At 39.8% G+C, this 123972-nt stretch overlaps 2 protein-coding genes across 15 annotated transcripts; both read right to left on the bottom strand.

The window, feature by feature from the left end:
* Positions 1-9111: 9111 nt before the first annotated feature.
* LOC121854148 (enhancer of mRNA-decapping protein 4-like) lies at positions 9112-73600 on the bottom strand. Of its 3 annotated transcripts, none has more exons than XM_042348574.1 (25): positions 73521-73600; positions 68777-68854; positions 64757-64962; positions 61386-61584; positions 61009-61159; positions 53483-53668; positions 51118-51233; positions 49243-49441; positions 44917-45175; positions 44230-44418; positions 42230-42426; positions 40019-40123; positions 38803-39027; positions 37031-37154; positions 34491-35181; positions 34179-34307; positions 31726-31860; positions 29190-29342; positions 28874-28998; positions 26111-26226; positions 23181-23346; positions 21044-21203; positions 19397-19601; positions 16873-17036; positions 9112-13766 (listed from the first exon to the last, which is right to left on the bottom strand). In XM_042348574.1, exons 1-25 carry the CDS (start codon positions 73541-73543, stop codon positions 13592-13594), a joined length of 4476 nt encoding a protein of 1491 aa, XP_042204508.1. In that variant the 5' UTR covers positions 73544-73600; the 3' UTR covers positions 9112-13591. The 3 variants fall into 3 exon arrangements, with proteins under 3 accessions (XP_042204508.1, XP_042204510.1, XP_042204509.1); XM_042348576.1 differs by lacking the exon at positions 73521-73600 and adding an exon at positions 73365-73402; XM_042348575.1 differs by lacking the exon at positions 73521-73600 and adding an exon at positions 73274-73381.
* An 8587-nt stretch (positions 73601-82187) lies between these two features.
* Positions 82188-93303, bottom strand: LOC121854142 (endonuclease 8-like 3). 12 transcript variants are annotated; one of them, XM_042348556.1, is made up of 11 exons: positions 93126-93303; positions 91605-91755; positions 90940-91091; positions 90510-90620; positions 89602-89779; positions 88811-88921; positions 87510-87725; positions 86748-87037; positions 85689-85858; positions 84612-84754; positions 82188-82800 (listed from the first exon to the last, which is right to left on the bottom strand). In XM_042348556.1, exons 2-11 carry the CDS (start codon positions 91701-91703, stop codon positions 82645-82647), a joined length of 1626 nt encoding a protein of 541 aa, XP_042204490.1. In that variant the 5' UTR covers positions 91704-91755; positions 93126-93303; the 3' UTR covers positions 82188-82644. The 12 variants fall into 12 exon arrangements, with proteins under 12 accessions (XP_042204490.1, XP_042204495.1, XP_042204493.1 ...); XM_042348561.1 differs by having other exon boundaries at positions 91605-91734; XM_042348559.1 differs by having other exon boundaries at positions 91605-91731.
* Positions 93304-123972: the final 30669 nt, after the last annotated feature.

Here is a 123972-nt window from a genome sequence, read left to right as displayed (position 1 = left end):
CCTTATATGACTGAGGTCAACTATTAAGCCACGCCTACCTCCGCTATATAAAACCTCACCTCGTGGTGACCTACTTCTTCTAGCTACAGCCCACAGCAAGCAACACCTCCTCTGAGCACCCTCACTAATCAGCTCTCCCTACTCACGCTTGTAACCACGCTGCCTCCTCCCAGCATCAGCCACCAAGCTGCATTGTACTGTACTGCGCACATCATTGTCATTCCTAAAAACCCCATTTAAATCATATTACGCTATATAACATTCAAATCCACCGCGCTTGTAGAATCTCAGAAAACGGGAAACATTGTTAAAGGATAACTCACCTACTCAATGTTACTAGACCATGTGTTGTATTGTACCCAGGTACAGTTATATAATGTTAATTGTATGTATTCATAGCATTAAGGAGAATTCAGGGTATCCATAAGATGATTGGGAAAGTCCAGTTGAACCTGGGTAGTGTACTGTAGGACTAAGTGTGGATCATGGTTTGAAGGTCATACTATTTACGTCTGTGAACGTGTAGCGAACAAAACTTCCACAGATATCATATGAAAATACACGAGAACAATGATCTGGAAAAAGGATAAAGGTATCAGAACTATGTGAAGTGTTGGAAGTGATCTAGAAACTATGCTTCAAAAAGAATATCTTGTATACCCACGCCATGAAAATACGATGCTAGGCTTTGTTTGGGTTGGCGCCTAGGCCGCCTCGGGTGTGCCGCGTTGATATTATAACCCAATGAATTTACCCAGGAACTAGCAAACCAGACCCTTACCTTAGTGTGTAATTTAGGATTAAGATATGTATTTATAAGGCCTGAGTGACAATATGCCGAAAAGTGTTCAGGTGAGAACCGTAAGAAATAAAAGTAAAAATTAAAGATTGGAAACTGTAGGCCTACCTCAGGTCAGCGTCCTATCGGGCTGTATCCCGCCCTATAATTAAGGCTTATATAGAAGTTATTACAGTTTAAAGCTTTGCCTGATGTATAAGTGTAATAGTAATGTGTTAGGGGGTGTGATAACCGCCCGTCAGGCATTATTTCTCAGTCCCTTTCGTTCTACCGTCACCTCAGGTTCCATACGGTCGGAGTGCCTTGCTGCGCGGCCGCCATTATCCCTATGAGCGTCCCACCAGGTGGTGACTACTCCCAGCTATGCCAATCCACTGTGAACCTGTGGATTTCCAGCACACCACTCCAAATGAGTAGTAACAAATAAGGAGACCGTGAAAAGCTCTGCGGTCGTCACTTGGAGCGACCTATAATACCAGGCGTAGAAATAGTACTGGTATGTCTCTGGGTGAAGCCCTCGTCTTTACCCACCGAGGGCGGTGTGCGAACGAGGGGCCCGTTGTGTATACCTAAAAGTTACAAGGAGTCCCATACCTGCAGGGGTGGAGTGGAACGTGTGTAGAGATGGTGCTACTATGTACGATAACCGATGGTGCTATATTCCATACAGGTGGAGCAGTCTGATGTGTTAAGGGCTAGTGTAAGAAGGAATGACCGAGGTAAGGTGGTCACAGATTGTTATGCAATAAGTATTTGGATGACACGCCATTAATGTAAGACGTCTGGTGCCCATCTGGGTAACCAACATTTTCGTTGTTCTTCTGAGGAAGACCAATTCATTTGTATGTTTTTTACCAGTATGCTTTATAAGGAATAAATTAATTAAGACATGTTATGGTTTCACCCTTCTTTCCCCTTATCGATCTGGTCAATGGAAAACCTAACCCAATGCCTAGTCCACTCTGCACGCTACCTAACGAGCTACATGCTGTCCAGAGGGAGTCTGGTGGCAGCGACCCTTAGAAATTAAGATTAGTTAAGTATTCCCCCTTAGCATTAGTGACCCCCAGTCTGGCAGTATAGTACATGTATACAGAGAGCACATTGTGAGTTTCCTTTCTCCATCCCATCCTGAGTGCGAACCAAATATCACGTACCCCCACAGTAGGCATAATAAATTCGCAATGTATTTTAGTTAATATATCAACAACATTTTCTTCTCTAAATAATTGTCCATCTCAGTGTATAGTCCTAGGCCTACATGTGCATTATTAAACGTCCATGTGTTTGCATGCATGTGTGACATTACAGTTGATGAAAATATATATAAATGCCCTCATAAATGTATAAATTCTTCGGATCACCTGAAGAATAGTCACCCAGAGCTTCCACCTGAAGAATTATCCCCACCCCATAATATTGTTAAGATCCTTTCTTTCTCCGCTTACCCAGCTTCCACCACTGGTTACCAGTGGCTATGGTCGTATGTACAGAGCAGTAGGTATCTCACTAGAGTTGTCAAATTACCACTGGCTGTCCTGCCAGTCTCTTCACAACACTGTTAACAGGTCTTCACAGCTTGACTCCACACTTCGAATATATAGTCAACAGTACCTGCTCCACAAGTCTCTTCAGTTATTCTGCTAGGCTAATTCTTTACACTATGAAAGGAAGGGGTCAACTGACTCCACTAGGCAGCCCGTGACTGCTTATACTATGCCTTCTAGTGTTTCAAAGTTGTGACTGCCTCAATGTTTTCCCATGCACACTGGTGGCCATTTTGGATTTGGCTCCCCAGCAGGCGACTCTCTCCTAAATCAAAAGTTTAATGTGAAAGCTTTGATGTCTTAGTGTCATACAACTTTAATCAAGTGTCAAACTTCCAGCACCATAAATGATATACAAAAGTGTAGTGCAGAGCCTGGACTAATTTAAGTCACTGGCGCTCTTGCCAGATTGAGATTGTACCTCACACCTCCAATTCCCAAGTGGATCATCAACTATCCATGACCGGAACAATTGGCCATTGAAGGCTTGAAATCCAAACTGGATGCATTAGGGATTCATGACATGTGAACCTGAGTCCGAACAACAACTGACCTGATGTCTCAAAAGTATTTTTAATAACCACAGAATCTGGATTTGATTTATTGAGAATGATGTAAGATTTTTAGTTTCCAACATGACACTTCAATAACTTGCATATACTCTACAGGCTCCACTTAATGGTGAACTCTCTCTTGTAGAATCCTTTACAAGCTCCATAGGCCATAAAAAATTATTTTCATGTTACAGTATTTTCCAATAGCCTTAATAAATGTTAAACACTTACACACATTTATTTTTTATGCACATCATATAATTATACAGTATGTAGTAAAGATTTGTACTCTAGAGGATAAGAAGAAAACACTTATTAAATAATTAATTTATTCATAAAAAAAAGAGAACATCTCCAAATACAAGACAATATTGTAAGATTTATTGAAATAACGAGTTAAGCTCAAACGGTGGTGAAATCAGCTCCCCCATAAACCTAAATTTTATAATCCTTCACATAAGAGGTTAAAAAAAAAATAAAATATAAGGGAACATGATCTCCAAATCAAGCTCAAATGATTGTTCACTGATAACAAAACACTGACCATTCAGGATGTGATCTACCACAGCCTTGCTGCAACACAATTTTGATATTCATAACTTAGTACTAGCATTATCTTTATATACTGTATACTGTTAAGACGAGATGAAAATGAAGAAAAAATGTACAGTATACAATATTATTTTGTGACATCCTGGATAATCAAGTTTGGTAAACTAAAAAATTAATCTATGTGTATACTTGCCATTGTACACTAATATCACATTCATGTGCAACCACCTACAACAAATGCAATGGGCTTATATAGTGGAGCTACAACTGAAGACTTTTTCAAGTTGAACTTTATTTCCTTTGGAAAAAAAAACAGTAAGAAGCCAATTCAAACTTGAATATCTAAGAGTATATATAAATACATAATAGATACAATGGACAGAACTTATCAAAACTCCACATTAAAAATTTTTATGGGTATATATTTTTAAAAGAAAATTACTCCTTTAAGGTAGAAAAGATTGAGTTATAAAAACACAGAATTTCAATGTACACTTAATAGTTGCATCCTATATGGTTTGTCAACTGTTTTGTTGAACTTTCCTGGGTAAACTGAAGAATATGGAGAAACTTACAGATTATGAAAATTAATCCTATTACTTGACTACAACATAAATATTTTCTTTTAGTTTTAATTAACCTCTGATAAAAGAATATTTACACCAGTTGTCTTAATACATATTATAATGCAATTAAGCAACTCTCCATCTGTGTGTGGCCTTATTGCTTCTGCAGCTTTACTGTCAAACATAGCATATGACCTGATGGTTCTCTATGATATTCTAAAGGGGTTGACAATAAGAGGGGTATCAAAATAAATCATATGCCTCACAGTACTGATCAGCTGCTTACTGGGTAAGCAAATGGCATGGATGGCAGATCCTTGAGCACTGCCTGTTGTAATAAGTATTTGTACAGTAAATTCTCTACTTATGTCATTCCTTAATCCTTCATTTCACTTTTCTGTCGCTAACATACAGTAAGTCCTTGTTTAACATTGTCCCCGATAACGTCATAACTTCGCTACTCTTTAGATACCCATGATTAGGACAACGTCCCGCCGATTCAGTATAACTTCGTCACAGACTACTTTGTACGGCGCATCACCCTCTCTCTCTTCTTGGCGCGCTACGACGCTCTCAGCTAGGCTAGCTATGCTCTCACTCACGGAGCGTTTCACAGCGTTCCCACTCTTTGTCAGGCTTCCACAGCATTCATGCATGTTTAGGTGCCATCCCATGGGCCCTGAAAGGTTACTCTAAGGATCACCTTCCTGTTATCTACAAGACAAACAAGAAGGCATGGATAACCAGAGCCATATTTAGCCAATGGTTAACTGTGTATGCCGTCCCTGCACTGAAGGATTATTGTGCCAAGGAGAAACTGGACTTCAAAATTCTTATTGTCATTGACAATGCTCCAGCTCATCCTCCCAATCTCAACGACTTACATGACAATGTTCGAGGTATTCCTGCCTCCCAACATGACAGCACTGCTGCAGCCTATGGACCAAGGCGTCATCGCCGCATTCAAGGCGTATTATTTACGAATAACCACGGACTAACTGCTCAAGGCTACTGACGGAGAAAATATACCTATGATCTGAGAATATTGTCGCGGCTTCAACATTCTTCATACAATTGGCATCATTGACAAGGCATGGGAAGGTTTCAGAAAGTTGCCTGAATGGTGTGTGACAGAAGTTATGGCCCGAGTGCATCAACAGTTTTATGGGATTCAGACTTAGTCCCAGCTGTGAATAGGGTTATCCTCAGCTTGGCTAGACAGGCAGGCTTTCATGAGTTGGAACCTGAGGATATTGAGCAGGTCCTGGCATCCCATATAGAAGTGCTTACTAATGAAGATCTTCAACTGCTAACAGAACACCGTCCTGTTGAAGACGACGAAGAAAAACCACAAATGCTAACTTTCAAAAGGATGGCAGAAGAATTCAACATGATCCAGCAAGGTATGCAAATCTTCAAATCTTCATTGATGATGACCCAACCAAAAAAAGTAGCTCATGATTGTATGCAACATGGAGGAAACTCTTAGTTGCTATAATGAGATCTACAAGGACTAAGCAGTTAACTCTGGATTCTTTTTTTGGTCGCCAGAAGGCAGAAGCAGCATCTTCACAACAGCCTGCAAGTGAGGAGCAACCAGAAGCCGAGGAACCCCAGTCAGAGCAGGAGCCACCCTCCTCCTCTGCTCCACTACCCACCACACACTCACTCCACCACATCTGCCCATCAGTGAGTATAATACAAAATGATTGTCTATTTATATGTATATACTATTTTCTATAAATTGCTGTATATGTAATGTATTTCATGGAGCAAAGGGAGGCTCAGGAACATAACTCCAGTATTTTATCTATTTCTTATGGGGAAAATTTATTCCGTTAATGTCGCGGTTTTCCTGAGCCAAATCTGTTCATTTCTACCTATTTATTTAGTATGTATCTTAATAACATCTCTGTTTGCCTGCTGTTCTCCTTTGCTAACTATGATAAAGTGTAACAGTTCAACAATCTAACTTGAAATGTTTGATTCCAGATTATATAAAAAAAAAAGTGGTGGTATCACTGACAACAGACTGTAACCTGACCCTTCCAGCACATCAAATCAGTTGAGAGAGAGCATGGCATATGTCTGAGCTCCCATAAATAGCATTACAAGCCAGTCACAGTACAGTACTGTTCATATTCTCCGACTATTAATATTTCCAATACTCACTGGTTTTGTGTGTACATGTATGGTAATCAATGATTGTTTAGACTAGTTATAATACTATACCTCTTTTGGTAGTTATTCTGTCAAGTGTAATAAAAAATATCCCCCCCCCCAGGAATGTATTCCCCAATTAAAACATGAGAAAAAGGCATACCAATTTATGTTATTTTGCCTTACACTGTGTTCTCTATGAATGTACTGTATCCACAACATACATAGAGGTCTTACTGTAGTACCACAAGAAAAATGGTTTGAGACTGACAATTAAAAGAGCTGCATATAAAGGGAGCCTTGGGATATGGCTATACGTACTGTACTCTGCATTTATTTGTGTATCTTAGCCTAGTCCCAATACTGTTCAACACCACAGTAGAACTAGGCAATGCTCAGGAGACTGCCACTATCTCATACCAAATGGCAAGTGATCATTACTGGTGACAACACAACATACTTCATAGCCCACTTTAAATGTTACCCACTCTTACGGTACATACCCATTTACAACCACCCAGGGGAACTAACAACCTGAGTGCCAAATTAAAAGATAGAATGGCCAAAGCTTTAAGTGCACACATGGTTGGACAGACAAGCAGAGGTTGTTAGGTACACTCCAGTAGTATAAATATAAATATATAAATATACTGTATAACGAGTGATAATGAATTTAGTATTACACATTACTGAGTATATAAAAATCAAAATTTAACAATTTCAAGTTCAAGAAAATAAATTCAAATAAAAAAAAATATATATATATGTATAGTGGGAAAGGCTGTAGAGAGACTGTCATCGAGATATTCTTGGTTTACACAGTTAAAGGAGTTTTCTAAAGCTCATATTCAACAACTCTAATTACAGAATGCCTGCTTACTTAATGCCCTTACATGCTGAGTTTTCTCTTCTCTATAGACTGTCATAAAAACCATATTATCTAACCCTCATACCGTGATGCTGACCATAGATGACTCGATCATTACTTCATATTAGAGGGGTGAGGTGTATAGTATTCAGAGGAGGGGGTACAGAGTATGGAGTACTGATGTAATTGATCTTTCACCTTCTGTGTGTGTGTATAGTAAATTAATAATTATTCAGAAATTTGCTGGAAACTGGTAAGTGGATTTGTAACATGACTGAGATCAAGCATTGAAAAGTGTTTCACTCATAAATGGCAGAACACTGACTACTTTTATTAATTTTTGTTTTTGCTCGACACATTCAAAGTGAGTACTACAAATACTTCCAATAGGAAATGACATCAGTAAAAATTTTAGTTTCTGGTTGCTGCCATATGAAACATTACTCAACATGTTTACCTCCACATCTAAAACACAACATTTTGTCATTTCAAAGACTTTCTTACATGCTGGAATTATCATACTTTTTAACCTTACATTAGTTTCTCTAAACAGTGAGAAAACTGAGCATAAAGCATGCAATAACTTTATTTTTCTTTGTGCTTACAGTAAATAAAAAATTATATATATTCTTTCTTTACATGATGTTAAAATATGAGCTTACGAAATTCTCAAGAAATTTAATACACAGTACAGTACTTTGTCCAAAATGGACCCTACTTTGTCAAAATTAATGCAAGTAAATTTTTCTTAACCTTGGAAGGAAAAAGTTTATATTAAACAAAAGTACCAGTGCAAGGGTTAAACAACTCTGCAGAAATTTATTCTTAACAATAAAGTAAAAATATTACCAGAAAATGAATTGCATGTTTTCTCAAAGTAGTTCCATGAAAGTATACAAAAATACAATTAATGCTTCAGTTCCGCCTGCATTATGATAAAGATTACACTGCAAATCCATAACAGTAATAAATGAACTTCCTAATAAAATTTATTCGTTCTCCTACATATGTAAATTAACAAAACAGAAGTACGTCACCTTACCAGACTAATTATTGCATAGGGGAGACTGGAACAAGTGTTAATTCCAGTACAACAAAGTTTTTGCTACAGTGGTACACTCCTCCCACTTCAGTATAACCTAATATAATTTTAATATAAGAGGCAGATACTTGTTATGAGAACGAGAAAAAATTTCCTCACTGTGAATTATATATTTTTTATCAAAAATAAACCTTAAGGTAATATTACATGTTCATAAACAATTTGTGTTAATATATGGAATGTACACCAATGTACTGTACAGTGAAACGAGTGGTTCATGTATTTAACACACCATAATGTATGCAGTACTGTATCTTGCTCCTTTAAAAACCCATGCCCTGCACCCTTGATACAAAATCCCTTTCATGGCATTACTTGTAAATAGACAGCACTTCATTGAACAACCTCATCAACAATTTACACCTGGAGTTTCTTGTAAATTATGTAAATTAAATAACCTTCCTCAAAAATGTACACAAAAAAGCAGAATTATAATAAATGCAAAAATTACTCCTTTCTCATCACTGATTTAATTAGAATCATGAGCAATTAAAATAAAACAATGATTTTCATTTATTTTTATGAAGTCATTAACTAAAACTTAAAGCATGTTTAAAACTCATAATTTGTATTTTTAAGTTATAGTCCTGTTTAATAACAATGTGTGTCAATCTCCACAGGCCATAACACTCATGATCAGTACTTTATAATTATATACTTTATAATAAGTATATTTTGGACAAATGTGTCAAGTTTGAGAATCAAGATCTTCATTCACTTCCTGGGCTGTGATCAGCACTGAACCAAGCAGTCTAGCGGCACTATTTAGTACAGATGCTCTGAGCTCTGTAACTGTACCCATCCTAATCTCCCAAGAGTCTATCTAGTTATCGTGGCACATATGGTTGTTAAATCATGATTGGTTCACATGATACAAAAAGTTTCCAATAATATTTATCAAAACAATAATTTTCACAATATGTTTAAAGTAAAGAAATTTGATCACCATTTTTTTTTGGGGGGGTTGTGATACTTAGAGCTATAGTAAATGCAGTAGTGGTGTATGTCAACCTCCTAAAGTCAGTGGCATTATTTCCTTGTAGGTTATTGTTTTAAGTTACACATCAGCAACAAGAAATTGATTTAAAAGGAACAATTTATAGTTCTGTTCACTGTTGAATAAAAAAAAAAAAGGACTAAAAATTAAAAGAAAAACTAATGTCACAAGAACAATGAGCTTGACAATTTTTTTTTACCAGATTGGCAATCAGTGAGACCGAGATTGCCCCCTCTGACAGTATTCATCAATGTGTTATGTTTCAATACTTGAGCTTTATATACAGTATATAGCATAATGATGAATGGCTGTAAAGTGGAAGTACCAAGTACCTTAGAATTATAAATTCAATATTCACTATTACTTAAAAATAAAAAAGTCTCTTGCCAAAAAAATACAAAAAAAACTGTAAACACATGAAAATTATCTATATTTTCACCATATGTTTATACATTAACACACTGTCCACATAACTCTAGGAAGGTGATTTGTTGTTTTTATGTAATATCTGAAAGAAAATTCCATTTAATAGATATGCACCACTAAAAAGAACCTCTATAATTCATAAAACACAGACCAGTAACTTGTAATGCCTTGCTGATTTAATGGCCACACAATTGAGCTTATATTATGTTCACCTTGGTGTGACTATTCTGCAGTTGATTCAATCAGTCTGGTTAAACAACATTTTAGATATGCAGAAGTCTGGTAATTTGATGTACTTCTGGAATGATGATAACCAGCAAGGCTGCATGTTTACATGTCATACAGTTTACTTATTTTGTAAGCACATAGGGCATAGCATACACATAAGAGAAATGATAAGCAGTAAAGATTGTATGAGACTTTAACCTCATAACTTAGCATCAAATTCCTCATTTTATATTAACAAAAGAATTATAAGGGCTGCAAATTGTAAAACCAAATAAATATTGCATTTCATGTAAATAAACTATCTGGCATTTTAAATTAATAAAGAAGAGAATAATCTGTATCACATGACACAAAACCCTGGAAAATTGGATTTATATGGAAGATAATTTGTAAACAATAAGAAAACTATTTTGAAAGCATAATCTTTAGTATCCATCATTGGTGATTGGCATCACTGTATATATTCCTCTGTATGGATAATAAGATGTGAAATATTTATAAAGTGTATGGTATATCACTGCATCTAATTATTATTTTTTCTTGAACCTGGTTAGAGGAAATACAAAACCTTCTCCATCTACAAGACCAATGATCATCTTTATACAGTAAAACACAATTAGTAAATCTGTTACACCGGAATAACAGCACCTTTAAAAAAACATTTGTTTAAGTTTGATTATATCTAATTTCCTAATACTGTACAGTGAAGCCTCCATCTAATGGCCTATATTGGGTGAGGGTAGTCCACTAGAACTGAAAGTTCATTAGACAGGAGTATAAAATTACATGCCACACACAGCAATAAAAAAAAATTAAATAAAACATGTCATAACCAACCAGTGATTGCTTTAAAATTAGGAATTTTCAAATGATTCTGCAGCATTCTGTATTCAACACCATGAACATCAACACCACTTGAGCACTGTTGAAGATGACATTTTTACAAGGCTTCATCCAATTCTGTATCACTAGGATGCTTTAAAAATTTTCTAGATGACATTGAACTTTCAGTATTCACATCAAACTTCAGAGAAAATTCCTGAAGCTTTTCCTCGCTTTGATTTATGTACAACACTGCTTTGTTTGGTTATGTCAACTCTTCCATGATTCTAGCAGTTGTTACACTGACCTCTTTTCCTCAATAGCCTTTAATACAGGTACAGTACCTTGACAATGGTCAGGGAACAAAAATAAAAGATTTCAACAAAGAATTGCGGGAGTTCCACACTGTTAGGCTGATGCCAACAAATGAATTGGCGCAAAAACCATGTGGTGGCTGCATCCGGGAGGTGCTATATCCGCTAGATCTAGGTTTCACTGTACATATATTATGCTGAACAACCGCAAATACGGGGTTTATTTGGACAAAATAAGCATGTCGACTAGAAGCAGTATTTTAAGTAGATATTTACTGTTCAGTGCTGAATACACCATAGAGTAAATGAGATGCTAATAATAAAGTCTGCAAGACCACATGGAGTACAGTACAGTATCTACATAATTGTATTCAATGAAAGAATTCTTTCTTTCAATATCATATATATTGTATAGTTAGCATCTGGTTAACATACATTCAATGATATGTATATTTTATAACGGTACTAATTATTTTATGTTATGCACGTACATGGGTATATTTATATTCCAAGGTGCATACATTGGACTCATGTTGGACCAGTCCCCGGTACAAGGTTGCAGATGCTCCTCACTTGTGCTACTTCCTTTGTTCTTGCTTTATTTGGATAGTTTTGTATAGGGCATGATCAAAGTTGGCTATGTTTACATATTTTGTATTCTGACAATATATCTTGTTATTTCCTACAGTACTTTGAGCAAAAAAAGTAAAATGTAAAGTAAAATAGATGCTGCTGCATATGGTGGTACTGACCCTCTGGTACTTCTGGCCATGGTCGGAAATCTCATCCCCTAGCAGTCTTTCGACATAGATCAAGTCGGTAACAGGAACGTTTACCCTTTTAATAAGTATAGAGCGATCCAAACTCATATTTCACCTTTAAGAGATGCATCTACCAGCCCACGGGGCTAGTGGGAGGAACTTGTGTGGTTCACAGGGCCAGTCCACTGTTCCCACATTTCTGCTTATAGAAGGGGTGCTCTCAGTGTGACACACAGCTGAGCGGGAGGAGTTGCACCGGCACAGGAGTGCTTAGTGATGCAATTTGTGTTGAAAGACCATAAAAGGGTTAAGATGAAAAGGTTTGTTATTACTTTTGATGAGAAAATTAAAATAATCCCTATGAAATTCCCTGAAAGCTGCCTCTCTACCTCCAAATAATAATTTATCTTCTTGTCTGTAACTACTGAACTACTCAAGTCCACAAGCTCTTGTAGAACTGGCAGGAGTCATTCAGGAGGTAAAATTAGCATGTGTTGTTGGTACAGTAATAAACTAGATAAAATGAAGCTGATAACGTATCTCGGTCACGCTCCTGCCGCGCCAATATTACTGCAAGTCTAATGTTATAATTGGGGTTATGTTCCGAGGGGATGTTTTTATAATATTTTTCTTATATAAATAAATAGTACAGTACTGTTTTTCAATTAAAACAAAAAAATGTGAACAAATATTTTAGGGAAGAAGAAAAGGTCATATATTGAGAATTACTTCAAACTAAGCTTTTGGAGATAAAAAAAGATGAAAATGCCACAAATGATGTTAAACACTGAAATTTAATTTCAACAAAAAAATTTGAATTTTTTGAATGGAAAACTTTTTTGTTTAAAACATCAAGCATAGGACTCTAGTGATATTCACAGCTTGCTCCCCTTATTCAAAATGCCTCAACACATCAATTTTTAAATCTAAACTTATCACTTTTCCTTTGTCTTTCCTCTGTACATGATATCATTCCTATTGTACACTTGTTCACAGTTCTAACTATCTTTGCTTTTACTTCACCATTCTGTCATTATTAGAGACAATTCAGGGTAAAAATATGTGGTTGGGGGGGGGGGAATGTTCCGTGATATAAGTCAGTTTAAAACAAGTGTATCTAAGGAAAACCAATGTTCAGGAACACATCAAGTATGTTAAGTGTTCACTAAGGAGAGCTCTTCAGTACTGAAAATTATGTTGAGTTTAATCATGAAATTCCACCCTCATGCATGCCAGATAATTCCATCATTTTACTAAGTGATACAGTACTGTATCAACAAGTTCTCCATGATGACCAAAAATATTAATGTGCATAAACCTAAATACCTACTCGTGTGATAAACCTTTTCAAGGGACGGACTTCTTCTCTTCTACGCAAATTATGATCTAGTATGAGAAATAGAGAGGATTAAATAAATAACAAAAAAGTTCAAAAACAAATAAAATTTTGTCTTCCCTGAATATCTGCAAAATGGCTGAATGCTCACAGCATTAATCATTCAAGTAAAAATATAAGGAACACAATCAAGCCATTAACCCTTTAGATGATGCAGCACATGGAAAAGCCAGATACATATTGATAACAGATAGAATTGGTTTAGAGAAAGTAATGGCTAAGATTTTCAGTAGTGACAGAGCTATTGGCAAGTAAAAATTTATGATGTACTGTATTTCACACCACATAATGCAAGAAAAGTACCGATGCTGTACATTATATTTCACATGAGAGGTGCAAAGGATAACAAATCACATACTGAAATATGAGAAATTAAATGATATCCAAATTATATAAAACACACATGTTATCTACACCTGAAAGACAGGATACATTACTGTACTTACACCTCGCTGGTTAAGTAAAAATAAGTATTTACACCTCACATGCTGATACTGGTTTACAAGGCAACAAGGTGGTTGACAGCCATAAGAAGCATTTTGACCTTCTTATGGTTAGGATTTGCAGAGAGGTACGTGTGTAGGTTACGTTGAAATCCCTGGAGGACTGGTCTCATGTGCTCGCAGGTTACAGGGTGAGATGCATCCAAATTCATAACTGCTTCCTCCAAATACCTGATGACAATAAATTTGTTTACAGTAAGATGCTAATAGAGCACTGTATGCCAAAACCAATAAATATACTGTAATGCTTTCTCTGCATGCTGTAAGACTAAACAAGGTATCAACATTTCTTTGTGCCAAGGTTTAAAATGTCATCCATAATAAAAGCTTACAGATGCATTGTGGAAGAATCATAGCATCAGCAAAACATATTTGATAACTGATTCAAAGGAAAATAAGATGTTTGACCACTAGGATGCATTATTAAGTAACCAGGCAAGTTACCTCATGTGCCATTGCCAGAAATGGTTAGTATGATAGTAGACGGTGTGCAGTGTACTGTACCTTAAATTAATAGGAAATGGTTGAAGCCCTAGGAAGAACCTTACTACTGTAAAAGTGTACACTTTGAACCAACCTTGCATCTGAGCCAGAGAACAGATTCCCTGAAGGAAATACCTATGTTTTAGCCATAAAAAAACACAAAGCACACAGAATCCCCCTGAACCTAATAGAACAAGGACTACTGTATTTACACAGTTATAATCCATCCCCAACTGTAAGTTGCATAGTGAGTTTTACATATTTTTTCATGCAAAAAAGGATTGACCTCAATTCGAAGCAGCAAGCCTGCACAAAAAAACAGAACATAAAAACTTGCCAGCTGAAAATACTATTCATTAAGTAAATATTAATTCTTCTTCAAGCAATACATATCTTTGTGCACCATGTACAGTATATACAACAGAAGTTAGAAATGTTGAAGTTAGGTACCCAGTTCTTTGTGCAGTAGTTTAACCCTTGAACTACTGTGTGTCAGCTGGAACACTACTTATGTCACTGCTCCACGTGTCAATTAATGCATATACAGTAATCTCCCCATTAGCCAGAACAATTGGTGCAGAGCATTTCAAGGTTTGAGAGGTTTCTGGATAGTGAGATGAAATTTCTTATCCCTGGAAAACATCGCATACTGTATCTATGGAATTTTTCTAGGCACTGGTGAATGTTTCCACATCTAAACTATCCATTAAGCACAGAGTACCATACAGACTCTTAACTGCAGTTGCACAGACAAAGAGCTGTATTATTTTTGCAAACAGCAATGTACACATACAATATATTTTAAATAAATAAAATATACTACTGTATACACTACACTGTATTCACCCACAGATATTGTCGTCTTCAACTTGAGATGCAGGCAAGCAAAATGGTGATATGATGATACAGGATGGCCTGCCTTTGTCCTGTACCATCTACTGTAGAAGGTGTTAATTACTATCACTTTCCTCTCCTTCCATGAAGGAGAGATTGTACAAGCACTGTATACTGTACTATACATACATCTCTACACTCTAACCTAGCCTACAGTAAACATACACTGTCCACTCTGCCATGTGCAGTTGACCACAGTTCCACCTGTTACAGTGGTTGGCAAATTTTGTGAGGTGTGACAACTCTGTGTTTGTTTACATCAAAATAAAACTCATGGAATGGCCCTAAGAAGCCTCACAATAGTAGCTGAAAGCAAGTATTTCTTGCATGGTTATAGTTTTAATAACTTTATTTAGCTTTTCCTTAATGGTTTTTGCTGCATGTTTTCATCGAGACAGTATTTTCTTTAAGGTTTGAATGTGTTAAGTAGTAAATGACAGTAGTTGTGTATTATTTATCATTAGGTAGGTAGGTTTTTTTTATTGTTAGTTAACTGATTTAATGTTTTGGGGTATGATAGTGGGTTTTATTGTCAATGGGAACCAAACTCAAGTTAACCTATATGTTCTGATAAATACGCTACAATATTATTTACTAAGTGCTCAAGACTGATCCTGTGGTAAGCACCAGCCCTCTTGAGCAGTAACAACAATGGTGCTTGAGAGATGGTGAGTGCTGGCAAGATTGTTAGGGGGAGCAAGAATGATCAGCTGTTACTGCTCTGTAAACAAGAGACCAGGAATACTGTATAATACAGCAAAAATTTTGGTGAAATTGCAAGCTGTCGTTATAAAGGGATCACAGGCTGATGAGCACGGGAGGTAAGTTGTCCTCTCAGTGTAAACAGCACTCCTTCCACCCTTTATCTTTTTCATAATATATTTCTATAATAGTCATCAACTTTTCTGAACCACTCGATTATTTAAGATTAATTCCAAATTTAGATCGTTGAAATCATTAAAAATAATTAAAGAAAAAATAAAAAAAGTCTGAATAAATGAGTGCACAGTGTATGTTAACAACCAGCACACAACTTCCCTGAAATGTACACTAGTGCACTCTAAGTATAACATGCATGGGACTTGGTTCAGTCCTACTACTGTACTGCAATACCAACTAAAAAGACAGACAGAGATACTTGTCCACTACTGTCCCATAGGCACTTACAAATGCCAATGTTAATGCTGGCCCACCACAAGCTTTCTGAGAAACTTAACATCAACCTTACCCATAAGTGTTTTTATAAAAGAGCAGGAGTGAGTACACCTGCTACCCTCCTGGTGTTAGGTGAGAACTGGTCCAAGACTGTAACCCAGTTGGCTGTGGCAAAGGTGTGTGCTGGCTCTATTGGGTTTCCTACCTCTAAAGGCCAACCTTTGCTTCCAATCTCCTCTAAGAGTTATGTTTATGATGGAGAGAGATGGATGATGGTAAACTCTGTCCTGGGATAACACTGAAGGAGTCTATTAAGCTTGACCTAACAAGGTTTGGTGTGCAGAATGTTATGAAGGCTACCTGGCAGAGGGCAGTTGACCATAAATTATGGTAATTTATGGTTTGGTGGATAAACCTATTTTTTAATTACTTCTGTATTCATGTATTTGTAATTCTGAGTTTAGGTGAAGATCTTAAGAGACACAACATCACATATAAAAAGGTGTTTACTGTATCTAGTTATGAGGATTTCAAGGGCAATACCCATTTCAACCTTTTCAGTATGGGTAGATGCTTCAGCCCAGACCTGAAGATTCCACTCCCTAGAAGGTATTTTTCAACACTGCTGTAAAATCCTTGTACACCATCAAATGACTTGCTTTCTTAAAACTCATACAGTATACTGGTCATGAAATTCCAACATGTTCTAACGAAGATATTAAAAGTGAAGGAAAGCTTAACTTACTTGATCTTGAGATCTGTAAAGGTGGAGAGGTCATGAGATAACTGATTCACCAAGGAAAGAAGGACATCTTGACTAAGTGGGCACGGAGTCATATTGAAGACTTGTTGTGGGTTGACGCGCTCACACACGAATACAACCAGGCTCAAGTCAGATGCAGACAGTGCCTACAATAAAGAAATACATATAAACACATACGTACGGCACATTACAGCACCACATAAATAAACACACATGTACAACACAAGCATTAAAACAGTCTCTCCTCGACTTATGACAACCCAGACATACGACGGCCATGGTCGTATAAAATATTTTTCACGTTATTTATTTTCGAGTCCTGACGTTAGTGATCGCGCTGTGTACTGACAAAATTTTTGTTTGTAAATCCTTTTAAAATGGCTGGCAAGCGTAAAAGTGAGAGTTCTCATGGTGCTGAGAAGGAAAAGAGACACCCATTTTAAATTTTTATGTATTATTTTCGCCTTTTCGACTTACGACCTGGTCGTCGGGATGGAACCCCGTTGTAAGTCAAGGAGAGACTGTACTGTACAGTGGGGACTCATTTTACGCAGGTCTTGCATGAGCAGTTATCACGTACATGCTTGGTTGAAATGTGAACATAGTTATAGCTTAAGCGGAAAGCCAAGGGTAGCGCACGTAGCGCTATACCATTAATTTAGTGATCTTTTGCTTATTTAGGTTAAGTTGACAAAGAAAGTGGCTCTGGGTCACTCAAATTATTGAAAAATCCAGTGCGTGAGAAATGGTGAGTGCTGGCAACATTGTTAGGGAGAGCAGGAACGATCAGCTGATACTATTCTGTTCTGTAAACAAAGAGACCGCCATTGCTTATTTAGGATTGAATTATGGGTATTTTTGGGAAAATTTATTATTTTTTTGAAATGTTTTATTAACTCAGTGCCAAATAACCTAACTAATATGGGAATTATGGTGAGTTTGCATACTGCTATTATAAAGGGATCACAGGCTGTTGAATGGGAGGTGGTGTGTAGTCCTCCCTCCCGCCTCCACCACCACCTCTCTCTGACTACACACCAAACGTAGTTTTGCGCAGTATATTAATATAATTCATATTCTATTCCTATAATTCAATCATCTTAATCTATTTCATAATATATTCCTATAATAATAATAATCGACTTTTCGGAACTGCTTGGTTATTTCAGATTCATTCCGAATTTGAATCGTTTAATTCATTTTTGAGAAAAACATACTAATTAGCCGAAATCCGAATTATAACAATCCAAATTAACGAGGGTACAGTGTACTTCCTCCATGACAATGAAAATCGCTACTCACGGAAGAAGGGATCAATAGGGAGAGGAAAAGCTGCCACAAGTCACAGTAAATCACCCGAGTAGAATTAAGGCGCCAAACATAAATTATGGTGCAGAATGATCCCGATTATATAACTGACCACTGTCATTGTGGAACAGAAGGCACCCATCATCTACTTACAATCACCATCTTTTAAGGGTCACCTGGTAAGTTAAACCAATACAATACTAGCATGTGTTCAGGTACATTCACAAGCCAGTATATGCCCAGTACAGTACTTGATGAACAGAAGGGTGACTGATTGCCTGACAGGCTGGTAAACTCACAAGGGGTGAAGAGGATAAGGGCACGTCCACACATAAATTTGTTTGCAATCTCACCTAAATAGAGTACTAGTAACTGCAATATTTCAACTTTCTTGTTTATTATATATTAATGTAACTTCTTCCTTTGAGTACCGGTACCTGATGCTGGCAATTTTCAGGATACCATTATATATTGCAAGGGTAGAGTTAGCAAATTAAAACCAACAGAGTATAAACACAACAGATGATTTGCGTCAAATTAAATTATAGTTTGTCAGGTTAAAAAGGCCAGAGTTTGGAGATGCCAAAAATCAATGCACTGCTGTATTTCTATGTATAAGCTATTAACAAAATGTTCTATTAACATCACAGTGATGAAAAGAAAAACAAACTGCAACTGAACCCCATACATGTAAATACAGTAATCTGCTTCCTATCATTCACCTCCCACAACTTCCAACTGGGAAACTCAACCATTGCACTTGTTTTTCTTTTTATATACAGTACAGTACAACCAGCTAATATTTAAAAATTATTCACATACCTCTAGTTATGGCAGTCATCAGTTAAATCAGATACTGTATCTCTCATTTATACACTAGATGCAAAGTACCAAATATTTTCTCTTTGAGTATAGTATAGGGTAATAGGTTAGGTCAACAAAAAAATTATTTCATCGCTTTCCATACTTTTCATTCTGGAACACAGGATAAAATGTTTAGAAAACCTGGGTATGTCAACCCCCCACACACACACAATGAGTGGCTGAGGTATTTGCTCATTCTCAGATCCAACGGACCCAAGGGGAGCGATCATATTTTGGTTGACTGAATGTTAATTTAATTATTGTGTGATTATTTTCAAAATGTGTATTTCATCTAAAAAAACTAAAGAAGGAAGAAGAAAAAACGAAAGAGCACCTGTTTGAAGGCTGCGTTGAATTGTCCCTGTGAAATAAGTGCTTGAACTTGCTGCTGTGCCACTTTAGGGTTAAGTGTGTGTGATGTTGGGGCAGGAGTATGGGCACGACTTCGGGCATCAACTATTGCCTGGTGCTCTTGTAAAGCGTGTGTGACCTCTTCCCGTACCAACCCCCGTATTCGCTCACTGAGAGACTCTGTTAACCTGTAATATAAGAAACTAAATTATTTCAACTGCACCTCTCACAGCCAGAACTGTATAATTTCAAAACAAATATTACCATCCATAATATAGTTAAACAAATCAAGTAGTTCATCTAAAAGTATTATCTAAACAATTAAAATATTAGTTAAATCTACGATGTCTGTCAATCAACAGTATTTCTTAGCATAGACAGGCACACGATATGAGTGAAACTTTAGTACAGTACAGTAATCCTGAGGGTACAATCTCCACAAAAAATATTGATCATGGCTGCGTAATTGGGAGCATTTTTTATACTAAGATTAGATCCCGGCAACTTCCAACCAAATTGTATTAACCACAAATATTTTGGCTTGCGAACTCAGTGATACTTCCGGCCTCTATGCAAGAGATATACGTGAGGACAGCAGGTGTCAAGCTTTTGCCTGAGCAATTGCATCAGTTTCTGCAGAAATCTGATGGCAGTAAAAAAAAAAAAAAAACAGCATATTGGCATATTAGCCTATTTTTTTTCTCAGGAGTCACAATAGGTACCAAGAACATGGCTGAGAAGGAAAAGCACACATCTCGAAGGGAAATCCAGGAAGAGCCATAGCTACATTTAACACTGAAGCACACAATCTTACCCACCGATTTTATCCCATTTTGGAAATCACCTTCTAGGAGGCTCAGGAAGATCTTCAAGGACACTGGCATACTTATGAGACAAGAAGTGATGAAGAATCCAAATTTAGGCTTACGCATCTCTTGACCCAATTTGTTGCATCCATTTTCACCACATGCCCAAACCAACTCAGTATGCCTCAATACAGAAATTTGCAAATACTGTACCTGTATTCTAAATGCCCAGCTGCCCTTTTAACTCTGAACAGGGTCTTTCAGTCACATTACACATCCATCTAACAATTTTCCTTTCAGCTTGCTGAAGCTTGCTAATGTTATCCTCTTTAACTGCCCATGTTTCACTGCCATTAATATCACACTTCTCACACTAGCCACATACAATGTTCTTTCACACGGAAGGGAGGTCCTCTTGTTGTCAATAAAGGGCAGCTGCTCCCTAAACTTCCTCCAGCCACTTCTGTCATATGCAACTGAGCAAGCTTCAGCACCCCTACTGGCACTGATCATGTCACCCTGGTAACACAACTTATCAACACAGTGTTACGGTCTTGAGACTGGCTTACTGTCATTATATATTTTGCTTCTATTGAAATATAAGAGAAATCAAACAAAATACATCTAGGGAGTTGGGGGCAAGAGTAATAATTCCTGTATGTGAGAAAATCACTTGTCACCAAGTGCTCACGGTGCTACCTGCTACCTTCATACAAAACCCATGTGCTGTAACTCTTACATCCAAGAACCTTTTAGCAACTTTCTACACAGTTCTATATTGAAAAGATATCAACTGTATATAAAATACTTTTTTGTAAACTAACACATTCTGTTGAGCTGTCAGTTTGGTGATATTTTCTTGTAAAGACTTGGACTGTGTGTTTAGAGATGTGCAGGAAGAGTTGAGGGACTGTGCAGCCTTATTATACACCTCCTGTACTGCTGTCCGTCCTCCTTGTACCTCACTCTCTAAATTTTGAAGATCTGGAGCGAAATATTAAAATAAAATCAATAAAACTTTAAATATTATACAAAAAATGGTATAAATGTGAGTTGTCATTTATTTGGATGGTTTTTATATTCATTTGAGCCATAAGTTCTTTCATATCAACCTGTATGGTAAAGATGGTGGGTTCAATACGCACTAAATGTATAATTTCCTTGGAAGAAAGCGAATAATTTGAGTATAAACGTCACATAATTTGCACAAGATAAAATTTTTAGTCCTTTAGTGTAGCACAATTAAGTACAAAGTGAGTACAGTAATATGTTGCTCAAAATTATGGCTTTTTCACAATAAAAAGTCAGGTGTAACTAACCCCAGTGGTCAGGTGTAACTAACCCCAGTGGTCAGGTTAATATGTACCATATTTTTGGCGTGTTTTATATCATTATTTATTGTTTTCATACATTTAGTACATTCGACGGAAGATTCGGACAATCGGCTTCTATGTGCAGGTGGTCCCCTTTTAGTCCAGATTTTCGAGATTTCGTTGTATATCAAATAACATAACAAATGGAACAAATAGGTTTCAACTCCTCAATGACAAGAAAACCCTATTATTAAAAAGTCCGCGAACAAAAAAAAAACAACCAACTACTGTAGCTAAATTAGTTCCAAACTACAGTACGGTAATTTATTACTTAACTATAGTACTGTGTAGTAATTTTGTATGAAACTGTATACAGTAATCATTCCTTATAACAGAATTCCTTTTAGCGGAATGAATTTGTGTCGGCATTTGCTTCTCCATATAGCGGAGCCCGCCACTTAGACGAACAGTTTCCGGTAATGCCCACAAGAGCTCGCACCATTGTTTTGGTGCGATCAGTCAGTTTATTGCCTCGCCACACAGTGTTGTGGTCTCCCAGCTTTTTCCCGTATTGCCCCTGCATGTGTTTGTATGTGAAGAGCAATTTAAGTGAGTGCTTCTCCCAATTAGAAATTTTTATTATTTATTTTGCTAATATCCTGCAAGTACTGTGTACAGTATGTATGTGCAAAAGATGGTTGAGAATGTTAACGTTAGGTTCGTGATCTCATTGGTCATTTTTGCCAATTCTGATGGTTGTAAGATGGCTGACAACCTGCTTCCACTATCTCAGTATTTTTATGAGTAGTATGTTACAGTCTACTTACTGCCTAACCAATCAGTAACCATTAGAGTAATAAAAGAACTCTCCATAATATATGTAGCCAATCAGCTGTTAGATGAATATGCACGTTGCCATTATTACATGTAATGAATCTATAAAAATTGTGGACCAATAATCTCAATAGTTTAATGTGACTTAGAAATAAAGAAAATAAAATACAGATAGAAAAATCTCCCAGTTAGCCAGATGCTTAGAGAAAATATTAGTGTGTTTAACAATTTAACATTTATTTAAGCTAAGTGTATTGTTCGACACAAAGGCCTGTAAACACAGTCAAGCACCACACCAAGTCTAGTCAATAGCATACTATACATTGTTCCCAAATATCCGGGGAAAATGACATCCATTCTGGTGAATATCCATTATTGAGAATTTAGTGTACTGACAGTATATAAAAATGCATCATGACATTAATGTTTTCATTTAAGATTATTCTGTTAAGTGTCCGATAGAGTTTAATTAAGTATGAATAATACTTGTGTCATGGAACAATATTACAAACAGCAGTAAATTTGCTGGAGGAACCAACATTATTAGCCTGCCAGTCCCACTAAAAATGAATTTTTTATGGTTCATGGTTTCCAAATCATTCCCAAAAGAATCAAATAAAATAAAACTAGTTTGAGATACAAATTAGTAGAGTATTGCAGAGGTTAAGGGTTAAATTAACAATAACTTACTATTCATACCCATAAGAGTGATATTGATGAGTGAACTAAGTATATTATTTAACTAGCAACTAACGATTTATGAATAAATAAGTGAAGAAATAGTTTGATAGTTGCAATACTGTAGTGTACATACATTCTCTGGTGCCTCGACTAAAGTTATCATTAACTTGAGTGAAGATCTGTTGAGTAAGAGCATTGAGTCCGGGCAGAAGTATTTTGGTGTACGCTTCTCGGCAGGAGTTCTGCACTGTCATCACCAGCACTGAACTTAATGACCCAACAAGGTTGTCCAAAAATGACTGAAACCAGAGATACAAAACACATATGAAACACATAGGAATAAAGAAAAGAATTTATAAGAAAGGAATTTATAAGAAATTAAAGGGAGGGGCAGAGCAGCTCAGAAATAGGAATAATGAACTATCTAGGAATGTTAAGAAAAATGTAAGGAAGGCAAAGAGGGACTACGAAATCAGGATAGCAAGAGAATCCAAGACAAATCCCAAGGGATTTTCCAGGTATATAGGACAAAGTGGGACCTTTAAAGTCAGAGACGGGGGGAAGTGATCAATGATAATGAGAAAATAAGCAAATCATTAAACAGCTACTTCTTATCAGTTTTCACAGAAGAAATTCACGAGGAAATTCCATAGGTGGAACTGATATTTAGGGGAAATAAAGAAGAGAAATTAAAGAATATCACTACCAGAAAAGAAGATGTTCTTAAGATAAATAAATTAAAGAAGACAAAATCCCCAGGGCCACATGAAATTTTTCCTCGAGTTTTGAAAGAGTGTAAGGAACAGATAAGAGGACCACTCGTAAATATATTTACAAAATCATTAGACACGGGAGTTGTGCCAGACTTGTGGAAACAGGCAAATGTAGTACCCATATTCAAAAAGGGTGACAGAGCATCAGTATCAAATTACCGGCTGATTAGTTTGACGTCAGTAGTGGGGAAATTTCTTGAATCAATTATAGGAAATAGCATCTGATCGCATTTAGAGAAAAACAAATTAATCTCCGACTCTCAACATGGGTTTACAAAGGGAAAATCTTGTCTAACAAATCTGCTGACGTTTTTTAGAAAAGTCTTCGAGGTAGTAGATAATGACGAAAATTACGATGTTATTTTCTAAGATTTTAGCAAAGCGTTTGACAGAGTACCGCATCAGAGGCTTCTGAGAAAAGTTAAGGCTCATGGTATCGAGGGGAAAGTTTTAAATTGGATAAAATCATGGCTCACAGATAGAACACAGAGGGTCAGCGTAGAAAGTGTTAAATCTGAGTGGGGCTGTGTAACCAGTGGGGTTCCCCAGGGGTCAGTACTGGTGTAACAGCACCATTTGTATTATATAAACATTTACCCAAATATATAAAACCAAATTATTCACCAAGATATTCAACTGTGCCTCAGCTGTTGACGTTATGCATGGCTGAGGTTGCAGTTCTTTCGGGGAGCGAGCGAGGGCAGGCTGAGGTCAGCGCATGATAGCAGAACAAGATATCTGACGCGTTTCCTTTCTCACACTCCCGAGGCCTGCTCCTCCCTCTCTCTCTTGGTCAGAGAGATCAGACTCATATTTTTTGTTACCCAGAGAACACCTCTCTTAAGTGTTCTCCTGTGTACGTACACTAAGACATTTCCCCTAGTAAAGAAGGTATAATATATTCTCAACTGAACTAAGGACCTGTGGAACTATATTTTTCTACAATAAAGAAAAACCAACAAAGTGTTTACTTCAGCCCTGCCACTTATTAATTCCAGAACTAATATATACAGCTCCTCCCCGACTTACGACCACCCACACTGACGACCTGCCTCAGTCGTACCAAAATTTTGTCAAATTACGTATTTTCGAGTCCCAACGTCAGTACAGAGAAAATTTTCGTTTGTAATTCACTTTAAAATGGCTGGCAAGCTTAAAAGTGAGAGTTTTGTGGTGTTGAGAAGAAAAAGAGAGACCCATTTTAGATTTTCTATGTACGTACTTTATTATTTAAGCATTTTTGACTTACGACCTGGATTTGGGTCCCTAACCCCGTCGTGGAGGAGAGGAGGAAGGGGAGAGGAGGGGAGGAAGGTGAGAGGAGGGGAGGAAGGTGAGAGGAGGGGAGGAAGGGGAGAGTAGAGGAGGAAGGGGAGAGTAGAGGAGGAAGGAGAGAGGAGAGGAGGAAGGAGAGAGTAGAGGAGAGAGGAGAGGTAAAGTTTACATCATGAGGAGTTGTGTTACGAAAGTTCTTGCGACATTAATATTTAAATAACTGATAATTTTAATACTTAGAAGAATAAATCAAACATAACTAAAACTAATAGAATTTCAATAAAATCTGCAGGAATTTCTTCAACAATTATATAGATGTACTGTACATAGAAGATGAAGTATATCTTCCTGGCGTCTTGATGAATACATTGCAGAACAGTTGACAGACCAGTGTTGAGTAGTCAGTTTGTATTATACCTTGGCCAAAGCTGGGAAGATATGTCATTCTCTCACTGTACACCAAGCATTAATGTGTCTGTAAAATCTGCACAAGGACTGATGTACGGGTCAGAAGCGTGGACACTTTCAGCAGACACCAGAGAGAGGTTGGCGGCCTTTGAAATGTGGTGTTATAGATGATTGTTAAGAATAAACTACACTGACAGGTAAACAAATGAAGAAGTACTAAGCTCAGCAAAAACTTCAAGAGAAATATTTAAAATGAAAAATTTGATATTTTGGTAATATAATTATGGATAGGGGAATAATAACAGAAATATTAATGGACAAAGTTTAGGGTAGGAGGACCAGGGGAAGGTAGAGACTAGGATGGGTGAATGAAATAAAAAACTTGGTCACCAGAGACACAAAACCTTAAGACATCGTTTAGAGTAGAGGACTGTGGTCACCAACCCTCAGATATGAGGACTGTACTCTGATTAAATGGTTGAAAATCTGCCTTCACTTTTTCATTATAATAATTAGTTATATGTCCTTACCCTCAACAATATTAATATTTGCTTCTTCATTATTCAAAAAATATACAAATCTTTGAAAATACATTATATATACTCACTCTTGTATGAATAATTTTGGAGACAGAGTCTATGACCTGACCTTCAGCAGTCTTGAGTAGTCCTTGCATCTCTTGGGAAACATGTGACTGCAGAGGCTCTAAGCTCTTCACAACACCTGTAACAACATGGTATAATGATCACATAGTTCAAGGTGCCCTATAATATCAGCAGTGTGTATCTAGGTAAATAATTCACCGGTCTGCATGAATTTTGATGTTTTCAAACTAATATGTGTTTCCCTAACCTGTTTTTAATGTTGATTTCAGACATGACTTTAGTTTTCGACTATCAAGCAAGATTTATTGACAAATGGAATACTTGAGACAAAGGCCATTGATCAGTGTCGCATCAGCAGCTGTAGTGTTAAATCTCCTTGTTTTGCTCTACTAAGCTACTATTGCTATTGTAAATGTGTCTTCTCGCGGTGAATTCACTCTTCAAAATGCTATCTTAAATATGAACATATTCAGACTTGTGACCTAACACAATAAAAATATTTAAAGCCCTTCTCATATCTGTTCATTTGACATAACATTATTATCCTAACAGAAGGACTGTAGATCATGTACACTGAGGTCACTTTCTAGAGAACAGTGTTACCAAGAATGATCTCATGATTCAGCTTAGTATGCAAAGTAATTCTACCTCATTAATGAAGCTGACAATAATGTTACTGTACTAGATAAGGAAGTGAGAGTGTAAGGACTATTTTTATTTTTGATTCAGTACTACTCTGTTCTGCCCCCCCCCACTTTTTTCTTAAGTATTTGTATTCTTGGATCAACCCAAAACAATAGTTGGAAAAAGGAGAAATGACAACATACAGACAGATTGTCATTCATTATTTTCACAATCAAAATACTATCATAAAATTCTATGCAAACAATAAATGTTATATAATCACAGAAGACCGGTAATGTGTAATGTGAAAACAAACTAGACTATTATTACAAACTCCATGAAAACAAATAAGGATGTGTGAAAAGCATTGTCTTGTTGGCTTAGTTGCTAACCAGAAGGATGGGGGAAAATGGGGCTCTCAAAATAGACAGACAGACTTACTAGGGTCCTTGAGACCTTAGAGACCCTAGGTGGCAGCCAGGGTTTATCTACTCAATATTACCCTTCCTCTTCCCCTCTACCATTGGTCTCAAATAAGGAGGCATTATACAACAGTGATCCCCAGTCAGCACTTAGGCACCTGTACTACCCACCTCACTTCTGGTTCCACTAGTAAAAGGGATTTCAGGATCAATCCTCCATTTATTACTATCAACCTGAAGCCAATTAAAACAAGGAGATGTGGTGGTAATATAAAAGCTCCCAAACTGAAGAGCTAAATATCCCCTACAATAATATACCTATGATATTCACTGGGATGGAAGGTTCAACTCTCTCACCTAACAGGACTGGTACCGTATTTTGATTAATATAAGCCTTTAATTATAAGCGGCAGACTAAAGTTTGAGGAGATAAGAATCATATTCACATCCAAAAATTTTCAAAACACAAGAGATACGTACGTATATTATATTGAGTACAGGTAACCTCGGTAACATGAACATTCTAGATACAAAAAATTCGCTCAAATGAATTTCATAAATTGACACCACTTTCTTGAGATACGGAAGTTTTCCCTGCTTAAACAAATTTGGGTCTGGGCAAAAATTCAAATTGTGTGCCAGGAGTCAGCTAGCATGGCCATCTTGGGGAGAGATACACAGAGTAAAGCCCTTACTGAGCCCACCCCCCATGTGTTAGGTAGTAAATGTGCAGACTGTGAGAGGCAGGCGACGGCACAATGAGGGAGGTCCAGGTGACATCCTCCCCCTACTGGGCCAAGCTGTGAGTTGAGTTGTTGTTATTTTACAACTCGTTTTTCTGGTAGATATAGCGATGTAATTTTATTTTTACTTTTACATTAACACACAATCTTCATACAGAAGGTGCAAAAGAAATTATAAAATAGTAATCAAAAGGTCAAAAACATAATAGAATTAATCATATGTGTGTAGAAGCAAGCAATGAGGGTGGGAGGGAGAGAGCTACAGCTGACGTTCCCTCACTCACTGCGCCACTGTTTCACCGTCTCCTGTTAAATGGCAACACAGTATATTTTCTTTTATTTATTATGATTATTATTTATTCCCCACATTTAATGGTACAGTAGCTATACATAAATTACTTTATGTACAAAGAATCAGTTCATCCACACTCAAAACTCCCATGCATTACAATACTGTACTCTAATATGACTTAGAAATAAATGATATATAATATAAAATAAGACAATGAAGATCATGGGTGTGTATAAGTGAGAAGTGAACGTGTGTGGAGGAGGTTATAGTCAAGGCCTTGGCTATAACACCCATGCTCTTTGTTGTCTTATTTTATATTATATTTCATTTATTTCTAAATCACATTAAAATGTTGTAATAATTTTTCGACAACTTTTATAATTTCATTACAAGTAACAGTAAAAGCGGTGATGTACGCTTGCAGTACGAGGGGAAGGGAAGGTCAAATAATATGTCCTAAAGGTTTAACATCAATTCAGTAAAGGTGCTGCTGTATTACAAGAGAGTTGCGGGAAACACCCAGTGCTTTCTCCCACCATAGTGCAGTCATGGCCATCTACTAAACTAACACTGCATTTAAGATTCTTCAGTGAAAAAGTATTACTGAAGATTCATTAGTATAGGATTTCAAGAAATTTCCATTTGTAAATATAACTTTTGTGATGACCTAATTCCTAGACTTACCTGGCAAGACAGTACCTCTTAACTCAGTTCTTAAAGTAGACTCCACCAGAGGCCTTAGTGAAGCAGCCACAATATGAGGCACCTCCATTTGGACTTGTGCCTGAGCTGACTTCATCTCTTCAACCCTGTCAAGTTAGAAAGTAATATATTTATTTTAATAATGTGTGTGTGTGTGTGTGTGTGTGTGTGTGTGTGTGTGTGTGTGTGTCATAAATATTATGCAAGTTACCATTATTACCTTCACATAAACATAACTGTCACTTAAATCAAACAATAGGGAAAGAAAAAGATTATGTAACAAGAAAGTGATACTTACTGTTTGGCCAACTGATTAACTTGCAAAATTGCTGTGTCCAGTTTGCTAGTTAGCATACGAGTTTGAGTCATTACTTCCTTGTTCTGCTCTCTATTTAAGTTGACACAGGTAACCATCAGGTTTTTCAAATCTGCTATGTCTGCTGCACTCACTCTGTCAATAGTTTAAATATTATAAATACAGTAACATCTCCATTAGCCGGAATCCCTCGAACCCGGAAATCTCCGATAGCCGGAATTGAAATTTGCTCGGAAAATCATTCCCAAAGCCGGAACTTTCCAAAAATTTCTGGCTTTAGGAACAAATTTTCCGAGGTTGAAAATAGAGATATTTTCTGAAAATGTCTTGAATAAAGATGAAAGTTAAAGTATTTTTTAGGGGGAACTGACCTGATTCAATGTCAGGTGGAGGTTGGGTGGGGGATTAGTGGTCTCATATAACTGACCTTCTGATGGAATGTCTTATATTTGGCGTAAAATATCGTGAATTTTGCGAGATCCAGCCAGCTGACTGCTGCCCACTGTCTTGAGTGACATCACAGCCCTCACACCAGTTACAGTCATTTCTGCTACAGCGCGTGTTTTGTCAAAGCAAATTGGTTGCAACGCGATTGATGAATAGGGGAACGCTGTTTGTAAAATGCGAACTTTTGCATACGAATGTTGGCTATAGCACGATTCCATCCTCAACGTTTTAAGCGTGGCACGGGGTTATGCAATGTTTAGCTGTTACCCATAAATACTGTATGAAAAGAATAACTAAAAAGAATGTTTCGTGGCGAGGACTAATAACGGTTTACACCAGCGCTCTCTGTTTACATCACGTGATCAGTTGAATCGCGCGGTTTCTGTCAATCACTTCGTGACTAACTATTTTTTCCAATTTTGTTGAGCTAGCGATTAATACGGAAAGACAAGGTAAGTAGAATGTTTCAAAGAAGCGTTATGGTGATCGAATTGCCGGTGGTGAACGTAAAAGAAGTTTACAAGAACACAACTATCGCGTTGTATCCGGCGCCATCCTAGCGACCGCCCGGGCTGTTATTGTGTGCTTTTTTGGGTGGTGCTCCACTTGTTGAGTCAAGATAATGACCTCTCCCTCTACTGGGGGTCCTGCTGGTGCTGGTGGGACAGACCCACGTAAGCGGCCAGATAAGGAAAAGGAGAAGCGGGATTATAATAAGGGAGTTGAGTTTGCCAAGTACTCGATACAGGATAAGCAGCGTGTGATTAAATTACTTGAGGAAGGCCTAAAAACTAGTTTCCGGAAAGCACAATCAGGTCAATAAAGGCAGAATTTGTATCATTTGGAGGTTATAAATGGGAAAATCAGAGGTTGATGTAGAGTGGCCAGCCTATATTGTTATTTTTCCCATTAGTTTATGTATTTGCATTTGGCACAATTTTTCCAGTCTATATTACTCGTGAAATACAAGATATTACTGTACATTAATGCAGCTCACCATCTCCCTCCCTCCCTCCAACATGCAGCACATTCACCTTCCTTCCTTCGCTCTCTCTCTCTCACACATACACACACACATTTCCTCTCTCTGAAGATTGTTTCGTTAAACACACGTATTTAATAGTTTATTAAATTACTTTTGTACACATGTGCCAGACCTTCGTTGCATCATAATTAAGATGTTTCTCCTCCCTCCCAGCCTCCAACCTCACAAGCACACATGCACTTATATAATGGGGGTATGGGAAAATTGACAAGATTTTATGGAACCTAAACCTTCAATATATATCCGGGGGATGCCTGTATGTGTGTACCAAGAGCATGTCTATCAAAAAAAATATAAGAAAATCAGAAAACATTTTACCCGATTGATTTCCTCAACATGATTTTGCATATGCTTTCAACACTGAAGGAAGCAGTGACATGCACTATGTGGAACAAGCACCTGCTCAGTACTGTATGTAGGTGTGGTCGTGGTCAGTAATGAGGAAATTGGTACCTAGAAACCACTTATGACCAAGAAGGAAATGAAGGGCAACATGTGGCATCATGGGCACACTAGTGTTCTTTCCTCTAATCTACCAGAGGGAAAAACTTTGCTTCTATTCTCCTTTCAGGACAACAGTTGCAGTAGGGATGACAGACAAATTGTAAGAATACTTTCAGCCATTAGTATCACATTTAACAGGTCCTGACCAATGGTTTATTGAGTACACTGAAAGGCCACAAGATATAGAAATGTCCCTATGTCCCGTATATGAGAGAATATAAAACAAATAATTGGACACAGTGTAGGACCTTAAGACTTTCAAGTTCATATTTAAAAAGGCCATTAATGTAAAAGAGTTTTAGTGGACAACAGTCAGGACATGTTTCAAATGAATATGATGCAATAGTTTCAAATTTATTCACTATGGAACTTTGGTATTTATTGATTATTCAACTTTTGTGTATGAATGTCCACTTTGCTTAAAAAATGTATTTTCAATACTCTGGCAACTTCATCCACCCATTAAGTCCAACCATATAAAATCATAAAAACACAATTAGGAAAATTCTATATGGTGCTTACTCTGGGGTTATGGGTCCATTGAACTGGTTCTGGTCAATACAGCCTGGGTTTCTTACATCAGGGGCACATCTGTTTGTTGACTTAGTTTCACAATTCATAGAACTACAGTTCCTTGGTCGTTTGGACTGAAGATTACTGAAAACATAGTACAGTACAATATGTGTCAAAAACAATAATCAAACATAATGAAGATACATAGTCAAAAGTGACTCGGTGTTGTATGTCAGCATAGTTGTCATAACTATTTTTAGAGAATGAGGAATAAAGGATATTATAGAAGGGTCATTTGAAGATGACACATCTCTCTGGCCCTACTGATGAGATGAAGGTATGGATGTAAGGATATACAGTACTGTAAAACCCAGAATACCAACTAAGCCACAGCGATGTGTTTACTTAGACGGAATCCGTTATTCTGGCATCTATATCAGAGGGGAGGCACAACTGTTCAAAACACCAGCCAGCATATTACACTAACACAGATTGGCTTACTTAAGCTCATTATAAATTTGCCATATGGCATCACAAAAATTGTGACCAAGTCCCAGGTTGCTGATCTGACTTTCTGCCTCATTTACACACAATTGCAGGGTCTCAATTGTTTCTCTTACTTTGTTACCACAACTTACACATCAATTTCTCACTCTTGATTTGTTGAAATTTTTCCATTTTTTGCATTTTGGGTAAAAAAAAATATATACATATACATATATATAAATTAATAATATTTACCCCCCAGACCCTGGTGTGGGTCGGTGCTCTGTGCCTTGGTGGGCTAATCCCCGTAAAATAAATAAATATACAGTAAATAAATAAATAAAAAGTAAATTGATCAAACTTATGATATATTTTCAGTTAATTGCCTTTTTTTTATAATTAGTGTTAAATAGATGTAGGTAAGGTTCAAGAAGGTTTCAAAGCCACAAAGATTTTTAAAGATTCTCAACATGTGTGAACCTGGCATAGATAACCTTGTGAAGTGTGCGAGATAAAGTGGATGATGTGCATATGGACAGTATACTGTGCCGTAATAAACAATGAAAATAATACACAGCACATCATAAAATACACTTGCACTTATTTTATGTACCAAAAATTGCTCCTTCCACCCTTGAACTAACCTATGAGTGACACCAAGAGTGGACATGTTCAGCCAGCCAGCTGACTTGAGAGAAGCGTGGCTGCCGTGTATGTCATGACTTCACACTGGGGAGAGCCAATAGTGTGACCCATCCATACACACGTTCACCTCCCACACAAAAATACTATTTACACTAATGCTCTTCATTATTCTTTTAGTTTTTTATTGTTTCATATTATATTTCCTTTATTTCTAAGTCACATTAGAGTCGTGAAATGATTTTCCCACAAGCTTTAAAGTTTCATTACATGAATCAGCGGCAACACGTATAACCATCTCAAGGCCACAACTGCCTGGTGACGTGTGTTATGTAGTAAAGATTATGAGGGTGTGAATGGGACCCACTTTCGATTTCAGTGGATCACACTTACGATATATTCTCTGTAAATTCAGTTCCAAATTTCTGCATTATTTCTTTGGGGTCTTACCTGAACATACTTGCTTAGGCATTTTTCTCAAAATGTGTGTTATTTATATGTCACGAGAGTAGAGGCATTTCTGCATTGAGCACTAGCCACGTGTAGACGAGTGCAGCGGCTGTGATGCGAGCTGGACTGACAGGACCATGTGATCCCTGCTGCATCGCTCCACAATGACCGGCAAGATATGCGAGATACCTTTCTGTACCTGAAATAGCTCACTATTTTTTCTCTATTCAAGTTTACATTTATATCTCCTTGTTTTCTTTCCATACTTATTTTTTCTCTTCACCTTTGTTCACTTTCACAAATGACTTTCTCTTATAAGTCTCATTCCCTAACTCAAACTTTACACTAAAATTTGCACATTTTCTTGACGATCAGCCTCCAAATCAGTGTTACCTGTAAAATGTACAAACTCATCTCCCATCTGTACCCCCTTATGGAGTTACTCGGGGATTTTACTACATGAACTCGAGAGTTAAACCATCTTAGCATGTGCATACCATCCATCCACATACAATAGAGGCACATTTGAATTACTGCATGGCACAACAAATTGATGAATTTATGTGGTGCATGAATATACTATTCAAGGGTTTCTTCTACATAATTTCATTATCATCCCCTTTTTATCATTCATTAGAAGCAAAATTTTCATTTTCCTGTGTTTTGGGTTTAAGTTTTATGAGCTGCAGAATAAAACCCCTGATAATTGCACAAATAACTGGAAATATATCCCGTTTAGAGAAGTTTTTCGAATCAAAGGAACTTCTACAAATACTGTAACCAAATTACTTATTGACTATTTTAGTTACTCATCAATTAATCCAGTTAAGGGAGAACTTAGTGTATTAGTAAACACAAGTTGTTTAGCAAAGAGACTCAGTTACCTTTGATGAGTGGAGGAATTTGAAGAGCCAGAGGAGTCTGAGGTGACTGCTTCACCTTTAATCTCTGCTTCAAGTTGAGCACAGGTTAGCTGAGCTGGTAAAGTTTTCACTGATTTCACTGAAGCAAAACTAATGAGAAAATTCATTAACATTAACAGAGAATAATATATATTAAAATATACCAGATAAATGGTCCAGTACCTGAACTGTAGTAGATGAGGGAAGGGATAAAATTGTTTGGGCTCAAATAATTTTTACAGTCGTTCACCTAAGAAATAACAAGACAGATACCAGTCATGGCACTATACTTACATGTCCAGAGGTTGTGAAGTTGTCTGCTGGGCATCATGAGTTGGTGGCTGCTGAGGAGGTGAAGATCTCGGAAGGTGTGCAGGCCTCAAAGACAATTGTGGTAGAGTATTTAGGAGTTGTGGTACTGACTGTGACATAGATGATGGTGACTGTTGCAGTGATGCTGGTAGCTCTTGCAATGATACTGGTGGCTGTGGCATTGATACTGGTGGCTGTGGCATTGATACTGGTGGCTGTGGCATTGATACTGGTGGCTGTGGCATTGATACTGGTGGCTGTGGCATTGATACTGGTGGCTGTGGCATTGATACTGGTGGCTGTGGCATTGATACTGGTAGCTCTTGCAATGATACTGGTGGCTGTGGCATTGATACCGGTGGCTGTGGCATTGACGGTGGTGGTGGTGATGGTTGAGGTAAAGATGGTGGTGGTAATGGTATAGATGTGGGAGGTTTTACTAGGGATGGTGGTGGCTGTGGCATGGGTTGAGGTTCTGGCATAGATGGAGGAGGAGGAGGAGGAGGGTGGGAGTGAGACTGTTGATGTGATTCTCGTTCTTCTACTTCTTCTTCTTCTTCTTCTTCGTCTTCGTCCTCCTCCTCCTCTTCTTCATCATCATCATCTTCAGCCATCTCAACTTCATCTCCAGCTTGCATATCCTCATCATCGTCTGCATAATCCTCACTCTTCCCTAAAAGATTTACCATATTAAATGTACAAACAGTGAAATAACGCAACACACCTGTAATAAATATATTTACCAGTACCTGTAATAATTAAAGCAGTAGGATATTGTTACTCTCGATTATATTCATTAAAAAGGTGTGTATTGGTTTGTGATTGACATAGATTAATATTAAAGCAAACATTCCTTGATTAGCATAAATGAACTAAGGAGAAATAGTTGTAGGAGCTATCAATACCCACTACAGTATTTGCTAATACACTGGAATCTTTCTGATGTTGAATATATTAGGGAGACCACCAGTGATGATGGTAGCCATCAGCCAGGGCCCTGCTGTTTAATATTCATGTGAATTAAATCTGAGGACATATGAGAGGGGTTCCCAGTGTTAATCTCAAAAGAATAGAAGGATTGGTTACAATGTTAAACTTCCAATACAACAAATGTTCAGCAAGTAACCATCATATGATCAAACTATGACCACAGAAATAATCAGTTCTGATATTGTAAAAGGAGGAATTTTCAGTTCTTATCCAAGGTGAATGATGCTGCTATTAGTTCAAAGAAAATGGTCAACAACCTCAGAGGCAGAAAAGATTGACCAGTGAGCAAATTATAAACAGATTATTATTGGTCACTGATGTTGTTTACATCACTTTAAGCTAGGGTTCCATAAGCCTTGCTAAGGGCTCCTATGGCCCAGATTTGTAGAATAACTCATTTTATATGACTTGGCAACTTGTGGCTATTAACAGATGTGTGTGTGTGTGTGTCATGAGGAGAGGAACGTCGTGTTCCCGCCTTCCACGCTGCAGAGTTTCCGTATCTCCCAGTGAAAACTTTCAGTATGCTATCCGACATGCACCTATGTGCTTCCAGTGTACATAATATATTCAATATATAGAACCGATTTTATATTTATACTGATAAGTAAATAGCGTAAGGAAGTGTAGCAGACAGTCTGGCACCTCTGAGCGACACTGCCTGCAGGGCAACGCCCGACTGCCCAGGATCTTTAAACCAGGTAAGGAGCTTATAGGTATGCTTTTCACTGTTACCATATGACTTTGGAGGTCCTTTGGGGTTATTTAAGCCAATAAAAAAAAATAATGACAATCTTTGACCATCTGAGCACAACCTTAAATTAATTAACAATCTATGAATTAAGATGTGAAGACTGATACCAGGAGTTTTCAATTTTAATCCTTAAATGACAGGAAGCTTTCTATTGGACTACTGTATTTGCTTTGATGGGGAAAGAAGAGGGTTTTAAAATGAGGGTAAAACTACAAATACTTTGTATGAAAAACACAAGTTTTGCTCACTTAATACATTGGTGTAGTCAGACTTCCTGTACACCTAATGAGAGCCACAAAAAATGGGATAAGATACTGCACATGTAACCAGGTGAGGGTGGGGGGGGGGGTATTGCCATATGCTCCAGCTTAGTACCTGTTTTTAAAACCGATTCATTATTATCTTCTAGTACAATCAGCCTCTTATGGTGTACAATTCATCATAAACAATATAAGACCTTCAATATTATTTAAAAAAAACAGTAGAAAAAATATCAATATATCATTTGTAAATTGACCTTAAAATGAAGTGATCAGCTGTATTGGAAGGTACTGTACTGTATCACCTTCTTTATCCTCAAGACCAAATGGGTTACTGGTAAAATAAAATAAGGTTTGGTTCCTGAATAACAAATATACCCCAAAGTCATGAAATCAGTTCAAAAACAGGAACAAACCCTACCTAACTACTGATAACTAGTACACAACTACTGTGATTTATTACCTAACACAAGGAGTTACCCCTTAACCTTACCCAATACAGGGTAGTTAACGCTTACCATTTTCCGAGTGAAGTATCTGCTGGACTTCTAATGACGGTGAAGATGTTGCACTGGTACCCACTCGTCCCACAGCAGTTGACACAGCTGCCTCAGAGGTGGCTAGGGGGGCATCAACTTTATCCTGTTAAAATATGTTCCTTTGTTAATGTGGTGTCAGAACATGGTTGGTGTAGCAGGGTATGGAAAATCCTTTTAGTTAATATTTTTACAAATTTTATTATTATTATTGATATTATATTAGTTCTTACACAATAGATTTTAAAAATGTATTTCTTAATGTATTTCAACATTAAATCAATGCATAAAAACTTCCGTATATATTTGTGTATAAGCCTACCTCACCCGACCTCGGATATTGTGGTAAAAAATAAAAAATAAATAAAAAATCACATGCCTCGTTTAAAATATTTATCCCTAGCTTTTGAGAAACATTAGGTAAAATCCCAGACATATTTTGTAGCAAGACACCAGATTCCCACCAATGCATGTTGTCCTTGATCACCACCACAACAGCTTACACTATGAACAATGTTACCCACTCTGAGGCAGAATTAGCGCGATGGTTACGTTCCTATTGAACTGTATATCAAATTACACCTACATCAAAGGTACTAACAAATTTAGTAAGAGATATACTCAAAGCCTGATCAATGCCCTGAAGGAAAACTCTACTTGCAACAGCATGGATGGCTATGGGGTCTCCCCTTTGGGGGTCCTGTTTACCAGGCTTTCATGGCACATGTGGAGGCCACTACCCAATAAGTGACACCTCCAATATACCATAAGTATATTGATGATATATTTGTATGTGTTGACGATCAGGCAACATTAGAAAAACTTCGTACCCGGAAATCTCAGGATTGAGATTTACTCTGGAGATGAGCGGTAATGGTAAAATTCCATTCCTGGATGTTCTTGTCAATGCTGCTTCTGGTAGCTTTGTTACGGATGTGTACAGGAAGCCAACTGATGTGGGTAAATGTATGAATGGTGCTGGTGAATGCTCGAAGAACTACAAGTTGGTTGTCATCAGAGCATAGGTGAGACGGACGCTGAACATCTGCTCAACATGGCAACTTTTCCACAACGAATTACACCGAGTGCATTAAATACTTGTCAATAATAATTATTTTAACACAGATATTGACATTGTCATAACCAATGTCATCAATGAGCATTTACTGTATCTAGACAGACAGAACAAATGGGCATGAAGGAGACGAGAAAGCCATTTATAACAGTTTTGAAGAACTGTAAACAACAACAACATTCCCACAATGACCCAAACATCGGCACCAGGTTCCCCCCCTCACCCCTTCATTAAGGAGGTCAGAAAGGATTAGGCTTACCCAACCTGGCCACAACAGCACACCTTCATTGTGACCTCATTCTCACATTCATGACCTGTCTGTATCGTCTGATGCTTCAGTCAGTTCCCTGCAGCCCTAGAGTGTAGGCCTGTGAATTGACTTGTATTCTTTTATAAATTATTTTAAAAGAGTTTAATAGACTAACTGACTTCTGTACTCAAAATTGTTATTATACATTCCCAAAGATGCCTCCTTGTAGGTGAAATGTTGAATTAAAAATGAACAACTTTGATAACCAAGTGTTCGAACATCCATCTCATGGAATAACAGTGTTAAGAAAACTAGAGAATATAAGAAAGAAGATAAACGACTGTGAATATGCTGTCATGTTTAACTCAGTGTATGAAAGAATCTAACAGTGAGTGAGCCTAATCTATCAAGCATCTGCAAATAACAAACCTGAAGACTTTGTGGTGAAGGAGTGCCAGAGGGAGGAGGTGGTAATACAGCAGAGGGCGGTGATTTAGACGATCCAGCCACAACTGAACCCAGTATACTAAGGCCACTATTGTTTTCAGAGTCACTACATGGCATGAGATTTCCTGAGCCACAGCGTAACAATAATGACAAGGCAGCAAACTCTTCAAAGGGCACATCAAACTTGGTGGTCGGGACTGGAGTGACCTGGTAAAGCAAGAAAGTCCAGTTAACCTTCACAATAAAGAGGGAAAGAGAGACACACACACACTGTACTTTATTGCCGTAGTATGTAAACCTAAAGGTCCGTATTCATATCAAATGGTAGTATTAGATGATCAGATCTACTAGAGCTAGTTTACGCTTTTCATTACATTAGATATTAAGTACTGTAATGTTTATTTTTTGTTTTAATCTGAATTTTCGACTGTAAACTTAAGCTTAACACAAGTTACCACGAAATACTAACATTGTTTACCTCACATGATACACAACAAATAATATTAAGGTCTATGTAACCCTGAAATCAAACTATTTACAAAGATCACACATTGTTTCTCTTTCTATAAATACAATTACCAAAATGTGGAAGAGTCTACAATCATAACACTCCACACTCCCCTTACTTGTATCACCATCATGTCTACAATCATAACACTCCACACTCCCCTTACTTCTATTACCATCATGTCTACAATCATAACACTCCACACTCCCCTTACTTCTATCACCATCATGTCTACAATCATAACACTCCACACTCCCTTTGCTTCTATCACCATCATGTCTACAATCATAACACTCCACACTCCCCTTACTTCTATCACCATCACGTCTACAATCATAACACTCCACACTCCTCTTACTTCTATCACCATCATGTCTACAATCATAACACTCCACACTCCCTTTGCTTCTATCACCATCATGTCTACAATCATAACACTTCACACTCCCTTTGCTTCTATCACCATCATTTTTATGGCTTGGCCCTATGATTTTTGCTAAGCCCTACCCTAAAAAAAAAAATAATAAAAATAAATAAATAAATTCCTACTGTACTTTTACCACACACCCCTTGTACATTATCTCATTCTGCTCTTCTATTTCACATAAATAACTTTCTCTTGTAAAAATATGTCCATTTTATATAAAGATATTTTAATACAGGTACTATGACATTGCCAACCTACAGTACCTTGTTTGGGATGGACCCGTCTTCACTACCATCTTCAGCGTGATCAGAATCCTCAGGCTTACGTGGAGAGCTGAATGAGTCAGGTGTCAGGAGGTTCATTGCTGGCTGAAATAAATTGTAACAATTAATTTTCTAACCCAAAACTCACAGAAAGCAGGTGGGCTAATCTCTGTAAAAAAATAGTAAGGGAAACAATGGCTCGTGCTCTATACTTAGACACAAAGTTTAAGGGAGAAAATGGAAAATTCTTTAACATCAGCCTTGAATGTTATACAGTATAAACAATTTAAAGCTATTGACCCTTTATTCAAAAGATACCTGTACTTTAATCAACATCATTAACAACATACCAGTACTGTATATACTGTACAGTAACTCTCGCCAGCTCAGACCCCTTTATCTAAGGCAGGGGGTCGGTTCTTGAAACTTTTCCATCCATCTTGTTCACTATCCCAAATGGACGGAGAAGCGTGTCTCCGCGAAATGTTTAGAAGTCTCCTGGGCTGCACACAAAGATTCAGGAAGGGTCTTAAGTCCTGACATACATGGCTTGTGTGACCTCCCAGGTTGTGTTGTTTGAGATGAAGTGGATGTGTATTGGAGATGGTGTGGATGTGTTGAGATGGTGTGGATGTGTTGAGGAGATGGCATAGATATATAGTCAAGGTCAAGTAAGTTTCATCCATCTCACTGTAACTGCGCTAAACTGCATACAACTACGATAAACCTATTTGTCCTGAAACACCACAGTGCTCGTTGACGTTCGCTGCTTGCTTTTCTTTGGTAGTTTTGCTTAGATTGCAGTAAAAGCAGGTTGTTGTGTTTTGTACAGTGACATAAAAATTACTTGTACACCATGATGGCATTGATGGTGTTGATCCAGTGTTGAAACTCATAAGTAGTCTCCCATAGATCCATTACAAGCCTTCTCAAGCCTCAAATTAGAGAGTTTAATTGTAAAAAAGGAAAGTCTCAGCTATGTTATAGATAGGAAACCTTTTTCACTACAGTATGTCTGAATGGAGTTAAAGTGATACTGGAAAACAGAATGGAATATTTTGGCTTGTAAGATATGATTTGTTATTTAACCTTGGCTTGAGAAGGTTGATGGGTGGATGGACTTTAAACACTCATGGGTTCTGGGAGGTGCTCTTTGGCAAGGCGCTCGGGGTCTAGCCGTATAGTACTCACCTCACCGCACTTGACTGCACCATACGAGAGATAATTGTACATAATGAATCATAGCAAGTTTGTTATTAGAGATAAAAAGGTGGAGTTTGTTGCATAGCATTGTAAATTAATTATCTACAAACAGTTTTATGATTAATCACATTTATTTAAATAATTATTTCTATACGTAAGGGGGAATAGAGCACAAAGTTTTTGTTTACACTAAATGAAAATATTTATAATGTACATCATCTTTATACCTTCATTATTTCAGGTGATTCTAATATGAACCTTATTCCATTATAAATGTACATACAATAGACCCTTGCCATTCGCAGGTTTGTGATTCGCGGTAAGCAGCTGGTGGCTCGGGTGGCTAGCATGCGAGCCTTTTCCCGCAGCGCTACAAGTCACCCCACCCCCCAGTGGCGTCTCGTCTCCCTTTGTTTGCACTCACCCAGTACCCGTGACCTAGCATCTTGTGTTTTACATACAGTACAGTAATATATCGCTTCTCAGACTTGATTTTTTTTTTCATTTGTGTATTTATGGTTCAGTACTATTTTATTATTTTTTATTCTACTTTCTATTTATTATTTATTTTTATAATTTATTTTTATTATTTATTATTATTATTATTATTATTATTATTATTATTATATTTTTGCCCTCCAGGACCCGTTGTGGGTCAGTGACCTGTGCCCTGGTGGGCTAATCCTCGTAAAAAAATAAATAAATAAAATCAATGTGGTTAACTCACTAATACACTTCATTGTCACATCAGTGTGTTGGTTCTACAGTGTTAATAAGGGATGTAACTGATCATCAATTTGGAAATGTTTAAATTTTGCAAAAGCCATGACACACGCATTAACATACTGAAACATATTGGAGGTTGAAATAGTCAACTGAGACAAAACTCCAACAAGGAGAAACTTACCCCCTCTGTCAAATGAATACTACCAAGAAAGTATGACATTGGACAATGTGAAAATTACACAATTTATTAAAAAGTAAGATCAGACAAGGTTTGCCATATACCTGAGAGCCAGTTGGTGTCTGCAGAGTGCTGTGCTGTGATGAGAGACTGGAACTCTGTGGAGAAGTCAGGGCATCGGGTAGAGGTGGTGGTGGTGGCTGTTCTTCTACCCCCCCACCATCACCGCTCACTGTTCCTTCTACCTCTGACACTGATGTACTTAAGCTCATACTCAGATCTGTCAGACCATCACGCACCACTGTAACAAAATAAAAGCATTAAATTTAAGATGGAATCCAAGAAACGTATATTTTACTTTCCTGAATGGATCTTGGCAACCATTACCACCAGTGAGGAACCATTGGTGAGATATACACTGCTCACTGTATTTCAACAACTATTGAAATTAACCTCAGATAATAAAACTAAGGCAGGTCAAATATTTCTTAGTTACATGAAAAAAATCTTCATCAGCCCAAGTAGTCTGGAAAAGAATTGGAGTGTTGATCCTGATATCCCTCTCACTGGAAAAGCCTGGCAGCTATTTGTAATACACAATACTGTACCAACTGGGGTGTTCAATATCCTAAGAAAATCATACATATTCAATTAGGGCCAAGATTTTATCCCTAATGGGTAAACTAGTCACCCATTCCCAACCCTTACAAGGGGGAGACCAGGTCCAACAGTGGTCCTTTTGAGACAGGAGGGCTTTTAGTAGCCATGTATAACCAATCACACATCATTGATCTAATTCCTAGCCAGCTATCAAACAGGGAGGTACTACCGCCTGGGAAGATATTGGAAGCATAATGTGTTGTCTAATGGTGGACCCTGCTGCCATATGGGACCACAAAAATTGTGACCAACTCCCAGGTTGATGATCTGACCTTTTGCCTCATTTGCACACAATTGCAGGGTAGCAATTGGTTTCCCTTACTTTGGCAACACAACATACATACATTGTTTCTCACTCTTGATCCCTTTTTTTTAATGTCTTTATTATTATTATTATTATTATTATTATTATTATTACTATTATTATAACTATTATCATTATTATTTTTATTATGAATTATTATTATTACATCCCCCCCCCAAGGTCCTCATGTGGGTGAGTGACCTGTGCCTGGGTGGGCTAATCCCAGTAAAAAATAAAAAAATAAAATAAAAAAATAAAATAAAATTAAATAAAAAATAAAAAAACCTTACATACAGTATATTGTTTCTCACGCTTGATACTTTTTAATTTTTGTATTTATTTATGGCTCTTTATTATAAGTACTATTAATATTTTCTTTTATTATAATTGTTATTTAATTTTATTTATTTTATTGTTATTGTATTATTATCATCAATATTATCATTTTATTATACAGTATTTTCACCCTCCAGGCCTTGATACGAGTCATTAAATGTGACCTGTGCCCGGGTGGACTAATGCCCATACTTTACTTACACTTCCTAACACCCCGTGGATAAGAGAAAGAAACAATGATATATGATTTAACCGTGTAATAAGAGGCGAGTGTATACCTTATTCTTTAACGTGTTGTAAGATGTGTGTGGACAGAAAAATGAGAAATGCAAGGACTAAAGGAAGTGAATACCGATAAAAGTTGGACTAAATACAACTTCTTTGGAATAGGGATGAAATGCATAACATGTGTTGTAAATGGAACTAAAAGGATGGGAGAATGATTTCTTTGGTGAGCACTGATCATATTTTTTCTTCTAACACTGTGATAGGCTAAGGAATGTACAAAATTATGATAAGAGAGTCCTTGAGAAGATAATGTTACTTACTGTTCAAGAGATAGGAAATACATCTTAGGTTTAATATAGCTTAATTGTGTGATAGAGATGGCTAGCTCTAAATATAAAGACTTGCAGGTTGTCAGCTGAGGGAAATAAGTAAGAGTAACAGGATGACAATACTCAAGAAGGGTAAGGACTAAAGGTGACTGATGATGATCCCATAAGTGGAGAATAATGTACAGTATCATGTTTTATTCTTTTGGTTGACTACTATAACTGTATACAGTACTTAATTTCACCTTACCAATTGAATCTTGAGATGCACTAAGGTCCAGGGAGCCAATATTTGAGTGTCCAGTAAGTGGGGTGGCAGGCTGAAATCTTAAAGTTGCTTCTTGTAGGGACTTGGTGTTAATCAGAACACATCGCATCACAACACCATCCACAACATCAACATTGTCTCCACCATCATTATCATCATCGTCATCATCATCTGAAGATTAAAAAAGTGAGGTGAAACACAATGAAATCTATAGCACACAACATCACAATACACCAAGTACTGTGCTGCAGAGCGCCTCTTGGTAATAAACAATAGATATATCCTAAAAATGCTATTATATGACAAAGTCAGTGACCAAAACTGATCAAATGTTGCCATGGTAATAAGGTTTTGGGAGTTACCCATTCACAGCTGAGTGAGCTAAGGGTAGCCAGGGTACAAACCAGCAACCCTCACGACAGGAGATGATTGCTGTACCCATTTACGGTAGCTGCTCCACTTATTCAACATACTGTAAGTGGTTTACTTAAAATTAAAATTCCAACTTTCTTGCTCTATGCATTAGCACAATTTGAGAGAACCTGTACACCACAGCTGCTTGTAAGGATTCGATGACATCTTTGCAGTAAGTCCCAAACTTACCTTGTAATTAACCTTAAAATACCTGATTAAAACCTTGACAGATGAAGTTAAAATCTGGTCCCTTACCGTGTGCATTCTGGGAGTGGTCATGGGCATGATCATGCTTCCACCGTTTATAGGGTTTCCAGGCTGCATCTGTTATAGACAGAGACAGAGTAGGGTACTGGACAGGTAGTTCAGACACCGACACTAGTCGAGCAATACCACCTCCACCGCCCCCATTCTTCATAAGGAAGGTTCCGCCAGCACCAGTCAGTCCACTAGTGCCTCCTCCACATCCACTACCACTTATGCCATCTTGGTATACCACAATTACATACATAACCTGAAAAACGAAGTAAAATATTTTCAACATCTAACTATTAAGAGAACTAGACTATCAATAATGGTGATTTAGATCCTCACCACAAACAGGAATAACAACTCCAGCACATGGACTTGAAAAATGCTATTTACAAAACTAAGCCTATAATATTTATATGGAGAAAGTTCATTTTAATGTACAGTTGAATGAAAAGTAACAAGAAAGCTTAGATGACCCCAGTACTGTTTGAGGATTGTTTCATTCCACAAGCCAAGGAGTATTGTCTGCAACAAGGGATTGCATTCAAGATTTTGTTAATTTTGGATAATGCTCCGGGACGCCCACCACACCTGGACGACATGTACCCTAATGTTAAGGTAGTCTACATTCCACCTTACACTACCTCTATCATCCAACCCATGGATCAAGGTGCTATTGCTGCTTTTAAAGCGAATTATTTACGTACAACCTTCGCTCAGGCTGTTGCTGCTACTGAAGGTGAGAAAACGCTCAGAGAGTTTTGGAAGGACTACGACATTTTGAAATGTATAAAGAACATTAGTGCAGCATGGGATGAGGTTACAGGTCAGTGCATGAATGGAATATGGACAAAAGTCCTGAGAAGATATGTGAACAGTTTTAGAGGATTTAATGAAGATGAAGTAATTTCTGAGCTTAGTAACAAGATAGTGGAGTTGGGTAAACAGGTGGAGTTAGAAATTGATAATGAAGATGTTGAGCAGTTGGTTGAAAGTGTAGCAGAAGAGCTAAGTAATGAGGATCTTATTGAACTGGAGGCACAGAAAAATGCAGAGGAAGAAGAGAGTCTAAATGTAGAAGAAGAACCTGCACCCCCCAAAAATTTTTCAGTAAAGCAAATGGCAGAGGCATTTGCTACAATTAATAAGGGGATGCAAATGTTTGACGGAATGGATCAAAATGTTGAGTGTTTTGCCAAAGTAAACAGAATGGTCCAAGATGCACTTGCTTGCTACAGGGAGATTTATAATGAAAAGAAAAAGCAAACTGTGCAGTCTAAATTGGACATATATTTTAAGAAGTCCCCCACTGCTGTCTCCTCACGCCCCACCACAGCTGCCTCTTCACTCCCAACAGATGATCTAATACTTCCAACCAGCAAGTTTACCCTGTACATTAACCTGTCTGAAGAAAGTGGCATTGATGACCCACCCAGCCCTGTCTCCTCCTCTGCTTCTTCCAGTTAATGTTGTCTCCATGTATAATTAGAAAATTATTGAGGCCCCGTGTGTATTCAGCTGACTACATTAAAGGTAAGTGCACAGTCACACTATCCATTCTTCATTATTGATTACTTTTACTGTACTGTATTTCATTTTAGATTTTCTATGTATTTTTGCATTTTCGACTTACAACCATTTCAACTTACGACCTGGATTTGGGTCTCTAACCCCGTCATAAGTCGGGGAGCAGCTGTACTGTCTATCTTTTGTTTACTTCTTCTGCCTCAAACAGGATCTTATTGTCTTTGGTTTTAAAAGTCCCACCCCATTTATTTCCTTTTTTCTGGTTCATTTGTTTAATCTTTCTGTACATTTCCCTATAATTATGCCTTCTGTCATCATCTTCAAGTTACATGTAAATACAGTACAATTACTAACCTCCATTTCAGTATTTAAAAAGATACTAATGACAGTTACATGTTATGTGAGTACGATATACAGTAGGTATTTAATAAGACTAAATGCAAATATTTCGCAAATATTTCAATGTTACTACGATACAAACTGTGTTACTTGATATTTTCAATAAAATCATCTCTCAGAAATTGTGCTTATTTCAAAACTACAGTAGCATGTAACTGATTTAGAGGATGTCTGAAATTAATTGTTACCGTACTTGCACCTGGAGATTTAGGAATTAATATTCAGTAACTATGCATGACACTTTATTGAATAAAGTTTGGTTCAATATATAGTTTGATGTGCTCAAAATCTGTAAAAATAGACAAATATATGAAAATTCCAAAGCGTTACAAAATTCCCAGGCCATAACCCACATGCCCCGGGCTAGGGTGCAGCTGGCCGCGTCCCCCACACGGGGGTAAATCGAGAACAATCAACTTTTCCAATACAAGGGGTAATAATTTTTAACCTTTTAAAAAAAACAATAAAAAAGGTTAGAAAAACTATATATTGACCCTCTAGAAACGTACCTGAGGCCACAGTGGCCAGGGAGATAAGGGGACAGTGTTGTTTTGAAGGAGAGCTAGTGGTCACTACACACTTAGCGGCCATTTTCTGCTTGCCTTTGTGTCCAGGATGGCCAATAATGCATATAGTTACTGATCAAAATACTTATTTCCTATAAATAATTCATTTAGAATTTATTTTATTTGCATCATTTTTCACAAAAAGAGCTCGGTGACACACGCAGTCTGTCGCCAGGTTGAGAGAAGACTCTCCATGGCGACAGGCTAATGCGTACTAACCGCACTGAGCCCACCCACGCTACCCTGCGTGTGGCGTGACCACCAAATAGTCATGCTGGAACCTAATAACACGCGCTGGGCATTCAACCAATGGCGCGAAAAGGCGTGCATCCCTGAATGTCAACCGGGGCATTGGGATTAAACATTCTCAGAAAATTTCCAGGAAAAGTTCCCAAACTCCCGGAAACTTTCCATGCCTTTGCAACCCTTAGTCTGACGGGTGAAGCAGCCAATGCTGATGAGGTGAGTGAGGCTCAGGCCTTCACAGAACTCCTAAAGGCAAGGATTGAGGATAAATGATACACCCTCTAGCAAGTCCTCATGATGAAACGGACCTGTTCTGGATGATAATACCTTCCAGAAAATTCGTTACCAAGGAGGAAAAGACAGCATTAGGGTTCAAGGCAGCCAAGAACCATCTCACTCTACTGCTGGGCGGTAACGCTGAGGGTGACCTGAAACTCAAACCAATGCTCGTCTACCATGCCGAGAACCCCAGAGAACTGAAGGGTTACATCTTCCCATCTTACTGTCACTTAGCACTCAACTCCAAGGCATGGGTGACCACTGTGCTGTACCAAAGCTACATGGTTGGCTATCTTTCCAACCGGCTCATGGAGTATGCCGACAGTAAAAACATCTCCGACAAATTTCTCCCGATCCTGGATAATGTGCCTTTGCACCCAGCCACCATGGAGGGTTGGGCTGACAACATTGAGAGGCTGTTTCTCCTTCCAACCCAACACCACCTAACTCATGGATCACGGTGTCATTGCCACCTTCAGGGCATATTATCTGCAAGGAGTTTGGGCGCAACTATAATATCAAGGTGATCAACAACATCGGTGTATCGTGGAATGAGGTGAAAAAATCAACACCGAATGGTGTGTGGCATGAAGTGTAGCCTAAGTGTGTGCATGGCTTCAATGGATTCGAAAAGATGGGTAAGATTTAGTGCAACATTGTGGCCTTGTCGCACCAGGCTGGGTTCAAGAAGGTTGACCAGGACCTCAAGAAACTGGAACAGAGATGAGGGATGGAAGAGGAGGAAGTCGAGTCAGAGGAACTTGTCATGTTCCTCATTACTGAACCTGTTGCAGTTTAACCTCTCCGTAATTGATGATGCACTTGCTAGTTTCTCTGAACATGAGCCAAGCCTGAACTGGAGTGCGATGAGAAATGTTTGGTGCAGAATGGTATTCAGTGCTACAGACCCCTCTACATAGAAAAGTGATAGAGGGCACATTAGGTGCCCATCACTAAGTTCTTCAAGCCAAAGCAGAAGCCAATGATGCCACAGTCATCACTCTTGCACACCAGCATCTTCCACCTCAGGTGTTCCTCACTTCAAGTCTAAAGCTCTCACCCTGCAACCCATCCATACTGAAATGATGGAGGGTCACTCATGCAGCCCATTGAGGTGTCGGAGGGCCACTCTTGAGGCCCCCCTCACTTACCCTAGTTGCCCATCACTGTTATGGAAGCTTCCTGAGCTGCGCATGAAGATTCTTCAAGGTTCCCAAGTCTTAACATATGTAAAAAAAAAAATAAAATAAAAAAATTCTTAATGACTCAGTTATTCTGAAGGTGGGGATAAAATGAGGTGGTGGAAACATACCCGTCTGTGTATATCAGAGAGCAAGAGGAAATTTGCTGAAGGATCCATAGCGGCCTTAAATGTGAGGGAGGTCTGTGGAGGGGCTTCTGGGGCTGGGACAAAACGAAGAGTCTGGTGACATTGCCACGATTCACACGACCAAACACGGAGTTCTGAATTGTTGCATGCACCAGTTACTGCATACTTCCAAAACTGTACACTGAAAAAAATATATAAATAAATAAAATCAATAAATTATTATATAAATAAAACAATCAAGAAATATTGCAAGCAATTACAAATGAATCACCTATTTCTTGCTAACAATTCTTGTTTTCAGTTGGAAGGCACTCCACTTAATAATGCTTTGTACTCATTATCCATAATACACAGGTTCAATCCCTTATCATGCTGGGACTCCAAGAGCCAATCACTCTGTCACTGTCATGACCCCAGATAAGTTAGTAATATTTTTGCCTTGGGTTACCACCCCTTCAAGTGTGGAAAATAGCACAAGAAATTCCTATATTTATTTTCTTATATTTACATCAATATATCCTAATACCATACAGGTAGTTGTTGTTTATCACAGATTCACACACTGCAGTTTCAATTTATATTAATTCAAATCTCATAACCAAAATATTCAATTATGGCAATGGGTTTCATTTTCGAATACAGGTATATTGAAACTGTTCGAAAACCTTCTAGATGCAGGGAAGCACCAGTTGACCCACCCACCCACCCACCCATACTCATTAAGAACTTACGAGAGAGAGAGAGAGAGAGGGTGGGGGGGGGGGGTTGTAGCGGGCTCTCTGGCCACCTAAAGGATGTGGGATATATTCCGTTCTCCCCCGAGCAGTCTCTACTCACTATCACTCCCACTCTCACATCAATCAGACATATTTAACAGAGCTACTTTAACATAGCCTCCGACCTCATTTAACACTCATAGCTACAGTGATTACGTTACGGTGATAATCCATTTCGAAAGTGTACATAGAAACCATTTATAATAAATAAAACCAAAGGACATATTGGATTTCACTACAGAAGATCCAATAAAATTTGATCTATATTTTAGTATGTCTAGAATATAAGGTAAGGTGCTTCACAAGTGATTGTTACAAGTGGTGAAAACCCAGGAAGGTTGTTACATATATGACAATTTCACAAGTAACTGTTATACAACAGTAACAGTCACCCAATGGATACACAGTTAGAGAATATATTTGATTCTCCCCATTACTGTGTTATACTGTTACAAAGAAGATATTGTTACATAGTTGGCAATAAGTGATCGCGGGCCCTTCGTGCCCGGTGAAAGTTTGAACGCTCGTGACAGCGTACAGCGAATGAGGGTGCGCCAAGTCCGAAGACTTGCATGGTTAATTAGGGTGCGCCAAGTCCGTAGAATTGCATCATTTTCCATCGTAAATAAAATGGTTAATTAATGCCTTCCTAAAGAAACCATCGACATGGGACCAGGTTTGTTCCACTCTACGAGTTTTTTGCGATTTTTCCACCAGGTTTGATAAAAAACGATTGTGCCGTTTTGGCTGCCCAGAACAGACAGACAGACACACGGCTATTCCTATAGTATATTAGATGCACAGCTTAAGAGAACCCAGTCTAGGACCAGTCTAAGGTGACAAGTTTACAGTTAGTCAAGTGTACTCCAAGTAACCGTGACAATTTGGGTAACAGAAGTTATTCGTCACACTGGAGTTGATTAACAGTTGAGATAATAGTATCTCCTGTTACTCATATTGTTTATATATAAAAAAATAAACAGTTTCAGAGACATAGACAGAAAGACAGTGAGAGAGACAGAAACAGACAGTGAGAGACAGAGGCAGAAACAGAGAGAAAATAATGCGAGATATATCTTACTCTGGGCTGTGATGCTTATGATTATCAAGGAAGAAAAGAGCTGAAAGGGGTTTGCCATCATGTGGGTTCCACTGATGTAAGCAGCGGGGTGATTTCTCTTCATCAGCCATGTACACCTGAAAACAATTGTAAAATTAGAAAAATATGCCACAGTCCTACACATACAGTACCACAGTCCTACACATACAGTACCACAGTCCTACACACATACAGTACCACAGTCCTATACACATACAGTACTACAATCCTACACACACATACAGTACCACATTCCTACACACATACCACCACCACATATTGCTGAGAAAAGATTGCCAACAAGTAATTGCCCAGCATCCTCCCTCTCTCCCCATCAGGAAGCTCAACCATGAGAAAGTGTCACATATACCACCCAATCAAAATCGCTTTTCCGAAATGTGACATTAATAGTCCTTGATTTTCCCATATAAGGCCCTGTCAGCCTGTTCCTGCTCTCATCCTCCTCCTTTCAACAGCCTGTGTGTGGACTGCTCATAACGTCTCTGCCTAGTGTCTGCTACCTTAAGGCCGCAAAAGAAATCTTTACATTTTTGGCGCAAATGAAATCTTTACACGGCGTGCAGAGTAAAGATTTTAATTGCATTCCCGGGCTAACAAAAGTGGGAGGAGCTTGTGATCACGTAACCGCCTCCCACGCACCTCCAGCCACCAAGGCCGCTCGCATCAGTGAGCCTCGCGCTCTGATAGAGAGAGGTGCAAATATACGTAGCTCCGCCACCCGCCATTCTTCACACGTGCGCCAACTTTGAGAGCCTATATCTCCACCCAAACTGAACAGAATGGGTCGCAACAAGCTCACACTACATGAAAAAGCTCGGGCTTTAACCCAATTAGAACTGGGGATGTGTGTGATACGTGTAGCTGCAGACTTATAAGTTTCAAGGCAAGCCATTTACAACCTCAAACACGCAGCAGCGCCATTACCACCCGGAGCTATACCGAAGAGGAAAGTGGGATCTGGGGCAGTTAGGAAGACTTCAATAAGGACAGACAACATCCTGAAGCGTGAAGTGATGTCTGATCCTGCTGTAACAGCTTCTACACTGAAGAAAAAGCACCCAGACCTCCTCAAACATGTGGCAATCAGGACCGTACAACATCGTCTCCAGAAAGACCTCAGTTTACCGACTCAGCGCGCAGCTAAGAAGCCTCTTCTCACCAAGGCTATGAAGAAGAAGAGGATTAATTTCTGCAAGAAATACCAGCACTGGACATCAGACGACTGGAAGAAGGTGATGTTTAGTGATGAAAGCACCTTTAGGCTGGTAAGGGGTGCCTCGAAGATCGTGCGTCGGCCCAAGAATGTGTCGTGGTGCTCTCCAAAGTACACCGTCAAGACAGTGAAGCATCCAGATAGTGTGATGGTGTGGGGTACTTTTAGTGGTTGTGAGGGCAGGGGAGGTCTGTACGGCCTTCCCAAGAATGTCACGATGAAGGGAACTAATTATATCGAGGTGTTAAGGGACCATATGCTACCGTTTTGGCCAATCCATCAATGTCATCATTTCATGCATGATGGTGCCCCTGCCCACAAGTCAAAAATAGTCACAAAGTTCCTCAGTGACAATGAAATTGATGTGTTAGAGTGGCCTGGCAACTCCCCCGACTTAAACCCAATCGAAAACGCTTGGAACGTGATGAAAAACAAGATTCAAGAGGCCAGACCCAGCAACATCAAGGACCTGCAGGAGGAGCTGATAAAGTTGTGGGTCAACATGAACGTCTCCTACTTTGCCAATCTCGCCCAATCAATGCCAAAACGACTGCAGATGGTATTGAAAACGAAAGGCAACATGACCAAATACTAAATATGAGGTAAATACTGTAATAAAAGTCATGTAAGTCATGTTTTTAGTTTTTATTCTCCTCCAAATCTCAAGGTGAACACAATGTCAACTTTCTTTTGCGGCGACTGTAAGTGACACTTTTAGCCTTATGTGCTACTTAAAGACTGAGGTGATACTAGTGTACTCCATTATGTGACTTGCATGCTCTTGCCAGTGAACCAGCTAACAGTACAGTACATTAGAGTTAAGATTACCTGTAATTATAAGAAAAAAACTGTAGATGCATGTTTAACTACCCTCCCCATATCTGGTATTTAAGAACTACTTACAACTATATTACTTTTCTCATACTTAAATTTACTGGGAACAAACTATTTTGTTCACGAGAGGAATTTCTAGTTTACATCTTACTTAGAGAATTCATTAAGTATTCCTTGGAGGCTCTGAGTAAACCTTAAACTGTTGACTAGAAGTTTGTAATACATGACATTATAAATACAGAACTGGAGAGAAATATAAAAAATATAAAATACAAGTACCTGAAAAAATTTTACGTAGCCATCAAGTGCAGCTGTTGCCAGGGCAGTACCATCTGGACTGAAGGCAGCATCAGTGATGGGTGCAGAATGTTGTTCCATAAGCTGGTAACCAGCAACTACTTGATCTCGACGTAACTGTCCACCACCGTATTCTTGTAGAACAACACCCACATTCCATATTTCTGCCTGAAATCACATTACAGTACACTGTACCAGGCAACAATATTATCATCTTCTAACACAAGAACTAATCATAATTAATTCATATTAAATGCAATGAGTAAACATTAGGGGTTGAAAAATAACCACAACAGCTCACAGCTCAGATTGGTAGGGAGAGGGCTAGGGGATGTGGCTAGTGACAAGTCTAACCAGTGATCTTAACAGCTTTTGCATCAGGTACATCATTTGTAGATTTAAAGCAACATATACATTGATTAAGATGCTGTTCTTCATATACCAATATAAAGAAGAGGGTAGGGAAGCCCAGGACAAAGATTGTTTCCTTTTTTTTACAGGAATAGCCCACCCGGGCAGAGGTCAATGATCCACACCATGGACTGGGGGGCAAAAATATAATAATAATAATAATAATAATAATAATAATAATAATAATAATAATAATAATAATAATAATAATAATAATAATAATAACAACAATAATAACAGTAATAATAACAGTAATAATAATAGTAATAATAATAATAATAATAATAATAATAATAATAATAATAATAATAATAAATTATAAAAATTAATAAATAATAAAAAATATTAAATAAAAATATAATCATAATAATAATAATTATAAAAAATAAAAATTAATAAATAATAAAAAATATTAAATAAAAATATAATACTACTACTACTACTACTAATAATAATAAAAAATTATAAAAATTAATAAATAATAAAAAATATTAAATAAAAATATAAAAATAATAATAATAATAATAATACTGTAATAATAATAATAGTAACAATAGCAATAGCAATAATAATAATAATACAGGTTGTACCTCTCTAGTCCGGCATTCTGTGGTCCGGAAACTCCTGTGGTCCAGAACGATTTTAGTTTGGCTAAATTTGGCCTTACTTAACCTAATTTTTTGGCGAATTACTTCCTGTAATAAAGCAACGAAAATAACACAGATAAAGTTAAATAAAAACTAAAAACAACACAGAAAAGTTCTTATGTTCTACAGCTTCAGCTAGAGTTGAACCTGACGGCTTGGCAACTCGTCATCAGAGTAAAAACACACACAGCAACATTGGCTGTCTTTATGTTTTCAACTTTACCACCACTGGTGGGTAGAAGTTTTGTTTTAAATTCAGAAACATTAATTAAAATATATGATGAACATTAAATAAGTGTTGGTTTCATATTCTTATGTAGAGTAATGACATGTTTACACATGTGCTCACTTACATACGCGATCTCACTTTTTTTTTACCATTAATGGTTAGCTACTTCCATTGTTCCATTTATTAACATTAAATAACATTACTTAAAACAACCATATTAAGTTTACTACAGCTACAACCAGGGTCTTATTTTCTTCAGTTTTATATGTAGAACCAATCAGTCACTGGTTTTGTAATCATTAACGAAAACAATACCGTCTCGTCTCCTCGTGTGTTTTAATATTCCACGTATTATTAATGAATTGTATTGTTCATTTTGCACACATTAACATTAATTCAATCAAAAAGACATTCAGTTATAAACAATAATGAATGTTTTGTGCATCGACAAATGACGCTGTTTACACAATTGTGCATGTCTGAACTTTGGCGGGCCGCTCAAACCCGTCGAAATTCGAGTTTTCGCCGTCGAAATTTTAAATTGCGCAGTGATTTTTTTTTGTGTCCAAATTAAAAACGTCGAATTAAAAACTCGCAAAATTTGAGAACCTACTGTACAACATTTAACCCTTCAATATGTCTTCAAAGAGACCACGAAGCAGAGAAAGTGGTGTTAGTGCTTCCAAGTGTATGCACAAGTCACTATCTATCCAGGAAAAGGGTGAATTTCCATGGTCCAGAAATTTCCATGGTCCGGCACCGGTGAGGTACATCCTGTAGTAGTAACAATAATAATAGGAACAATAATAATAGTAATAATAATAGTAGTACTAATAGTACTACTATTACTACTTTTTTTTTTTAATGAAAAGGCCTCCAGCCTCCCCCAATAGCCACACCTTCGACACCATTTTATTACCTTAATATTAAATATCCTAATACATAAGTAGCTATCCTAGCTGTGTTGAATTAGTTGAGCCGCAGATCTATGCGGCATTCAGTGACTGTTGCCTCATAGTCAATATCTGCAGCTGTTGTCGGCATTGGGGCAGAAGCTCTCGTTCCCTGAGGCAGAGCAAAGCCGACCGAAGGAGAGAGGACAGTCGACATCTCATCCAGGCTGTAACATAACTTCTGGGCTGCTGCTTCTGTTCGGAGATCACCTCCGCGAGTCTGGCGTAGAAACATCTTGCACTTGGTCCCATCCCACCAGAGGTTGTGAACACTAGAGGAGTGAAGCTGCCTTGATCAACGTTTTGAATTCTCTCCCCATATGCCCTTATCTTGTCGTTCTCGTTCCTCCTGTGTGCAGCATCGAGAGCTAGGTTACGGTGACATGCGGCCATGGGATCAAAAATCCTGATGTCGAAGAAAGCTCGCTGTCCCCGCGTCCAGAATCCTCGAGCACTGACGTCAACACGGGCTTCGTTAGATGTGTTTGAAGTCCTATGTTGGAAGATCTCACCGTCCAAAGGAAGGAGGGTCGGTTCTACCATGACATCCCGGCAGATTTCCTTCAACATATTTGCTGTGAGGTCCCTTACTTCGTCATGCCTCATGCATATGAAGCCCCCTTTCTTGCACACCATGGCGTGATCGACGTCATAGGAAGAGCCACACACGCATTGGGAGGGCAAACCTTCTACTGGCCCGTACCTTAGAGCAATGGCATCTGTAAATTCTTGTTTATTGAGACTGAAACCATTTGCCCTTATCGGTAACGTAGTTAACCAGTTCGAGGCGCCCACCTCCTGCGCTATAGCTACTTTTTTTTTTCAAATTTCTGGTACCTGCAGCAACAGTTGCTGCAGCTTATCATTTTGGCAGTGCTGTCGTTCTGTCGTAATGGACCTACGAATCTTGTTTACTTCACTGGTATCCACCTCCCCTGTTGCGTTCTGGGCTATTATGTGGTCCGTGAGGGCTGCCGTGAGCTTAAGTGAATTTTGATGTTCAGTGGCAGCAATCTCCTCTGGATTGGTTAGTCCCATACCTCCCAGTCTTGATGGAAGTGCAAGAAGTGATCTTTCTGCTGGGGTTAAGTGGGGGTGTTTCACTAATTTGGGAATGAAATTGACACTGATAGCTTCTTCCAGAGGGTGGAGGAGGGGTCCGATATCAGGGATAGTACGCATCAGGTAGTTCCAACGATGCTTGATTCCATGGGTGAATGCAGCAAAAGCCGCATGTGGCTCTGTGTTAGCAATCTCAGACAGAGCTTGGATTTCACTAACCCACTCATTCACCTTTCCCGCTACGTACTCGGTCTTGAAGTCCGTAGTGCCAATTACTGCGCCTAGATGTCTTTGGCCGTCCTTAGTTATTTTGACCTCACTTCCGCCAAAAACCTCCATTGCCCGTTCATAATGTTCTGGCTTCACGATGAGGAAGGACTTGCTGGCGTTTGGGTGGTACCCTATTTGTGGACCTCGCGATGTTACCAAGTCCCACCACTTTTTGATGCCCTCCACTTTTCCTGCTCCTGTAAGGTCATCAGCATATGCCACTTGTTTGACCCCAGTTGTTTCAAATTTTATTTCTTGTTGGAGCACTGATAGGCCAATTGCATACATTGCCATTGCAACAGGGTCCCCCTGTGTTGTTCCCTCGGTTGACTGTAAGATGGTATCACCTCTTAGAGCCTTGTTGTTTACTATATAGAGGTCTGATGGATTCCTATACGAGTTTTCAACATACATTGCAAAGCTTGGACACTTGATCTTGATGTTGTGCAGTGCAGCCTTGCGGTTAAATATGTTGAATGCGTTTGAAGCATCCACCAGGAGAACGGCCTCACAATCACGCTGCTCAAATATCAATCTCATGGCGTGAATGGCGGCCTCCCCGCCAGCCTGGTGGCCAGCACACACTTGTAGGTTCCCTGCTGCTGCCCTGACATCATCCTTTACCACCTCCATTATGCATTTTCCGATGATCCGCCTCAGCACTTCCCCCACCCCTATAGGCCTACATCCTGGATTCTTTTCCAGAGGAATAAGGCGGCAGGCCGTCAGGGCCTGGAGGTGATGGCAGCAAGAGGATGCAAGCTTTCTTGCAAGGGCGGCAATGGCAGTGCAGAGATCGCTTGCTACAGGGCCAAACTTGTTTGTGCTGAGGATGACTCTCCAACCGTTTGCATCCAGACCTGAAGGGCCGGCTCCTCCTCGAGTCTTCAGTGCCTTTTTCCACACCATCTCTCCTGTTATTTTCTCGAACAGGACAGCATTTGGTGGGATATAGTCACCCTCGAACCTGATGCCTTCTTCATCACTTGCAGGGGGATGTTTCTCTTTCAGTAGTTTTAATGTCTCTCTGTTTATTGGCATCACCCCACCGGAGGATTCCTCTGTGAGAGATCTTACCGCCAGAGACACTTTTCCCACACGCATTTTGTTTCCAAATTTTCTTGCCACGTCATCGGTGTTTTGCTTTCCGTCACCCGTAATTTTTAGTCTCTCCTGCAGTGTTCTTGCTTCACATAGGAGATCAGCAAGGGCCCCAGTCTGCCACATTGCCAATCTTCTCTTCATTGCTGCCACATTTTCTTTGTGCTTAGTCTTTGTGTGTGTCCTCTGACAAAATAGATGTGGTATTATTGCCAGTATTTGAAGAGCTAAAGGGGCGAGGAAGCGGTCCTGAGTGTAATCAGTCATGAGGCGAGTCATCTCCCGAATCATTTCTTTGGTGGCCGCACACTTGGGTGGTTCAAATAAGTTAGCGGGCGACCACTTGACAATTTCTGAGTAGGTTTCTTTGACCCATATGTCTGCATTTTCCATCGACATGCCATTCCACTGAGGTGGCTGTCTCTCATTCTCCTCGTGGACATCTGCTACTAAGGGAGCAGCATTTATTAGTACTACATTTTCGGGTTGAGTAGACTCACTGCTATCATTTCGGATATCATCGGGGTTGGGTCCCGGCGATATCCACTGTGGCCACCTGTGTCGGCTCCCTGCGACGTGGGTTCCGACACTGGTCTCGCTTCTTGCAATCCACACATGGTCGGTTGTTTCTCGCACAAACACAATTTGTGCAGTTTTGGTTCGGGTTAGCACAGACGCAGCAATGATTGTTACCAGGCATAGTGAACAGCACCTTGGGCGACAGATACTTCCGCCTCCGACCTCTGCTATTGGGCCCATACGGACGAAGAAACTAGATCTTATGAGTATGGGGCAAAGAGGTGACGGCCTGGCCTGCGGTGTCCGAGTAGTAGGGGCATACGCGCGTGCCAGGTTGTGTTGGGCACCCCCCATGTGGGCGACAATCCACACATCAGAATAATCCACTGGGAGCAAGAATTGTCACACCTAACACTTGTTTATGTAACCTTGGCAGAGATAACCACTATTTCTATGGTCTCACTGATGTAATATTAGTTATATATATACTCACTTGGTCAGCCGACACTACATGAAGTGGCCGTTACTTGAGGTGGGGGGGGGGGGGGGGCGACCGCAAGCGCGAGGCACTTGGCCCCATAGGGGCGAGAGTCGCGATGCCACCCCTGCTAAGTAGGCCTATCGACACACTGGCACTGACACTTGGCAACTCCAGTCACTGACCATTCAAACACTCACAGGCTTACTTGAAGATCGCCGGTGAACACACGCAATATTTGCGTTTAATGCCGTAAGGATGAGAAGAGCCGTCGGCGACGATGCTCAAGGTGACATCCAACATTCATCGACACACTGTGAAATTCTCGCTCCCACAAACTGAGTATATCCCCACCAATAACACTTTAATCAGGGAAGGCACCCCAACACACCCACGCCGCCCGGGCCTACTACTACTACTACTACTACTACTACTACTAATAATAATAATAACAATAATAATAATAATAATAATAATAATACAATTAATAAAACTTAATATAAACTACAATAATAATAATAATAATAATAATAATAATAATAATAATAATAATAATAATAATAATAATAATAATAATAATAATAATAATAATAATAATAATAATAATAATAATAATAATAATAATAACAATAATAATAATAATAATAAAGAACTATAAAGAAAAAATCAATAGTGATAAACAATATATGTATGTTGTGTTGTCAAAGTAAGAGAAACAATTGAGACCCTGCAACTATGTGTAAATGAGGCAGAAAGTCAGATCAGCAACCTGAGACTTGGTTACATATGGCAGCAGGGTCTACCATTAGACAACACATTATGCTTCCAATATATTTCCAGGCAGTGGTACCTCCCTGTTTGATAGCTGCCTACTACCTTACAAGGAGGACAGACTACCACGGGGGTAGCTATCATTCACCACAAATGATCCAGAAGAAGATATGATTATTATTACTTATCCAGAACTTCTCATTATCTAAAGTGTATTTACCAGTACATGAACAAAATTGGATGTTTTTCCTCTAAATAACACTTTGAAGTCACTTTTACTCCATGTTTGATGAATTATACTAAAAATAAAATAAATACTCTGTAATAAATAAATGAATAAATAAATACATAAAAAAATTCCTTGTAAAATAGGGAAGCAACCGTGAGACTTACCATATGGGGGCAAGTGCGGTAACCATTAAACTTAATAAAGCTTATTTACTGATAATTTTACTTATAACCATCGAGGGAATTGATTCAATGTCTGAGGCCTGATTCACCATCCGTATGTGCATTCAGTGTAATAGTGCCCATATAGAGCATATTTTGTGACTTACAAGTGATTGTATAATAAAGTGATCATTTTGCCTACGTATGGCATAATAAATCTTAAGGTTCCCCCAGTCAAATTTTAATACCCCTGCCTTAAATTGTCTCTAGATTGCATAATGTAATAAAAAAAAATTAAAACCTTCAACAGCTCAAAGTGTACGGTACCACTAAAAAAAATGGGGGATGGGTGGGGGGGGGAAGCTATCAGACTATGCTGGGCAGACTGCTACTTACTACAACAAACATGTCTTTCATGATAAAATGCAACTGAGAGCACTACTGAGGCATGGTTAGTGCGAGGAATCTGTGGGACACATGACTTGGTTTATGAATGATAATCTTGGTGCGCAATATAAGACAGTGACACAAAAATCTTGTCATCATATGATACACAGCACAGACCTTCATGTATCATCGCACAAAGCACATCACAGGTTGAGGGTTAGAGCCATAATTTAATAACCAAATTAATTAACAGACTACATATAGTTATTTGTTTAATAAAGCTAACTTACACATGGTCCATGAGTAAGCACCAAGAGGTAAGCTGGGTCATCGCCATCATCATTACTTCCCTGTTCATCGGGGATATAGGGGCACCATATGACACGGTGGTAGTCGCTCGCCTTATCGGTTCCACTGTTTACTTCCAACAACATTTCCGTGCTAGGGAAAGATGAATGCCGTGTATATTAAGTGAGCCTTGTGTTTTTATCTGCCAGAAGAAATGGGTAAATTTTCCATATACTGTATAAAATATATTTAATTCACACTGGGTATCAATTTTTTTGTTTTAGTAATACTGTACTTTCATTATCAAATGTTTCACTGGGTTACAAAATCTAATTATACAGTATCTGAGTTGATAACAGGAGTAAGTTATTGGACACACTTTAATGTTCCTTCTGTTGTTGACTCGGTAACTTCACAGACATACAACGTTCCAAACTGGTCTGTAAATGCTAAGACGACTCTGTTGCTGAGATGAGCGAAGGCCAAGTCACGTAGCATGCCTCTTATGTTTTTGACCAGTCCTCTGTTTCCAGACTTGCAATGAATAATACGCACCATTCCACTTGATTTCTGGGGAGCTGAAAAGTTTGCAGATATATTAGAAGTTTGACAAGAGACCCTAGTAAATCTATAAGTTTACATTTTAAACTGCATTTACTAATTAAAATACAGTACCCATGTTAAATAAGATGACCTTGAAGATGTTCTCATAATTCACAACATCCCATGCTCACTATTAACAACCAGTGGTCCCTCGGTTAACGAGCACAATCCGTTCTAGAAGGTTGCTCGTTAACCGAAAAACTCATTAGCCGAAACCATTGTTTCAATGGGTTTTGGGGTAATTGGTTCCAGCTCACCAAAAATTGCCTAAATTAAAAAAAAAGGTAGAAAAGTACACTTACTTTGAGGTGTGTATGTAGAAGGCTCCTGGATGATGATGACGATGATGATGATGATGGGAATTAGAAAGGGGGTGGAGGAGAAGGGAGAAGAGAAGGCATTGGGGTGGAAGAGAAGTCACCCCATGGCATCATTTCACCCATAAAATTTTAGTTCTCTTGGTGTAATTCAAGATTATTTTCTTTAAATCAACACTGCACTGCATTATATGTTGTCAATATGTAAAATTTCAAAATGACCAATAATTTGCTTGGAAACACAGAAAAAAGCATTTAGTTGAAGAGAGTCTCAAGCAAGATGTTACCTCCACTGAAAAGACACAAAGACTGACGCCTGTATGGTGTGTTGAGAGGCTGGATGGCGCGCATTAAACTAGTTTCATTACCTTCAATTATGTTCAACAATTGTTAAAATGACTAAAAAATTTAATATTAAACTTTTAAAATTATTGAATAGTATAAACTTCATGATATTTGCTAAAATGGTAAGGAATTTAAGCCCTAGAACCGATTACTGTATTGGCGGACTAATACTACAGCTGGTGGACCGCCAAATGCAAGCGGAAACATGTTGAGGTCGGCTCGTAAGAAACTCGTTAATCGTGGGATTACTCGTTAACCGAAGTTAAGAATCTTATGGAAGGTATCTCGTTAACCGAAATCTCGTTAACCGAGGCGCTCGTTAACCGAGGGACCACTGTGTGTGTGTGTGTGTGTGTGTATATATGTGTGTGTGTATATATATATATATATATATATATATATATATATATATATATATATATATATATATATATATATATATATATATATATATATATATATATATATACAGGTATATATATATACAACACAGCCACCCCTCGACTTACAATGGGGTTAGGGACCCAAATACAGGTTGTAAGTTGAATTGGTTGTAAGTCGAAGGTAATACATAGAAATTTTAAAATGGGTGTCTCTTTTTCTTCTCAGCGCCACGAGAACTCTTACTTTTACACTTGCCAGCCATTTTAAATGGAATTACAAACAAAGATTTTGTCACTAACGTCGGGACTCGAAAATACGTAATTTGAAATTTTTTGGGTAGACTGGGGCGGTCGTATGTCCGGGTGGTCGACGAAGGCTGTATATATAACCTTGATAAATCAGACCTCAATATATCGGAATTAAAAAAAATAAATAGAAGAAAATACATGTTTTAAAAATTGGGGAAGATTAATAAAAAAATCTTATTAAAAGAACAACACTTACTGAATACTGAACAGTGGTCTAATAAGATGTGCTATAGGCCTACTGAGAACTAAGACACTTGAGTATGTTAGCAGGCTGGGGCTGATCAGGTGTTGCCACATTCATCAGGTTTATTTATTGATTGATTCAGTATTATATCTCATATGATTGGCCTTTTATGGTTCATCATGATTAATATAACATCTTCAGTAATAGAGAAAAAATACAATACTGTATGTAATTTGTAATATGACTTGAAAATAAAAGGATAAGCTGCATCATAAGGCTGTTTACTCAAGATGTGTTCCTGTGAGAGCTTTCAACAGACCAGCTTACAACAGGGGTCACTATAAAACACAGTATACCTGCAGTTATTTTAGTGCCTTATATGGAGTGTACCTGTATATAAAAAAGATGTTGCAATAAAATATAATAAATATGTAGAACATAGGTGTGTACAGGTATCCCGTGATATAGCAATGGGATAGGTTATAGCAAAAAAAATAAATAAAAAAATAAAAATAAAAAAATTTAATAAATAAATCATTACAGTATAAATTAATTCATCTACATATGAGCCTCCCACCCCCCCCCTCCCACATCATAAGGGTTATTCGCGCCAATAATTGTGTTTAAAGTTTTTCCAACTACAAACATTCATAACTTTGTTGTTTTTGGAGATAAAGCATTAATTTTTGATGCATTTTGAAGCTTAGGGACTATACTTGCAGATGGTAGGTAGTGCATCATGAAGTAATGTACTGGGTTGTTGCAATGTTGACTTGAAGCAACAAAACTCACACCTGCTTATGGCTTTCTTTTACCTTAATTGATATCAGAGTGTAGATCCTGCCACAACAAAGGAGAACTGAGGGAGAGAGGGAGAGGGATTCCACCTCATTGGTTGGAGGGACCATGACGTAGATAGCAGACGCTCACTGTCATTGGCCGAGACAGTGAAGGAGGCTGCAGACCAGCGGCTCTGATTGACCGCCCACTCCTCTCACTCACTCACTGACGGGATGAGAGCACCCGACGACGTGAAAGCCAAGCCCATACTTTCCCGTCTGCCACAAATCGATGTTTTACCCTTTTTCAATGGGCTTTCAACCTTATTTATAGTCTAGTAAGGAGATCTTATCAACTACCATCGTACAGAGCTAGGCCGAAAATAGTGCTTTCCAAGAAAAAGAGAGGTTTTGCCCGGATGGCCCGAATGAACCTTACGATGTGGGGGGCCTCATATACTGTACTCTTTCATTCTTAAGTCCTCCAATTTTCCATTAATGTGGGATTCCATTACAGAATATACTTTTAAGGGGTCATTCACAATATAACTTTTTATTAGCTATGGTCAAGAGTATTATTCTTCTGATGAGCTACTACTGTACTACTATACTGTACAATCTAAGACAAAAGTCGTGTCGCAGTTTTGTCCGAAGATTAAATACAACTCGGGAAACATTATGAGAGCTCCCTACTACAAGGCAGACCGCACCAAAAGTTTGAGCCCTTCTGCATATGTTTTCACCAAATTTCACGACACGACTTTTGTCTTTCATTGTACTGTACATACAACTGCAATTGCCAAGGTGTTATCACATATCTATCTACCAACCTTTAATAGCATAGGCTAAGTAGTCTCCAGTGCAGTGTTGAACAACCAAACTGCCAGAGAGGTAATGATGGTCCCAAGGATAATTGGTAATGTTACGGGTTGTGATTGCCGACGACCCAGAGGTGTGATCCGTGATTCCGACCTCCACTTTCACCTCTGAACTAAACAGCGCACTGCTACACTGCTCATCATTCCCTCGAAATGAACTGAGGAAAAATAATGTTATATATAAAAAATGAACAACTTAAGATACACAGTACTGTATATGATTACAAGGGTTTTGAAACACAGTATGAGACAATCCATTTGACATTTTGCAGAAAACGAGCAAGGAAAGGAAGAGGGTGTACAGTATGTCCTAAGGAGTAGTGGAAACTGAAAGAACAGAATGTAAAGGAACCAAATTTGTTTTCATCTTTTTTATCCATGTTGTATTAGGCAAGAACAGCTTGAAGACAGTAGGTAGGATAGCCCTTCAACGGGAACATCAGCCATTGTAAAGAAAAAATAAAAGGATAGTTTGTGCTGCCACCAATAAAAAGCATGCAAAAAAAAAATAATAAAAAGTTTAAGCTAAATAAACAGTTTTGCAGCCAAGAAAAAGATACAGTGACCTACAGGATCCACCTGCCTCAACTCTCCCTACCAGAGACATAACTGGAGGCAGGATCAATGCCCTGTATGACCAGTATAAAGGCTGCACAAACAGCTCCAGCTACCTGCCCAGGTTTATGAAGCAAACTCTAGCTTTAGTTCAGTGGTTGATGCAGGAGTGTGAAAAGCAACAGGTAAATTAAGGTGAAACATTAAATAATTTACAGAACATGAACCCATCAGTCTATAAATCATGAGCTCATATATCAATTCTCAAATCAAATAAATGATGAACAATAATGTGACTTAAAGAGCTCACACAATCATTCATGGAGTTGGGCGAGTCATTTTTTTTCTTTGTTTGAAAGGCCAGCCGGGCTAGTGCATTAGTAGATTTGTTTACTATATACTCTGAGCAGAAGTCAGTGGCACGCTGACCCAGCCTGACTAGCCAATGAACCTAGACACCTTGGCTTTGGCTGCATGTGTTATTTACAGGGTCATCTCAGTTAATGACCAGGAGAGAGAGACCAAAGAACCAGATCATAAAGCAGTTATTTGGAACCTATAACCTAAGTCCACATTATAGCATTGTCATTATGGGGGTTAGGTTCTAAAACACTTCACAAAATCACAATTTTGATAAGATAATGACCACATTTTGTTGCAATGTCAGGGTTCTACACTGTTCCTTAGTCACAGACACATCAATAAGTCCACTCTTATGCTTACATTATCTAAGAGGAGAAGAGTGAGTCAGGTTTTAAGGCTGTATTAAAGGGTATAGCTGTACTAAATATCCATGATCTTTTCATTTTTTACAATATGTTTGGTATCTACAAGAGTTAAGTTGGACTTACAAACAAGCCTCAGGAAAGTAACTCGTTCGTAAGTAGAGGAGCACCTGTACTCTCTGATGGGCGGAGGTGGTGGAGCGAGTGTGTGGTGGGTTGGAGTGGAGGAGGAGGGTGGCTAGTCACCGAGACCCGGCAGGTGGCTCCTCCTCCCGGTTTAAAACCTCCATTTGCGAAGCAAGGCTAATGGTCTTATGTTGCTTCTTCACAACACTAGCATCAATAGCATTTGATGGGCACTTGGAGGCCATTTCAAATGGTTAGAGTACAGTATTTAAAGCAAAAACACTTATACACGCACAAATGATGTGGAAGCGTGGCTTGGCGTCAGTGACGTTCCGCTAGTGAGAGGTAGCGCGCCGAGCCAAGAGAGCGTGGCGCAGCCAGACGAGAGATGGTGATGCGCCGTAAAAAGTAGTCCATGACGACGCAAACACGACATTAAATTCAGTCGTCGGGATGTTAAACAAATTATTGGTATCTGAAGAGTAGCGATGTACCGAAACAGCGTTAAGCGGGGCGACATTATACGAGGACTTACTGTACTGAATCAATAAATAAATAAACCTGATGAATGCAGCAACACCTTATCAGCCCCAGCCTGCTTACATACTCAAGTGTATTAGTTCTCAGTAAGCCTATAGCAAATCTTATTAGACCACTGTTCAGTATTCAGTAAGTGTTGTTCATTTAATAAGATTTTTATTAATCCTCCCCATTTCTTTTCTTCTTCGTTTTTGTATTTTTGGTGATCAGAGCATCTCAGTCTGAAAAAAGCGAATTCCGATTCATTGAAGTCCAATTTAATGAGGTTTTACTGGTATTTAGAAAGTTCCACAAACATGTAAACTATTTTTAGACATAATTGCTACATTTTCGATTTTTTTTCAAATACAATTGTAATTCTAATGATAGGCCCATAAACTGTACTCTGTAATATTAACCTTAATGTAGTTGGTACATAAACAGCAGTAACAAAAACATATAAACAACAATAATGAAAATATAAAAATTGCAAAAAATTTTTAAGTTAAGAGTGAACAATGCATTGCAATCTCCACTGACTTTTGCCTTAGCAATGCAGCAGTGTCCCTACCAGAGGTGCTTCACACCATGGACCTTCTGTCCTCCACTTGCTCCCGACACAGCTTTGCTATAACCTTTAATAACAGAGCACGGACTGGCTGAGTAAAGTCTGTGATCTGAACCCCATCGAGACTGTATGGGCCAACATGGTTAATTCATGGGAGCCACAGCAGGGGAGGACCGGGCAGCAACTCCTACAGCACACCCTGGCAGGACTGGAGGCAGTGAGAAGGAGACCGTATATGTGGTTTACAACATGGTGTCTTCAGTGTTGCATCGTTTCCGCCAAGTCATTGATAGGAAGGGGAGCTGGACTGGATATAACATAGTGTACTTGAACCAATTTTACCAATTGGAACATAGATCACACTTCGAAACTGTGTGTCAGTCAGAAGGGAGTGTCCACATCGTGTTTTCTGTTCTCCTTCAAATTTCTTTAGTTGCCTGTAATATGTAAAGTTAATATCTCAAATGTGGCACTTGATTCTACGAAGAGGTTACCAATGAAAGATGACACTGATGATGAGTAAGAATGAGAGGAAAAATTTACTTGAGCACCTCACTGCTGCCGCACTGCTGTCTGGAACCATCACCAACCCCTCACATAAGACAACGTATATTTGGTGTAGTTCAAAGAGGATGCCATAGAATGGATTGTTCACATGATCGAGGGGTCTAGCAGACAGTGCCGTGCGGAGTAGGTGTGGGGAAGCATTTTGTTTGTGCTCGCAAATATATTGGTTCTCGTCATTCAATTTAGGTTGAAATAATTATTAATGGTATTCATTGGTTGTTCCTGACAGTGCTGGCAACATGGCAATCTAGGCATGAAACATGCCCTTTAAACCACCGAGTGAAGCTTAAACTATGAGCCCGGTAGTTCCACCATGTGTGTTCGTGCATGTCTCTCTGTCGTTGCCACTTAACCAGGTTGGGCAAAACTGCCTGGCACAGGAGTTTTGTCAGGAACTGTACAATAAAAAAATATGGAATAAAATACACATATTACCCAAAATTATAAGTTGAAAAATACTTTATACCTTATGATAATTCAGCTTTTTTTTTCAGTTTCTGTATGTACCTGTAGGATTGTATAAATATGTAAGCGAGTTAAAAAATAATGAATATCTACCCGAAATTATGAGTTGAAAACTAACCACAACTTAAAATACAGCTCACAGGTGGGGAATGGCTGGATATTTCCCCACTCAGCCCAGGAATTACTTGGCATTCATTCTAAATAATTTGTTCCAGAAAATAACCATTTTTTTTAAGTGGTTCGGACACCAGATCAATAGTCCCATACCTGCATCAACTGCGTGCATTAGAGCTTAAATGTAAGAAGAGTGTAAGTTTAAGACTCCAAAAAGTGTGGAATATTGTTAAAAAACCACAGCTGGTTCTTTACTGTATTAGTTACCAGTTAAATCGAAAAGTAATTGCCAACAGCAAAATGACATTATGACAAAAATTAAGAAAAACTTACATAGTTTGTCCTTGTTCAGTGGTTTTCATCAGAGCCTGCAGCATAGATGCACCTTCTTTGTAGCCCGCAGCTTCCATTCTGTTGGTAAAAATATCATTACTCAACAAGAGGTCAATGTTAACATGAACAACACTGCAATTTACCATTGTATCACATTCCAGGTCAAATATAAAGTGTAGGTTCAGGAAAGTTTGAGGATATGAGGATCAAGTTTCTGTTTTGGGACTTGGGTGAAAAGTTTTCAAGAGAATGAAAAGAATTCATCAGTGGTATTCATAGATCTAGATAAAGTACTGTGCAGTGTTACGACCAGACCTTCATCGGGCCGTAGTCTCATCACTAATCGGCACTTCGCCTGGTAACTGTCCCGTCAACCAACCTGTCCAGGCCATACAGGAGGGTGATTCATCACTATTTTGCCCATTCTCGCAATTTCACCTCCTACCTAAACCACGGTTCTCAGTTGCTTCACCTACTCAATAGCCTTCGACGATTTCTCCTGCCCAAGTGGAGGTAGTACACCTTCAGCTACTGCCCTGGCTGGTTACTCCTATTCCCAAGGCTGCACTACTCCTCTGGGATACCTGCAGTACAACTTGACTTACTTCTCCCCAGCTATCACGAGTACCAGGACGGCTGGACCTCTGCTTTCACGAGGACCATCAGACCTTAAGTAGAATTCCACGTTCACACTTTCTTCCATTGTGTTCCCATTCCCGTATGTTGTTTAGGTTAGACTTGTACGTAGGTTTGGTTAGGATTTAGTTGATTATTTTGTGTGTTAGGAGTCAGGTTCTTATTCTATGTGCACCATGTTTATATGTCTTTGTATTTTGTAGGAAGTAAATGTATATAATTTTATTCCCCCTTTACTTTCACCTGAGGAGAGGGTTATCGATTCGAGTCCTATGCTTGTTCTGTAAGTGTTTTGAACTTCTGTGAGCAGTTAACTTTGTTACGGTTGTGAATCGTTGGACCCAGGTCAGGATATTCGCCGCATATTCATACATGCTCACAACAAGGGACGTAAGAGAACGAACGAACACACAATTTGAGCAACAGTGTAGGGGCAACAGGTGCTCTGACTTTATTCTTTTTAAAATTCAATATCTTCCTTATTATTAATTTGCAACAGAAGTGTGTACAGAAAGTGTATAAAAAAGTGTATAAAAAAGTGGTCATAGAAAAAAATAGTTGTAAAGATTGAGTGAAGTGAATTTCCGGAATTCTTTGGTTGCTGTAATCTGCACAATTACCGAATTTTCTAGGTACAATGTAATGAAAAAATTTTCTCATAAGTCCAAAAATTGCACATTACAGTAGTTCTCAAAACCAGAAAATTTTCCCCGTCCCCGGAATTTTCCGGTACTACCGAAAAAATTTTCTCGGAATTTCGGGAAAATGTACCCAATCTTCATCTCTCAAACTCAGAAAAAATCTCCCCATCCCCGGAATTTTCTGGAACTTTCTGGGTATAGGGAAAATTTTCTTGGAATTTTCCAGAAAATGTGCCCCTCGGAAAATTGTGCCCAAAGCCAGAATTTTCGCTTTCGGAACGATTTTACGAGAAAATTTAAATTCCGGCTATTGGAGTTTCAGGTTTGAGGGAGCCCAGCTAATAGAGACATTACTGTACACTACTGTACCATTGAAAGTAACTTCGTTGAAGCATCATGGTGTAATTTATGATTCTTGTGGACGTGAGAGTACGCTCGGACAGAGTGGGTCAGTTGTAAACAAACAGATAATACGCGGTGACTCGGCAGATTTTTCGGAGGAGTATTTACAGTTAATAATTACTTTCTTCGTGTAGAGACATCGATAATTATTTGGACCTAAACTGTTGCTAGTTTGGCAAGCAATTTTGGTTCCATTTTGCTCAATATTTGATGCTTAATGCAATGGAGACAGTTTCTTTTTGTGGTAACACTAAGAAAATGTGTTTTTCAACTTCTGAGTTGAGAATCACAAAGTAAAAACACGCTTTTTTTTTACATTACTATGACAGTTTTCCATTGAAGAGCAACATATATTGACGAAACTGAAACCGACCTAACTTAACCTAACCTTAGCCACGTGTTGTCACGCAGTGAAGTCACTAGGTGGCCGGTACGGAGAATGATAAAACATTCAGAGGGGCTGAGATAATACAATCTTCAGTCTATAACATTCCCCACAGACAAAATTGACTTCCATAACAAAAATCATCACTTTCAGGTACAGTATAATTAAAAAAATCCGGATGCCAGAAATCCGGACCACTTGAGAATCCGGACTTTTCGAAAACTAACTTTTTTTTTTTTTTTTAGCTGTGTTTTGTGTGTATGTGCACATGCATGCCACAGCTGCACAGCGACAACAAGCGACCACGCAGTCGCCACTTTAAAACGAGCAATCAAACTGTGACAACGTATGTAATTTTAAAACCTACTCTTTCCATTTACAGAGTACTGTACAAGCCCATAATAATGGCTCCTAAAGTAGATAAACTTCGTTGTGTGAAGAGAAAGAAGAACACTAAGAAACTAGAACGTGGTGTGAGCACTACTTTTCTAATGGAAACATACGACATTGGAAAGTCTACAATTTATGATATAAAAAAGGCAAAGAATAAAATTCTACAATAAACAGCTTTTCCTTTAAAACTGCTCATTTTGATAAATGAGGCATGCTATATTTGCTAATGAATAAACTATCAAACTGTACCTGTTCATCTCTTCTTTATTCCTCCTTAAATTTGAATTTTAAAAGTACTGCCTGAGAATCCGGAAAATCCGAAAATCCGGACCGACCCAATCCCCAAGCAGTCCGGATTTTTGGACTTCACTGTATTAATAATTTCCACAATTTAGGTTTCAGTTTCCTCAATATTTTTTGCTTTACTTTTCAAAGGAAAACAGTCATAGAAACGAAAAAAAAATGCATCTTTTTTACTTCGTGATTCTCAACTAAGAAGTTGAAAAAAAAAAATTAGTGTTTCCACAAAAAATTACTATCTCCATTACATTAATCATCAAATATTAAGAAAATGAGACCAAAATTGTCTGCCAAACTAGCAAGTCAAGGTCTAAATATTAGCCAAGACATCATTTTAGTGTCATATGATCAGTTTTCACTGTGCTTTACCCCACAATTTCCCCTAATCCTTCATGACCTGCCCACTACAGGTGATTTAAGATCATAGACACAGAAAAACAAAAACAAAAATTTTAATTAAAATAAAAAGTTGTCACCTCTTAAAATAATTCCGCTAATATACTATCGGTGACCTTAGGTGGTTTGGTAATTATGGAGGATGTTTTTGGAGTTTTGTACACTGATTACTAACATTTCTAATAATTATCTTGGGCAAATGCTTAGTTTTCTAGATATAGGTAAGTTAATACAGTATATAGGTTAGGTTAGGTTAGGTTTGCAAAAGATTTCAGCTCTTTTTATATTTTTTCCCCAACATTATACAATATCCTCTAATAAAATCAGTGAAAACTGGGCATTTTTAAACTCATATTCACTGAAAACAGCGGACGGTCGTGTTCTAAATAATTACCGAATTACCAGAGATAAGGTCCAATTCCTGGTTAAATTCACAGCTCGGTGGTTCACATTCACAAAAGATAGAAACTCCAGAGACACACAAATTTGCTACAGTCAACTTAGTGGACTAATTTCAGTGACCTAACCTGTACATCAAAAATAAACCGATAAAATGAGGTAAATTTTCACTTGTTGCCACTATACAAAATCGAAGTTGAAACTGTTTTGCCGATGGTTTTTTATCTGTTATGAACGAATTTGAACCTCATTTCTGGAGCAGTTCAATAGTTTGAGATAAGCCCCTCCCCCCCCCCCTCCCACCTGAGAATCTAGAAACTTGCTATAAAAATCAAGGTAAAGTGTTAAAAACCAACAGAAAAACAATTTTGCACGTATCGTAATGTAATCTAACCTAACCGGGGTTTCGCTCCATAGTCGTTCAACGTTCTGGGTTTGTACCGCCACGTACGATCATACAAAATAAAATACATCACTTATATGTCATTTACACCAGAAATTCCATTGAAGAAAGATGTCTAATTACAACTACAAATTATCAGATTCATTTAGTAGCAACAAGTGAAATACCTAAAATAAGATACATACACCAATTTGCATTACTCTAGAGGTGACAAAAGACTTTAATGAAAAGGAAAAAATGTTTTATATCACAATGCTTTATATATGTGAGTCATATTATATCAACACTATACATCTCTATACTCCATTACATTATTTTCTAGTGGGGAATAAACAGAGACATGTAATATTTAAACATATAATGGGTTACTGAGTTTAACTATAGCAAATATGACTTAACATTAACTAATACCACACATCTATCAAGTACTTAACACACAGTATAAACTTAACACTGGTTTAATAACTATCCATTAGTGTTCACCTTCACCCCAGGCATCAAATACCCAGTACTTATTATTACCCACATAACCATTATCTTACTTGAAACAGAGGTGAATATGATTAATAAAACCAATAAATACTACTCGTTCCACCAAGACTTTTTTTTAAATTAAGATACAAGTTGTCAGACCTGGTGGACCTGGTGTGGCCGGTCTAAACACTAGAGGCTGTGTAAGGCGTCACTATACTCTACACCTTTTACAACATTCCTTAACTAATATATCATATCTCTGTTTATAACTATTAGGAAGCTAGAGAGTTATTTATATACAATATTATAACGGACCTTTTGGCTTTAAGTACACTCATTCACCAAGACACTTGAGAGCAATACAAACACTGTCTTCTGGTGTAAGGGAAAGTTTTCGTGTAGTAGTTAACCTTTATTTACTCTATCTCAACTCTCTTTGTCAGTAATAAATCTACTATAGAAAGTTCTAGAATATTAATTTATCATCAAGAATGTGAAAAAATTGGTGATTTGATTTGTTATATTAAATATACTTATAAAAGTTTACTTCACTTCATTATGGATATGAAAATTGTTCAATGGAGTATTGTCAAAGTTCAGTACAATGGTCTAACTAGTTAACACAATTGGTTCTCATCAGTGTTGAATTTAGGCCTAAGCTAAGTATTCTTCAGGCTGCATCAGGCCTTACAATGCAGGTAATTTCACCACCTCTATAGAAGTAATTTTTTTTTTTACAAAATGTGAATTTTTATTGCAGTGCTTAATCGTTTTACCTACTTTTTTATTTTGTTTAAAGTCTAGTGTTAACGGTTCCATATAGTACACCAGTTGTGAAAAATAGGAATTCTTGTTGTTGATATTCATAGAATAATTGTCACCAAGGTTGTTGAATCCACCTGTGTGATACGTGTGCAATACCAGTGACGTACTGCCATGTGAGTCATGTGGCATATCAGCTACAATCAATATCCTAACATCAGCACTGTAGCTACACGAGAAGCACCTGTATCACCCATTAAAGCAAGCTTTTATCTTCTCCAAGTTTCTATTGTAGGTCTACATGAAATAAACATACAATCTTATAATTTTCAATGATTAATTAAGATAAGACACCAGATTAGAATAAGTGATATATATATATACTTTTATAGATAGATCCCTATCCTTTAATTACCGACCAATCAGTTTAACATCAATTGTTGTCAAATTACTGGAAGCAATCATTTCAAACTATTCAAAATCACCTGGAGAAGCACAAGTTGATCAATGATTCCCAACATGGCTTTACAAGCGGGCGTTCATGTCTAACTAATCTGTTAAAAAATGTCATCTGTTTTCGAATCAGTGGACGAGGGGCACAATTATGATGAGGTATATCTCGACTTTAGCAAAGCCTTCGACAGAGTCCCCCACGAAAGACTAATAAGAAAAGTGGAGGCTCATGGCATTAAAGGAGATATTCTAAAATGGATTAGGGCATGGTTACAGGACAGGAAACGGCGAGTGAGCATTAACGGCACTAAATCCCATTGAAGCAACGTCACGAGTGGAGTTCCCCAAGGCTCAGTACTCGGACCATTATTATTTATTATATACATAAACGACATAGATATCGGCGTAGACAGCAACATAATTTGCTGATGACACTAAAATAGAGCGTGTAATTAAATCTGACGAGGACTCCACAAAACTACAGCAAGATCTTTCGAATGGTCTGAAAAATGGCAGACGAAGTTCAATGTGGCCAAATGTAAAGTACTTAGTATAGGATATGTAAACAGGGAAGCCAGATGTTATTGAGAAAGTCGACTGCGAGAAAGATTTAGGAGTAATGATGAGCAGGATTCTTAAGCCAAGTAAGCAATGTGTATTTGCTCGAAACAAGGCTAATAGAGTACTGCGGTTACTTTTTATTTTTATCCTCTTCGCCACTGATCGGCTCGTTTGCCGCGGCTTGGGTGATCGGTCACGTCTCTGTCACGCACTGTTGGCAAATACTGGGCATGCACCGACTCCTGAATGTACCTGAACCCGCTCCAGTGTTGGTCAAGTCTTGTCTTGAAAGAGCTCACACTCGGTGCCGTCACAACACTCTCTGGCAGATTGTTCCAAGAGTTTACAACTCTCACTCCGAAAAAGTTTGCCCTCACGGTTTTCTAGACTTGCGGCTTCTTCAAACTTGAGCTGTGACCCCGTGTGGGGCGAGCGTCCGCCAGCTCCAAGTAAGGACACTCGACTGAGTAGTGCCCCTTGAGATGCTTATACACCTCAATTAGGTCACTCCTTGCCCGTCTGTAGTATAAGCTAGGCAAGTTCAGGCGCTCCAATCTCTCAGGGTAGCTGAGGTGCCAAAGTGCAGGCACTAGTCTGTTGGCCTGGCCCTCCTTTGAACATTTCAACCAACTGACAGTCCCTAGCATATCTCGGGGACCAGACGGGGTGGCAGTACTCCAGATGGGGAAGCACTTCACTCTTGAAGATCGTTACGAGGGACGGACCGTCTAGATATCTGAACGACCTTCTTGTAAGACCCAATAATTTATTTGCCTGGTTTACCTTCTTCTAGCAATGGCCCGAGAACTTCAGTTCATTGTCAACATACACACCTAGATCTTTCTCACATTCAGTCTCAAATAGTGCAGTTTCTTCATCCCGTTGGGACATATGATACGCCTCCTTACCGTTGGTACGCCCCAGGTGCATCCTCTTACACTTCGTGACATTGAATCTCAGCAGCCATTCCTTCGACCATTCCTGGAGCCCACAGAGGTCCTTCTGCAGTTCTTCACAGTCAGCTTGTTTCTTGATTTCATGAAATAACTTGGCGTCATCGGCAAACATTTGTATGGAGGAGTGTACAACGTCAGGCATGTCATTTATGAAACAAACAAACAACAGCGGGCCCAATACACTGCCCTGTGGTACCCCGCTTGTGACAGGTACGGATGACGATTTCGTGCCATTAATCACCACCCACTGTTATCGGTCATGTAGAAAGTCTTCTATCCACGCTAGGACATTTCCCCGAATTCCGTACCCTTCCAGTTTGATTTTAGGCCTTTCATGGGGTACAAATATCCAATACCTCGAGCAATTGTGTTAAGCAGGAGCGCCCCGGCATAAAACCGTGTTGGCAATCCTTTACAAGGTTGTTTCGTAGTAGATGTTCCATCGCGGCATCTCTGATAATACTCTCAAGTACCTCACATATTATGCTGGTCAGGCTCACCGGTCTATAGTTGTTCGTGGAGTGACGATCGCCCTTCTTGAAGATAGGACTCACATAAGCCACTTTCCATTCACTGGGGACCTTTTGGTCCTCCAGGCATTTATAAAACAGGATCTTCAGGGGCTCGGCAAGCTCGTTGCACAACTCTCATAGCACTCTAGGATGCACCATGTCAGGGCCGGGACTCTTATGGACCTTTAGCTTTGACAGTTTATTTCTAATACCCTCTTCTGTGAACACAATGTGGGTCAGTGCTGTGTCGAACCGTCTGTCCTCAAACGCAGGAAGGTTAATCGCATCCTCTCTTGTGAACACAGAGGAAAAGAAGCTGTTCAGTGCCTCAGCTTTATTCTGGTCAGAATCTGCGTAACTACCATCTTCAAGCCTCTGGTCTGATACTCCTACTCGCGTTTTTAATTTCGACTTTGCATAGCGGTAAAATGCCTTTGGGTTTGACTTGACCTTGCTTGCAACCAGCCTCTGGAACTCCTTTTCAGCCCTTCTATCTTTGCTTGGTTTCTGGCTCTTGCATGCATCCTCCTGTCCTGCTCATCATTTTATTTTTTTTATGCCGAGGCATAATTTCGTAAACTGAGTATTTTGATTGTTTTCAGCAACAGTTATTTTGGCAAATTTAGTGAAATTTTCGTGTATATTGATGATATTGATGTGGTAGGTAGAAGGCAGCTACCAAACTGGGAGATACTACCGCCTGGGAAGATATTGGAAGCATAATGTGTTTTCTAATGGTAGACCCTGCTGCCATATGGGATTGTGGGGTATGAGTTTGTTTGTGTTCACACTCAGGATGGAATGGAGAAAGGAAACTCACAATGTGCTCTCTATATACATGTTGTATTGGATTTACAATGCAGCTTGGTGCTGGGAAGGCAGCATGGTTACAAGCGTGATGTAGAGAGAGCTGGTTGGTGATGATGCTCAGAGAAGGACAGCTTGTGGGTCGCCATGCTCGCCGGCGGGAGCGAGGACCGCCAGGCAGCGGCGGAGGAGGAGGAGGTGTTGCTGGCTGGTTGGTGGAGGTAGAAAGAGAGAGATCACCACGAGGTCAGGTCTTAAATAGCGGGGGCTAGGCGTGGCTTAGTAGTTGACCCCCGCTCCGTGGGCGGCGCTGGTTGACCTAGACCACGAGGCTTACACTGGGGAATTCGTGGGGTCGGCTACGCAGCGACAAACAGCGTTTGTAGGGGAGAAATCCACTTCAGGATCATGAAAATTGTGACCAAGTCCCAGGTATTTCTGCCGCATTTACACACAATTGCAGGGTCTCAATTGTTTCTCTTACTTTGACAACACTACATCTGATTCTATACATACATCGTTTCTCACTATTGATCTTTTTTTCATTTTTGTATTTCTTTATGGTTCTTTATTATTATTATTATTATTATTGTTATTATTATTTTATTTTTAATTTTTAAATTTTTATTATAAATTTTATTTACTTTGAACTAATTATTATTATTAATGTTATTATTATTACATTTTCGCCCCTCAGGCCCCGATGTGGATCAGTGACCTGTGCCCGGGTGAGCTAATCCTGTAAACAAAAATAGATAAAAAGTAAGAATATTCTAGAATGTACAGTATTGCATCATTTTGTTTTTATTGTAAGCCTCATTCAGAGTAGAGCGTTCTAGAATCTCCCAGGCGTCACCGGGTGATTCTAGGATGTTCGAGAAGCATCTGACGAGGTATACAAGCAGGAGCAGGCTGCCTAGCACTATAACAAAAACAAATAAACTCAAAATACAAGCAGTCCAAAACGTAGCCCTCAGAAGAGCAGCAAAACTCAGACCACCATATATAAAAAATTCCAGGGAGCTAAACACAGAACATAACCTAACCACGATCAAGATCAGAACACACAATCAAGCATTAGCAATATGGGATAAGCTACACGGACTGGAAGACCCCATATTACAATAACTAATGCAAGAAGACATTACCACAACACACAGCTGGTGGCCAAAGAGCATGTTCTTGCCCTTAACCATTGATTCTTGATTAGTTAATGGAGCTAGAACATGTAAAAGTTTATTAGGTTTTAGTAGCAAAACCCAACTGGTCCTCTTAGTCATTTATTTAGGAAAATATATTATATTCAGTTCCAAGTGTATATCACCATAACTTAATCACTGTAGCTATGAGTGTTAAATGAGGACGGAGGCTATGTTAAAGTAGCTCTGTTAAATACGTCTGATTGATGTGAGAGTGGGAGTGATAGTGAGTAGGGACTGCTCGAGGGAGAACGGAATATATCCCACGTCCTCCCTCAAGGAAAGACGGAGCACATCGACGAGGGCTCTAATAATGTCTTCCTCTCGTCAGGGTTACCAAACTACTGCCCACAATAGGTGGTCAGAGAGCCCGCTACTCAATGCCTTAACTCAGCACCAAAAGGCGTAACTTCCCGTGGGCACACCTTATCACGTGCTCTGAACGTGTCACCTCTAAGCTAGTGAAAAGTTACAGAGGGTGATAGTTATACAAGTCTAATGTAATTAACCCACATTTATATAAGTACTTCTGCCTATGAGACAGGGGCTAATACAAGAGGTGTGAGATGAAAGGCGCCACCGATTGGCTGGGCGAGGACGGCAGGTGGCTAATCAGCGAGCAATTCAGGAGCAGAGGCTGTGGTATGGAACTCATTGCTGACTGGCTGAGGCGAGGAGGCAGAGAATTTGTAGGGAGAGTTCGCAGCTACAATACTCCCCCTTCCATCCAGGCGCTGCAGGAAGTGTGTTGTGGGCAGGATCGTATCCCACATGCGAGACATAGCGGGCAGGGGTGTGAACCACTAGGCCGCTACGAGTGACAACTCCGTCGAGTGGCATATAATCTGTGGGAGAAGCATCGGCAGATGCGTAGTCCTTGGGGGCGCTGGGTGGGATGTCTGGGTCCACAGGGCCAGGTGCAGGATCCTCATCAGTAGCAGTAGGTACTTGAGAATGAGAAGAGGGCACCCAGTAATGTTGTGGACAAGGTGGTACTGCAAGTGGCAACTGTGGGCAGACTGGTGAAGGAGGTGTAGGCGTGGTTTGCTGGGGGCCCATCGGGTAAGGTGGCCGGCTTCACTCGATCGATGCTGACGGTGTCATGTCTGCCATTACGATTGATCGTCAGGAGTTTCTCTGACCGTGCAAGCACCGGGAAGGGTCTGTCATAGGGGCATTGAAGTGGGTTGCGGTGAGCATCGCGCCTGATGAAGACATACTCGGTGTTGAGTAGTGCAGGAGGGATGTGTTCAGGGCGATGGGAAGACTGGCGTGGGGCAGTAGCTTTGAATGCAGAAACTGCTTGCCGTAGTGTTTGCAGTAGGTCGTGGCGGACAGCAGGAGTGAAGTGGTCAAAGTGGTCAAGGTCAGGAGTAAGTGTTAAGTCCCCGGGTAGGCGAAGGGGCTCGCCAAGGGTGAGATCTGCTGGGCTGCAGTCTATGTCCTCTTTGTGTGATGCGCGGATGCTAAGGAGCACTAAGGGGAGAGCATCCGTCCAACTGTAGGGGTTGTGCTGTGCCTTGATGACGTCCTTCAGCTGCCTATGTAACCGCTCTACCATGCAGTTGGACTGAGGGTGATAAGCAGTAGTGCGGTGCCTGGTAGTGCCGAGAAACTGCAGGAAACTATGCCAGAATTGTGACTCAAACTGGACTCCTCGGTCAGTGATGACAGTCGTGGGAGGACCGTAACGGGAGACACAACCAGACAGGAAAGCACGGACTGCTGACTCTGCTGTAGCATTAGGCATGGGAATGGTTTCTGTCCACCTGGTGAAACGGTAATTGCAGGTTAAAATGTAAGTGTTGCCGCAGGATGCTGCAAGAGGTCCCACGATGTCGAGGTGCACTACCTGGAAGCGTCCTTTGGGTACAGGAAAGGTTTCTAAGGGAGCCCGTGTGTGTCGATGTATCTTAGAGGACTGGCAGGCCAGGCACTGGGCAGCCCATTTCCGAGTACAGTATCAGCCTTGATGCCGGGCCAGACGACACGTTGCGTGAGAAGGCGCTGGAAGGCCCGTACACCTGGGTGGCTGAGACCATGGATGCGGTAAAAGATGGCGCAGTGGTGGGTGTGAGGACACGAACGGTCTAGGCTGCCCACAGGACATGTCGCACCACAACTTGATGATCGTGCCGGGAACAGGGAGTGCTTGGAGGGCGAGACCTGAGGGAGATGTCTTGTATGCTGTAAGGTCTTTGTCGTTCTCTTGAGGTACGGTGAGCTGCCTGTAATCCATGGGTGGAGATGAGGGTAGAATGCTGGATATACAACGAGAGAGAGTGTTGGCGATCTCGTTGTGGCTGCCCTTGATGTGTTGGATGTCGCTGGTGAATTCCGAAATGTAAGCCAAGTGGCGAAGAACACGAAGTGTAAGTGTCTGGGAGGCTGAAGCAAAGGCGTGGACGAGGGGCTTGTGATCAGTGAAGATGGTGAACTGACGGGCCTCGAGGAAGTGCTGGAAATGCTTGACAGCAAGACATATGGCCAGGAGCTCTCGATCGAAGGCTTCGTACGTGAGTTGAGGTGGTTGAAGCCGTTGTTAGAATAAGGCAATGGGCATGAGAGTTCCGTTGATCTCCCATTGTAAGACGGCGCCCACGGCAGTAGAAGAAGAGTCTGTTGTGAAAGTGGTCCGGGCGTTGGGAGCAGGGTGAGCCAGCAGGGTAAGGAGTGTGATGTGCCGCTTGATAGTGGTGAATGCTGCAAAAACCTCTTGAGTCCATGTGAGAGGCCTGTGGATTGAAAGGCCCCATACTGAAAACCTTGGATGAAAATATGCAAACAAATCTGTACGAATGAACACATACTGTAGGAGTAGTATCTGTCTCTTTCTTCACACACAATTTTCAAATTGCAATATGTAGCAAAAAATGCCCCCAATTTTTTTTCATGGGGAAGAGGCATAAGGGCTATGCTACTGATGGTAAGTGAATGAGATGTGAAAAATTGTTCAAAGTGGAGCTAGATGAGAGGGACGGGGGAGAATAAAACCAAGGAGCAAAATATTGTGTGAAGCAAATGGTAAAAATTGAAGGTGATGGATTGAGGAAGCAGCAATATATGTGAGTGAATGGAGATTGTGGTGTCAAGTGATACAGAGAAGAATGTACTGTTAATAGGGTCTTTTGTGGGACTTGAAGGGAAATAACTACCCCAGTAGTAGGGTTGAATAACAGCAAATCAAGAGAAAGGTTTAGGTGTACAGTATTTCCATTTTGTTCCAGCCACTGCATTATAGACAGCAAAAGATTTGTTTGTCAGCACCCACAGGGTACTGTTGGTGCCAGTTAATCAAATCTGGTAATCAATCAAGTTTTATTCTTAAAGAAAAATGATCATTTATAAAGAATAAAAATTATGTACAGTAAATAAATAAAATTACCATATTTCTATTGATTTACTTATTTTTTAGTTACACTTCTCCCTTGTTTCTGTCTCATCTGTTTGGAGCCATAATGTTTGTATGGGTAAACAATCCATTAATACAACAAACGGTGCCAGATTGATTCCCACACTGGTGGACATAAACAAACAAACACCATTGCTTCTGCCAGTTGCTTGATTTTATAGGGTAAGTGTCCAGGATTTTTGGACACTGAAGGCCACTGAAATAACACATATGATCTTTATACTGTACAGTAACACTATTATTCATTTAGTTATTTTATTTCTTCATATCTAAATCTTATCCATAACATTTATATAAGTTGGTAGATGTAAAAACCTTTGTTATTATTTTCATTTATTAGTTATTTTAGTAATTTTATTTTTCAGTAACAAATGAACCTTATCTTTAACACAGAACATTTGTTGGTTACATAACAGATGTATAAAATATAAAAGTTCACATGCTTAATTTGTTATTTACTATCATTAATTATATTAAAATCTATCTCACACTCAGTCATACTGCTGCACATGTACAGTCACCCACAAAAGTCCTGTTGCCTCTCCTCCTGAACTACAAACCCCAAGTATTCAGACTTGTGAATCCAAAGCATTTATGAACGGATTAATGCATCAGTGTCTACCGCTTCAGATTCACAAGTCTGAATCTTGCGACTTGAGGAACAGCAGGAGATGTGAGAGGACTTTTGTGGGTGACTTTACGAGCAAAAATTACACATGCTGTACACACATAATGATTCTACGTGTGAAAAACATCTCCGGCAAAACTACTGTACTACTACTTGTTGTCCAACCACTGAAAGAAGTCACACTGCTTCGACTTGGGAAGAGGACAGCAGTAGAAGTCTCGGCCATTGTTATCAGTTTGCTTCAGAACCGTCCTAATGATAGAAATCTTACCATGATGACACAATGGATGATGCAAGTCTCCCCACTGCAATATAATGAAATATAAGCTTTATCAATATACATTTCTGCAATCTTGAAGTGTTATAGTAAATCAGAAAGACTGACACTTAAGATCAATATACACTTGCATAACAATTTTCAACTATGATTAATTGTTAACTTAAATGGTAACTACAGTACCTTACAGTAAGTGTCAGTTTGACTGTATGACTGTAAAATAAGTTGGAGATATTTATGCCTTCTATGGATGCCTACGACCGTAGAAAATTATCTCACTTATTACCGAAGGCCTCAGTGTGTAACCAGACGTCAATGAGGAAGGATGCCATGCCTCCTCTCTTCTATCAACATAACTTAGCTTTTAAACAAACTTTACTCTTAGTATGGTACTGTATTTAATTTGTTGGCAATTTTCATTTTCATAAATAATGGGCGTTTCTTGAATACAGCAGTCCCTTGCTAACAATGGATTCTGGGTATCGGCAGTTTCTACTTTGTATACCATTTCAGCAACCACGGCATTAAATTTCGAGAATTCATGGTTTAGCACGGGGTCATTTTCTAATGTATTCATCCACGCCACATTCAGCCCCCCACCACTACTTCCACCACGCTCTCTCAGTCTTGTGATCTTGTACTGTGCATACGTATTTTACTGCTGCGTTCACTGGTTATTTATTATTATATTTTTTATTTTTATTTTTTACAGTTAATAGCCCACCTGGGCGCAGGTCATCGTCCCACAATGGGGCCTAGGGGGCAAAAAATAAGAATAAAAAGACATAAACAATAGAAAAGGAAAAGGTTATATTAATCTACACCACGAAGATGCTGGAAAACCAGCTTTTTGAAGTGAGACAGATTGTATGAGTGTAGAAACACAGAAGAAGGCAGAGCATTCCACAGTTTGGCTGTGTGAGGAAAGAAGGAGGTATTATAACGGGTTATTATAGTGTGACCGACATCTACAGAAAAACGGTAGGCACCACGGGCAAGACGAGTGTTACGAGCCCACCGAATCCACCGAACATTGCCCGTTAAAGTAACTGTAAAAGAGAGAGAGTGAAGCAACTTTGTGGTGAAGAGAAAGGGAAGAAAGATTGTCAACTAAAGGAGAAAAGTTAATAAGACGAAATGCCTTTGATTCCACCCTATCTAACAGTTGGACAGAAGAGCTCCCACAAATATGAGAGCAGTACTCCAAGTTAGGATGAATGAATCCCCTATAAACTTGAAGCAACTGCTCAGGAGTGAAGCATTCCCAGCTTTTGGGAGACAGCTTTAGCAATGTTGAGGATGTGTGGCTTCCGTGTAATAACATTGATTGTGCTTTTAACTATGGCCCCTAAGTGTGCACTGAGTGTTAGTGTTAATGGTGAGAAGAAAGTGAAGAGGGCACGGAACCTAATGAATCTATAAAAGAAAGTTGAAGTGCTAGATAGACTAGTGCGTGGCGAGAGTGTAGCACCAGTGGGACGCATCATGGGGGTTAAGGAAGCCTCGATTCGTACAATTAAGAAGAGTGAGGCTACAATAGGGGCTAGTGTTGCTGGTGGCACATCGAAAAGTGCAAAAGTTACTTATATGCCATGCAACCATAATTTAGAAAATATGGAAAAGGCACTGAAAAATGAGCCTTTAAGTTCTGAGGTGATACGTGTGAAGGCCAGGCCAGGCAGATGATGATGATGATGGTGACAAAGATGATGATGATGGTGACAAAGATGATGATGATGGTAATGATGATGAGTATAATGGTGAAAATAATGACTGATAATGATGATGATCTAATTTCCATACAGAAACAAATACAATGTACAACACAGGTCAACCTACCATAAAGAACTGACACTTGGTTTTCATTGGCATATTGCATGTGTAGAAAATTCTCCCTCTGTTTTCATTTTCCTTAACAACCCGACACCTCCTGGCTGCAGCTTTATGGCCTGAGCAAAACACCTGAGTCTTGCCACTGTTGTCTGATCCATTGTTGAAGAAGATAAAAGGATTAATTCACAAAAATATATATAAAATAATACCTCAACTTCTTTTTGGATATTTTTATTATTTTATTTGTACAAGTACAAATATCAACTTTGTTATTTTACTTCACGTGGGGACCTTTGAAGTACCTAAACTTTTACTTACATGATATTTCTGAGTACAGTTTGTGATTTGTATTACTGTAGTGATTTCTATAATAAATGTGCTTTCATTTCAACCGTCAAGGAGGAGAGGAATAAAATTAACATGAAGACTTTGATAACCATGAAGAATGCTAGGATAAAGTACAGTCGCCTACACTTATACCTGGTACAGTGGTTGGTGTGTTTTATGAGATGTGTCAACTCTGTGGAACACTTACCTAGTATCCTTAGTCTGGCTACTATTGTGGGGTTCCTTAGGGCCATTCAGTGAGTTTTAATATGATGTAAATAAACACAGAGTTGCCACATTTCACAAAACACACCAACCACTGTACCAGGTATAAGTGTAGGCGACTGTACCTCATGAAGTATTAATAATTCTTAAAAATATAGTCTACTAACTCCTTGTGTATGGCCTCCACCTCTGAGCTGCATAAACTCATTTGACATTACCCAAATAACATATTAAACATTATAGTGAAGGGGTAAAGAAGTAAGCAGACCTTAATGTTCAAAGTGCATTCCAAAACTCGAAGATTTCTATTCAAATACTTTTATGATAAGAGTTGGGGTAAATAATAAAACTTATAATCAAGGATGACTAACACCCCTCAGCTTTCACCTCCTTGGAAAAAATAAAATCATTGCTAACACTTAACTGACATGTGTACCTAATCTACAGAAGGAAGTCTGTTAAAATAATTAAAGCTTTGTCTTTTTAAGGTGAATTTATGTGTAAAATTATCATCAAATTGTGTGGACTAACCTGCTGGCCTGGTGTTAGGTGGTGTCACTTTGGGGAGCTTCATCACATCTACTCTAAGCTGGTTTTCTGATCTTGTTGCAGAGGGAAAAATCATTGAATTTTGCTTGTGACTTGGTGCTGGTGAGGCCTTTATTTCTTGGGATCCAGTAAGTCTTCTGAATGTATACTTCCTACAGATAGATAAACACAATAATTCATGTTCATGATACTGTACAATATCTAATAATAGGACCATATTTTAAAGATTAGGCACCCCAGTTTATTTAGCCTTAAGATTAACCAACTATTCTTTACCAAACCTAACTCACCCAGATAGTGTTAGGGAGTGTATTTTATTCATCAGGTAATAATAATAATAATCATGTGTTGTCAAAGTAAGAGAAACAATTGAGACCCTGCAATTGAGTGTAAATGAGGCAGAAAGTCAGATCAACAACCTGGGACTTGGTCACATATGTAGTAGGCAGCTACCAAACAGGGAGGTACTACCGCCTGGGAAGATATTGGAAGCATAATGTGTTGTCTAATGGTGGACCCTGCTGCCATATGGGATCATGAAAATTGTGACCAAGTCCCAGGTTGATGATCTGACTTTCTGCCTCATTTACACTCAATTGCAGGGTCTCAATTGTTTCTCTTACCCTTGACAACACAACATACATATATTGTTTCTCACTCTTGATTTTTTTTCATTTTTTATTTCTTTAGGGTTCTTTATTATAATAATAATAATAATAATAATAATAATAATAATAATAATTATAATTATTATTAATATTATTACATTTTCGCCCCCCAGGCCTCGATGTGGGTCAGTGACCTGTGCCCGGGTGGGCTAATCCCCGTAAGAACAAAAGAAAAAAAAGCAGGGTCTACCATTAGACAACACATTATGCACTCCAATATCTTCCCAGGCGGTAGTACCTCCCTGTTTGGTGGCTGTCTACTACTACTATCTGGCCAGTTGTATCTTTGATGTCACATTATACTGGGATATTTAAAGTGCTATTATATAGAATATACATAATAAACATATATGGACCAATACGTCTACCTTACCCCTTCACACTTCTGCTGGTCTCTTCAACAGTGTCTAATAAACGTTTGTCTCCTTGTGTTGGGAAGTTACTTCTTGGTGTGGCGGAGGAAGAGGACGATGGAGGAGTAGATGGCACTAAAAACTGTGAGCTGGAGTTAGGTGATTCAAGTGAACTCTCCAAGGTGTGGTCAGAGATAGTGAGGTGGTGAGGAAGGTCACTTAAGCTTGGAGTCCTGGCAGTGAGGCAGACCATACACTTACTGTTGGCAGGTTTGTTTTCTAATGTACAAACAGAGCAAATCCATGGAACCTGAAAACATTTGCCAAAAAATTAAAATGTTAGGGGAGAATTTGAAGCATGCTGATGAAAATACATTTCCTTGTTGTCCCCACGTCTAAAATTTTATCGTAGGTTCTATGACATATAAACTTTTGACTATTTTGTGATTGCTATTATACACTGAACTGTATTATGGTTCTACCTTATCTCAAGGATTGCATTTAAGGAGAAGACTAATAAAAACAAAATACTATTATTATCCAAGCAAGTTCATATTCCACTTCTTTCTTCATGTTGCCTTCATAAAATATTGACTCTTTTCTCATCTCAGTCACTTCATTTCTATGCTGTTTCTCCTAGTTATCTTTTATTCACATTATAATAAGTACTCTGAGCTAACAATTCTGAATGAAGTTAGACAAGAGAAGCTGCAGGCATATGGAGAAAAATTCTGATAAATATTGATTCTTCAAGAACCTCTTCATCAATGTAATGAACCCACCTGATCATTAGAAGACAGAACCCATCCCAATAAAGAGTTCTTAGTGGGAAACTTTTTACAGGATTTCAAGGTGTTTGTCTGACAGGCTTGACAGAAGAAGGTGAGTCTATCATATTCTCCAATCTTACACTTGATGAGTTGACCACCACATTCCACACACTTCCCCTTCTTATACACATTCATAAACTTGTGGAGGTTCTTCCCTTCCTTACGACACTGTGAAGTAACACCAACTTTAGAATCAAGTGTGTAAAGCAATGTTTCCACTGGTGCAAAAATCAAACAGCTTGAAAATTTAACATGGCAACACAAATATATACTGTACCAGCTTGCAAAATTCACTGCTCTACTTTGGTGGAGCAGTGACATACTAAAGTGAAATGAAAGTACATATAAAGAGACACACAGAAAGATGCAAATCATTGTACTTTACACTTGAGCAAATTACATAGTGGAGGAATAGAAATGTCTTTCCTATCAATATAAGTTATAAGCAGTCACACAAATTACACAGTTGGTAAATAAAAAATCTTCCTGACATAGGTGTTAAAAAAACACTAGTATATAATAATTAATGGCAACAGGTGTAAATGTATAAATGTTTTTGTTTTGTTTTCATACTAGTTTTAAGAAAGTACTAAGGTGTCAATGATGGAAGAGACAGTTCAGGAGGGGGCAAGTTCTTCTTCAGTAAGTGTCTAAGTCAGTGGTTCTTAAACTTTTTTTGCATCGCGCTCCCCCTCTGCACAAGTCCTGGTTATTATAGAGTGGGAGGGATGATCAATCGTGTATAAGATGCATTCAGTTCCTGACCAGACTTTTCTCTCTGACCGCTCGCGCCCCCCAGTTTAAGAACCACTGGTCTAGGTCAAAGGGAGACTCATGTTGAACTGATTTTGTTTTTGGGGGGGTATTTTTGTCATTGGGGAACTGAACCCTAGTTTTCCCATGCTTTTCTATTCTCAACGGACAGAAAAGAGCAATCACAGTCTTGTTTAATTCCTATGATAACGATACTCATAAATCTCCACAAAATATAACACACCCACCAATCAATATATCAATCAAGGTATCAGCCACGTGTCTGATGACCACGGCCCCCCACTTCAAAGGTGTTATATCAATCAGGGGGTCACAGCTCTTAATTAAATTCATTCATCCCAGTCTCTGTCTTCCTTTGGCTATCCTACTCTCACTTCTACTCATTAACATTCCTACCATTATCTCCTCACCCTTAATTACATGAACAAAACAGTAATAAGTATATAGTAAAGTAAAATAAGAGTCATTGAGTTCCTTGCCTTGTAGAAGATCATGGTGAAGTCTCTGTTCATCTTCACAAGCAGAGAAACGAGCTCCTGACTCAACTCACTCACGCGGCTGTTGGGGTTGATTCCAGCATTAAAGAGAGCCTGTGAGGAGGGACATTATCATACCGGTAACACTCCATGGTGTCTTATATGGGGTGTTAGAAAAGTCCCTGTGCACTTGCAATGATTAAAAATAGTTACTACAGATTGACAATCCCTTATCCGAAATCCTTGGGGCCAGAGGAATTTCCGATTTTGGAATTTTTCGGTTTTCAGAATGGTTATTTTTTTTTAATCAATTACTCCCTTTCTCAGTTTTGCAAATGAAGGAAGAGGGAATATAGACACCATAAAGAAAGAAAGAAAGAAAGGAGACATGATAAAGGAGAGCTGTAGGACAAAGTTACACACAAATATTAATAGGCCCAAATTGTCATGTAAATTGGTGAATACGTATAATTTTTCGATTATCTTAAGACTAACACCCCAGCTTAGTTCACCTATTAATTAAACATCCTATTTCTACCTGAGGGGATTAGGTTAGCTTCAAATAGGTAAGGTTAGGTGAGGTTAAATTCGAATAGATTAAGTTTAAATAGGTGAGGTTAAATTTAAAAAGGTTAGGTTAGTTTTGTATTAGGTCAACTGATTTAAAGGTAAAAAAAATGCAGGGGGGATGGGGGGGAAGGAATCTTCAAGTGAACCTAATTTCCATGCATAACCCATAACAGATAATCCAAATTGTCAGAACAACAGTCTAGCATAAAAGTATAATACACTACCTCATTTTTTATAATGTTCCCAACACCCGGCAACACCAACTGGTCGAGAATAACATCACATATGAGTCGCTCTGAGTGTTCCATGATGGTACGCGTGGCTCGCTTAGCGTCAAAGGTCGGTGAGCAAATATCCAAATCGATCAATTCTGTATACTTTTGCAGACAATCAGCTGATGACCTGTAACACCGATATGGAATCTATGAATACTTAACATTATATCTTTTCTTGCCACTGGACTGGAATTTCCTCCTCTAAGCTGAGCCCGATGAGACTATGGAATGGCAAGTAAAACTCTTAACTTAAATTTATCCTGAATAAGACGAGAGTTTGTAAATTATAAACACAATACATCATTCCCGAACAATGACCTAAATAATTCCTTGGACCTTTGCTTCGACCTGACCTAGCTCTTGGGTTACCAGGGCTTGGTGTGTAGAATATTAGTCACATGGGCTTATGGTTTTTCACTTACAGTTTATAGTACAGTACAGTACAGTAGTTTGGGCCTTTCTGCCCAACTGGGATACTGTACTGCCATTTAAGTGCTTATGTTAGTATACATAGTGATGTTGGTGACAAGCTCTCGATATGTTCACTTGTGCAGTTATTTGCTTTAAGCACGCTTACTTTACCCACACGTTGGCGTCCTGAGCCTTCAGCCCATCACATAGATGACCACAACCATTCTCTCTCTGTTTCCTCTTAATTGTGGTTTTGAACATGATAGTAGGAGGTTGTAGTTAGGATTAGTGTACACACAATATGCTGACCCATTTGCATAACCTCACGATCCTAATAAATTAATAGAAATTACAATTAACACTTATAAAGGAAAGATTATACAGTACACATAATATACAAAGGTGCAGCATTACTCCTGGTGGACACATTAATAGCCATCCTGTACCTCAGCTCAACAGAAGTTCCTAGGAAGTACACCTCATCCTTAGTCAGTTTCAGCACCAGCACTGGATTTTCTGTTTTGCTGCGACCAAATTCGTGAGGTTCTTTGTTGAATCTAAAAATAAAATGGGAATAAATTCATTATTATTCACCTTCTAATGGCATGGTGTCTCCTTTTATATGACCATGTTAAAAAATTCTGAGGAATTTATTGTCAATGAAGTACAGTAATATATCATGATTAGACATCCCAGCTTATTTTACCTGATGATTAAAACACCATAAGATTAGACATCCCAGCTTATATCACCTGATGATTAAACACTATAACTATCCTAAACTAATCCCCCAGGAAACAATGGGGTTATTATCAACAGGCAAAATAAGCTGGGGATGCTTACTCAACCTTCAAACTTCAAGAGCATGACACTGACCTGACAGACCCTGCCATGAGGAAGTGTACACGCAGACAAGCATCATCTTCAAAATGTGCAAAAAGTTCCTTCCCAAGTGTATTAACATCCATCAACTTCATTCCAACAAGAACATCAAAGGGAGAACTGCCATTGACTGCTGCTTTAACTCTCTGGAACATAAAAAAAAAAGTCTTTAAAAATACTGCATCATTATTTCAGTTAAGAGGAAGCAATGTATTGTACCGGTCTTAGTTGTTGAATTAAAAAAAAAACATATTTCATTAATCTCATGACTAATAAAAGAAGTTAAATCAAATTATCAATTACTGTAATAGGATTTATGTGGTACAGTATATTAAAAAAATAAAAGGATTCATTATTGATCAGTACAAAGTGCAGGAAGAGTGTAGTACAAAAACACATCATTAGGTACAGTACAGGGTGTGCTACATGTGGTTAATATGAGGTTTAAGATAAAATAAAGCACACACCAAATATAACCTATGTAAATTAACTTAGTGTTTTTCTTTAATTCTTAACTATGTATACTGTATACTATATCTATACGTATTGTAAAATCAAAGAAGATTTTTGTTAAGCCGTCATAGAAGTTCACATTTGTTCACTATGAACTTGATAGTTAGTAGTGGTGAGTGCCAGTACAGTATAAGACAGCCACTGACCTTCTCAACAGCAGTGCCACTAACAGCCTCAACCTTCTGGCCTCTCGCCCTCCTCCTCAAGTTCTCCCCCTTCAGCTTGCATCCTGGTCCCTCTACCATGACACACCTGCTGGCGATACAGACACACCTGCTGGCAATACAGACACACCTGCTGATGATAGACACCTGTTTGTGATACAGTCACACCTGATGATGAATATTACATAATAGTTTTGCTTTGCCTCAGCCTATAGGAGGGGGCAGGGGTAAATAATTAATTTTGTATTTAATTTTCTCTTTATTTCTTATCTTCTCTAAATCTCACATTTACCCCCTTGTTACTTTACAATCTTCAATACTCACGGTAGCTACCATCACCCAGGTTTTTCTACCAGAATATGCTGTACTGTATTGTATGGATACACCCCATATCGTCACCAAAACCCAATTTCATTACCAATATCAAATCCGTTTCGTCACCACTAACAGTCGCTGGTATTAGTGACAAATTGTAAGTGATTATTTTACACTAATAGAAATTACACATGTATACAGACGACTGGAGAATTATTGTGTTATTATTATACATGAATATTAATCATTTAATAGAGAAAACGATTAAAACATTGGTAAATAAACAAAATACAGAATAAATGAAGGTCATGAACCACCGAGCAGTGAGATGATTACAGGTGTATTAACAATGTTTTTATGATTTATTTTCGTCTTTAATAAATTGTTTTAGTGTTTTTTTATTATTTTCTATCCCAGGCAACAGTTATTTTCGTGTATATATTGATGGGAATGACTGTGGTGACGAAACGGTAAAGCAGTGGTGACGAAATGGGTTAAAAACAGTGGTGACGAAACGGGTTGGCGAGGGCAAAGCTTGTGGATTCTAATGTTTTCAATGGCACAAAGTATGAGGGAGAATGAAAGGTGGATACTGCAATGGTAATGATAGCACAAAAGACAATAAGATTATTTATTGCAATGAAGTCGAGTATAGGAACACATCACCAGAACACAAACACATGAACCACTCCTTGGGGTTCACTCAAGACTTGGCCAAATTTATGTTACCACTTATACAATGCATACGGACCAATTGGCTTTACATTCAGCTTAGCAAAAACAAGTCTTTAAATTTAACAGAAGCTAAAGTGACACACGAAAATTATGAGTTTTTACCACTTAAGCTACGGGAATACTTTATAACACCCCAAAAAATCCGTCACAAAACGGATATTTGTGTACTGCAATTATTATTACTCTAAACACTAAGGATAAAGGTTACTCGGTAATATTGCAATAAACAGCAAACAAAAATATTCCGGAAATTCACTTTATAGAACTATTTTATGGTCACACTTAATAAGACTCCATGGCACAACCTTGCCTCTCGTCATTTACCAATATTATACCTGTTAACATTCTTTACAACACAGGACACTTTGGTATTCACATGTTTAGTGAGAATAATGTACTTCAGACTGACACGCCATTGCCAGCTGGTGGGATCCAAACATTGGCGTGGGTTACCTTCAGCCGATCCTTGACCGAGCTCAAGCTTTGAAGCCGTGCACCTGTAGGCCTCAGCTCAATCGTAGTTTGCTCAATACATCCTGCCTGCATTGGCTACCCACCCTCGGCAGCCCCAGCAACACATACAGTGCCTATTTTACAGAGAATAGGGTGCTTAAAGTGATAAAGTCAAAAGCACAACTATTGCAAAATACTTCATGGTACAAGGAAACAAAAGTGTCGCCAACCAGTGTCGACTGAAATACCCAAGATCTCCAGGCAAAAATTCCCCAAATAACCCATAAAGGATAACTTCAAACACAGGTTAGATATATATATATGAGCAATAGGTGTTGGGTGTAAATGGGACTGCCCAGTATGGTCCAATAGGCCCGCTGTAGTTTCCTCCATTCTTATGTTCTTATATTGTCACAGGTCAATCAGGTCAAGAGCTCCATCCCAGGTAAACTTCAGGTGAGGTCAGGTCAAATGTGTGTTGGCCATGTGACCTTACATGACCTGAAGCCTAAATTATGATTTCAAACTTTGTGTCACCATATTGTTTTACAGTATAGCCAATGTAATCAGTATTGTGTAGTTTGCATTATTTTGTAAATTTATATTTTGGTAACTATTAATCTAATATGTTGAATAGCAGAACTATGGAAATATTTAAGAAATATAGTTAGGACTTATTTACTTATATAGTTTTAGAATAACCTCGCTAATCTTATAACTAACACTCCTTTGTATGAACCCAAGTACTTTGTTAGCCTTGTTTCCAGCAAATACACATTGTTCACTTGGTTTAAGATCCCTACTTATCATTACTACTAAATCTTTCTCACAGTCGGATCTCTCTATAACAACGTTGTTCATCTCCTAGACTAAGTCCTTTTACATTTGTCTACGTTAAATCTCATCAGTCACTTTTCAGACCATGCGAAAAATTTGTTTAGATCTTCAGTAGTTTGTGGAGTCCTCGTCAGATTTAATTGCACGCCCCATTTTAGTGTCGCCAGCAAATTTGCTTATGTTGCTATCAATGAATTTGAGGAAAGTTAAAGTCGCCAACTGTACAGATTATGTTCTGTTACTTGCTAAAGATTCTCTGTCTTCCTCAACATTACCTTCCTGTGTTTGGGATTAAAGAAGGTGTACTGTACGTTTGTCTAATCTTTTCATACTTAATCACTTCTCTCAGCATCAATTTAACAGTTTGTTCATATGATTTTCTCTCCTTCCTTACAAGATTCTTTATAATGATTTATGCCGCCGGGAGTGTCATTTTTTTCGCTTTAACTTTAAGGAACATTACCAATTAAACATAATATTACAAACCTAACATATCTTGCGAAACACTGATTATTCCCTCCTGTTTTACAGTTTATAACATAATACAAAAACATCAAAGGTAGAAAACAGTAAAAAATAATAATAATTTGACAAATATTCAACTTTATTTACAGATTTGAGTTACAAAAATTGTGCTTTACAAGATACAGTTTCTGTAGTTTTTTATAAATATTATAAAATGCTTCTGATAATTACGTCTGAAGATAATATGTATTTTTTGTATATTGGCATAAATAATTAAAGAATAATGGCGTGACACAGTTTAACCCATTGAGTACGGTGTTAACCTCATTATTAGGTCGACCCATTTCTTTACTCAACTGGTAAATATGAAGGGTTCACTTTCCACTCATACAATATTTCTTGTTTTAAAATGAATGTCTCTTTGCACGACCACCGCTAAGATCAATTGGCTCAAGTTGTTCCTTAAGCCAACTCAGGGGACCACCGCTAAGATCAAGTGGCTCAAGTTGTTCCTTAAGCAAATTCACGGGACCACCGCTAAGATCAAGTGGCTCAAGTTGTTCCTTAAGCCAACTCACGGGACCACCGCTGAGATCAAGTGGCTCAAGTTGTTCCTTAAGCAAATTCACGGGACCACCGCTAAGATCAAGTGGCTCAAGTTGTTCCTTAAGCCAACTCAGGGGGCCACCGCTAAGATCAAGTGGCTCAAGTTGTTCCTTGCCAACTCAGGGACCATTAGCTTGTGGCTCCAGTTGTCTTGCCAACCACCACGCTACGTGGCTCAAGACCACCACCAAGATCAAGTTGTTGTTAAGCCAACTCACGGGACCACCAAGATCCATTGGCTCAAGTTGTTCTGGCAAATCACGGGACCACTAAGATCAATTGGCTCAAGTTGTTCCTTAAGCCAACTCACGGGACCACCGCTAAGATCAAGTGGCTCAAGTTGTTCCTTAAGCCAACTCAGGGGACCACCGGTAAGATCAATTGGTTCAAGTTGTTCCTTAAGACAACTCAGGGGACCACCGCTAAGATCAATTGGCTCAAGTTGTTCCTTAAGACAACTCACGGGACCACCGCTAAGACCAAACGGATCAAATTTCTGGTCGTGTGAACATACACCAACACTCAGCGCTACATTACGATCCACCGGTCCACCACTAACTCCCATGGGTCCATCTTCCGTATAGTGAGACCATGAGACCGGTCCACCATCTATCCTTGAGGGCATCAGCGTATCACATGCACAGGGAGACACTTCACCACTCGAGGACTTGGAAAAATCAAATATTTCATCCTCTGGAGAATAACTCTCTTCAACAAGACGTGAAAGTCGCTGCCGGATACTGTAAGATAGAGCCAAGTCCTGAAGGTGATGTACACGACCACCTGGAGTGACAAAGACACCGTCAGAGAGGGACATCGTGAGACACGCCATCGTAGAGGGGCTCAGTGGAGTTCTGCAAGACAACTGAAGTCAACGATGACCTGGGTCGAGCTTATATGATGACGGTTGACGTGACGTGACCTAAGGTGAGCCGCTTGACCCCGGAACACGAGGTCGGTAAAACTGACGGACTGAGGGTAAGACTGCCTAACTTTACCTAATTTATTGATACATAGCAACACCTAAAGCTTCCTCAGGAATAATATGTTTTACTATGTCTTATATTAATGTTCTTAAAATCATCAGTACACGTGCAGGTAAACTGTATATACAACTACAGGTAAAGTAAACCTGCCGGTATACATACAGGTAAATAACGGTACAAGTAGGTATACAAATACAGGTAAATCACAGGTACAGGTACAGTTGAGGAAGAAATGCACACAGAAGGTAAACACAACTTTATTCAGGTTGTTTATTATACCTTCAAACTCTTCATAAATAAACACATAACATTTGATAGTCAATGAGACCTTATTACGAGAGTGAATGGAGACGATATTTTCAATTTACAAGTAAAATTGGTAATAAGTTTGTAAAGAGTTATAATGAAATTCTCAGTTAATGTCAGTTTTGTTGTCCGTCGCCTCGCTCAACGTATCGTAAACATCTGAATATGAGTCAGAGTTATGGGAGTAAATATTAAGGTTCGGGAGTGGTTCTGAGGTACAGGTGAGATACAGTCCTGGAGGAGTTAGGGTCACCTGATGATTAGACGTCCCATCTTATTTCACCTGATGATCATACACCCTAACGCTAACTGTATCTTGCGCTTGTAAGACCTCACTTGGATTTCGCGGTTCAGTTCTGCATGGTCACCGTGGTTGTATGCAGCAGTGTGGTCCGGTAGTTACGGGCCGCTTAGACAACTCACAGCTGGCGACACGGGTACACCACATCAGGGCTGCCGTTTGTCGGAAATTGCTTCTGTTAGTCAGATGAAAGAAAACGGATACGACGCCATCAGGAAGAAATTGCCCAAGCATATAAAAACATACCCGATTTTGCATAAAATCAAACCTTAATATTAGATGCAAAAACTTCTCGATGGTACAGAAAATAAATAGGTTTAACACCAATGATCCCTTTCTTAAGATAGTCTCTATTCTTAATCACTGTCAGACTTGGTTGAATTGGTGCCAAGGATCTTTAATGGAACCCTTCAGGAGTTAAAGGATCAAGGCTGTGCTGGGAGACAATTGACGACGAAACAAAAAGTTTGGATATTTTAACATTTTATAAGTAATGAAAGATGATGACAGGGACCTTAAATATGATGTAATTGGGAGATTTGCGTTGGACGTCTTGGCATTGACAAACTCTAACGCAGACGCTGAAAGACTATTTTCAAAATTGAACCTTACCAAAACAAAGTGTAGAAACTTCTTGCAAATGCAAAACTAAATGCCCTTATCACTATGGAACAATATGCTAAGTGTAAAGGAGGTCGTGTGAATATCAATATCGCGAATGTTCAGTCACCCAAAAAAGTCCTGTTGCGAATCACGATTCAGACTCGTGAACCCGAAGCAGTAGACTGATACATTATTCTGTCCATAAATGCTTCGGATTCAAGAGTCTGAATCTCGGGGTTCATGGTCCGAGACAGTAACTCCACCCTGAGTCTCTTACTGGCAATGTTACCTGGCAATACTTGGTAGAGTAAGGTTGTGTGGTTAGGTGATTATGATTGGTGGAATTATTTTCGGTTGCATTACTGTCAGGATAAATATTAAACAAACCAAATGTAAAATTTTCATAATAATAAACTATTCATTGTTATTTATGATCATGAGAAGTATCCAAACATTCGTATATTTGGCTAAATAATGTAGAAGTTATATTAATGAATTGGCAACTGAACTATAACGGGGAACGAGGACTGCCACAAGATTCTAAGATCAAAATTTCTTCGTAATTAAGTAAATAAAAGGACACTTGGAAACTTCTCAGGATCTTAAATAACAATGGATAGTTTATTATAAAAATTTTACATTTGGATCGTTTAATATTTATCCTGACAGTAATGCAGCCGAAAATAGGATATGTTAAATAAACTTTGCTAAGGGCATACTAGGCTCTTCCTTACATTCCTTTAATACTCTAGCAATATCTCATCGGGACCAGGTGACTTATTAGGCTTTAGTTTGTCTATTTGCTTATTAACATCGATACTAGTCACTACTATCTCGCTTAATTTGTTTTCTTCTCTACCTCTGCCTTTAGTCGGTGCCTCGGGTTATCATGTTTAAATTTTCGGTGGTGGATATTGATGAAAATATTTATTTAGATTATTGCTAATTTCTCCGTCGTTGTCAGTTAGCTCGCTGGTATCTGACTGAATTGGTCCAATCTTTTCTGGTGTTTTAGTTTGGTACATTTGAAAGAATACCTTGGGGTTTGATTTCGCCTCCCTTGCCATTTTCAATTCATTATTCCTCTTTGCTTTTCGCATCTCGGTCTTAACATAAGAGAATAAAGAGTCTGAAATAGACGGGTTGGCAACTCCTGTCTAGAGTTGCTACCACTCTCTATCATCCATGAATCTATCTAGCCTCCTTTTTAAAACTTTCCAGCGTTCCCGCACTTACTACAAAGTTGTTAAGCTTGTTCCACTCATCTACCACCCTATTTGTGAACCAGTTCCTTCCTATCTCCCTCCTAAACCTAAACTTATCCAACTTAAATCCGTTGCTTCGAGTCCTATCCTGCTCGGATATTATAAGAACTTTATCTATATCCCCTTTATTGATTCCTTAACCCACTTAAATATTTCTATCATATTTCCCCGCACACTTCGTCTTTCTAGGGAATGCAAGATTAGTTCCTTTAATCTATCTTGATATGGAATGTTTCTAACTTCTAAGTCCCTGAATCATTTTCGTCATTCTTCGCTGCATCGACTCCAGTGAATTTATATCCATTCTATAATAGGGGCACCAGAACTGAATAGCATATCGAGGTGCGGCCTGACTAGCGCAAGATATAGTTGCAATATGACCTTCGCACTCTTATAACTTACACTTCTAGATTTAAAACCATATACTCTGTTTGCCTTATTTCGAAAAGTAACGCACTGTTTTCTAGGCTGTAGGTCCGGGCTTACAAGTACCCCTAAGTTTCTTTCACAAGTCGACTTCTCTAGGTTGATGTTGTTAAGGCTGTATACATTGACAGTATTTGCTCTTCTAAAATTAAGTACGCTGCACTTGCTGGTGTAGAATAACCTTTGCTATTTTCCTGACCACTCCTGCAGTTTATTTAAATCCTCCTGAAGTGCATTTGCGTCCTGCCCTTAATTAATCTGCCGCCCTATTTTGCTGTCATCCACAAACGTGCTTATGTCACTGCTGATCCCAGTATCTAGATCGTTTATATAGATTATGAACAAGAGTGGGCCCAGTACTGACCCCTGGGGAACCCCACTGGTTACACAGCCCCACTCAGATTTAACACCATCTGCGCTGACCCTCTGTGTTCTATCGGTGAGCCATGATTTTATCCAATTTAAAACTTTCCCCTCGATACCATGAGCCTTAACTTTTCTCAGAAGCCACTGATGCGGTACTCTATCAAACGCTTTGCTAAAGTCTAAGTAAATATCATCGTAATTTTCGTCATTATCTACTGACGTCAAACTGATCGGCCGGTAATTTGACGCTGATGCTCTGTCACCCTTTTTGAATATGGGTACTACATTTGCCTGTTTCCACAAGTCTGGCACAACTCCCGTGTCTAATGATTTTGTAAATAAATTTACGAGGGGTCCGCTAATCTGTTCCTTACACTCTTTCAAAACTCGAGGGAAAATTTCATCCTGCCCTGAGGATTTTGTCTTCTTTAATTTATTCATCATCTTAAGAACATCCTCTTTTCTGATAGTGATATTCTTTACTTTCTCTTCTTCATTTCCCCTAAATATCAGTTCCACCTCTGGCATTTCCTCGTGAATTTCTTCTGAGAAAACTGATAAGAAGTAGCTGTTTAATGCTTTGCTTATTTTCTCACTCTGATTGATCACTTCTCCCCTCCCTGACTTTAAAGTTCCCACTTTGTCCTTGACCTTTGTCCTATATACCTGGAAAAATCCTTTGGGATTCACCTTGGATTCTCTTGCAGCCCGAAGGCTGAAAATATACAATGATCAGAGGTGATAGGTTACATACTGTAAGGTGGAAGCGGGGAGTGGATCACTTGATTGACAAAAGCTTTCAATACAAAAATATAATAAACAAAGAATCAACATAGAGATTAACTATAGATCTGGTAATGTTTGAGCTGGACTTGTAAACATTCTTGTGACCTGATGTTGGCGCCCACTGTCTGGATGGCCGTTGTGTCATACCTGGGTGTTAATCCGCTACCTCACTACAGCAGCTGCACCTCGTGGTCGGGTAGGTCCTTCAGCTCACACAGGGTGATGGAGATGGTTCTTGTTCCTCCTGTTATGACGTTAGGAATTCATAGTTCCTCACTTGGCTGGAGTATGTATGTATGTATGTATGTATGTATGTAGACACACGCACATACCCCAACAGTTCTTCCTATAAATTTACTATACACACATCTCCTGCATTTGCATACACAATCTCTATAAGTCGTCTACACAAACTAACCTAACCCATCTGTAAATTGTACCCACATGTCTCTTTCATTCACACTCACCTCCCACCACTTACAATCGCCCACACTGCACCATTTAATTTCTCTTTGTGTGTAACGAAACTTAAGCTACGTTAATTTACAGAGCCAACCCGAAAGTTTGCCATAAATATTCCTAATTGTATTCATTCATCACAAGAGACACAACAAGGAAAGAGAAACCCAAGAGACATTTGATAAATTGGAGCCATTTTCTGGAAATACCGAAAAAGATCTGGCATGGGTAGAGGTGAGAGAGAGAGAGGCAGAGAGAGAGAGAGAGAGAGAGATACTAGCAGAATAGAGAAATAGATTGTATTGTGTTCCATACGTTGTCTCTTCCCCAACCTAACCTAACCGTACCTCACCTCATTTAACCTAATGGAACCTAAACTAACCTGATCTATCCTAACCTAACCTCACCTAATCAAACCTCATTTAACTTAATCTAACCTAACCTAACCTAACAGAATCGCCTAATATGCTTTTGGTTTTATTAATTTACGTGTGTGTGTGTGTGTGTGTGTGTGTGTGTGTGTGTGTGTGCGTTTGGTAGGGGTTAGCAACACTCAATTTTTGTTTCCCTCACGCTGTTTACAAGGCCCAGAATACTGTCAGTTTGTTTACCTGTCATCCAGTTACCAGTCTCCCCCTCAATCCGTACATTTTTCGCCCTTCCACTTACGCACCCCAAAAGGCTTTAGCAATCTGGACAGCTATTTCGAAGTTTTTTCTTGAGTGGACTGTAATTGTGTGTGTGTGTGTGAGTGTGTGTGCGTGTGTGTGTGTGTGCGTGTGTGCGTGTTAAACGGAAAAAGAGTCAGAATTTATATAAATACCATTAACAAGAAATATATCCCCCATTTAGGATAGATTGGGTTAGGTTAGGTTAAAGTATTGGCCGGTAGGGTTAAGACCGAGGTAAGAAAAGCAAAGAGGAATAATGAACTGAAGGTAGCAAGGGAGGCGAAGTCAAACCCCAAGGGATTCTTTCAAATGTATCAAACTAAAACACGAGAAAAGATTGGACCAATACAGTCAGATACCAGCGAGCTAACTGATAACGACGGAGAAATGAGCAATAATCTGATACTTTTGTAGGGGTCAGAATTTTTTGAGCGATGCATCGGCCTAGATCCGGCCCTTCATTCTACATATATATATATATATCTTGATAAAATCACACGGGAAAATGGAAACAACGGAGTACCTTAGCTTTCGTCTTTATTCAAGACATCTTCAGTTTTTTCTGCTATGTTCCTACGATGTCTGCGTATTTGTGACTCTGAATTTATTGACGACGAATTTAAACACATTCGTTCTATTGCACAGAAACTTGGGTACCCTTCTGTGTTTGTTGATCGTTGCTTTAAAAGGGCTAAAAAATCCTTTCATTCCTCTGTAACCAGACAAGTTCCTACACTTAAGAACATTTTGACTCTGCCCTATCGTGATGAATTTGTCCCTTTAGTTCGGTCCCTCAAGCTTCTAAATATTAATGTTGTTTTCAAGTATGACTCAACCATTACCAATATGTTAATAAGGAATAGCCCAAGTTTGAATGTAAATGGAAGTGTTTATTGTATTCCATGTAGCCAATGTAATTGTAATTATGTAGGTCAGACAGGAAAAACACTGCAGCTCAGAATCAAACAACATAAGTATAATATCAGAACTGCATCTGAAAGCAGTGCCTTGTTCGTTCATGTTAGGAATAATAATCACCCCATTGCTTGGGAAAAAAGCTTAGAAGTATTCAAATCATCTTGTGTCACAGAAAGACTTCTGGTTGAAGCTAGTTTGATTAAGGAATTAAAATCAATAAACCTTAGTGATGGTCAGTTCAAAACTGATAATATGTTACATAAATTTATTTGTCAGTGGCCCAAGGTTAAAATGCTTTGAAAACCTTTGATCTTGATGTATGACAGTTATTTTGTGGGTCCCTTTTTTCTGACCTGACCTGTCTAGTCACGTCACCACCCTTCTCTTAAGCTCCTCTACGGTTGTGTTGGTGTGGGGATTAGTGGATGTCATCATTATGACCTGACCTCATGTTTTTAGGTCACCCTGTATATTTAAGCCTCTCTCTGTCCATGTAATCCAGTTGCCTCTGAAGATGTCTTGAATAAAGACGAAAGCTAAGGTACTCCGTTGTTTCCATTTTCCCGTGTGATTTTATCAAGATTTATCTTATCCACGTTTTCATTGTGGATTTACATGATTATATATATATATATATATATATATATATATATATATATATATATATATATATATATATATATATATATATATATATATATATATATATATATATATGTGTGTGTGTGTGTGTGTGTGTGTGTTATACATCAAAGGACGTGACGTTGGGTGATCAAAGGGATGCCGCCTGGGTCACTGACCGTGCTAATCTCTCGTTTTTGGAGGTCCACTAATGCTATGTGAGTGAGTTCAGTCATGTTCGATAGTCATGTATCACAGTCAGATTATTCCGATACTTTGTAATAAGCTATAATAACGGTAACGAAACGGGTAAAAATGTGGTGACGAAATGGGCACACCCCTACTAAGGGACTTCTGTAAAAAAATAGAATAAATTTCTTTATAACTGGAAAAAACAGCCTATAATTTTTAAAACTTGTGTTTGTTTTCTGGGGTCTGATGATGAAACACGACTTTCCGAAAAGTTACTAAATAAAGAAACTCAACCTAGTCAAAATGGTTGTGTTTTCCCTGATTGTCCTTGTCATTATAAACGTGGAATAGTCATAAAGCTCTGGATAGTCTATTAGTGAAAGAAACGTAGCCTAGTCAGTCTCTTATACTCAGGGTCCATTAATCAGGATGCAGGGAGGGATAGACGCTCCTCTGATATGGTTGTCCGGGATCAAAACTTTCGACAATAGAGGATAGGGGATAGTCTTATAAAGTGTCAGAAAGTTGCGGTAAACTTCCCCTAACTGGCTCTTCCTCATCTACGTGAATGTTAACGACAGGTTGATCGATACTGTTTGTTGCTTCGTATTTTTTCTTACTTTTTGTTCTTGTTCATCTTGGGATACCGGATCAGCAAACAGGCAGAGAGAGAGAGAGAGAGAGAGAGAGTCCACGTCACATGAAGATAAACCGCCTCAGGGTAGCACGTCTGTTGAGTACTGAGAGGTCCACTGTAATCTCTTCCTGACCTGAAGTTATGTAAATAATGATAAGTTTCTTTACTACTCGGCCAGACACTTCTCTATGGCGCACTGTACCTCCAGTGTTTTTTTTACTCTGCCCACTCCCTTTACTCCTGACTTCCTCCCACCCTCCCTCTCTCCCTTCTTCCTCACTCCCTCTCCCTCCCTTCCCTGTCTCCTCTCCCTCTCTCTTTCACTCAAAACTGATATAAAAGCACATTACAACCTCCCAGCTTCTCAATGACGAGGTCATGTGAGGTCAAACTAGGTCAGACATCGACGAGGTCATGTGAGGTCAAACTAAATCAAACATCGAAGAGGTCATGTGAGGTCAAACTAGGTCAAACATCGACGAGGTCATGTGAGGTCAAACTAGGTCAGACATCGACGAGGTCATGTGAGGTCAAACTAGGTCAAACATCGACGAGGTCATGTGAGGTCAAACTAGGTCAGACATCGACGAGGTCATGTGAGGTCAAACTAGGTCAGACATCGACGAGGTCATGTGAGGTCAAACTAGGTCAAACATCAACGAGGTCATGTGAGGTCAAACTAGGGAGAAGTTTGTGATGGAAGGCGATAGTGAGATCATCATCTTATTAAGTATGCTGGAGGTTCATGACCTGTTTGTTGTGAAGTCTGTGGGAGGTGCGATGGAAGGGAGAGAGAGAGAGAGGAAGGGAGAGAAAGGAAGGGAAGAAGAGAGAGAGGAAGAGAGGGAGAGAGAGAGGGGAAGTGAGGGAGAGAGAAAGGAAGGAAGGGGGAGAGAGAGGAAGGGAGGGAGAGAGAGAGAGAGCCCTTGGTGGTTTTATTCAGGATCAGGAGGTCAGGGGCCAAGGAATACGAGTGGAGAGGGAAAAAATTAAGGGGAGAGAATGTAGGAAAGAGGGGGGAGAATGAAGTAAGGGGAAGGAAGGGAGAGAATGAAGTAAGGGGAAAGGGAGTTAGAATGAAGGGAGGGAGAGATACATTCAATTTATTACGTATGCTGGAGGCCAAATACACGGGTACGATGAGGAGGAGGAGAGATGTGGGAGTAGGAAGGAGAGGAGGAGGAGGAGGAGAGATGTGGGAGTAGGAAGGAGAGGAGGAGGAGGAGGAGGAGAACATAAGAAAATAAGGAGTCTGCAATAGGCTGGTTGACCTGTGCATGGCAGCTCCTGTCGAGAGTTACTACCACTCTCTATCATCCATGAATCTATCTAGCCTCCTTTTAAAACTTTCCAGAGTTCCAGCACTTACTACAATGTTGCTAAGCTTGTTCCACTCGTCCACCACCCTATTTGTGAACCAGTTCCTTCCTATCTCCCTCCTAAACCTATCCAACTTAAATCCGTTGCTTCGAGTCCTATCCTGCTCGGATATTATAAGAACTTTATCTATATCCCCTTTATTGATTCCTTTCACCCACTTAAATACTTCTATCATATCTCCCCGCACTCTTCGTCTTTCTAGGGAATGCAAGTTTAGTTCCTTTAATCTATCCTGATATGGAAGGTTCCTAAGTCCCGGAGTCATTTTCGTCATTCTTCGCTGCACCGACTCCAGTGAATTGATATCCATTCTATAATAAAGGCACCAGAACTGAACAGCGTAATCGAGGTGCTGCCTGACTAGCGCAAGATATAGTTGCAATATGACCTTCGCACTCTTATTACTTACACTTCTAGATATAAAAACGATTACTCTGTTTGCCTTATTTCGAACATTAACGCACTGTTTTCTAGGCCGTAGGTCCGGGCTTACAAGTACCCCTAAGTCTCTTTCACAAGTCAACTTCTCTAGGTTGATGTTGTTAAGGCTGTATACATTAACAGTATTTGTTCTTCCAATATTAAGTAGGAGGAGGAGGAGCAGGAGGAGAGAAGTGGGAGTAGGAAAGAGAGGAGGAGGAGGAGAAGGATGAGGAGCAAGGAATAGGAAAAGAGATGGGAGTTGAAAGAGAAGGAGTAAGGAGAGAGGTGGGGGTAGGAAGGATAGCAGGAGGAGGACAAGGGGAAGAAGGAGAAAGAAGAAAAACAACAAGAAAATAAGGATGAGCAAGAAGAAAAGATAGAAAAAGAGGAGAAAAAGGAAGAAACAAAGGAATTTTAATTAGTCGTGTTTTAAAATAACATTAATCGAGAGAGAGAGAGAGAGAGAGAGAGAGAGAGAGAGAGAGAGAGAGAGAGAGAGAGAGAGAGAGAGAGAGAGAGAGTCTTCAAGGAACTTTGTCGATTTCAAAGTGATGAACGTTGGAGCCTGCCTGATTCTCCTCATAACTCTTCCAACACTTCTGACTATTCTCTCCCCAGAGCCTCGATTAACCTCCCTCACCCCTGACTCACCACCTCACCCCTGACCACTCAGCCCTCCCTCACCCCTGACCACCAACACCTCACCCCCCTGACCACCAACACCTCCCCCTCACCCCCTGACCACTAACCCCTCCCCCTCAACCCCTAGATCACTTCTCTCCTCCTCTTCCTCCTCCTCCTCCTCTCCTTTCCCCTTTGATCATGACTATAATATATTCACTAGTATACTACGTAAAGCACAGGAACAAATTATACCATACAGAAAAATTAGGTCAAATAAGAATGAGCCAAGATGGATGACCCAAAAAACTTAAACATGACATAGGAATAAAGAAAGGAATTCATAAGAAATTAAAGGGAGGGGCGGAGCAGCTCAGAAATAGGTATAATGAACTATCTAGGAATGTTAAGAAAAATGTAAGGAAGGCAAAGAAGGACTACGAAATCAGGATAGCAAGAGAATCTAAGGCGAATCCCAAGGGATTTTTCCAGGTATATAGGACAAAGTGGGACCTTTAAAGTCAGAGAGAGGGGAAATGCCAGAGGTAGAACTGATATTTAGGGGAAATGAAGAAGAGAAAGTAAAGAATATCACTATCAGAAAAGAGGATGTTCTTAAGAAGATGTATAAATTAAAGAGGACAAAATCCCCAGGGCAGGATGAAATTTTCCCTCGAGTTTTGAAAGAGTGTAAGGAACAGATTAGCCGACCCCTCGTAAATTTATTTCCAAAATTATTAGGCACGGGAGTTGTGCCAGACTTGTGGAAACAGACAAATGTAGTACCCATATTCAAAAAGGGTGACAGAACATCAGCGTCAAATTACCGGCTGATTAGTTTGACGTCAGTAGTGGGGAAATTTCTTGAATCAATTATAACAAATAACATCCGATCGCATTTAGAGAAAAACAAATTAATCTATGACTCTCAACAAGGATTTACAAATGGAAAATCTTGTCTAACAAATCTGCTGACGTTTTTTAGGAAAGTCTTCGAGGTAGTAGATAATGACGAAAATTACGATGTTATTTACTTAGACTTTAGCAAAGCGTTTGACAGATTACCGCATCAGAGGCTTCTAAGAAAAGTTAAGGCTCATGTGCCAGAAAGTCAGATCAGCAACCTGGGACTTGGTCACATATGGCAGCAGGGTCTACCATTAGACAACACATTATGCTTCCAATATCTTTCCAAGCGGTAGTACCTCCCTGTTTGGTAGCTGCCTACTACCTACTACCTGGTGATCCGACAAAAGAGAAAGGCGTTGAAGGTGACGGAGAAAATGAGAGTTTAAGATAGTTTCGAAAATTTTAGAGAGGGATGAAGTCAGGGCAATGTGGCGATAGTTAGATGGATTGGAATGGTCACCCTTCTTCGGGATGGGCTGAACCGAGGCATGTTTCCAAGATGAAGGAAAAGTTTGGGTTTTGAGGCAAAGGTGCAGAGGTGAGCAAGCACAGGGGCCAGAGCTTCAGGACACTCCCTCAGAACACGAGGGGGTATTCTGTCTGATCCATGCGCCTTACTCACATCCAACCTGGACAACAAACCAGCAACCTTGCAAGTGGAGATTATGGGAAAGTGCCTAACTAATACTATCTTTATACTTAGCTAATCTTATCATTATATCTAACTAATCCTACCTCAAAACCTACTTAATCCTACCTTGATACTTAACTAATCCTACCTTGATACCTAGCTAATCCTACCTTGATGCTTAACTAACCCTACTTTGAAGCTTAACTAATCCTACCTCGAAGCTTAACTAATCCTACCTTGATGCTTAACTAATCCTACCTCGAAGCTTAACTAATCCTACCTCGAAACCTAACTAATCCTATCTTGATATTTAATTAATTCTTCTTTTCAATCCTGATGCTAATTATGTCTCACTGGGGCGGCAGGAGAGACCAGGAGGAGCTGATAACAGAGATAACGGCGATATCTTTGTCCTTTCCTGCTGGGTCAGAGAGAGAGGCGCGCGTGTGTGTGTGTGGCGTTATCAGGTGGTAGTGGTAGTGGTAGTGGTAGTGGTGGTGGTGGTGATGGTGGTAGTGATGATGATGATGGTAGTGGTGATGATGATGATGATGATGATAGTAGTAGTTTTATTTATGTGATTTTTTCCCGTTCACAGCGAAATAGTCGTTTACTTTCCAGAGCCGTGTTATTGTTCAAATGAGTCCTACTATCCTCTCACACATAGGGAGGGAAGGAAGGGAAGGAGGAGGAGGAGAGGAGGAGGAGGGAGGAGGGAAGGGAGGGAGGAAGGGGGGAAGGAAGGGAGGAGGGAGGAGGAAGGAAGGAAGGAAGGAGGAAGGAAGGAGGCAGGGGGAGGGAGGAGGAGGATGAAAGAGGGGAGGGTAAAAAAAAAGGAGAAAGGATGGAAGGAAAAGAGTTAGGGGAAGGGGAGGGAACACACAGTGTTTTCCTTTTTACTAGACACATTTTATCCATTTCTACTGATCCAAACAGGTTTATAAATTACCTGTACATTAACACAAAAATCCTAGAGTTTCTTTCACTGTAAACCGGTTTGAAAATAATATGACTTGACTTGAAGATATGACTTCGGTGCTGTGACCTTTCAACGAGGGGTGTAGTGTATGTCTGACAGTCCTCCGTCTGCCACTCCTCTACTTGGGACAGCAGGTAAGCAGCTTGGTGTGGGGACTTTGGAATTAGTTGTGGAACGACGGTGTCTTTTACGGTGGCCAGGCCTGCTGATGACGACCTACCCAGGGGACGTGTGTGTGTGTGTGTGTGTGTGTGTGTGTGTGTGTGTGTGTGTGTGTGTGTGTGTGTGTGTAAAAGCACACAGGGTGGTGTAATGCGTCTAGTGTGGCAGCAAAATGTTAGTGTTAAGGTGCAAGCACTGCTTGCTCCCTCTCGCTTTCAGCTGCCACCGCTGGCTAGCCCTCGTGACGAACAGGGAAGCAACTTGCATAAGTCTTCCCCTGCCAGTACACAGCCTCTTCACTATCAAGAGTCCTTTTGTGCCTCCTCGTGGCAACACACGGTCACTGGGTGCCTCGTGGGCCCTGGCTTGACCAGCAGGGGATCTCGGAGTAGCAGTGGGCCCCAGAGGGACGGCGCATAGGCCCACTGGCATGTGGACACGTTCTGACGCCTACCAACCATTGCCCGTTGCCTTACAGATTAACCTTGGTAAGTATAAAGCTACGGAGGTAAACCCCGAACGAAAAATATGCGGTGGAGCCCCGCATCAGGCAGACATGCTTACAGAGCTCCAACAAGACCCCAACGGCGGTACAGGCGGAAGAGGTGACCACCATGGGAACTCAATGACTACACCGGTGGATGAGGGCAATGCATGATGGACAGGCTACTAAGACAACCCAACAAACTGGGCTATTGGCAGTCCATTGCAACTCTCCGTCTCCTCAATCGTTGCAACACTTACACCACTGAATCAGGAAAAAGGGGGGCAAGATGTGTGGATGCAGCCGGTGCTCCTGCCTCACCACATAAATCAACTCGGGTCAGTTTATTACGTATTACCCAGGGCCTGACTTTAGTCAATTCAATGTTCATAGTTTTCATCAAGGTATGGAGGTCTGAGTTGCTGGCATAGAGATTACTATCGTCTGCAAATAAGTTGTATTTTATGAGTGTGCTGGCGTGGACTATGTCGCTTATGTACAACAAAAACAGTACTGGACCGAGAATGGAAGCTTGGAGGACGCCATACAAGATTGGCGAGGAGTCAGATTGGTGATTATTATAGCAGACATACTGCATCCTGTTGGACAGATATGAGGTAAACCAATTGTGGGACAGACCCCTAACGCTGTAATGTTCAAGATATGAAAGGAAGATGGTATGGTCGACAGTAACGAAGGCATTAGAATGGTCCAAGAATATACCGACTGTGAGCTGACTGTCATCAAGGGAATATAAAATGTCAGTCGACCTTCTAGCTCTAAATCCAAAGTGGGAGTCTGTAAAGATGTTATTGGCATTGCAGAAGGAATTTAGTCTATTATATGCTAGTTTTTCCAGTTTCTTACTCAAGGCTGGGAGGAATGATATGGGGCGGTAATTCTTTAAGAGACCTTTGTCCCCAGATTTTTTATATGCTGGGTGAACTTTAGCAATTTTCAATTTATCCGGAAAGACACCACCAGTGAAGGAGGAGTTACAGATGTGTAGGAGAACAGGTAGTAATAAGTGGGCCACTTTCTTAATGATGCTCATTGGTATATTGTCTTCGCCTGCTGCTGCATCTTTGGACTTTTTATGATGGCCAGTAATTCATCTGCCGTGACAGGGGATAAAAACAGCTCATTTTGCTGTCTGTTTTGCAGGTAGGCTCTAAATTCCTTATGGTGATCAGGGATGCTCTCTGCAAGATTTTTGCCAACATTAATAAAATATTCATTGAAGTGGTTGGCAATGAGGGAGAGTTCCGTTACAACTGAATCATTTATCATAAAAGCTGAGTGGGAGGCCGAAGGCTGAGTGTTCCTGTTCTGAATAGAATTTATGACATTCCAGGTTTTCTTACTGTTGCCTGATGCTGACTGGAGCTTATTTGTATAATAGCTACGTCTGGCATTACTAACTGCTTGAGTTACTCTATTTCTAATACTTCGGTAAGCATCACCAAAAGTTATGGGCCTTTTTGCAAATTTCCTTTGGAGTTTGTGTTTTTCTTTTATAATTATCTTAATTTCGCTTGTGATGTAAGGTTTGGAAATGGATACAGTTTTCACTGACTTAGTCTTGAGCGGGAAGCATTTATCAAAGCAAGCATTGGAGATGCAAGAGAAGTTACAGCTGTTCACGTTAGGGTTGTCGGAGGCATAGACAAGATCCCAGTTAGCATTCATAAGGTTGTTCTAAAAAAGGAGCATGTTGTCGGTGCAGTAATCTCTGTATTATATTGAGACTTTACTAAACCTTTCAGGTCTTGTGGCTGGTTTATACATGGCCAAAACTGGGAAGTGATCTGAGATATTGTTATAAATAAATCCACTTGCAAGATTGTTAGGAGTGTTGTTAGTCCAGATATGATCTATTACAGTGGCAGAGGTGGCAGTTTGTTTATAGTGTTGAAGAAGAGCTTAGAATGACAGGATAGGGGGATAGGATAGGAAGGATAGGGGGACGAAAAGAGGGATGGATGGAGGAAATGAGGGAGGAAGGGAGAAGGAAGTAGGGAGGGAACATGTATTGTTATCCATTTTGCTAATGAGATTTTGACCAATGAGAGAGAAGGGAGAGGAAATTTTGACCAATGAGAGAGAAGGTAGAGGAAATTTTGACCAATGAGAGAGAGAAGGTAGAGGAAATTATGACCAATGAGAGAGAAGATGGAGAATATTATATCCAATGAGAGATCAGGTAAGATTTTGGCCAGGTGTGAGATATTTAATATACTATAGGAATAGCCATGTGTGTGTGTCTGTTCTGGGCAGCCGAAACGGCACAATCGTTTTTCATCAAACTTGGTGGAAAAATCGCAAAAAATTCGTAGAGTGGAACAAACCTGGTCCCATGTCGATGGTTTCTTTAGGAAGGCATTAATTAACCATTTTGTCGCTGTACGCTGTCAGCCGGACGGTGGTTGCGCGCTAGACAAGCACGAGCGTTCGAACTTTCACCTGGCATGAAGGGCCCGCGATCACTTGTCTCAACCATAAGCCACCAGCCGAGAGAGAGAGAGAGAGAGAGAGAACTTGCATCGTTGATCAAAACGGAATGAAAAGCAGAAGTAAAAATGCCAGGAAAAATCGAAGGAGACAACTTTATAAAAATCCCCTCCCACTCCCACTCCCACTCCCACTCCCACTCCTCCCATCCCTCCTTCATCCATAAAGTTGCCAATGCTCGCTTTAAACTTCCTTACAAAACACATACACATATATTTCTCCCCATTATGACCTTATTTCACTTCACTAGGGCTCATACAGGGAATAGGGGCGTCTGAATTCACCTTATCTATGTTTTCGTTTCGTCATTAGAGAAAACGTGGTATTTTTAAGGGGTAACTGTTGGGTTTTGCGTAGCGTCTGGTTTCGTCTCGTCTAGTGGTCCACAATGGATGATTCATTGAGTTTCTGACGGCGAGAATCTTAGAATCAATTCTCCTTTGGCATGGAAAATCTTTCTATTCCTCCTTCGCCTTACCTTTTTTATGCCTGAAGGATGAAGAAGAAGGAGAAGAAGAGGAAGAGTAGAAGAATGAGGAGGAGAAAGACAAGGATGAGGATTAGGGAGAGATGAGGAAGATGAAAACTAGAGGGACGAGGAAAAGGAGGTGGAGAAGAAGGATGAGGGAAAGAGGTTGGAGATAAAGGAGGAGAAGGAGGAGGAGGATGAAAAGGATGGAAAGGGTTTTAAGAGGAGGGAAGGAGGGAAGGAAGGTTATAAAAGAGGAATAAGAGGAGAAGAGAGAGAGAGAGAGAGAGAGAGAGAGAGAGAGAGAGAGACCCTGTGGTTTGGGTTATGCCATTTTTATATCGCTCTCAAACCTTTCCAAGAAGTTTTATCCTCACCTCCTCTACGATATTTTTCTTTTAATGGCGAAAGAGGAATGAGGGAATTTCACTTTTCTGTCTTGATGAAAGTTTAAGGACCGTTCATCTTCACTCCCCTCGACTCCACTCCCCTCTCCGCCTCCTTCCCTTCCCTTCACTCCACTCCTATTTCCTTCCCCTTTCCCTACCCTCTCCCTAGTCCACCTTCCTTCCTCTCTCCTCCCCTTCCTTCTTTTCCACTCCTCTTCTTTCTTCTCCTCTGCTCCCTCTCCTCTCCTTCCACCTGGACCATTTTCACTCACCCTCCCTCCCTCAACGGGCCAATCTCCCTGTCCCTCCCCTCCCTACCTCCCCCACTGGCCATTCTCCCTCCCCCCCTTCGCTCCCCATGGCCTATCCCCCTCTCTCCTCTCCCCAGGGCTCGGATACGTGTGAATAAGAGCTCATCAGGATTAAGAACGATTATCTGGGTGCAAGTTGTGTGGGTTCAGTGTCTTGTGTCTGGCCTGATGCTCCTCTGTCTTTACTTAAGCCTGGATGTTAGTTATGGAGGTGACAGCAGTTGTTTATATAGGAGTATGGGTCAGCAGCGTGGACACTTTCAATAGACACCAGAAAAAAGGTTTGAAGCCTTTGAAATGTGGTGTTATAGATGATTGTTAAGAATAATTTACAATGACAGAAAAACAAATGAAGAAGTACTTAGATTAGCAAAAACTTCAAGAGAAATATTTAAAATGTACAGAAAAAGAAAAATTATATATTTTGGTTATATAATTATGGATGAGGGAATAATAACAGATATATTAATGGACAAAGTTGATGGTAGGAGGGCCAGGGGAAGGTAGAGACTGGGATGGGTGAATGAAATTAAAAACTAGGACCACCAGAGAGGCAGCTCATGTTCACCACCTGACAACACACCTCACAACACAAACACACCTCACAACACAAACACACCTCACAACACAAACACACCTCACAACACACCTCACAACACAAGCACATCTCACTCACACACATACACACACAGCCTGCCATCATTACCCCACAAAACAAGAGCGAGACTCAGCCAGGGAGTCGGTGAGAACAGCTGGTAGTCTTGTTTACTCCATCAGCTGTTGTAAATAAACAATGCTGTGCGCCGTGTTGAGACGTGTTCCCGATACGGCTGGAGGGGTGAGATGTTTTTCCGATATAAAGATGAGAGGAAGAGATGGAGGAAGATAATAGGAATGGTACTGAACACTGATAAACAAATAAAGATAAACAAGAAAACCTGATGATTTAGTGTTAACTGAAACAAGAGAACGAGATAATGATTCTTGTGGGTTCTTATTTCCGTTTCTATATAGGTAATGACATTTAGTTAAGATTTAATGGTGCAAATATCAGGTTATTGTAATTAATTGTGTCATTTATATGCGGTCTCACATCTCCACTTAAGGGGTGTGTGTGGGGCGGGTATAATGTACGATCCTTTGTGAATTTTAGTGTTGTAACTTAAGTGAACCTATTAAGGATCACCTGAAGATTAGACACCCAAGTAGAATTTATCTGATGATTAAATACTCTAATGCTAACCTAACCTAACCTAACCTAACCTAACCTAACCTAACCTACCATCCTCCTCTACTATTTCTTTTTACCTTTCTCTTTTTATCCCGCTTCTCTCCCTCTTTCTCTCTCATTCCCTCTTCCCTCTCCCTCCACTCCCCAACAACCATTAAACATATTAGTCAACCTCTCTACTTCCCTTTATCTCCCCCTCTCACCCCTCTCCCCACTCACCTCCTTCCTCCCCCCGTTCCCATTCATCATCACTCCCTTCCTCCCCCCCTCCTTTCTAATCACCACCACTCACTTCCCTTCTCCCCTCTTCTCTCCTCCCTCTTTCTTCTCTCTCCCTTCATCTCCCCTTTCTTCCTTTTCCCCCCATCTCCTCACCCTTTTCCTCAACTTTCTCTCTCTCTCTCCTCCTCCTCTCTCTCTCTCTCTCTCTCTCTCTCTCTCTCTCAATTTTCTTCTTCTCTCTCTCAGACTCTCTCGCTTTCTTTGGTCTATTTCTTTTCCCATCTACTTTTTCCTCTCTCTCTTTTCCTTTCCTCTTTCTCTCATTCTCTCTCCTTCGTTATCTCTCTTCTCCTCTCTCTGGTTCTAATTTTCTTTTTCTCCTACTTCTCCCTCCTTTTCTCCCCATCTCTCTCTCTTTCTCTCTTCTTTCCCTTCCTTCTCTCTTTCTTGTTTTCTTTGTTTCTTTCCTTCACTATTCCTAACCTTCTCTGTCTGTCTGTCTGTCTGTCTGTCTGTCTGTCTGTCTGTCTGTCTGTCTGTAGTGACCTGTTATTCTCCATCTCAATGACCTAATTAAAACTGTCAAAATATTAAAAAATATAATTCATATGACTTACCTTGAAATGTAATTAATTAAAATAAACTTCTTGACGTAAATTAATTGGCTTATTACCGAGAGATTAAAATAGATATCTTTACTGATTAATTTAAATTGATTGATGATTCGTGAGAATATTTTAATGAGGTGTTATATGTATGTATGAATGTATGAGTGGGAACACACGGTAACTTGGGTGCCACGTGGGTCCATCCTAGACCAGCAGGGGATCTCGGAACAGCAGTGGGTCCCAGAGGGGTGGAGCATACGACCACTAGCATATGGACACGTCCTTGTGGATTAACCTTTTGGTAGGTAACGGCGGAGAAGGTAACCATCATGGGATCCCAATGACTACACCGGCGGACGAAGGTAAAGCATTATGGACAGACTACTAAGGCGATACTCAATAAAACAAAGACGTTGAAACACTTGCACCAATGAACCAGGAAAAAGGAGAGTCAAGATGTGTGGTTGCAGTCTGCGCTCCTGCCTCACCACATAGATAAAGTTATGAGCAGCCATCATCCAGTTCATCATACTTCTCATCATCATCAAAACCTCCAAATCCCAAAAGTCCTATGGCGACGGATGAGTGGCGACGGGGACAGGCAGAGATGACTACCGGGAGTCTCTAGTCACAACTCTGCACATAGGGAGCAGTGCAATCCGGTCCTGTCTGTGCGACTGGCAGACCTTTCGAGAAGCCACTCTGCTCACCCCACATAGGGAGGGGGCTAGAAAAGGTGCCCTAAACATAGCCTGCCTAAAAAAATCAACTTGACTGGGCAACTGCACCCAATAAGGATATCCTAATGCGGTCGAAAACAGTCATAATCACTAATAAAAAACACCAATAACTACACAACCTAGCCAGCTCTTTTGCCACAAGGGCAGTTCTTCTTTCAGGACGCTCATTTATACCAGTATCCAGAAGGGTCCTGACATTCCATGTTGCGACCACGAGAGGTTGCATAGTCTGTTTTTGCTTGGATCTGTGATTTTGACTGTTTTCGACCGCATAAGGATGATCTTATTGGGTGCGGTTGCCCAGTCAGGTTGATTCTTTAGGCAGGCTATGTTTAGGGCACCTTTTCTAGCCCCCTCCCTATGTGGGGTGAGCATAGTGGCTTCTCGAAAGGTCTGCCAGTCGCATAGACAGGACCGGATTGCACTGCTGCCTAGATCCCAGTGCATAAACGACCATCTTATCTGTGCCACCCATGTGCAGAGTTGTGACTAGAGACTCCCGGCAGTCATCTCTGCCTGTCCCCGTCGCCACTCGTCCGTCGCCATAGGACTTTTGGTGGTATAGGGGTTTTGATAATGATGAGAGGTATGATGAGCTGGATGGTGGCTGCACGTGAGTTGATTTACGTGGTGAGGCAGGAGCGTAGGCTGCACCCACACATCTTGGCTCTCCCTTTTTCCTGATCCAGTGGTGCAAGTGTTGCAACGACTGGGGAGAGGGAGAGTTGCAATAGACTGCCGATAGCCCAGTTTGTTGGGTTTCGCCTTAGTAGCCTGTCCATCAGGCATTGCCTTCGTCCGCCGGTGTAGTCGTTGGGTTCCCATGGCTGTCACCTCTTCTGCCTATACCGCCGTTGGGATCTTGTTGGAGCTCTGTAAGCATGTCTGCCTGATGCGGGGCTCCACCGCAGATTTTTCGTTCGGGGTTTACTCCCGTAGCCTTATACCTACCAAGGTTAATCCGCAAGGCAGCGGGGCGGTGGTTGGTAGGCGCTAGGACGTGTCTACAACGTAGTGGGTTTATGCATCCTCCCTCTGGGGCTCACTGCTACTCCAAGATCCCCTGCTGGTCTAGCCTGGGCCCACGAGGCACCCAGTTACCGTGTGTTGGCACGAGGAGGCACACACACACACACACACACACACACACACACACGAGAGACAAAAACAACTTTGGCCGAGTCAATGGAACTCATCATATATTCACAACACAAGAATCTAATTCTACGTCGGTAGAGGAAAATAAGATGCTGTCACACACACACACACACACACACACACACACACACACACACACACACACACACACACACACACATCATAACAAGCGTGTGGACATGTTAGGTCGTTACCCTGGATAGCCTCTCACCACCTGACAACTCTTGTAGCGGGTGTGCCGAACTGTGTGTGGAGATGACCAGCTGGTTCTAGATTGACCAGCTGTCGTGAAGGACAGCGAGTGTTCGACCCATCAGAACCTTGCGTCTGGCTGTGTAGTATAAATTGAAAGTGGGGGAACACCAACGTCTCTCTCTCTCTCTCTCTCTCTCTCTCTCTCTCTCTCTCTCTCTCTCTCTCTCTCTCGCTCTCTCTCTCTCTCTCATCGTCCCTAAAATCAACTATAGGGAAATAATCAAAAGAAATCCCTCCCTGGCCTCTTCCTCTTTCTCTGCCTCCTCAGTATCTTCATTATTTCCTCCTCTCTCCTATTCCCTCCTACCCCGCACCATCCTTGCTTACTTCCTCTTCACGCCTAATCCCTTTCTACGGTCTCCTACTCTCTCCCTTTTCCTTCCACCCTTTCTTCTTCCCTCCTTATCCCTCGTATTTCGTCTCGGCCTCTTCCATTGCCTATTACTTCTTCCTTTTCCTTCCTTTAGCGTCCTCCTTCTCCCTTCCTTCCTTATTTATGTTTATTTCTGTCCTCTCAGTCTGATCCCATTGTCACAGGAATGCAATTGACCTCTCGGATCTTGCAACTAATTTCATTCTTCTCTATAACGTGTGTGTGTGTGTGTGTGTGTGTGTGTGTGTGTGTGTGTGTGTGTTTGTGTTTGTGGGTTTTGTGGTGTGGTGTGGTGTAGTGTAGTGTGTGTTTGTGTGTGTATGTGTAGAGTGGTGTGTGTTTGTGTGTGTATGTGTAGAGTGGTGTGTGTTTGTGTGTAGTGTGTGTGTGTGTGTGTGCGTGTGCTACCTAACCTAACTTAACCTAACTCACTCAGTTTGAATTAGTACGATTAATCTTCAGGTAAAATAATCCAATTTGGCTATTGTTCAGGTAAACTATATATAATAATGGCTGTCCCAAGGGCCACCCAGACGTGAATTTGTCTAAGGTGTAGAAGCTGTCGCCAACACAACAACCACACCCTGAGTTAATGAGTTGCATGTCCCAGTGTCAAGGAATAGTCCGAGAAGACCGGACAACTCGCCAACTGCACTGGCTAACCATTACCCCGGAATACGATCCGCAAATCAATTAACATCCAGGTTCCCAATTACTGTTGGGTAGACAGTGGCAAATGGCGTAAAGAAACTTGCCCATAGTTTCACCCTGCCCCGGGATCGAACCCGGGTCCGCTGGCTTGCGAGGCGAGGATGCTGACCATTACACCACAGGTCGCCAACCATACATACATACATACATACATACATACATACATACATACATACATACATACATACATACATACATACATACATACATACATACATACATACATACATACATACATACATACATACATACATACATACATACATACATACATACATACATACATACATACATACATACATACATACATACTCAGACCATAAAATATGTGAATCATACACCACAAAACACAATATATCTCCTCCTGTGTATAATATCATACAAAGCCCAGGACATTTCAACTCGCCCGTAGCAGTAAAAATTCCTTCCCAATTTCAATTTACGAGGGAAGGTTCTGTTTTAATGGGGCCGTTGTCTGGAAGCTCCCGTTGTAACAGAATGGTTTTAACGGGAACTTTAAAATAACGAAACTGCTGTTGGTGATGTCAGGGAACTCGGGAGAACAGTAAATGGGTTGGTTGTTACTTTCTGTCTGTCTGTGTTTGAGGTCACTGATGTCAGGCTGGTGAGTGACCAAGAAAAATGCACCCCCCCCCCCCACACACACAGACACTGGTCGCATACACTCCAGTTTTCCTTTACGTCTGAGGAAAATTCCCTGGGAAGAGTCGAGTCGGGGGCAAGACGAAGCAAAGGAGGGGAATATCCCGTCTAATCTCAGGTAATTACCGAGACTTCCCCCTTGTTATCCCAGGTAATAAAAGGGAAGGGGTGGGGGGTGGGAGGAGGTGGAGGGAGGGATGAGGGGAGGGAGGGAGAGGGGAGGTGTGAGGAGGGTGAGGGAGGGATGAGGGGAGGGGGAGGGGTAAGAGAAGGGGGAGGGGAGGGAGAGGGGTGGGATTTAGGCGTGAGGGGAAAGCTTATTTAAAAGGGTTATAACACACCTGTCATAATACACCTGTCATAACACACCTGTCATAACATATCTGTCATAGCGCACCTGTCATAACCCACTTGTCATAACACATCTATCATAACACACCTGTCATAATACACCTGTCATAACACATCTATCACAACACATCTGTCATAAGTACGACTACTACTACAAATTTGCTGTCACTTTGAATCGAGTATGACGATCATCCAGCTATGATACAATGATATGAGTTATTAAGGATGTCACCTAGGTTGGTAAGTTCTGGGGTAACAAAAGAGGCCGATACGGGAACTGCAGCGTCATTCACAGATGTTGCACGTGTGGGGGGCTACATCTAGTGCAGGAGGGGCGGCGGCAGCGTCTTCGGGCGTTGGCGCTTGTTTGCCTCGTTATGCAGTCGGGCTAACTCGAAAGTATTGGCACCTTCTTGTGTGGTGCTCCTCCAAGCGTTACGGTGTGGAGTAATCGTCTCCCAGGTGAGGCGGGCCATTTGACACTTATTCAGGTTTGTCTTAAGACTATCCATGTACCTTTTCAGTTGCCCGCCAGCGTTACGTTTACTATTCGTTAGGTGACTGTAAAGTAGCTGCTTTGGCAGTCTACTGTCGTTCATGCTGGTAACATGGCCATTCTAACATAGTTGTTCATGGATAATGGTAGCCTAGATGCTCCTACAGTTGGTGTCAGTAAGAATGCTGCCATTTGTTCTCTTGTCTTCCCAGCGAACTCGGAGGATGGAACGTAGACTACGTTGGTGAAAGTTTTCAAGTGCCTTTTGTGCTTCCTGTATGTGACCCATGTCTCCCTGCCATATAGCAGGGTGGAGAGGACCACTGCTCGATATACGTGTAACTTTGAAGATAATTTAAACTCGCTACAGCTTGAGATGCACATCTGATCCGATGCTGAATCTATTCATCGATGTCAGTGGTGGTGGACAGGTGGGAGCTGAGATAATGAAACTGGGTAACATTAGAGAGGGTAGTACTGTTAAGCTGGATGGATGGTGGAGGTGTGTCTGAAACAGGGACAGGCTGAAAGAGAATCTGAGTCTTACGCACACTCACCTCAAGGCCGAAGTGAGCAGACGCATCTGCGTAGGTGTTCAGGTTCTCCTGTAGGTCGCGTTTAGTGTGAGCAACAAGGGTGAGGTCGTCTGCATACTGAAGTTCAGTAATGGAAGCTGCCGACACCTTTGTTCCTTCCTGGAGTCGTCTTATGTTGAAAAGATCCTTCATCTGGTACTCTATGTTCACCCCGCCGGCTAAATTGGCACTGGCATGAGTAAGGAAGGCAGCCAAAAACATGGAAAAGAGAGTTGGTGCCAGTACACATCCTTGTTTACCCTAATGTGGATGGGGAAGAACTCAGACTGGGTGCCCTTGTGCAGGACGCTGCTGTTCATGCCATCATGGAGTTGCCTCACAATGGCGATGAATTTTGGTGGGCAGACAAAACGGCTGAGGGTCCGCCAGAGGGCTTCCCTGTTGACTGAGTCGAAGATCTTGGTTAGGTCGATCAAGGCCATGTACAGGTTACGATGCTGTTCTCTGCACTTTTCCTGTATTTGGCGGGCAGCAAAAATCATGTCAGTGGTGCCACGTGATGGTGTGAAGCCACATTGAGATTCTGGGAGGAAGTTTTCCGCCTCAGGGAGAAGTCTGTTTAGGAGGACTCGGGCGATAATCTTGCCAGCTATGGACAGCAGCGAGATCCAGCGGCAGTTGCCACAGTTTGACCGGTCTCCCTTGTTCTTATAAATATTGACGATGGAGGCTTCTTTAAGACCTTGCAGGATTTCCTCCTTTTCCCATATATTCTCTAGGAGAGAGTGGAGATGGCTATTAAGCAGAGGTCCTCCTGCATTGTACATCTTGGCTGGGATTCCTTCAGGCCCTCAAGCTTTGAAATTTTCCATCTGTTTGATGGCAGTAGCTACTTCATCCACGGATGGAGGATACCTGAGGTGGGTCAGTTCTGGATGCTGAGGGACCTGCTGGGTAGTTAGGACATCCACATCGGTGTACCTGTTGAACAGCGAAGAGTAGTGCTCTTTTGTGGCATGCGAGTTGATGATGAGGAGGAGTATGATGAGTTGGATGATGGATGTGCGTGAGTTGATTTATGTGGTGAGGCAGGAGCCCAGACTGCAACCACACATCTTAACTCTTCCTTTTCCTGATTCAGATGTGCAAGTGTTGCAACGACTGGGAAGAGGAAGAGTTGCAGTGGACTGCCGATAGCCCAGTTTGTTGGGTTTAGCCTTAGTAGCCTGTCCATCACGCATTACCCTCATCCGCTGGTGTAGTCGTTGGGTTTCCATGTTGGTCAGCTCTTCCGCTTATACCGCCGTTGGCGTCTTGTTGGAGCTCTGTAAGCATGTCTGCCTGATGCAGGGCTCCACCGCAGATTTTTCGTTTGGGGTTTACTCCCGTAGCCTTATACCTGCCAAGGTTAATCAGCAAGGCAGCGGGGCAATGGCTGGTAGGCGCTAGGACGTGTCCACATGCCAGTGGGCCTATGCGCCGTCCCTCTGGGGCCCACTGCTACTCCGAGATCTCCTGCTGGTCTAGCCTCTGCACACAAGGCACCCAGTTACCGTGTGTCTGCCATAACACACCTGTCTTAATAATGCAGACGTGACAACCTTTTACAACTTCGTAATTAGTGTTGAGGCAAACATGTTTTTGCTGACAAAATCACCATGTATAGTGCTAATGAGAGAGAGAGAGAGAGAGAGAGAGAGAGAGAGAGAGAGAGAGAGAGAGAGAGGCATACAAAAAGAGACGAGAAAGGGAGAGAGAGAGAGAGAGAGATACGTAATATGTAGATGAGAATTAATCATATATTTTCCCAATCTTTATGCTTCTCTTATCATGTCTATCTTCTCTCTTTTCCTCCTCCTCTGTGTCGATATTTATTTTCATTCCTCCTTTTCGCCGTTCTTTCCTTTCCTTTCTTTCTCCACTTCTCTCTTTTCTCTCTCCAAACCTTTTTCCACCTCTTCTCTCTTCACCCATTTTCTTTCTCTCTACATATCTCTTTCCTTTTCCCCCACCTTTTCTCACTCTCTTATTCTCCTACCCCTCTCATTTCTTCCAAAATCACCCCCAAATAAAGAGAGTTTTATCAGGTGGGTGACTGTCGTGAGTAATGACCGAAAAGTTAGTTTTGTTAAAGTTAATGTAACTTACTGTAAATTAACAAAGAGCTTTAATAAGTAGCGTGTCTTAAGTAAGCAGACGCCAGACATGACCAAGAGGCAGGAGGCAGAGTCTCAATAGTTCATACGGTGAAAATTTTGTCGTAAGATTAAAAATTACAAGTCACTGTTTAACTTAAGATGAAATACAGAAAGGAATATGTGTTAAATAGATATACTGTAAATACTGGTCATGGAACACTGTGTTGGTTTTGTTTGGTTTGTGTGATAAACAGTATATATATATATATCGTAAGTGAAGATGTAGAGTGTAGTCGGCTGAAAATATGGTTTGACCCCCAAAAAATTCTTACAAAAGGTTTCTCAACTATTTATTGTAGTATCAGGTGTGCTTAATAACATATCAAAAGTCTACCACAGTAGGGTAAGGTGGGTTTTTTCATAAATGCAGCCGCCTAGTGTGTGTGTTACTAATTGCTTAAGATAAAACACAATATATGAGAACATAAATTAATAAGATAACATTGAAACTCTACCTTTAATGAGATACGGTAGGTTCACTTTATACCAGTTAGGAGACAAAATTAAACTAAGATGCTACCTTAACTAGATACAGTAAACAAAGAGTAAGGTAGAGAATCATATTGTCTAAATTTTGTATTCCTTAAAATTCGTCTCCTAATAAATTTCTTAAGGGAGAAAGAAAGAAAGAAAGATTGAAAGAAAGAAAGAAAGATCCCCCCGACCATTCAGGACAGTGTGGATACAGCACACTGTATACTAAGCCTTCGCTAGATAAGGAAGCAGTATGGCCGGTACTGCACTCGACAGCCTTCATTTTCCTAAATAGTATAGTTAGGTACCTATTTACAGCTAGGTGGACTGGCAGTGCCCCGGGAACGAACAGCGAAACTAAGGACAGAAGGCGAGCGGTGTATCCACTCTACCACCACACTCCACACCACCCAACATGACGTCTTCCAGCAGTCAGAACCACTGACCAAGGAGCCACTATGGTGTGGTGGAGACCCGAGGGAGGACAGCCTGCACCTGACGCATCTGCTGCATCACCTTTTTTTGCTCTCCATCACACACCGTAGGACCTGACCAGCCACCCTCCCTATCTCCACACACTACCAGCTACACTCCAGGATCAAAACATCAATTTCACAGAATACAAAGGTAAGTAAAAGACGCATTTAAACACGAACAGTCACACTCTAAACACCAGCTAATCCCCCAGCCACACACACCCCACTAAAACGAGGAAATAAGGCACGAGATCTTGTTTTAATAGCCAGTGACTTGGTCGAAGGGACGCTGACTCCACGATCTTGATTTCATTTCTCGTGTGTGTGTGTGTGTGTGTGTGTGTGTGTGTGTGTGTGTGTGTGTGTGTGTGTGTGTGTGTGTCCAGCTGCTGTGTGGTCATTATGTCAACACTGGCGACGTTTTTATGCGACCTGGGAAATATGCTTCATGATATAAGATTTTTGACCTATACATGTCGTGTTTTCTGAAGGTGATGTATTGAGCTATTATTATTATTATTATTATTATTATTATTATTATTGTTATTATTATTGTTATTATTATTATTATTATTATTATTATTATTATTATTATTACTACACTCCCAATTAATAGATGTTAGGTCAGCTCCAAGCAACAT

The sequence above is a fragment of the Homarus americanus genome, unplaced genomic scaffold, assembly GCF_018991925.1.
Source record: "Homarus americanus isolate GMGI-L3 unplaced genomic scaffold, GMGI_Hamer_2.0 scaffold24277, whole genome shotgun sequence".
NCBI classification, from domain to species: domain Eukaryota; kingdom Metazoa; phylum Arthropoda; class Malacostraca; order Decapoda; family Nephropidae; genus Homarus; species Homarus americanus.
This window is presented reverse-complemented; position numbering and strand designations above follow the sequence as displayed.

Coding starts and splice junctions, on each gene's coding strand:
- LOC121854148 (XM_042348574.1), bottom strand. CDS start 73,543: ATGAGTGTACTTAAAGCCAAAAG. Junction 68,855..73,520: donor AGTGTACTTAAAGCCAAAAG/GTCCGTTATAAT, acceptor TTTTACCAACAG/AATGGAAGCTGCGGGCTACA. Junction 61,585..64,756: donor CTTAGCCTATGCTATTAAAG/GTTGGTAGATAG, acceptor CAAACTTTTCAG/CTCCCCAGAAATCAAGTGGA.
- LOC121854142 (XM_042348552.1), bottom strand. Junction 87,038..87,509: donor TTCTGTCTTCTAATGATCAG/GTGGGTTCATTA, acceptor AAATGTTTTCAG/GTTCCATGGATTTGCTCTGT. Junction 84,755..85,688: donor ACCTAACACCAGGCCAGCAG/GTTAGTCCACAC, acceptor ACAATGGATCAG/ACAACAGTGGCAAGACTCAG.